This window comes from Sciurus carolinensis, chromosome 12 (genome assembly GCF_902686445.1).
Source record: "Sciurus carolinensis chromosome 12, mSciCar1.2, whole genome shotgun sequence".
In the NCBI taxonomy this organism is placed as follows: Eukaryota; Metazoa; Chordata; class Mammalia; order Rodentia; family Sciuridae; genus Sciurus; species Sciurus carolinensis.
The window spans coordinates 100,034,240-100,178,418 of NC_062224.1; the positions used below are offsets into that span (position 1 = coordinate 100,034,240).

General features: G+C 35.1%; 3 protein-coding genes and 1 non-coding gene across 7 annotated transcripts; 1 reads left to right on the forward strand and 3 right to left on the reverse strand.

Annotated features, from left to right (window-relative positions):
- Positions 1-1,784: 1,784 nt before the first annotated feature.
- Positions 1,785-33,868, reverse strand: Odr4 (odr-4 GPCR localization factor homolog). 2 transcript variants are annotated; one of them, XM_047521442.1, is made up of 14 exons: positions 33,657-33,868; positions 32,263-32,382; positions 27,917-28,051; positions 26,383-26,478; positions 23,952-24,058; positions 22,469-22,505; positions 21,371-21,511; positions 20,344-20,439; positions 19,453-19,521; positions 15,939-16,067; positions 15,170-15,260; positions 12,921-13,106; positions 5,158-5,268; positions 1,785-4,010 (listed from the first exon to the last, which is right to left on the reverse strand). In XM_047521442.1, the coding sequence occupies exons 2-14, from the start codon at positions 32,359-32,361 to the stop codon at positions 3,943-3,945; spliced, it is 1,365 nt and encodes a 454-aa protein (XP_047377398.1). In that variant the 5' UTR covers positions 32,362-32,382; positions 33,657-33,868; the 3' UTR covers positions 1,785-3,942. The 2 variants fall into 2 exon arrangements, with proteins under 2 accessions (XP_047377398.1, XP_047377399.1); XM_047521443.1 differs by lacking the exon at positions 33,657-33,868 and having other exon boundaries at positions 27,917-28,013; positions 32,263-32,384.
- Positions 33,869-34,355: 487 nt separating this feature from the next.
- Positions 34,356-101,080, forward strand: Tpr (translocated promoter region, nuclear basket protein). Of its 2 annotated transcripts, none has more exons than XM_047520123.1 (51): positions 34,356-34,741; positions 36,238-36,342; positions 38,410-38,483; positions 50,202-50,298; positions 51,412-51,515; positions 52,388-52,552; positions 52,995-53,087; positions 53,558-53,638; positions 53,716-53,803; positions 54,717-54,857; positions 55,575-55,666; positions 55,758-55,955; positions 58,016-58,123; positions 59,464-59,690; positions 60,546-60,709; positions 61,266-61,399; positions 61,485-61,633; positions 62,658-62,820; positions 64,136-64,270; positions 64,786-64,926; positions 65,862-66,027; positions 67,293-67,459; positions 68,260-68,412; positions 68,827-68,943; positions 70,406-70,609; positions 70,723-70,907; positions 71,339-71,486; positions 73,084-73,221; positions 73,325-73,456; positions 74,759-74,889; positions 76,083-76,293; positions 77,310-77,453; positions 78,085-78,283; positions 78,977-79,182; positions 79,361-79,422; positions 80,091-80,299; positions 81,784-82,056; positions 82,727-82,875; positions 83,666-83,749; positions 86,806-87,006; positions 87,818-87,949; positions 88,181-88,271; positions 89,899-90,083; positions 91,171-91,239; positions 91,353-91,447; positions 93,977-94,083; positions 95,484-95,579; positions 95,694-95,850; positions 97,462-97,580; positions 99,939-100,034; positions 100,778-101,077. In XM_047520123.1, the coding sequence occupies exons 1-51, from the start codon at positions 34,591-34,593 to the stop codon at positions 100,831-100,833; spliced, it is 7,092 nt and encodes a 2,363-aa protein (XP_047376079.1). In that variant the 5' UTR covers positions 34,356-34,590; the 3' UTR covers positions 100,834-101,077. The 2 variants fall into 2 exon arrangements, with proteins under 2 accessions (XP_047376079.1, XP_047376078.1); XM_047520122.1 differs by having other exon boundaries at positions 34,459-34,741; positions 88,181-88,268; positions 100,778-101,080.
- On the reverse strand, positions 35,106-35,179 carry Trnaa-cgc (transfer RNA alanine (anticodon CGC)). The gene has a single exon. It is a non-coding gene; the product is annotated as a tRNA-Ala (tRNA).
- On the reverse strand, positions 100,934-117,507 carry Prg4 (proteoglycan 4). Of its 2 annotated transcripts, XM_047520125.1 has the most exons (13): positions 117,487-117,507; positions 116,829-116,930; positions 113,539-113,661; positions 112,059-112,178; positions 109,478-109,624; positions 108,814-108,936; positions 105,256-107,283; positions 104,297-104,374; positions 103,371-103,507; positions 102,972-103,128; positions 102,323-102,520; positions 101,749-101,874; positions 100,934-101,129 (listed from the first exon to the last, which is right to left on the reverse strand). In XM_047520125.1, exons 2-13 carry the CDS (start codon positions 116,902-116,904, stop codon positions 101,032-101,034), a joined length of 3,411 nt encoding a protein of 1,136 aa, XP_047376081.1. In that variant the 5' UTR covers positions 116,905-116,930; positions 117,487-117,507; the 3' UTR covers positions 100,934-101,031. The 2 variants fall into 2 exon arrangements, with proteins under 2 accessions (XP_047376081.1, XP_047376080.1); XM_047520124.1 differs by lacking the exons at positions 108,814-108,936; positions 109,478-109,624; positions 117,487-117,507.
- Between the last annotated feature and the right edge of the window lie 26,672 nt (positions 117,508-144,179).

Sequence of the window (144,179 nt, forward strand, 5' to 3'; positions counted from 1 at the left end):
GTCTTACTCTCTCTTCTTGAGCCAATTTAAGTAAACTGCAGTTTTCTAGAGTGTAGCCTTTTTTGTTTTGAAATATATGAGCACTAAGAAGCTCCTAGTACTTTTTTTTTTTTCCACCCCTGCTGCATCTGTGGGGTAGGACCCTTTCAATCTTTATGTTGTTTACATATGTCCTATGTTCTTCTTGTTCCATAATGCCAGTTTTGTCATGGAAACAATGTTGATGTTGTTATTCTTTCTTTTTCTAATTCATCAATTCATTACTTTTATTTCCTTCTACATTGTTTGTTCTAGTGTTCTAAGTCACACATTTAGTCTTTTCCCCTAATTTCTCCTCCAAGTGCATTTCTGCTGTATCAGTTTTTAAAAAGAAATTACTTACAGTTAGGGGCTGGGGTTGTGGCTCAGTGGTAGCGTGTTCGCGTAGCACACGTGAGGCTCTGGGTTCAACCCTCAGTACCACATAAAAATAAAATAAAGGTATTGGGTCCACCTACAATTTATAAATATATATATTATATATATTTAAAAATTACTTATAATTAGATTCTAAGTACTTATTTTTTTTTGTTTTTTTGGTACGAAGGATTGAACCCAGGGTGCTTACCCACTTACCCACTTAGACACATCCCCATCCCTTTTCATAGTTTGAGACAGGGTCTTGTTAAGTTGCTTAGGAACTTGGTAAATGCTGAGTCTGGCTTTGAACTTGCAGTCCTCCTGCCTCAGCCTCCCCAGTTGCTAGGATTTAGATGAGCACAACCATACTCTGTAATTATGTTTTCTTCTTATATCTATGAAGGCCTTTTAAGTTTGCAAAATGTATGTCTTGTAAAAATTTAACCTTTATTACTGAGTGTTTTTTTTCCCCGCAATATTAGTGCAAATTATCTGAAACTTACTGTGATTTACTTCATGCCTAGTGGTATGTGGCCAATTTTTAGTAATATACAGCAACTAAGAAATACATTCTCTAATTGTTAAAACACATTATATCTCCACTGAATTAATATTAATTACATTATTGAAATGTTTGCACTTGTCTGCTTATAAATTGAGAGTTGAAATTTCTACTGTTCACTTTTTAAATTTTAGCCTTTATAATTCACCGAGGCCATTTCATAAGGTATATACAAATTTTAAGTTGTTATATATTCCTAGTGAATTCCTTTTACTATTTTTAGTGGCCTTCTCCATCTTTATTAACACTGTCAAAAAGTCTAATTTTGATTTAATATCACTAAACAGATTTTCTTTCCATATCTGCCTAATACCTTTTTATCTTATCTTTCTTACATTAGACCTCCTCATGTTTCATTCTAGATTTTTTTCTTTTAAAGAGCTGACTAACCTGTTATTTAACTAGGTAATTCAGTATACTTAATTACTAATACAAGACTCATTACTATTTTTTGTTTCTGTGTGGTGAGGATTGAACCCAGGGCTGGCACATGCTAAGCAAGTGTTCAAACACTAAACTACATCCCCAACCCTATTATTTTACTAGCATTGCCCCACACCCCCAATATCTTCCTTTATCTGGATTTACTGCCTTCCTATTGTACATTTTAAACTTCTTTCCCTTGGAATGAATGATCTCCTATCTATTTTTTTAGAGATCACTCTTAAAATTTGACTCTCTCTCTCTCTCTCTATATATATATATGTGTGTGTGTGTGTGTGTGTGTGTGTGTGTAAATAATCACTTTTAAACAGTTATCTGAATAAAAGCACCTGAGGACACTATAATTTTTTTTTAGGACACTATAATTTTAATCGCCCTCTTCCCATCTTAGTGCTACTATGCAGCTTTCCAATTATATTCTTATTTGAAAATTCCACGTCATTAATGTTTTATAATAATATTTATTTACAATTATATTTGTTTACAGCTTTTTATAAATGCTCCTTCCTTTATGATTGTTTTATACAAACAATGCTTCACATTTACATATATTTATTATTCTATTTGCTTACTGGTTCTTCAATTCCAGATCATCCTTTTGGAGAAATTTTCCCTGTTGAAGATCATCCTGCTGCAGTTTTAAATGAAGATCTGTTGACAGTCAATTTTGCATCATGCTAATTCTAAGCTGATAGTTTTTCTCGGATTTGGAACATTATTCTACCACCTTTTGGGTATACTGGGCATACTGTTGCTATCAGGAAGCCTACTAAATATCTGATTGTCTTGTATTCACTGAAGATCTTTATAGTGTCTCTAGCTGCTTTTGAAATCCTATATTTGATATCATGCAGTTCACTACATTAGGTCTAGCCATGGATTTGGTTTAAATATATATTTGGGATATATTGTGCTTTCTGAATTTGTGAATTCACATTTTCCAAAAAATGTGGAAAGTCTGTCAACTTTTCAAATATTGCCTCTTTTCCATTCTATTTTCTCCTCCTAGTCCTTAACAGTTCTTCCCTCTATCTCTCTTAACTAATATTTTCTAGCTCCTTTAATTTGCATTGCTGCCTCCTTGGTGACATCTTTAGATTGAGCTTTCAGCTGAGTCTACTACAATACTCAACATACCTGAGAGTTTCCTTTGTCTTTTTCTTTTTTTTTACATTTTTATAATTTGTTCTAAATTAGTTACACATGACAGTAGGATGCACCTTGACATTCTCAGTCCTCTGGCTGCACATGGTGCTGAGTCACATCAGCAGTGTGATTGTACAAGTATATAGGGTAATAATGACTGTCTCGTTCTGCCATCCTTCTCATCCCCACTGCCCCACCCTTCCCTTTACGCCCCTCTGCACAATCCAAAATCAGAGTTTCTTTTTACTTACTTCAACAAACACATTCTTACTCCTAATTTGGTTCTTTTTCAGAAGTGCCTTGTGGTTTCCTTCTCCATTTGGAGAACTCAGTTCAATGTTTACTTTTTCCATTGGTTCTTTCTCATGCTACCTGGTTTTACCTTGTGGCATAATTTCTAGTCATGAAATGATATTGCCAATCATAATCTATGGGAATCTTTGGCCTAAATTACAAGTGCTTCACCTTTGTTTCTGCCAGAAGCTACAGAGGTCTGTGAACTGGCGGCTATTTAATTTTCAACTGTTCTGGCTAGGGCAGCATCTCAGATTCACATCTAATTGTTTGATAGTGTCTAGTCTATTATACTGATGGAAGCAAAGTCCTATTTAATATATTAAGAAAGTTATGATACACTAACCTGAGAAAGCACATAATTTGTTATTCCTTATTGATTCAAACCTCTCTGGAAAGATTCCTTAGCCCTTGATCACCTGAGCTTGTATCAGAAAGGTCCTTGAAGATAAACAATTAGATCCTGAATAAAATCTGCTTTTGAATAGGCTCAAAAGAAGTAGGAAAAAAATCTTCAGGAGATCACACCTCAATCTTTCCTCTTCCACAAAAATGAACACCTTTTTACTTGGGAATTGTGAATACCAGTGAGTTTTGGTTTCCTGGATACCAGAAACCACTAGCAGTATTGTTATAAGCATTCTGCCTAAAACCAGGAGGAAGGAAAGAGATGTGAATCACATTTGAGAGAAATTTCTCCTGCTGGCCTAGTAGAAAGCTACTGGAGTCAATACTGTTTACATTTTTAATGTCCTCATCAATACATGATCTAGTTCAACAGGACTAAAATCTGTTAATATCCCACATTTTGAACCTTTTCAGAAATAGATAATGGTTTGCTTCATGCAACTCTCATCTAGATGCATAACTTTATTTTTGGAAACCTGAGCTGCCTATAATATATGCTTATATTGTTCAGATGCTGAACAAGGCAGCTGGTGAATTCACATTAGTCAGAAATGAACACATCTAATAGGCATTGTGGTAGAAAATCTGACTGCTAGTATCTGGACTATAGATGGACTGTTTGTATCTTTATTGTTCATAGTTGTTGATCAGTGTTCTCTGGATGATCAGGAAGCTCTTTGTGCCTCACCCTAATCACTGAAGTAATGAAAGGAGATACCCGCGGCAAGGACTGCAACTGCAAATGCTGCAATCACACCTAAAAGTAAAACAGACACAAAACAAATGGAAATGGAATGAGCAAAAGAAAGTCTTAACTGATCCTAGGCTCTGAAATGCAGGGAACAGATGAGCTATAACAGAGCACACACACAGAGACATACACCTACACATACAATGTATAATATGTACACACACGTGTCTGTACTAAAAGCCAGTGAGGTCTTGGAAGAAAATAAAGAAATAAACTGAAAATTAGATTACAAATGGTGGACAAAGTGTCTCTCTTACACAGATGTGTGCACTTGGACATATTTAAAGGATAAAATAAATACTTTCAAAGACTTCTATAAATACACACACACACGCACAACACACAGAGAACACACCAACCATCTCACGCTACTAAGTGTAAGCCAAAAAACAGCTCCAACTGTCAGTGGTTTTCAAACATTAAAATGCAAAAAGTCATTTGTGTAGCTATTCAAAACTGCAAAAGTCAAGGTCTATAAAATCAAAGTAACCATAAGTTGCAGTTGGCAACTTTTAGTTTTTCCTTATTATTGTAAGTTAAAAAAAGAAATTGACCGAAGTCATTCAGACAGGCCAATACACAGAGAGACAAAGAACTTAGGTAATTGAGTAAAGCTTATCTAATGAGTGACAAGAACTACAACTAAATACTGGCTTCTAACTATAAGTAACAGATAATAATGTTTAGTATTTCTCAAACAGTTTTTCCACTAAGCAATAATCTACATGTTCTTTTCTCAAAAAAATCAAAACATGTTGAAGGAACTATTGCACTTCTTGTAGCATTTTAAAATACAAAAGTGCATTTTAAATTTCCAGACATGAATTTGACTTTTTTTCATAAAACACATTAAAATCTCCTGTAGAAGTAATTCTAGTAATACTACTTTGGCCTCACTTTACTAATTGATTCCCAAAACTCTATGTGTTTTTCTTTTGAAAACACCAAAAGCTTATGGGATATGTCATCTTTGAAGGCACTTAAGTGATAACACATTATTTATAAACTTTTCTTCCTCAAGAACCCAGAACTTTCCATAATAATAAATACTGGCTTAATCTAGTACTTTTAAGAAATAAAAATAATTTTAAAGTAATAAGAAAACTCAAAACCCAAATATTATCTTTTCAATGTTATAAAAAAAGTAAAATACCTATGTTTTGCCGAATTTTCAATACTATTGTAGTTTTAATTGGTTGCTCTAGCTGTTTATCATCTTTGTTTTCCAAGGAAGCTTCATTATTCATAGAGGAACTCATATAAGCTGTAAAAGATAATAATAAATCCTATATAAAATGATAATTACCATCCCAAAGGAGTGTTAAAGAACAATCAACACCTTTTCTTCCACTCAGCTCTTTTATAACATAAGAAGTTACTCATTATCTAAAGTAGGTTAACTCCATTTCAAGGGCTATAGGTCAAATATATTCCATTCATGGCATATGTTAAGTTGACATAGCTTTAAAAATACTTAACATAGTTTTATCACTAACCCAATCAAAAAACTAGAGCCAGTACTGAATGATTCCCAGTTTTTATACAGCTCTTGAGCTAAAAATAGATTACAAAAAAATATATATATATATGTGAAAGACAGCTTATGTGGCCCACAAAACCCAAAATATTCACTATTTGGCCTGATACAGAAAAATGGTTCTGACTCTTGATCAAACCTGCAATTTCATAAATACAAGCAAAACATCAGAAATGTGACCTAATCACACTGAAAATGTTAAAAGGGGCAAGTACATTACCCCATTTTACAGATGGAAAACAAAACCTAGGAAAGTGTTTAACTGAAGGTCAAGTGAGGATTCAAACAAAAGTTCTCTTTCAAGGGCTATACAGCTCAATAGAACACTTGCCTAGCATGTGTGAGACCCCAAGTTTGAGCCTCAGCACCCGAGAGAGAGAGAGAGAGAGAGAGAGAGAGAGAGAGAGAGAGAGGGAGAAAGAAGAAGGGAGGGAGGTAAAGCATTCAACTCAAAAAAAAGTTTTCCTTCTGCTTCATTATGCTGACAGCAATTTATACAGGTTGTCCTATCGGAATTTACTGAACACTGATTAAAAGTGACCTGATAATTTAGATTACACAGGGCAGTGATTTTCAATTTTTTTCCATTGTAGTGTTGAGCAATTCTATGAAAACAAAAATCTGACAGAAAATCTCAGTATGTAAAATAGATAAAGGGTTAGAGGTTGCAGCAGGGGTGGAGGCTCCTGCAGCCTGACCAGTTCCTTTCGTCCATCTGCTCTCATCATTTCAAAAGTGGTAGCAGAGTGCTGCTCTACGGAATTCTAGGGCACTACATCTGAAAACTACAGCTTCAGATTGATTCTTTTATTTACAGAAAGAAAGAAAAAACAGCAGAGAGACATACTATCACTTAAATTTAAATAGCCTACTGTTTTAATTTAAAATGTCCTTAAAGAAATGTTAGTACCCCATTTTACTATCATATTAGCAGAAGGTTAACACATGAACTTCCTGCAATGGATACCCAGGGTACCAAAATGGATACAAGGAAAAAAATCACCTACTTCTCATTAATTTCCCATGAAGGTAAATTACTATGGTTTTCAGAAACAATCACTAGTAACCACCTCACTGGAATCAAGTGCACCACCATTCTTTGTTTCCCTCTTCAAGTACATAACTAAAGTGCTTTGAAATGGACCAAACTCCAGAGCTTCTTTTTCTGGTCATGCTAGGGGCTAGTGAATTCCAGAAAAGTGCTCTACCACTGAATTACATCCCTATCCCTTTTCTCCTTTTTTCTACTCTCACATCGAATCAATCAAAAATAATAATAAACTTGTATTATGAATTGTCTCTATACTATTTAACATTTCCAGTTTCCAGCATTCTCAAGGGCTAGTTCTACACTTTAATTAGTCCAACAGCTTCAAATATCTTCCAACTTCAATCTATAGGTTTAAAAGTTGAATGGGATGACACAATTTTAATCATGTTAAACAAACTTTGGATCTTTTGTTAGCAAATATCTTCGCTAACAAGTTTTTTTCATCTTTGGGACAATAAAATCCTTATATCAAACATACAACACTTTACTAAGATAATAGACTGAACACATCACAGGAACTCACTAAATATTTGACAAAAAAATTATTGATTTTGTTAAATCCTAGGGATTAGGATCCAAGGATCAATAAAATACTGATCCCTGTCTTTCACGAGTCAACTAGAATAAAAAAAAAAATTGTGTAGATACTAACTTGTCATTAACTTTCACGTGTGCAGACTAGGTCAGCTTCACTCAACATTTTCACAGTTCCCTGTTCCATGCTGTTCTTTTAATTCTTGTAATTATTTAAATCATCAATTGAATATTTAATGATGGTCTTCCACATTCACCTATAAGATCTTTCAACACAAATAGGTAAAATATTTATCTACCTGAGCTCCATGCCTAAAACATGGTAGGTGTTCACAACTATTATTGATTGATACAGACAAATACAGTTTATATGTCTGTTTAATTTTGGTGGGAACTTACAGGATTTAAACTCAAATCTCAAGACATTAAGTCATTTCATCAATACTTCAATATTATTTGAAAATTTAGATATAAATAACATGACTTAAGAGGAGCTATTCCTTAAAATCAAGTAATTTTAAATTCAGAAAAATCCCGAATTAATCATGAAAGAAAGTAACCATCTTGAGCAACTCTTTAACGAAAGAGAGAAAAAGGACCACGTATACGTGCAAAGTTGTAGACATGTTCATTCCAAGCCGTTAATGGGTAGAGAGGACTATTTGGAAGCTTAAAATGAAATGTTAGGACTTGAATTTCTTAGTTGGTTGTCTTCTGTATCCTTTTATTAATAAAGTATCACTATAGTTTGGAATTTAGCCATAAAATACAACATTAGTGTTAACTCATTTTTCATCAATGTTTAACTGAAAAACAAAAATGAATTTCAGCTTTGATATCCAGACACAACTGTCAAAGATGAGTTCACCAGATTTTAAAGGTGTGTCTTCAATTTTTTCAATCTGATACTATGGATAAAGTATGTCTGAATTATTAAGTTAATGTCTACTGGGGGATGACTAACACATCTAAGAAATTTTAAAGCCACAGTTATCCCTCACTGTAAGTGAGTCATTTTGACAAACAAATTGTCCTTCATCTCTTAAGTCATTTAGAATTATGTTATTTTAAAATACTTACTTGGCAAAACATGTATTTTAAACATAGCAACTACTTGGCAACTATATTATAGAACATAAATAATCAAATAATAATCAAGCAAATAATAATTTCAAATACCTTAGAAATAAAGTCAGATACTTAAAGCAAGTTGAAAGTCCCTGAAGTGTGCAATTGATTTTAATTTTTTAATCTGAACATCTGAATTACTTTTTGTGGTTTACTTTATATGGAAATCCTAATTCCAAATGTTTAGGAAAATCTATGCATATTACAAAAGAAACTTTCACGTTATAACATGAATTTTTTTTTTTTAAGGTGCTGGGGATGAACCCAGGGAAGCTTTACCACTGAGCTACAACCCCACTCCTTTTTATTTTTTATTTTGAGATAGGGTCTCACTAAGTTACAGAGGCTGGTTTCAAACTTGTGATCCTTCTTCCTCAGTCTCCCAAGTCACTGGGATTATAGGCATGGGCCACTGTGCCCAGCTTGATGTTTTTTATATATTTATATATAAAATTTAAAATCTAAGGTTTGAAAATACTTCATATTAGTAGGTTCATGCTAATATTTCATATGATACAAACAATGCTAATGATAAATAATATAAATAATGGAAAAGAAGAATGTTGTGTTGGAGCTTAAAGCTCATTTATCTGCAAAAATGAACACATGCAAAACTATGGGACTTTAAGTATAACTGGGATTAACCAGTATATTATAGAGTAATTTATAAAGTAGTTATGTGCCTTCAATAACCTTTCAGTAGAAATGAAATACAAAGGTAGTAATGATAAAGAATAAAAAAAATGGAAAGGACTTACTAAAATTTTAAAATGATAATGTCAAGACTTCGATACTGTAGATTATAGGTTATTGATGAAACTTAAAATTTAAATATCTTTTTCTGATTGAATTATTAACCAAAAAACTGGAGACCCTAAAATACTGATCATTAATTCTGATTAAGTTTTTACGTACTAGTACTCTTAGGACCTTACTACATTCTCTGAATAATAATGTATATGACATTCCATCTTCCAAATCAGATTATGGGCTTCTTTTTTTCTCTCTCTGTGCTGGGGATTGAACCCAGGGCCTTGTGCTTACGAGGCCATTACTCTACCAACTGAGCTATACCTCCAGCCCAGATTGTAGGCTTCTTCAGGAAAGGAATCCAGTTATTGATTTGCATGTGTTATAGCCTTAAATAGAGCTATGCGCAATAAATATCTGATAAAAAGACACACTAAATGCTGTAAACTAGAGTTACTATTTCTGGGGCAACAACCAGTACTATGTATTTTCATGAATTTAAAATGTTCTATTCCCCTTACAATGTTCAACTATTGAGCCATAAAGTTGTGACTATTATGTCCTTTTTAAACCCTAATCATGTTCAGTATGGTGTACTACAAAAACCTTATAAACTTCATGTCTAAGTGTGAAAAAAAAAGGTGTGCCATGGTCCTAAAAAAGAAATGTACAGAACAAGGAACTATGAGAAAGTTTAATGAAAGTGACCTAGTCTAAGAACATAAAATTTACTGGCAAGTTTAAAAAAAAAACTTCAAGTTGGCTCATTGAAGACAGGATCAGTATTTCATTGACCTTTGGATCCCAATTTCTAGAACTGACAAAACCGATAATTTTGTTCAGTCAACAAATATTTAATGAGTCCCTCTGATATGAAGAGGCTAAATGTTAGAAATGCAGCAAAGAACAACAAAGGCAAAAGTCCCTTCCCTTGTGAATCTTAGGAAATATTCATAAATGCATGCTGAATTACAAATATAATGATTTCATAAAAGTTTGAATTTACTGGATTTTAGTTTTTGGGGGGAAGTTCATGCAAGGCCATATTATAGTGATCAAAACTACTTGAATTATTTTTTTCATGTTTTAGCAGTGTTAAGAACATGAACCCCTATTATTAAATTTTTTCAAGTATAACTTAAAAAGTACTTAATAAAATAAACTTCAGACTATGCACTTTTACATTTAAAATACAACAACAAATCAAACGTGAGTCAAAAATATTTAAGATGAGAGCCAAAAAATTCTAAATGAAATCTTTGTCTTTCTATTATTTTAGATTTGATTTTTAAAGAAATTTTTAAGTGGGGCAGGTTTTGCAAACAGTGCTACTATTAGTCATTCCTTAGTTTAGACAAGCTACTTACAAAGAGTAAGACAAAGAATCTGAAAAATATGAAAACCATATATGATAACAGATTTAAGATTCCAGTCAACAAATGAGAAATTATACTGTCATGATCAAGAATAAATTAAACCAGGATAATGTATCATCATTCATTTATGTTAAACAAGTTCAAAAGGACAGAATGAAGGACAACAGGCTAAAGTAAGTATCTAGATGATGGAAAGTAATAGTCCTATAGTCTGTATTCGTCAGGCTCACAGGAAGGTCATAAATAAAACTGTCAGGAAAAAAGCACAGATGCTAAATCAAATAGTTAACGTCTAGTTCCTCCATTAATAGCAATATAAGTGAGAAATTACTAAGCCCTTCAGAGCTTAAATTCTCTTTAACGAAAAACAGGGTTAATACAATAGCATCCACATCACAGTGGCTGTTGTAAGGATTAAATAATTTAGAATTTATAAAGCTTTAAAACAGTACCTGTTCTGTACTAATAATGGCTAATATTAATATACTATAGCCATGTACTGCATAACGATATTTCAGTCAATGGCAGGCCCCATATATGACACTGCTTACATAAGATTATAATGAAGCTGAAAAGTTCCTATCACCTAGTGAGGTCACAGCTGTGGCAGCCATCATTGTGTCGCAGAGCAACGCACGACACGTTTGTGGTTATGCTGCTGTAAACAAACCTAGTGTGTTGCCAGTCATACGAAAGTAGAGCACATACAATTAAGCATTATACATATACTTGATAATACACAACTATGTCATTGTATTATTAGGCTTTTCATCAATATTTTACGGTGCACTCCTACTTATTTAAAAAAAAAAATTTACTATAGAACAGCATGCCACAACCTGAGGGTATAGCTAAGTGGCAGAATGCTTGTCCAGCATTCAGGAGGCTCTGGATTCAATCACCAGTGCCTAAAATAAATGAAAACAAAACAAAACAAAACAAAACACATTTTTTTAAAACAAAATGGTATGCCATACTCTGCCAGCAACAGTTTCATATACCTCAAGTTTACCTGTCTCTTGTGCATCAAGAGGTCATGTTGAGTGACTAACCCCCCAGCATCCAAGTTTGTGTTAAAACATATTCTATGATGTTCACACAACAATGAAATTAACCAAATATACATTTCTCAGAATGTCTTTCCATCGTTAGGCAACACTACCATGTATTAAGTTCAATTGAGTGTAGCATATTTCAAAAAAGGCAAGTCAGAGTATATTTAAGGAAGCAGTGATTTTTGGTTTTGTTTTGTTTTGTTTTGTTTTTTTGAGATGGAGATCTCACTGTTTAACCCAGGCTACCTGGCCTCAAACTCCTAGGAGCAAGAGATCAGTCCCCTTGGCAGTTCAGATTATAGGGACACCACCACCACCTGGCTCCAGTGTGCTTTCAAAAAGGAGGTACTTTCCAGCTGCTCAGGCATATACTAGAGTTCCACTTTTTAAAATATTAGTTTCTCAGGGACTAAAACAAAGCTGCTCTTTAACAAATGAGCACTAAATAATTTAGAATAGTGTTTTTTTTCCTTCAAAACATGGTTCTACATCATTATCAATATTAATCTAGCTGAAAAAAACTAAATCTGGGTGGTCTTCAACTAACCTGAAACTTTACTGACAGATTTGAAATTCCTTAAATACTTCCTTGACTCATCATAATCAACATGCACTCTACTCCTTGTGGAGGGTAAGAATTAGCTATGCTAAGAGGAATAACTAAGAAATCAGAAAAAGAACTTTGAAAAACTATTATATTCAAACATCATAAACATCCATATTCAAAACTACCCTAAAAACTTTCTATGGTATTGCAAGTTTCAAAGACAGTTGCTCTTTTACTAAATATTTATTGACATTTATACATAATTTCTTAAAATGTTTCAGGAATATTGTTAAACACTTCCGTATTTATAGACATGTTTTTGTATCTTTTCCTTACTAAAAAATGAAAAATAAAAACAAAACAAAAAAACAGGCTTCAGAACATAAGGTCAAATGTGAAAACTATAGCTAGGGGAAGCAAATTGTTCTATACAATTGGATAGTATGACAAATTTATTCTTTATAAAAATAACCTTGATCTAATTTTCGGAAATGCCCGTTTCACTTTAGTGTACTCATTATTTAAAAAAGTAAAGAAAAAGGCAAATAATATAGAGAAATATTTAATAAACATGAGTGGTTAACAAACTTTACGACATGATGTTTAATCAAATAATTAAGATTAGTTTTAAGAAAAGCTTGCTTTTACATTAAAATAGATACCTAAACGTTAAACATTTTCACTTATTTAAGGTTGACAGGTCTTATAAAGATCTACTTAGTAGGTTTGAAAAAAACTGAAATGTCTTAAATTTTGGTACAATTTCCAAGAAAAACAATCACTGTATGTTTATACATGTAGAAATTAGTCAAATATATTACTTGATTAACATTTGAAGCAGCAAATAGAGTTAACTTTAAGAAAATATAAAGACATGATATTTAAATCAGACATCACATCAGTAATCTTAGCAGTAATCTCATCAGGTTCTTAATTACCTGTGTTTATTTCCTCTGCAATTTCCAAATCTTCTATCTGAATCACATGATCTAACATCTCTATAAAATGGTCTTTGATTTCTTCAGGAGATTCATCACCAAATTTATAATCGCATAATTTTACAGTGGATCCAGGAACGGGGACAAAAACTCGGTAAGGGAGAATGTAGAACTCTTTCTCAGAATCTAGAAGAAGAAACATTATCAATATTTAGATAGATCTGTCATTGGTATTCATTAGAAGACAAACTTTAGAAGTTATGAAAATAGCTAATAGAAATAAAGTTTAAAATGACAATACTTTTTCATTTCCTAATTGATGTGGCATAAAAATGCTCTTACTGAATTCTACTGTAACTCAATAACCTTGGCCTCTGCAAGGAGCCTAAATGATAATCCTATAATACTTATAAACTTATCACTGCCTTTGGTGTAAAGATGTTGTTTATTATATATTCTTCTGTGACCGTTGCCTTATAATTGAACACAAAAGAGGGAATTTTGTCTTTAGCCTAGAAGCTATCATCCTTCTTTTTTTTTTTTTTTTAATTTAAACCACTATGAATTTTATAATAAGTTGGCTTTTCCCTTATTCATGCATGTTTGTAGTCAAACTTGAGTCTACCTACATCAAGAATACAGGACAGACAGCATACACTTTTGTATTAATGTCTCTACTGACTACATCTTACTAGATAGACTCCAATATCAAGAAGTGTTAGGACATCAAAACATATATTTTGTGTACTAAACTCACTACCAATCCCATCTTATTTTCTTTTTCTTCTTCCATTTGCCTCCTTATTTATTTCTCTGTTTCATATGTAATGCTTTTGTACACAACCTTAAATAATTTTTAGGAAAAAATATGAATCTATATAAATAATGAATAACCACTTCATTTCTTTGGATAGTCACAAACTATAACTTATTTTTTCGATTTCTAACATAAAGACATTGCCTGACATAAACACATAATTGCTGCTTAGTTCAATACTATGATTCTAATGAACTATCACAAAAATAGAGATTTTGTGTGAAGAATGACCTCTGTCAACAAGAGACATGACTAAAAAGCTACCGATGTAAAGATCAAGTAGAAAAGTGGGGTTCACATTAACAGTAACCTAGAGTTCCTCATTAAGAAACTAGTGGTACCTTTAATTACAAACAGAAGGTGAATAACGCCTTAAGTGCATGGGAAATGCCATGACCTCCTTTGTTCCCTCTAGATTCTACCTTACTTGTTTGGAGATGAGAACTGGGGAAATAACTTTACTCTTTGACCAGACTGCCTCCTAGTTGTAGAAATGTGTCACTACAATTTGTACGGCAGCACATAAACTATGCATTGAAATAAGGACATTATTTTATTTTAAGCCACTTGAAACAGATTAAGTAAACTTCAAAGATGGCTATGATGTATGTGTGTTACTGCCACACAAAAATTTTAAACCATTTCAAACTGCACTGTGTCTGGGTTTGCCTGAAAAAATAGTATAAATCAAATAAGGAAATGGTTGCAAAAATTTAAATTGCTGATTAAAAAAAGAAAAAGCACTTCTAACTTTCAAATTAAGAAGATAAATTAGCAACTTATTATCTAAGTAAGACCAAGTTTTCCATTTGGTCTGAAGTTAAAAATTGAAGGACAAATCTTTTTGAAGACACACATCTCAAGTAGTATTCCAAAGAAGAAACATTTAGGAATATTCTCCACAGTAGAGAAAAAGATAGATGCTAAATTTAACAATCCCAACAATCCAATATACTAAAAATACAAATAAGATTATCATTGATTAGTCTAGTAAACCTAATATTCTGGCTATAAGTAGTACTAAAAGAAGTTAGTTATATACAGAAATTGTGTTTTTTTCCCTATAAACATGAAAACCTTTCCTTAAAAAATTACTCTGTATGTTTCAATTATTTGTATATCCAAATGTGAATTGAAAATCCTCTCATACCAGAATAGTAGGAATGAGGACTAGGTTTAGTAGGTTTAGTTTCAAAAAACATAATTTTTGGAAGTGAAAAAAATTAAACACAAATTACTGAGCTGGTATAAATTAATTGTTTCCCCAAAGCCTAAATAGTTATTAAACCATCACAGCCTTTATTTTTTAATATAATGGAGTCTGTTAGAGTAATATTTGAGAATTTATAACCATAAGTTTATAAATAGCACCTATTTAAAAATTTATTATATGAACACATGCAAAAAAAAGGTACTTATTTTATAGTCATAACTTTTTTTTCCGGGATTTCATTCAAAAGCAGGTCCTCAAACAGTATTTCACAACGATCAGCAACTGTGTTCAATATATCTCTCTTCACTGCCTGGGTAGGTGGGGGATAGGGCAAGCAAAAACACAACAACAACAAAAAAAAAACTTTAGAGTTTCATTATTTAATTATAAAAAAACCCTAAAAATTTTGTTTCCCAGTATAATCATGTTCACTAAATAACTGATACATCCATATCATTCCATTTGCTATTTCCTTTTGTTTACCATGCTTATTAATACAATTATAGTTTAAAGACAAATTTGCCTGGATCTTATTTAAATATTAAGTTTAAAGCAAATGAATGAATGAAATTTTACATCTAAAAAAGTCTTGCTAGCATTCCAAGTTAGGACACATATAACTATGACATAAATGCCAGTCACCATTTTTTAAAATTCTGAATTATACAACGATACCTATCAATACTTTTTCTATTTAAAAAATTCAATTTCCCTCAAAAGAAATTATTTCAAATGCACTAATATTTCACAACTGTGCAGTACTTACTAAGACTGCATAATCATAACTTTAAGAGTCAAAAAAAGATATATTCTATGTGTAAAAAATCTGGAGCTAATTACATATATATTTGGACTGTACAACAGAGTGGCTCTTCATCAATTAAGATCATAATAATAATTATAAAATCTGAGGTCAAAGGAAAAAAACTTGAGGATTTTTGTAAAGTTATATGTCCATTTTCCATATACCAGTTATTCCTTTCTGTACCTGCACGGCGTCTTTAACCTTGGGCTTGTTGCTGTGAATATAAGCTCTGCATTTCACAGAACCCTTAAGGTTTACAGAACCACTGCAGATCTGAACTGTGGCTGTAGATCTGTGGTCTGAATTCAGAAGCTGAAAGACAAATGTTTAAGTCCTAAAAATTAACAATATTTAACTATACAAAGTACTCAAACATACATTAGCAATCATATGAAGAAAGAAGGAATTTTTGACTGTTTGAAAATAGTCTCTGTAAGTTATTAAAGGGTTTTAAGTTACATACTATTTTCTAAGCATTCTGAATATAGATTAAAAATTAGGGCCAAGTATATCTAAATGTATTCTCATTAACATAAACATCTAAAATACCAATATTCATTCAAAATTTCACCAAAAATATACTATTGCACATTACTTAGCTAAAAGATAAAAAGATGTTTTATAAAGACATGTTATCAGTAGAAATAAAGCATGAGATATAAGAAATGCACAAAAGAACATGAAGTAGAATCCGATAAATATTAAAAAATTACAAACAGTACACAGACTCACATTTACTTAAACTTTCAACTCATAACTTTCATATGCCAAAAGTAATGCTATGCTTTATTTAGGCAAAACCAAAACATCAACTATGACTATCAGCTGAAAATGATATCAATGGTTTCCAATGGATAAAATGGTTACCATTTTCAACTCAAAGTCCCATCTTCTTTAGTCTAAGGAGTATTATTAGTTCCCGCTTGGTTTTCAGGTGTTTCACAAACTTATTATTTTTTTTTGGTACTGGTGCTTGAATTCAGGGGCACTTTACCAGTGAGCTCATACCCAGTCCTTTTTAATTTTTACATAGGGTCTCACTAAGTTGCTGAGGGTCTTGTTAAGTTGCTGAGGCTGGCCTGGAACTTGTGATCCTCCTGCCTCAGTCTCCCAAGTGGCTGGGATTACAGGCATGTGCCACCAAGCCTGGTGCTCCACAAACATTTTTAAGTTCATCATCTTAATAAGTGTCAAAACAAAGCCCATGGAAATACTGAAAAGTACTACTAAATACGTATCTTCAAAATGGGAATAAAAAATTGTGATTAAAAACCAGGTGTGATGGTGCACGCCGGTAATCCCAGTAGTTCAGGAGGCTAAGGCAGGAGGATTGCAAGTTGGAAGTCAGCCTCAGCAATTTAGTGAGGCCCTCAGCAACTTAGCGAGACCCTGTCTCAAAATGTAAATAAAAAATGGGCTGGGGATGTGGCTCAGTGGTTGAACATTCCTGGGTTCAGTCTCTAGTACCATAAGAAAAAAAAAAATGGACATGAAAAATGTAATTGATGTTTTAAGTAATTTGGAATAAAACAGTTAATAGTAGGAGTCCATTCTGAATGAACAAAATCCAAATCATACAACTTGTGAAAAATGCTATATGCCTATAAACCTCTGTAATTAAGAAGAAATTAGGAAAAATGATGAACAAAAAGAATTTGAATATATAGCTACTGACAGAGCCTGAGTAGTCAATGTCTAATACGGTTCAAAGTCTAGTGTTTCAAAAAAATTCCAAACTTAATCATAGTCAAGGTCTTGTTAGTAAAACTCTTATCATAGACCAAACAGCTCTAAAAGTCCCAGGTCCATTCAAAAAATACTTCTCAAAGAACAAAGCAGCAAGGTGACATTGCTGATACTCTATTTAGAATAAGCTTCCTATGTAGAGTTTATCAATACATCAGTAGGATGATAGTGGAGAAGAGTAATGGGCTTACTTCATCCACTCTGAAAATCGTTATTATAGATGAAACTACTCTATTTTGAAAAATAATGCCTTATCTTACATATTTAATATATAATTTGATACATATCTCATCACATATCAAACATTTATAATACATATGTGTATTAGTTAGGGCATTGTTTTCCAAAACAGACTAGAATATAAAAGTTTACACATGCAAGCACATCAAAGAAAAGGGTTCTAAAGGATATAAGAACTGACTCATTCCTTTGGTAAAAATGTTGCTGGGTTCTACAAATATGAACTCCTCTTGGTCTCTGAACTTAGGAACAAGCTGGTTTACAAACAGCCTTTGGGAATCTATCTCATTCACATGTGAAGTGATACTGATACAGGATTTTGGAAAAAAGAACAATACTTCTAGCTACGGTCACCATATGAAACCCAATAGACGTAGAGGCATTTTAGGCTAGATCTTAAGGTATAGATAGGATTTTGACTGGGCAAATAAGAAAAAGATGGCTGCCAAGACACATGATTCAGGAAATGCAAAGAATTTTAAAGGGAGAATAAACAATAGTAAGATTTGGAAAATAAGGATGAAAGGTATGCTGAGACTATGAAGAGTCCTGAATTTGACTTTTCTTATTAGTCAATACAGAGCAATTAAGGAATCTGAGTAAAGAGAGTAGTAAAATCAGTGTCTGATTCTTCTACAAATACTTTCTGAAAAAAATTAATGTAAGTGAATGAAGGCAAAGTGTGATTCAGAAGGGATAATATGAAGTTATATACAGGGTGAAGTAGTAATATGGGAGGCATTCTGCAAATAACAACATAAAGGTTTGCAAAGAGATCACTTTGACTGTATACAAGGAAGACTGTATACATGGAAAGAGACCGGTTAAGAGTTACTTGCTCTAATCAGGTAAAGTAATACTGTTGTAAGGCTAACTACAGTGGAACTATAAGGAAACTAAGATAAGCCTCACAGTATAAGGAAAAAATGAATGAGATTTGAGTAGAATAAAAGTGATAGCAAGTACTTACTGACTATTATACATTGGTCACTTCAAAAATTCCAGTTGAGAGACCAATTGAATGACAAAAATAATATTACATTAAATAATAACATACATCATTACAACAAATTATCTTCTACGATATTATCTTCCACTATTTCCTCTGTATTCTTATACTCTATATATCTCCCAACTGCAATTTTATCACTAACACAATTTACACTTCTAGGAATGATTAGTACTTTTAACATTTTTTCTTCAAGATATCCAACTTTAAATTTCCAAATTTTAGAATTTGAAACAATCATATAAAAATATGAAACTTGCTAATTAATACTTTGTGATTTTATCACATCAGAAGAAGTAAAAAACTACTTCAATTAAGTATACAACAACTCCTGGCACATCTGTGCATACATTTTTTGCTCTGTATAAAGTTGCTAAAAGTTGAAACTTTATTTATGAAAACTAAACTCCAAATGTTTAGATATATTTGTGTACATATATGTATGTGTATATGAATGTAAATATTTTAAAAACTGTTATCTACTTGATGCTAAAATTTTAATAGCCTTGAGGCAAAAGATTCAAATAAGTTTTATTAAAATAATGTTTCCTGGGAATAACCTTCCCAACTGGATATTTTATACAGTTTCTTGCAGCTCTAAAATTATTTTATTCTCTAATTACAAAAATAAACAATTTCATTAGGGTAATCCTAAAAAATAATATATTTTAAATAAGTGGTATAAGTATTTAAAATACTTACCAACTGTGTTAGCACTTGCACATTAAAAGAATGACTAGTTGCTTGAGTATTTCCTCTCAAAGATTTTTTCTAAAACAAAAAATAAAACCCACAAAAATTAAAAAGCTATACTGTTGAGATTGTAAATAGAACATAAGATAATTAGGAACTATTCTACATGTACTAAGTAACTAAAAGAAAAAAACAACTCTTACTACTTAAACTTAGCTTTTTTATAAAGATAAGCTGCTTCATGTATTCTATATCAATTAATATGTACTCTTAAAACCATTTCCTACTTTGATTCCTCTAAAGCAAGAATTGGCAAACAATTGCCTATGGGCCAAATCCACACTGCTACCTGTCTCTATGAATAAAGTATTTCTGAAACACAACAATTATTATCCATTTACATCATCATCTGTGGCTACCTCCACACTACAACAGCAGAGGTGAATAGTTGTAACCAGACAACAGGTCTTGCAAGGTCTAAAATATTTACCATGTGGCTATTTACACAAAGTTTGCTGATTCCTGGTCTAGAGGGAGAGATCACTCATTCCTCTTCCTACAGGTCAAACCTATGTTAGGACCGTCTGCAGATCCTCCCATAAAATGGCCACACCTAGTTTTTAAACTGCTATCATTATAGAACATGAGACCTTTACTTTTAAGTAAGCAGTTTACAACTTAAGATATTAGGTGAGATTTAGATGACACTTCCTACTGTAGGGTTCAGGATCTCAATTACATCAGAAATAATCTCCTCCCATCATTTCCTAGAAAAATGTCTGCCCTCTACTTTAAAAGATCTTAGAAATGAGTAGATAAAACCTGTTTTCATGAAGGCAAGGACTAAAGATAAACCATCTTTTATTTTTTATTTCATAAATAAAAATGATTTTAACTTACTTGTCCTTCTAATAGATCACAATCTTCATCTTTAACTTGTCCATTAATCGAATAAACACCATTTTCTATTTGCTTGGCCCAGCGTATAAGTCCATTCTTAAAAGGAAAGCAACATGAACAAGGAAATCTTTCAGATATAACATCATCTCTAACTCTCTAGACTCCACTTTTTTCCACTGAACACAATAAAAAAGAAAAGCCCTAAGTATCAGTAACACAGTATTTAATTCCAGTCTCATAAAAAAAAAAAAAAAAAAATTAGAAAAAAAGACATCTTGGTTTGGGGTTGTGGCTCAGCGGTAGAGCACTTGCCTGGCATGTGTGAGGCCCTGGGTTCAATCCTCAGCACACATATAAATAAATAAGCAAAATAAAACATTCACTGACAACTAAAAAATATTTTTTAAAAAAAGACATCTTAACTTTTTGGCACTTTATCCATATTTATTTGCCTGATCTTTATCTTAAACTAACATTTACATCAAACTCTGAATTCTTTCAAACTACATGAAAACAGTACAATTAAAATCAATACTGCCCATTATCTTTTTTTAAACAGGAGAAAAAAGAACGTTAAACAAATAATCTAATGCAGTATTAAAAAGGGAAATATAAGCAAGCACCATCTGCCTTCTTAAATATGAAAAAAAAAATGGAAAAAAATGAGACAGACAAAAAAGAATGACACAGAAATACAAAAGAAGGGCTGGAAAAGTGAAGAGAAACTGACAAGAACCAAGAGAAAGGTGTAAGACCAAACAGTATAGCCACTTACATAATTATTTTTCATACATGTTAATTAATAAATATTTATTACATACCTATTACACTAAAGATACTAGTATAACTTTGATCCTTCTAAAAAAATTCTAATCTGGAATAAGTTACTCAAATAACACAATCATTATTATAAATGTTTTGACAAAATTTTAAGTGTTTTGACAATTATAAAATGAATGACACAAGCAGAATAACAGCAGATTTTCCATTCAGCAAACACTAAACGAAATTGATTTTACCCTGATACCTTTGTATTTTTTTCCAGAGTATAGTTGACAGAAGTAGAAGAAAGTGGAATGTGAATATCAATGTGAATAGTACACTCTAGAGAAAGCCATGAAGTAGACAGTCCACTTTGATACTTCCAATCGGCTGGTCTTGCTGAACTCTAGCAGGGAAGAAGGTGAAAAAATAAAGTATGATGTGGTTTAGGTAAAAAAACCATGTAAAGACCAGTAACTGCACAATCTAATAACTCAAACACACCAATACACAATATATGTGGCCAAATTCCTTGAGCAAAGGACATTAGTACAAACTAAAAAACAAAGCATGCACTAAGTTCAGTACTCTTAAATACATTCTAGGAAACCTTGGCAACCCCCGACAGCCCCTGGTAGAAAGAATATTGTAAAGTTTCATAGTTAAAATTCTGAAAAGTCCTCTGCACCTGCCTTTCACCTATAGCTTCAGTAGTGTCAGTTCTGAAGATTCTGATGTGCAACTGAGCAACTACTAAGTACCAGGCATTCTCCTTTCTGTCCCATTCTTACTAACCATACTGCTTCAGACTTTTTCTCATTTACTTTTAGACACCTTGACAAAATGCTGATCTGGAATCAGCAGAATATTGGTAGCTTGTTTGCTAGACACTATCGCTACCAACAGTCCTCATCACTTTTACTATCAGCTTCTCAAATATAAAACTAAACACATAAGCAAGGTAGAAGGAACTTAACAAAAATATTTTCACAATTATCCAGGCATACTGGCACACGCCTGTAATCCCAGTAATCCAGGAGGCTGAGGCAGGTGGGTCACAAGTTCAAGGTCAGTTTCAGCAACTTAATGGAATCCTATCTCAAATAAAATAAAAGTGGGTCTGGTGTAGCTCAATGGTGGAACACTCCTGGGTTCAATCCCCAGTACTGGAAAAAAAATTAACAATGAAAAAAAGTACGAATTTTTCTTGCCTATAATAAAATTAATCTTAGTTCAGAATAAAAACTACAGGTGGCTGTAGATAGTAATAGAAAGTAAAGCCATCAAAATTATTTAAACTAAATAAAAGGTGAATTTTAATGTAAAAATAGAGAAAAATCTATAAAGGGTAATTTTGTCTTACCTTTGGGTCGTGGACATCATAAGTTCGACAAGATATTCTTTACTAATTAAGGACAGAAATGACCAAAATAAGAAGCAATTCTTGATAATCAAGAGAATATATATCATCAAAAAATAAAAATAATCATGTATCCAAGAGTTCTTACAAATCATAACACTTTATACACTTACATATATATAAATGTATAGGTATGTACATGTATATATAAATTTATTTGTATATGCACATAAATATAAATTGCTTGGTCTATAATACTTGTGGTAATTGAAAACTATTTCCTTACAGTTATAAACACTGCTAATCACAATAAATAGAATGGAAGTACTTGTGAAATTTTCCACAAATATATCTTCCACAACAAAAAGGAGTGCTGTTTTGGATGAGATCAAGTCTGAGAATATTTGTTTGGTCAAAAGGCCTGCACAGGAAACTTTCCAGTTAAAAATCATCTTCTGCAGGAATGGTCACTTTTAAAATTTTGTTTTCTGAAGGTCTCAATATATTGGGCTCTTGGATTGTATTATTTCTTTAGTGAGGTTGCTTCTTACTTGGGGGTTGTCCCTCTGTCCTGGAAAGTCACAGTTACTATCTTTTCATCTTGGCCAAAAGCATAAGGATTTCTTGGATATCTACACTGTTCAGTTAAGGGTACCTGTGCTTTAAATTTCACATTTTATCTTTAGGAAATGAAGGTGAAAATTTTAACATAATTTTAAAAAAATTACTTTGCCTAAGCTGTCAGTTGGCATTTTCCTCTCTCTAGAATCTATTGTGCTTCATGGAATCAGCCTAGGTGTCCATCAATGAATAAATGGATAATGGAGTTTTATTCAGTCATAAAGAAGAATGAAATTATGTTATTGCAGGAAAATGGATGGAACTTGAGAACATCATATAAAGCAAAATAAGACAAATTAATAGTCAAGGGTTGTACGTTTTCTCTCATATGTGAAAGCTAGAGAGGAAAAGAAAGGTGGGTGGCAGTAGGGAAAAATGAAAAGATTTTCACATGAAAATCAAAGGGAGATGAGACAAGAAGAAGAAAGGGACCTGGGGACAGGGAGGGGAAAGGGGAAAAACCAGGAAATAATACTGGCCAAACTATAAGGTTACATTGTGTTCATATATGAACATGTAACAACAAATCCCACCATTATATACAATTGTAATGCGCCAATTAAAAAAATTATGGATTAAAAAAAAATCTATTGTGATCGGATGTACAAAGGTATACAGCCAGTAAAAAATTCAGAATCCTGAGTTCTTGCTACCTCTAACTCTTTATAACCCTGGGACACGATTAACAGTGATTATTACCATTGCTGTTATTTTTGACAACTCTAATTATGTGATATTTACCAAAAAACTTACAAACTATGTCTATTTTTTAAAATGATGAATAAACAAATGTTAAAAAAAAACTGCAAACATATTATTTTGGTACCATACACTATTTAAATATAAACACTTAAATAAAAGATACTTTTTAGTAGATGAGCAAATGTGAAGTATCACTCGTTCTGAGACTTCATCCTCTTTGAAATTCCACAGTCTTTTTCTATTCATAGATTTTTCCATAGCAAATATTAGCTGAAAGACAGAAAAATACACATTAATTGAATGAAAAATGAAAAAAAGTCAAAGTAGAAATAGATAATTACAAGTCCCTAAAGTGCCTATTTATCTTTAAAATCCCATGAGTCTATCAATTTTCTGTCCTTTAAAATATAGAACATTTACCATTTTGGATTTCATTTTTAAGGATTTACATAAAAATTGGGTAAATAGAAAGATATAATTCTGTGTCATTAATTATTAACTGGACATGAAAAATTGATTTTGGGCAAACCAGCATTTACATAAAATATAGAACAGAGATTTTATTTTAATTAGAATGAGAAATAACATGATTTTAACTACAAAAATGCAGCATGTTACCAATTGGGCATTTCTTATTTCAAAGTCACAAGATTTATAGCAATGTATAAGGACACAAAAAATAGAGCAATAACAGATTAAAAGTGAAAAAAATCAGAATAATGACATAAATCTGTATCAGAAATCATTACAAAATGCATGTGTGAAACAAGGGTAAGGCTGTCATAAATGTAGTCTAACATGCAGAGAGAAATCTGATTTGTTATCTAATTAAGATAGTCCATAAACTGAAAACAAAAAACTGATCAAAAGAGGTACAACTTTCTTGGTGATGACATCAAAGAAATTTCACGCAGAAATAAAATATTTTATAATATGATGTCCAACATTTTTAACAATAAACCCTGCAGAAGAGATTAACAAGTTTTATAAGGTTATTCCTTACAATGTCTTTCAGTATAGACCAATAGAAACAAAGTTAGATAATTGAAACTTGACAATTTCTAAGATACAGCATTTCTAAAATACATTCTTAAGAACAAGATACCAAAGCAAAAGGAAGGAGGACCTGACGGGCTTTCTAACACTGAATATATATATACATCACTCAATTCAGCACCAACCACAAAAGCACGCACAAGCAATGCTCATAACGTTAAATACATGTAATATATAAATATTTAAACTGTATCTCAAATGGCCGAAGATCATGAGCTATAGTGAAACAGGTAAATTTACTTAAAAGGGAAATGATAGTAGAAGTATGAACAATTTGCCAAAGAAGGGAAGACCTCTATTGTCTTTGCTTATTCTCAGGCATGAATACCAAAGACTGGGGAGTGGGACATGTGATAGGAGAGGCCACAAAACTGGAATGATCTGTAGCACCTTGGGTTCTAAGCTGCACATTTTTTTAAATAAAAAATTTAAAATCAGCATAATACAGTGATGTAGCCACATCGATGTTCATAGCAGCTCAATTCACAATAGCTAGATTGTGGAACCAACTGAGATGCCCTTCAATAGATAAATGAATAAAGAAACTGTGGTATATACACATAATGGAATATTACTCAGCCATAAAGAAGAATAAAATTATGGCATTTGCTAGTAAATGGATGAAGCTGGAAAATATCAAGTTAAGTGAAATAGGCCAAGCCCAAAAAACCAAAGGCCAAATGTTTTCTCTGGTTAAGTGGATGACGATATATAATGGGGGGGTGTCGGGGGGAAGAGAAGAATGAAGGAACTTTGGATGGTGTAGAGGAAAATGGGGTGGGACAGGGTGGGGGACAGAAAGATAGTCCAATGAAACAGTACTACCCTATGTAGACAAATGATTACATGAAGGTATGAATCTACATTGTGTACAACCATAGAAATGAAAAGTTATACCCATTTGTATACAATGAATCAAAATGCAGTCTGTAAAATAATAAAAAAAAATTTCTTTGGGGAATCTGTGGGATTTTATACTTCTGAAGAGTATAAGGTTCTATTTTCTCTCTTGAGGCGTGAAAGTTTACTTGGGTCTTAAGTACTAATAGAGATGAAAATTGCCTGCACCGAGTTTGATTTAAGTTTAGGTTTAAGAGAAAACAGTCTGGGACAAGGTTACCCAATTCTGATAGAAGAATAAAACAAAATACACACGGAATCTAGGATATATGCTCTGTATATTCGCTATTTACGTTTTATTCTCAGGATCTTAAGAAAACTGAACAGAATAATTTCACATTATAGCAATCCAGCAGAAACTACTATTGCACAAGAAAAATTCTTAAGTCATTATGACTTGTTTCATATCTGTAAAGTAAAAATCTTTTAGAACATGTAGCTTTGGTTGAAAATAATATTTACATTCCTTACATTCAAGATATCCAAGTAACTGGGTAGAAAAGGCTATTTCCACATAATCCTAGCATAATGAATTATGCAAAACTAATCTAAATATACCTAGGGTAACTGCATACACAAAAAATTAATTAAAAAATATATAACTGACTCATTAAGAATTTCTGATATTTCACACTTACTCTGCGCAGGGCATTCTGAAAATCATTTGCCAGTTCCAAAGTTGTAATAATAAATACTCCAAGAACTAAAAGTCCTCCTGGTAGCATTCTGGATACCTAAAAACAAAAATAGTTTATTAGTTCCCATAAGCATATTCATACTTTTCTAAGAAAACAAATATTAAATTACCAAGTATTTACCAAGTACCAACTATATACATAACATCGAAGTAGGGACAATTGAAAAATCAGTCAAAATAAGGAGAAACATGGTAACAAAGATGAATGGGATATCATTATGTTCACAGTCTTTCTAGAGTGTCCTCGGCTTTTCACATTAAGGTTACTTTATAAATAAAATCACTTCATAACAACATCCTTCAGCTACATCAATATATATACTCCTTTCTCAAAAGATTGAAAGACTAATATAACTTCTGAAATCTTTTCAATGGTTTCCCACAATCAACAAAATAAAATAAACATCTTTGTATTAGACTCGTACTTCAGTCTTTCTAGAATCTAGTCAATCTGATGTTCTGAACCTCATTTGACACCACTTTCCCAGAAATATTTAAGTATCAGTCAAAAACTGCTCACAGTTTTACTACATATCCCTAGGCTTCATAACTGTGCCCTTCCTAGGGTATTCCCTCATCCTGAATTGACTTTCTCTTATATTTGCACACGTCTGAATTCTATTCTATTTCTTCCTCTCATATTGCCAACACTGTCCTCCTAGATACCCATGCTAACATTCTCAGTCATCTTTAGCTTTTATCACCCCATATCTCTTCACTTCCAATCTACTTTATCTTGGTTCTAGCACTTTCTCTGAAATCATATGGCCAAGAAGTACAATCTACTGTGTCTATCTATTCAGGCATTCATTTATCCAGTATTTCAGAGCTCCCATTAAAAACTATGGAAACACTATGCTAGACACTCAGGATATAGCAATTAATAAACAGATGCCTCTGCTGCCCTGTTCCCCTAGTTAGGGGACATGTCACTTTTTGGACTACACTCCAACTATACATTTTCTATTATTTCCAGTCTCTCTATTCTGCACACACACTGTTCCAAGATATAAAAGTTATCTTCTAAATTACTGGCAAATCAGTCACACTATCCCTTTCTCAAAATAAGAAGCTTTGAAAGTCGACCACATCTCCCAATACGTTCCTTGGGACACCATTCAAAATTTATCAATCAACTGGCCCCTTCCAGTCTTATGTGTAATTATATTCTTCTACATTCTCCAAGTTTCAACTCTATACCTAATTGCTTGCTATTCTCCCAACATACTTTTTCCCTCTATGCCTCTGGTTCATTTATCAATATTGTTCTAGCTGTATTCAATGTGCTCTGACTTCTGTTGGCAAAGTCTTACTCAGCCTTCAAGTCCAGAGCCTTCTATAAAGCTGTTTTGAATCCCATTGGCAGTTATTTAAGAAGTATTCTGAAATCCTAGTCTAACAACGAGAACAAAGTGTTTTTTCTTGTTAGTCAAATAAATACAAACTTAACTATATAAAGAGATAAATACCATTACCTGGTTGGCATGTTCTGTGGCCCATTCTTCATCCAAATTATCCAACTTAGCTTTGGGATGTTTGAGGTTCTCATCTTGCTCTTCTTTGGGTGGTGTTCTAGTGGCAAGAATCACATAATCCTTTTGTGAAGAACACTTCAAAAACAAATTATAAAAGTGTATTAGAGCTTTACAAAGCTTTATCGGATTAAGAAATCAGAAACCTCAGCTCTTAGGACATATAAAAACTGAATATATTTGTACCAAGTTACCCTTTTTATAATGGAATATTTGTACCAAGTTAATATCCATATTATAATGAAATCTGTGCTTGTTAAAATTAATTTTCATTATCAAATGATAAACTTAGGGAACATTGATCAGCTCAGTTAAATTACAGTGAAAGTTTCCTAAAAAGACTGAAAATAAGGCTGATGATGCAAGTTAGCCTAACAGGGGTTCACTTTATGCTTTGAGTACAAACTCTGCTACTTGCCCACAAGTAGATTTAAAACTGACATGGTTTTGTTTTGTTTTCTCTATTCTTCTTCTTCTCCTTTTCCTCCTCCCGAACAGCAGGACAAAGAAGACTAACATTTTTCCTGTCCCAGGCTAAGCTATTGTGTCCTTCACTACCCAAAAAAGTAATCCTGCCCACAAGAATAAAGAAACTCCAAACCTGAGAACTGGAACAATAGCTCCCAAGGACCCCTGATGTAACTAATCAGTTTTATCTAGTGATAATGTTTGGAGCCCACTCCTTGCTGAGGACTGAACCCAGTACCCCATGTATGCCAGGCACATGCTCTACAACTGAGCCACAACCCCAGCCCCTTCTTTTAAAAGCCCTGCGTTTTCCCTGGGAGGAAGAATAATAGCTTCTGGGACAACAGTCCTCTGTGTTTCTCCTTTGCTTTTTCTCAAAACCTTGTTCCCATTATTGGATCAGCAACAGGGACAAAGACTGAGCTTTTGGTATCATTAGAATGATGTTATCTTCATATAGGACCTGAAACTCCTTAATGATAATTAGCATCATCTCAGGATAGAAAATGAAGGAAGATTAATTATTTCTAGAGAATTTACTTTCAGAAAGTTATGTTCAAATGTACACAGGAAAAAAATACAGGTACTGATTAAAAGAAGCTCCTCTTTTTTCATAAAATGTTTAATAAAGAAAAAGAAACTGGCACTAAGAGTTGGAAACAAGCAAGTTTGAGGGAAAGAAAAGCGATGAGCTCTGGAATAAAAAGAAAAAGCTGTAGAAAACTGGAAGGAATAAAAAGACAGCATGAAGACAGATTGGAAGAAAGGCCTTAAATTGTCAAGAACTTATTTGCTAAGCTCTCAAAGTAGCATGTATCCAGCAGGGTAAGTTTGGAAGACCATCTTTATTCCTGACCTTTTATCTCTATTGATCACATCTTTCTCTGACACTCTTCCCTTTTTTTAAATAAAGGGAAGGAAAAAACTTGAATAAAAAATTTCTAACAAAAAGACCCCCATATTAGATGTTAAGTTACCTGAATCAAAAAGAAGTTCACACTAAAGAAAGAAATTAAAGAAAACCTTAGAAGATGGAAAGATCTCCCATGTTCTTGAATAGGCAGAATTAATATTGTCAATATGGCCATACTACCAAAAGTGCTATACAAATTCAATGCAATTCCAATTAAAATCCCAATGATGTAACTCATAGAAATAGAGCGAGCAATCATGAAATTCATCTGGAAGAATAAGAAGCCCAGAATAGCTAAAGAAATCCTTAGCAGGAAGAGTGAAGTAGGGGGTATCGCAATACCAGAACTTCAACTATACTACAAAGCAATAGTAACAAAAACAGCATGGTATTGGTACCAAAATAGACAGGTAGATCAATGGTACAGAATAGAGGACATGGACACAAACCCAAATAAATACAATTTTCTCATACTAGACAAAAGTGCCAAAAATATGCAATGGAGAAAAGATAGCCTCTTCAACAAATGGTGCTGGGAAAGCTGGAAATCCATATGCAGCAGAATGAAACTAAACCCCTATCTCTCACCCTGCATAAAACTCAACTCACAATGGATCAAGGACCTTGGAATCAGACAAGAGACCCTACATCTTATAGAAGAAAAAGTAGGTCCTAATCTTCAACATGTCGGCTTAGAATCAGACTTCCTCAACAGGACTCCCATAGCACAAGAAATACAAGCAAGAATCAATAACTGGAATAGATTCAAACTAAAAAGCTTTCTCTCAGCAAAGGAAACTATCAGCAATGTGCAGAGAGAGCCTACAGAGTGGGAGAAAATCTTTGCCACTCATACTTCAGATAGAGCACTAATTTCCAGAATCTATAAAGAACTCAAAAAACTGTACACCAAGAATACAAATAATCTAATCAACAAATGGGCTAAGGAAATGAACAGACACTTCCCAGAAGAAGATCTACAAGCAATCAACAGATATATGAAAAAATGTTCAACATCTCTAGTAATAAGAGAAATGCAAATCAAAACTACCCTAAGATTCCATCTCACCCCAATTAGAATGGCGATTATCAAGAATACAAGCAACAATAGGTGTTGGCGAGGATGTGGGGAAAAAGGCACACACATACATTGCCGGTGGGGTTGCAAATTAGTGCAGCCACTCTGGAAAGCAGTATGGAGATTCCTCAGAAAGCTTGGAATGGAAACACCATTTGACCCAGCTATCCTACTCCTTGGCCTTTACCCAAAGACTTAAAATCAGCATACTACAGAGATACTGCCACATCAATGTTCACAGCTGCTCAATTCACAATAGCCAGATTGTGGAACCAACCTAGATGTCCTTCAATTGATGAAGGGATAAAGAAACTGTGATACATACATATATATATATATATATATATATATATATATATATATAATGGAATATTACTCAGCCATAAAGAAGAATAAAATTATGGCATTTGCAGGCAAATGGATGAAATTGGAGAATATCATGCTAAGTGAGATAAGCCAATCTCAAAAAACCAAAGGACAAATGATCTCGCTGATAAGCAAGATGATGATACATAATGGGGGGTGGGAGGGCGGGGCAAGAATGGAGGAAGGAGGGACTCAATAGAAGGAAAAGAGGGGTGGGAGGGGTGGGGGGAAGGAAAAAATAACAGAATGAATCAAACACCATTACCCTAGGTAAATGTATGATTACACAAATGGTATGCCTCTACTTCATGTACAACCAGAGAAACACATGTATCCCATTTGTTTACAATAAAAATATAAAAATATATATATATATACAAAAAAAAAAGTTCAGGTCACTGCCAAGAAGGCAGTATGGCTGGCTAAGGAGGGGTCTTCAACGGTGGCACTACCTGGTTGAACAGTGCAGATATGCCCTCTGTCTTACAAGAAATCTCATTTTTGGAAACTCTGAAAATGAACATTTCTCTGAGGGCTAAACTGACATTAACCACACTCATGAATAATGATGTAGAAAACCTGAATATCATGAAGAACTAAGTCCTCTGGGCAGTGTATTCCTTTTTCTTTTTTTTTTAATATGGGGTATTTTGGATGGGAATTAAACCTAGGGCCTTGCACATGCTGGACAAGAGCTCTGTCATGAGTTGCCCCTCCAGCCCAGCACATTCTTTAACAGTAGGTAACCTGAGCCATCAAATTTTAAGAGAAAATACCTTAGGGATGTTAACAGAATCATAACAAGGAGTTAATTATGCAATTTGAAGGTTCCAAAGCATCAGACCAAGAGAGGCAGAAAGAAAAATTGTCACATTAAGACCATTATTTAGTACTAGTCTTAAATATCAAGTGGTTGCTTATGTTTTGTAAAATAACTGTCCAAATGTCTGTTCTATTCAATGCTGATTGTTAAGGCTTAACCATAACGGAGATGGTCTAATTTCCAAATTTCCCCCAAAAGCTTTCTCTCCAAGATTTTTTTTTTAAATTCAGTAAGATGGAAATAACAGCATGTAACAAAAATATGATCACTGCTTGCTCTAAATCTGAGATAAGACGAACCAGAAGGTAAATAAAACTGTCAAAAGCATTTCTGGTAAAGACCTGGACAACCAGGAATTAATAAAGATTAGAAGCGGGTACAAAATGCTTTGGAAAGACAATCAAATGTGAATGAACTGGTCAGGAAAAATTCAAATTTTGGAGTTTCTACATTACATTACTTTCAGTATCAGCAAAAGGGAATGTGTGTGACTTGAAAAAACCTAGGCTAGATCTGTCCTACTTTGTTTCCTCAAAGAGTCACTTCAGATTTACTTCAATCCCCTAATCTTAAACTTATTATTATGTAACAGCATTAATTTATATAAACAAATTATTTATTATATCAATAAATGTACATACCTGTCCTATCAAAAGACCAGAGACAAAAGCTTTTCCTTGGAGACTGATATTTGAAAGATACTGGCCAACAGTCTCTTCTACAATGTAGGTTCTTCCCATTATTGAGAACTAATTCAACTCCTAAATTACAAGGAAAAAAATGTATATAGCATTATTAGGTAAAAATAGAACTCTTGATGTTTTAGTAGGGGGTAGTATAGTTAAGAAAAAAATGGTACTATCCAAATACTACCTCATGTCTTCCAGTGATTGCTTATTAAACAAAGTACTCTTCCTAGCAAAGTTCAAATATAGCACCACAATTCTTTTCAACATGGTGCTATAGAAAATGACTACCAATAAATAAACCAAAGTTGACATGAGAGATCACACCTATTTCTCAAACTTGGAATAAGGGAGAGGACACTAAACTATCACTTGAAACACCTGATTTCTTACTTTAGATGGATTTCTTAATAGTTTTATTTCTGATGTGACTTGAAATAATCAACCTCCTGAACTCTGGCTTCCTAATCTAAAATGTAAAGCATTCAGATCTTGGATGATCTGAAAACCTCTCTAATTTCAGGATTCTGTCAGTCTAAGTAAAGACTATCTGCATTTCTCAAATGGCAGTACTTCTTATACAGCAACCTTATTTAAAGTGTTTTACATATAAAATATTGGGAGAGGAAAATCAACGTTATTCTAGGTAAAACCTGATTTTACGTTATCACAAAATATTCATGAGATGCTTTTGTTTGTGATTCTTAAATGTCTTCACAGCGAATTCAAAAGTAAAGATAAGAGAAAAATAATACATTTCATCGGAGAACTAAATCATGTACTCACAGAAGGCCCTTGACTGCGTTACTGCAGGGCAGGTGACACTAGGCATGCCTTATTGTCAATAAAGAAATTCATAATTTTTCCGAAAGAGTAACCAAACATGAAGCAAACTACAGACTGAGCTTAGAAACTGCAGAATTATCATCTGGAAACAAGTAGCTCTGTTAATGGTGGCAGGGTGACAAATGGTTTTTAAGAATGTAACTTTTGTTACAACTGTTCCCATTAAAAAAAAAAATCAACATAACGTTTTAATGTCACCTTAAAACACAGGCTACGTTTAAACTCTTCTTGGTTTCTTTTTAATCCTCTTCCAAGGGGGGGGGGGAATGAACTGGGCTCCTTGAATTCTCGTTGAATCACTTAAGTTCCTGTGAAATCACCAAATGCACCCGGGTACGAGGGAGTCACACAAGGTCAGATCGTCAGAACTGGACTTGAGCGGACACCGGAATGACAGTCCATATGTTTCCTGCACCAAGTCCCTTCTCGCTGCCCGAGTGTGCACGCACACACACGCACACACGCACCTAGACACGCACCTATTACCAGCTCATCTGGCTCACCTGTTCTCAGGATGTGTACGCGTGGCAGATAAATCTCTCGAACCGTCGGAGCACAAGAGAAGAGGGGACAGGAGGCACGAGTACCAGGCTCTGGAGGCGAGACTGCCCTCCGGTTCCAATTCCACAGCCAGTGAATTCATCAGAAAGCGACCCGCTTATCACACCTCACTTCCCACTCCAAACCCAGGGTCTCGAGTCAGGAGACGCAGACGGATGACGCACGAGGTCCCCCCGCTCCCTTCGCCGCCGCTCTGCAGCCACTGCGGCCGCGGTCGTCACCCCGCCCCCTTCCGGGCGCCATTGAGAGCGTGGCGGTAGCCCAGAGCCTGGCGTGCGGCCCTGCCGGGACCGATGCCCTCTAGTGGCTCAGTGTCTAGAAGCCGCCAAAGAGGACGACCCATGGCATCCCGTGGCTTTGACGGTAAGGCCGCCCTGCTCTTCAGGGAGGGAAATGGGTTGACGAGTATGTCTCTGGCGCCACCGCGTGGACAGTGGCCATGCGGCCGAAGGAGGAGAGCCGGGGGGGCGGGGAGAGAGGAGGAAGCGGAACGGTGGTGCGGGGCCGGGAGCCACGGAAGGGAAGGAGAAAAGCACTACGTTTCCCAGAGGCCTGCGAGGAGTGGAGCGGTTGGGGCTGGGACCCGGAAACTGAAGTGCTTGGCGGGGTCGGAGGCCGCCTCTGAACTCGGATTCCCAGGCTGCACAGCTTCCGGCGGCGCCTGCACGGTGGGCGCGGGCGCCGTGGCCCGTCAGGCGCTGCCCTCATAACGCGGGACTCGATTTCCCAGGGTCCCGCCGCGGGAGTCTCCGGCGGGCAGGCGCGCGCGAGCCGCCGACAGAGGCTGCAGACGCTGCGTCCCCGGCTTCGGGGTCCTGTCCTTCGCCTTTCTTCTCCGGTTGTGCTCCGTCGGCCGCTGCCGCCGGCCCGATCGACATGGCGGCGGTGTTGCAGCAAGTCCTGGAGCGCACGGAGCTGAACAAGCTGCCTAAGTCCGTCCAGAACAAACTTGAAAAGTTCCTTGCTGATCAGCAGTCCGAGATCGACGGCCTGAAGGGGCGGCACGAGAAATTTAAGGTGGAGAGCGGTAAGCAAGATGCTCTTCCCGCCCTCGGCCACTCCGAGCCGTGGCCGATCTTCCGCCTTGCACCCTCGCTCTCTGTTCAGAAGCTGCGACATTTTCTGTTAACATCTCTTTCAGGGCTCGGGAGCGCCCTCGGCCTTCTGCTGCCTACTTCTCTCCTAGTTTGATGAGAAGGATCTGCTGCTGTTTTTCCAAATCGAAATCCGCTTTTCCTTGTAATTAGACTGACCTCACCTAGGGAGTCTTAGGTTTGTCCAACAAACAAAAATTGTTTCTTTACCCCAGGCTTCTGAAAGTCTGCATACTCGATCCCTTCATGTCTACAGAACCTGATCTCTTTTGATGCATTTTATTTTATTTTATTTTTTTGCGGTAGTGGGGATTGAACCCAGGGCCTTGTGCTTGCGAGGCAAACACTCTACCAACTGAGCTATATCCCCAGCCCTTGATGCATTTTAAATGGCAGTAATTTCGCTTTATATTCTTGTCACCTTCATTCCTAGGCTTTGCTTGATGACTACTACTTCGTGCACTTGTTAGTTGGTATATGTGTCGCCCCATGATCCCATATCGAATTAGTGTTCCCCAAAACAAGTTTAGGTGTAAAAGACAGCACTGGAAACACAGTGAACTTGCAGTAAAAAAATTAATATATCTTATTTCTCTCTAAAAGTTGGAGTTTCATAGAAAATAACTGTTGATCTACTTGTATTTACCGATAGTGGGCCTTCAAATAAGAAAATTATCCACAATAGTGTCTTGAACATCCTTGAAAAAACATTAAGAATATAGTGATTATAGTTAATAAAATACAAATTTCCTATCTGTGTTTTTGATTTGCTATTTGGGAAAATTAATTTTTTTTATGCTAGATTGCCGGGAAATTTCCATCTGAATAGATTTTCACTTCATAGAAGTGTAATTATCAAACAGAATTGATCTTGAAAGTAGGCAGTTCTCAGAACTCCAAAGCTAAATACAGTACACTGAATTGTGTCCAGTAATTTGCACAGTAAATATTGAGCATTAGTTGTGTGCTGGCTACTGTGCTGAAGCAGACTGATTCTTCTCTTGGGAGGTTTACACATTTATTTTTATATAAAAGCTTAGTAATTTCATGCTTGAGTATTATACAACAAACCTTTTAAAACAAGTTTTTAACCCCCCCAAATTTTCCCATTTAATAAATACTTTTTTCAATCTGCCTTATGCCAAGTAGTCTATTGATGTCTGGGGAAAATACTAACACATATGACATCTTGCCTGCCTTGAAGAAGTTCATTTACAGATACCCTTTTAGGTCTTATTTTCTTTTGTCACATATGTCAGTTGGAAATGTTAGATGAATCCTTTTGAGTGCTTAATCTTTTTGTTAGATTCTCTTATTTAGAGCGCAGTTCTATTTTGTATCTTAAATTTTAAAATCAAAGTCATTAGAAATTAGCAGCATTAATAATGTGTTTGGTTTTCTAATTTTTTTTTTAACTTGCTTTCTGTAGAACAACAGTACTTCGAGATAGAAAAGAGGTTATCCCACAGTCAGGAGAGACTTGTAAATGAAACACGTGAGTGCCAAAGCTTGCGGCTTGAGCTAGAGAAACTCAGTAAGTATTTATTTATATCTTTATAAGCATTCTTGGAGCATTGAGATCTCCAGATACTCCTTGTGTTCTTTGAAAACATTTGCTTACTGAATATGAAAACACTGGTTAAGTATTACTTAATGAAAGTAAGTTTTCATTTATGGTGACATTGATTTTTAACTCAGTAAAGACTTCAAGAACACTGGGCTTAATAATCATGAGACCTGAAGTTTTTTGATTTTGTTTTGTTTTTTTGATACTGAGTATTGAACCCAGGAACAATTAACATTGAGACACATCTGCAGCCCTTTTTATTTTTTATTTTGAGAGAGAGTCTCGCTAAGTTGCTGAGGCTGGTCTCAAACTTGGAATCCTCCTCCTACTTTAGCCTTCAGAGTTATGGTGTGACAGAATCCACCATTGCACCCAGCAATACATGGGTTCTAGTTCTGATTTTGCTATTAAAAGTGGTTTAGCCATATGTAAATCAAAGCAATGTCTGATGGTTTTTAAATTGGTAGGCCCACATGTGCTTGTACATGTACAGCTTTACATATCAAATAAGATATTTTTGAAAGTTATCAAAAATGCTAAAGCAGTACGCAACTGAACAATTGGAGTGATAGAATTATTTTATGTTGACAGATTAAAGCCTACTAATTCCAGTATTTGATTTTCTTTATTCTGTTATTTTTAAAAACATTTTTGAATCTCAGTCTTTCCTCTTTCAGCCTAGTTTTTGTGAATGACAGGTAGCCAATTCTTTTAGTTTTCTTCTATCATTAAATTCTGGATAGTATATGAGATCTTAAATATCCTGACATTCTTAGGGGAATGATGTGTACACATTTCTTACTATAAAAGAAAGCAATTGTCAGGAAACATTTAATAGAGGAAGGGCATAATTAATTTCTTTTAAATATAGCTTGATTTTAATTTTGAGAAACAAAGCTCATAATCAAGGGAATATTAAAATTTCAACTTTCTCTTAACAAGTCTATTTATTGATTCTTTGGGCTTTAACATGTATTTTAGCTACTCTTGGCACGCTGCACTCTAAAACATGATTTACATAGCTGATGGTATGGTTATATGTGCTGGATAAATAGCTAGATCTGGTTCATTATCTATACATAACTTTTCCTTGACAAAGCAAATAAAAGGATCTGTTCATCAGTGGTGCTAACAAATTTCATGAAAATGGCTGTTTTTACAGCTTTAATTAATCTGGGTGAAAGAGCATATAGGGTGCACCTACACAAAGACCAGATATCTTCCTGGGGTGTACTATTATTTTTTTTTTTTTTTTTTGTATAAAGATAATTCTAGATCTTTAAGTCTGAAAAGCATTAAGTAAAGCAAAATAGGAAATCTACATTAATTTAGTAGGGTTTTTTTCTCCTTTTATGATCTGTTGCTTAAATAGAAGTAAAGATTAGAATTAGTAATGATGTATTTGTTCATTAAATTGCTAGAATATAATATAGATATGTTTTGTGTAGGAAAGTTTCAAAAAGTATTATTTCTAAGTATCTGCATTTGTTTAGGAGAGAAACTGTAATGAAAGAGGCCATTATGAAGTAGATATTGAGAGATTAATCATTGAGTATCAAACATCACTTTTTCTTTCATGTTAAAGGAACTCTTTTAGAGGAATAAGTGTGGAGTTGGCAAATCTCTGTTATGATTCACTACATGTATTTTATTTGTTTAAATGATATTTTGTCTTTAATGCTATCATTTTTACTTGATTTTCTCATTTCTAAATCAATTATGATATAGTTTTTTATAACATGTTGGTTTCTGTAGATGATGGTGAAAAATAAGAAAATTGATAACTACGTTTTTTTGATATAGACATTGGTAGAATTATTATACATTTGATTTTGGACACTATAGCATATTCAAAATTTTGGTCAAGAGTAGAGTACCTTTGTGATATAAACATCAATCTAGAATGTGATTACAATTCAGTCTTTCTGGGTTTCAGTCTTTGTTTTAAAATAGTGTAAGCATGGCAGTTGAATAAACACACTTATTGCAAGATTCAAGCTAATGTACATATGTTTAAAATTATCTTTTATCTAGATAGTCAACTGAAAGCACTAACTGAGAAAAACAAAGAACTTGAAATTGCCCAGGATCGTAACATTTCCATTCAGGTAAAGGGTATTCCTATGTATAAAGTTAATTGTAAATATTCTCAAGGAAGGTTTCTGTTTATTAGATGTTAGTGGTAAAATGAAATATGTCCAGGCTAGGAGTGTGCTCAGTGGAAGAGCACTTGCCTAGCAGGTATGAGGCACTGGGTTCGGTCCTTAGTACCACATATAAATAAATAAAATAAGGTCCATGGACAACTAAAAAAATAAATAAATAAAAAATAAATTTTAAAAAAATGGAATATGTCCAACTAGCAAATGCTACCAACAAAATATGAGTATGCAGATTTCCTAATTGGATAGTTTTGTGTTATTTTGACAGATTGGGCATTTCTTTTACTGAGTAAAAAGTCTACAACAATGCACTATTCCAGATGTTTTGAACTAGTTTTTTAAGTGGAACCACATTGGTAATCATTTCCTTAGAGCACTGATAAGAATAACATTGAATTTGATTATAAGCATTGCTGACCTGTTTAATATAGTCATATCCAGTGATTCTTTAATCAGATCAAACTTTGAACTATTAACATTTCTTTCTGAAGATTTGCATTTGATATTGTTTTCATATCTTTGAAAGAAAGACAAAATTCTACTCCCAGAATCTGAATAGGAACACAGAAGTCCCATGACATAGCTAGAAATAATTTCTCAAGAAATACAAACTCAAATATTAAGGAAATTAAAAAACACTACTGAAAATACACCTTTATAAATGGAGATATAGCATGTTCCAAATTAATATATGTTGGTTAAAAGTATTTTGACTCAAATTCAAATGAAATAGGTTGAAATTTAATAACATCACTGTGAAGGAGATTGGAAAAAAATAGAATAATTCTGAAAAAGAAATACAGGTTTAAAAGTACTTGGTTAGGGGCTGGGGAGATAACTCAGTCGGTAGAGTGCTTGCCTGGTAAGCTCAAGGCCCTGGGTTCGATCCCCAGCACCCAAAAAAAAAAAAAAAAAAAGTACTTGGTTAGCCATATATTAAAATGTTTCACAAAGCTAAGATCATTAACATTGGTATAAGAATCAGCATAGAGAGCAAGAGAATATAGTTCTTAAGTAAAACCCAATACAAAGGATAGATGCCATGAATTCTTCATGAATCTGATAAAAAATGTGAATCTGCAGCACAGAAAAACTAGGCAAATAAATCAAACTCTGCAAATTTTTTTTAATTGAAATATAAAGCAACTAGAAAGCAATACTTTCTCACCTTTTTAACATTTGTGCATTATAGTTATACATACTAATGGGATTCGTGTTACATATTTGAACGTGCACACAATACATAATATAACAATATAATTTAGCCAATATCACTCCCCAGCACTTCTGCCCTCCCCCCCTACTTCCTACCCCTTGGTACCTTTCCTCTACTAACCTCTCTGATTTTCATGAGATCCACCCTGCCACCTTTCTTTTCCTTTTTCATCTCTAGTTTCCACATATGAGAGAAAACATAACGACCCTTAGCCTTCTGAGTTTGACTTACTCCAGTTAACATAATGGTCCCTAGTTCCATCCATTTTCCTACAAATGGCATCATTTCATTTTCTTCTCTGACTGAATATAGCTCCGTTGTGTATATGTACCACATCTTCTTTATCCATTCATCCATTGATGGATACCTAGGCCGATTCCCTAGGTTTGCTGTTGTGAATTGTGCTGCTGTAAATATGGGTATGCATGTATCATTGTTGTATGACAACTTTAATTCTTAAGGATAAATACCTCAAGTGGTATCGCTGGGTCATAGAATGGTTCCATGCCTAGCCTATCGAGGAACCTCCATACTGATTTCCATGTTGGCTGTACTAATTTGTAATTCCACAAACAGTATGAAAGTGTTTGATTTTTCTCCACATCCTCTCCAGCATGTATTATTATTTGTATTCATTTTTTTTTGAGGTGGGGGTACCAGGGATTGAACTCAGGGCACTCAACCACTGAGTCACATCCCTAGCCCCCTTTTTATTTTGTATTTTTATTCAGAGACAGGGTCTCACTGAGTTGCTTAGCACCTCGCTGTTACAGAAGTTGGCTTTGAACTCTCAAACCTCCTGCCTCAGCCTCCCGAGCTGCTGGGAGTACAGGTGTGCACCACCGCACCCAGCGTATTTGTATTCTCAACGACACTAGTATTCTGACTGGTGTGAGGGGAAATCTCAGTGTAGTTTTAGTTTGCATTTCCCCAACTGTAAATAAAGAACATTTTTCATGTTTGTTAACCATTTGTATTTCTTCTTTTGAAAAGTGTCTGTTTAATTCATTTGCTCATTTATTAATTGGGTTATTTGACTTTTTTTGGTATAAAGTTTTTACTTCTTGTATATTTTAGATATTTATCCTCAGTCAAAAAAGCAGCCAGCAAAGATTTTCTCCCATTCTGTAAGTTCTCTTCACATACATAATTGTTTCCTTTGCTGTGTGGAAACTTTAATGCTATCTCATTTATTGACTCTGGGCATTATTTCCTGAGCTTAAGGGATCCTATTGAGAAAGTCATTCCCTGGACCTAAAAGCTGAAGTGTTGACCCTTTGTTTTCTTCTAGTAGTTGCATAGTTTCTGGTTGAATTTCTAGGTCTTTGATCTACTTTGAATTCATTTTTGTCCAGGGTTAGAGATAGGGATCTAGTTTCATTCTTCTACATGTGCATAACCAGTTTGCCCAGCACCATTTTGTTAAAAAGGCTGTCCTTTCTCTAGTGTATGTTTTTGGCACCTTTGTCAAGGATTAGATGACTATATCTGTGTGGGTTTATCTCAGTGTCTTCTATTCTGTACCATTGGTCTGTGTGTCTGTTTTTATACCAGAAACCTGCAGTTTACTGTAATTATATGTGGGTTGTATAATTTGAAGTCATATATTATATTGCCTCCAACATTTCTTTTTTGGCTTAGAATTTCTTTGGCTATTCTGGGTCCCTTCCAAATAAATTTTAGGACTGTGTTTTCTAGTTCTGTGGAAGAAAGTAATTGGTATTTTAATAGGGATTGCATTGAATCACTATATTGCTTTTGGTAGTATGACCATTTTAACAATATTAATTCTGCCCATCCATGAACATGGAAGGTCTTTCTATTTATTCCTTGGTGGTTTTTGTTTTTGTTTTGTTTTATATTGTAAATGGATTTCTTTCCCTAATTTCTCTCTCAGCAGATTCATTGTTGGTACATCAGAAAACTATTGATTTTTTATATGTTGATTTTTAACCTGCTACTTTGACAAATTTATTAGCTCTCACAGTCTTTCAGTGGAGTTTTTGGATCTTCTAGGTATAGGATCATATCATCTGCAAACAGTGATAATTTGACTTCTTTCTTACCTATTTTCATCCTTTTATTTTCTTCTCTTGCCTAATTGCACTGACTAGAATTTCTTGCACTGTATTGAATAGCAGTAGTGTGAGTGAACATCCTTATCTTGTCTCAGATTTTGAAGGAAATGCTTTCAGTTTTTCCCCATTCACTATGAAATTGACTTTGGGATATTCACATATAGTATTTACAGTACTGAGGTAGGTTCCTTCTAATCCTAGTTTCTTCAGTGTTTTTATCATGAATGGGTACTGAATTTTGTGATTTTTGCCTTTAGTTCTATTAACGTGAGGACTTGTATTTATTAAGTATTTTTACATTTAAGTTCATCAGGGATATTGACCTGTTGTTTTCTTTCTTGGTGTGTATTTATCTGGTTTTGGTATGAGTGTATTCTTTAAACTGGAGTTTTCAGATGCAACATGTTTCACTTCTTCTGCTGACAGGAAAAGGTCTGCACAGCTGCAGACCTCTGCATCTGAGAAGTGTTGCATGTCTTAATAATAGTGGGCCATGCCCTCCAGTGTTGCAGCAGACCCCAGCAACTCATCTTCAATTTCTTCTTCCTGGATTCTTGTGTTGTGAATTCAAAGAAGGAAATCCACAGACAAAGATGAGTGATTTTAACAATAAGATTTATTGAGGAACAGGAACAGAACTCTTGACCTGCAAGAGTAGACCCAGTAGCAGATTTTCTCTCCCTTTGTGTGCCAGAGTAGAGGTTTGTATAGCACTTGGTTTACTGCTATTGGTCCAAAATTATGCTAATTAGGGTTTGGAAACATATTGATGCCCTTGGTCCAGATTTATACTAATTAGGGCTTTGAAATGTATTAACATTATTGATCAAGTCTTGGGTCTTAACTTTCATTTAAGTCTGCCCCACTTCTATTGTCTCACGGCAGGTCAGGAAGCAGGAGGTTGAGGTCTTCAGACGGGGCTGCAGTGCTGCAGTGGGCATCCACACTGCATGCAGTCTTGCTGCCGCAGGATGACCAGTCAGCTTACCATGGCTCAGCCCTGGCCCACCACGCCTCAGGCCTGCCACGCCTCCATGGCAAGTTCCATGTGGGCATGAGCCATGTTTGCCACCCACACTCCAACCACTGGGACTGCCACTTTACTGCTCCACTGCCACTTCTCAGCAGGGACCAGTAGGCAGGCTGTGTGGTTTGCCAGCCAGGCTTTAGAGAATGAATTTGGAAGTATTCCATCCCTTTCTATTACATGGGATAATCTGAGAGTATTGGTATTAGTTCTTATTTAATGGTTTGGTAGAATTCAGCTGAGAATCCATCTAGTCCTAGGTTCACTTTATTTGGGAGACTTTTTATTACTGCTTCTAGCTCATTGCTTGTTATTTGGTCAAACAGGTTTTCTGTGTCCTTTTGATTCAGTTTTGGCAGATTGTATTTGTCTAGAAGTATCTATTTCTTTTAGGTTTTCCAGTTTACTGAAGTATAAATTTTCAAAATACCCCTTAATGACTTGATGGATTTCTATGGTGTCTGTTGTGATTTCTCCTTTTTCATCTTTAACTTTATTAATTTGGGGATTTTTTTCTTCTTTTGGTTTGTTTGGCTAAGAGCTTATCAATCTTGTTTATTTTTTTAAAGAATATACTCTTTGTTTCATTGATCCTTTGTATTTTTTTTTAAATTCTTTATTTCATTGATTTTAGCTCTGATCTTAATTATTTCCTTCCTTGGTTTGGAATTGGTTTGTTCCTTTTCAAGGGCCTTGAGATACATCATTAGGTTGTTTATTGATCTTTCTGTTTTGTTTTGTTTTTAGTGTAGGCATGCACAATTAGAAATTTATCTTTTAGAACTGCCTTCATTGTGTCCCAGAGGATCTCATATGCTGTATCATTTCTCTCATTTGAATCTAAGAATTTTTAAATATCTCCTTTGATTTCTTCTGTCACCATTCATCATTCAGAAGTGTATTCTTCAATTTCCGTATGTTTATACAGTTTTTGAAGGGTTCTGTCATGTTGATTACTAATTTCATTCTATCATGATCTGATAAGATGTAAGAAATTACATACATATATTTTTTGTATTTGCTAAGAGTTGCTCTGTGGCATAAAATATGGTCTGTTTCGGAGAAAGTTCCATGAGCCATTGAAGAAAGTATTTTCAGCTGTTGTTGGATAAAATATTGTATAGAAGTCTGTTAAGTCCACTAGTTTAAAATATTTTTCAGGTCCACAGACTACGGAGTCTTGCCTATGTCCTGTGTGGCAAGGGAGTAAGTAACTCTTGGAGATGTGGGCTGGCTGGAAATAAAAGGCCACAAAATAAAATAAAAGTATTGAAATAAAATCAAAGGACAAGAAATATTTTGAAAGCAGGGTCTTGACAGATGGAAAAGACCTGATGGGTGTGATCCTAACAAAGGGAAAAAGCCCGTGAATGCTTTCTTTATAGTGAAACATGTCAAAGGAATTTATTGTGAGGAAGGATTCTTCAAGGTAAACAAGAGGCAGATGCTGTGGGTAACTGACCTGGTCAGGGCTTATCACTTGTGTAGTAATTATTCTTCCTTCAGGCAGCTGGTGCCTCAAGGCTGTTTAGGTGCACTGGTATCTCTTTCACCTAAGGCTAGCTAGAGGCATCTAAATTCAAAGCCATGGAACTCATAAATTCCATGCCAGGCACGGAATAGGCCCCATGAATAGCAGCTGCCTGCAAATGGGTGTGTCTTTCTACTCCTTCACATGGAAAGATTTCCAGATGCGGCAGTCAAGCATGAATTCCAAGGCTATGGAATTCAAAGTAATTTATTTGCCACTCCCAACAACTGAGTTTATGTCTGGTAACCTACCTAATGGCAAGAGAGGCATTCTGAAATCACCCAGTATTATTATAACATGGTATACCTAAGGTTTCAATTTGAGTAATGTCTCTTTTACATAATTAGTTACACCCATATTTGGGACATAAATATTATTGTTATATCTTCTTGTTCATTGTTCTTTTACCAGTATGAAGTGACCTTCCTTGTCTCTTCTGATTAATTTTGGTTTGAAGTCTGCTTTGTCAGATAAGAGGATAGCGACTCCTGTTTGTTTTCTGATCTATTCATTTGGTTTATCAATTTCTATTCTTTTACTTTGAGCCTGTGGCTGTCTTTGCCTTTGAAGTACTTCTCTTCCAAATAACATATTTGGGTCTTTTTTCCTTTCTTTTTTAAATCCCTTCTGCCATCCTATGTTTTTTAGCTGGAGTGTCAAAACTATTAACATCAATGTTATTACAGAGAGATGTTTATTAATTCCTGCCATTTCGGTTTATTTATGATATTCATTTTCATCCTGTTTCTCATTTGCTTAGCTGCTCTTCAAATGAAATTTGTTCATTTGTGAGCTCTGGGATTTGTTTTTTATTTTTTCTGTGTGGAGTATTTTGTTATGTTCTGTAGTGCTGGTTTAGTTGTCATGAATTGCTTTAGTTTCTGCTTACCATAGACTTTTTTTCTTCAATTTTGAAGGATAACTTTACTGGATATAGCAGTTATGGTTGACAGTTATTTTCTTTCAGGACTTGGAACACATCATTCTAAGTCCCTCTGGCTTTTAGAGTTTGTACTGAGAAATCCAAAGTGATTCTGATAGGTTTGCCTCTAAATGTGACCTGACATTTATCTCGAGGCTTTTAAGATTTTATTCTTGTTCTCTGTGTTAGGCATTCTAATTATAATGTGTTGTTGAGACATTTTTTTAATCTCATCTATTTGGGGTTCTGAATGTATCCTGTATCTGGATGTCCATCTCATTCTCAAGGTTTGTAAATTTTTCTGTTACTATTTCCCTGAAGATGTTATTAATTCCCTTAGCCTGCATCTCACAACCTTCCTCAATTCCAGTGATTCTTAAATTTGGTCTCTTCATGTCCCAGAGTTCTTATATATTCTCATCATGGTTACTTATTTTCTTTTCTTTAATGCTCTGATCAAGATTGGCCAGTTTGTCTTCCAGCTCTGAGATTCTGTCTTCAGCATGCTCTACTATATTAGAGAATTTTACCTGAACATTTTATTTGATTTATTGTGTCTTACATTTCCAAGATCTCTGTTTATTTCTTTTTCAGTATTTCTCTTTATTGAATTTCTCATTCATATCCTGTACTGACTTCCTTAATTCATTCACTTGTTTTTCTATGTTCTCTTGGAATTTGTTGATCGTTTTTGTAATTATTCTTTTGAATTCTTTATGTGTGATTCATCTTTTCAATATCTTTAGGTTCATTTGCTAATGAATTATGAACTTTAGGAGGTGTTGTTACCTTGTTTTTTCATATTTCTTTTATTTCCATGTTGGATTTTATACATTTGTTGGGAGTTATTTCTCTTCTGCTCTTATGTGTGGACCTTTTTTAGGGCATAGTCTTCACTTGCCAAAATGTCCTACAGTGATCTAAGTTAAGACCCCTTTGTAGTGTGTCATCCACAACCTTTGTGTTAATTCTGTTTTTGCTGTAGCAGTTGATGTTCGTAGTTGGGACCTGGGGGCCCACCCCTATCCATTTCTGTTTTGGACCTCATCATTAGTTTGGGCTTTTATCTCTTCTATTTGCATTAAAGTATAACTGAAGAATGAGTGTCATTAATTTGTGTGTGGAGCAAGATATGCTGTCTTAAGGCTGGTTTTAGTTCAACAGCAGAGTGTATCCCCTTTAATGTTGTAGTGTCCCTGTAGGTTCCCAGCACCACACAGAATAGGGCAAAACAAACAATAGTAACAACCAATGCAAACAATATGTAGCATTGAAATAAATACCCCATTCTTTCTATGACATCTACAACATTAATTACCACAAAAAAACGGTGGGGTTAACAATTGTCAACAGTTGTAAAAATATCAATGAACTACATCTGACTTTGAACTGCAGGTATCAACAATGTCATCCTCAGCAGTAGTAACAGCATTAATACAGGTGGGGGCAGTAGTTTTATAACTAGTTAGTTCTAAAACATGGTAAAAGTGTAGTTAAGAGAAAAGAAAATATGCTAGGAAAGTAGAGAAGAGTTTGTACTTTCAAAAAAACAGAATGCAGAAGAGATGTATAAGAAAGAAAGAAATAAAAAGTAGAAATAAAGTAACATGAGAAAGGAAAAGAATACAATACACTTTGGCTATTAGAAGAAGAAAATTGAGAAAGACAAAAGAGAAATAAATGAAAACAATACAACACAAAACCAAGTATACAAACCAAAATGCCCTAACCCTCAAAAGACAAGGCCAGGAAAAATAACTGCATTAAAAAATGCTACAAATGAGGGAGGGGGGACCACATATGTGTATGAATATATGTCCGTGAACAAATCAGCACAGAAAGAACTCAAGTGCTCACATACACAAAGGAAAAAAGAAGGAGGAAAAGATTCTTCATGAAAAATGATGGAATCTTCTCCACGGAGGTGGTCAGAATAGTCAAGGAGAGTGGATAGTCACTGCCTATGCCCATTCTTTTCATTTCTTCTTGAGCTATGTACTGAGAGCAAGATCAAGGACTGGGGTTGTTAAGCCCTTCCTCTTTTTGTGTTGCTCTCTGAACTACCAGATGGAGTGGCATAAGAATGAAGCTGGTTGAAATAAGCCTCTACTTCCTTTCTTTCCAGTATGAGGTAGGATGGAGTGGATAATATACTGTCAGTTGGAGTTTTGTCCTTACAGACAAGATACATGCACTCCTGGGGTGGAGCTGCTGTAGAGTTCTGGCAGGTGGGGCTTAGGTCTAATCTGGCCTTACAGGCTATTTGGGGTGATATCTGCTCTTGTTGTGGAGCAGTTCTGCTGCTTGAGTCCTAAACTATGGAGCAGCTCATGAAGACTTTCTCTATTCCGCCATATTGAATCTCTTTTTAGAAAGAAATATCTTTAACCATTGTGTTGGCTTCTTGTTGCTATAACAAAATATCTGAGAAAATAAGCTTTTAAAGAAGAAAGATGTTTTTTGGTTCAGTTTTGGATGTTTCTTTCCATAACTGATTGGTTCTGTTCTTTGGGCCTGTGGCAAACAATGAACTCATGGTGGGAAGTGCTTGCTGGAGCAAACTATTCTCCTTATGGCCAAAATGTGAAAGAGAAGAAGTAGAGAGACTGACATCCCACTATACCCCATCCAAGCAGATGCCTCCAGTGACTTATCCCACCTCTTGTTACCACCGCCTTCCGTAGTACCATGGGCTGGGGACCAAACCTTTAATACCTGGACCTTTGGAGGACTTTCCAGATTCACACTCTAGGAACTACCTCTGTCTTTAAAAAAATTTCTTAGTGTATAGCTGGAAACTTTTCTACCAGAATCAGATACAAGGCAGAGAGCCTACTCTTGCCACAACTATTTAATAGTTCTGGACATACTAGCAAGAGCATTCAGACATCAAAAAGAAACAAAAGGCATTCAAATCAGAAAAAAAAAGTAAAGTTATTTTTACTTATAGATGCCAAGGTGTTATCTATAGAAAATCTTAAAAGATTCCTCAAAAGCACCTTAGTCCTGGGTGCAGTGGCACATGTCTGTAATCCCAGCAGCTCAGGGGGCTGAGGCAGGAGGATCACAAGTTCAAAGCTATCCTCAGCAATAGCAAGGCACTAAGCAACTCAGTGAGACCCTGCTTCTAAATAAAATACAAGATAGGACTGGGGATGTGACTAAGTAGTCTAGTGCCCTGAGTTCAATCCCCAGGTAACTGCCCCCCGCAAAAAAAAAGCTACAGAATAATTGGTAGCATTTCTTTATACAAATAGTGACCTAGCTGAAAAAGAAATCAAGAAAGCAATCTCGTTTGTGACACTATTTTTTAAAAATATTTTTAGGAATAAATTTAACCCAAGAAACGAAAAGTTTATACATTGAAAACTATGAAACACTGATGGAAGAAATTAAAGAGCACCCAGATACATGGAAAGATATCCTGTGTTCATGGATTAGAAGAATAATGTCCCAAAGCAATACATAAATTTAATGTAAGAATACAATTTCATTGGCATTTTTAATAGAAATAGAAGAAATACTACTAATATTTGTATGGAGCCACAAAAAAAACCCTGAATAGCTAAAAGCAATACTGGGGAAAAAAGTTGGAAGCTTCACATTTCCTTATGTAAAACTATATTTGGTGATCAAAACTGTGGTATGGGCATAAAAACAGAGACATAGATCAGTGGAATAGTGTAGAGAACCAGAAATAAATCCAAACGTATAAAAAGATAACAAAATAAAAAGACAGCTACTAGGAATGGGGAAAAAATATGGTTAATATCCAGAATTTATAAAGAACTCTTAAAACTCAGTTGCAGAAAACAAATGGACAAAGGACTTTGAAAACAGATCTTTCTCCAAAGAAAACATAAAAATGGCCAGGTACATGAAAAGGTTCTCAACATCACTAATCATCAGGGAAGTAAAAACTAAATCCACTATATTATCTCGCACTCATTAAAGGTGGCTATTATATGAGAGATAAGTGGTAACAAATGTTAGCAAGAATGTGGAAAAAAGGAAACCAAGCATATCGTTGGCATGTATATTGGTGCAACCATTTTGGAAAACAGCATGGAGATACATAAAGAAATAAAAAATAGAACTACCATGTAATGCAGCGGTTTGTGTTTGGGGTATGTTTTCAAAGCAAATGAAATCACCCCCTTGTAAAGATATCTGCACTTCCATGTTTATTGCTGCATTATTCAAAACTAAGGAATGATTATATTATTAATACATGATTACTCTAAAATTACAAGTAAATCATTCAAGGAAGAAATAGTCAAAGGAAAAAAAAATTTTTTTAAATCAAAGAGGAAACTATGTAAGTAGTCAGTGGCAATGAGAAATGTTTCTCTACTTGTAATTTTAAAAATGCAGATTTAAACAGCAGCAAGGTTATTTTTCTTCTCACATTACTGTTGATATCTATTTCTCTGTTAAAATAATTCTGCTTGAGTACCTTGAGATTGGTACTTACCAGTTGAAAAGCTTTTTGAGTGGTCTTTGTCTCACTACAAAGTTATTCAACCAGATAGGATTTTAAGTAATTCCATTTCTAGGGATCTTTCTTCAGAAATAGTTTGAATTAATGTATGAATGCAGTAATATTTCTCAAAACGTTATGAAGTCATAAAATTGAAAAGTACATTAATTTTCCTATAAAATCTTGTTTAAGTACTTAGCTAAAAAAGTGACACCAGAAAAATGTTTCCAAAATAAAAAGCGAATCTAAACCTTGGTATCATGAGTACTTTAAACTTTTTGAAACATAAACTGTAAGAGAAAGAAAAATTTTTGAACTGTAGCTAATGTTAACTAAAATAATAATTTCATGTTCAAGTCCCTGTATTACTGCTCAACCTAGTTTTCTCAAATTTATTATTTCTTTTACAGAGCCAGTTTACACGAACAAAAGAAGAATTAGAAGCTGAGAAAAGAGACTTAGTTAGAACCAATGAGAGACTATCGCAAGAACTTGAGTATTTAACAGGTATGAAGAAATGTTTAGTCTTATCTCCATTCTTTATTTTCTCTTGTTAGATAGTGCTAGGAAGTAATCCCCAGTCTGTTTCTCTTGCTGTTTCTTTGTTACAGCTGAGTATGAGTTCAGTATAATAAATTGTGTTATTTCTTTCTTATGTATCTTTAAACCATTAGCAAGGAAGAAGTGTTAGAAAATGCCCAAATGAGAAACATCTCAAAGTAGTAGTAATTTGGATCAAGATAAAATGCTATTTATAATATCAAATTTTTTTTTTTTTTTTTTTTTTTTTTTTTAAAGCAATACTGGGCTTTGAACTCAGGGTCTCTCACATGCTAGGCAAGAACTTGAAAGCATTTTAAAGATATTTGTGAAGTCTAAATTCCCTTTTTTTATGCAGACATTCTTTCAGTTTGTAAGCATTTAATATTAGAACCTAAAAAAGAAAGCCTGTATTTGAAAATAGACTGAAGGGAATTTAAGTCACAGGTATATAAAATACATGAATGTAGAATAAGCCATGTAAGGTAAATAGCTGATGAACTTACGTGAACGTGACTTTTAAATAGTTACTGGTATTGTGTTTCCTTTTTTTAGTTTTTTAAAAATTCTTATTTCCTTATAATAAGGGAAAGATTTTCACATATTTGTATTGCTATACAGTAATATTCAACTAGAGAACTGTACTTTTTCATTCTCAGAGGAGAGTCACTTTAGAGTGTTTACTGATTATGGTGATCAGATAGTAGTAATTGGAGTTAAAGGAATTATTTTCATAAAACCCTGAATGTTAAGAAATTAAACAGATGTGTCTATTTTGACTCTTTTAAGTAGAAGGTTTATATATTTATTATTGCTTTTTAACTTAAAAAATATTTATAAAATTTTAGTAACTTTGGGTGTATCTGGAAGTAATTTATATAAATTATGTGTTTGGGTATGTATATTTTGATGCTTTATAATCTATTAATTAAAATTAAATTTGTAATTAAATATTGCAGAAACAAGTTGAAATAGGGAAGCTGAGACCTATTTGCTTTATGTTAGAGGTTTATATTCCTATAGTTTTTTTTTTGATTTTTAGTTCCTAAGCATTTTAAACTTTTCATGTGACCTTTCTAGAGGATTTTAAACGTCTAAATGAAAAGCTTAAAGAAAGCAATGCAACAAAGGGTGAACTTCAGTTAAAACTGGATGAACTTCAAGCTTCTGATGTATCTGTTAAGGCAAGTAATAAGTAAATCTTAGTGCACAAAGTAATTTTTGCACAAAACTCACCTAAATTTGAAATATAGGCAAGTTATCCATAACGTAATTTAAAGTATGTTTTGTTTTTACTTCAAGGAATTAGACATTAGGACAATTGAAATTTGAAACTTAACTTTGTTGTGGTTCTTTGTTTTCTGTTATTTAACAATCCTTGTAAATACTTGTTATGGGGTGCAACTTAAAAACAGACCAATCACCACTGAGAAGTCCAAATTTGAGTCTTTATTAGCCTGCCGGCTGACTGTCTTAACACAGTGCCCCAAAAATGGCTATTGGGAAAATAGCCCCAACCATAGAGTTGCAGGGGTTTTTTATACTGTAAGTCAGTACATCAGTCATAAGTGTTTGTTGTTATGATTCAGAACTCAAACTAACATCACGAGATCTAAAATCATTAGCAGAATGGGGGGAAGTGGGTCAAAGTGACCTTACTTAGGTACAAATTAAATAGTTACTAACATCTAGACAATCACTGTTTAGAAAAAATAGGAATCAAAAAGAGAACAGTTTTTCATCCTGTAAGAATTGTCATTTTGTGTTGCCCAATATGTCATGCTGAGCAACTGATGGTGGGTACAGAGGTGGAGTGTTCCCATGAGAGAAGTATTTCCTTCATGACATGGAGTCTCAAGACAAAATGGAGTGTGTTTACTCATTGTCCATATAGCCTGGCCTATAACATTTTCATGGAGTCAAATATGTCAACCCATTACAATACTTATTTCTGTTCTAAAATAAAATTCAGCTGTGTTCCTTAGCCACAGACAAAAATCCTTTGAATAACCATATATTATCTTTAACTATAAACATTATTTCTCAATTTCTTTAGTATCGAGAAAAACGCTTGGAGCAAGAAAAGGAATTGCTACGTAATCAGAATAGATGGCTAAATACAGAGTTGAAAACCAAAACTGATGAACTTCTGGCCCTTGGAAGAGAAAAAGGAAATGAGATTCTAGAGCTTAAGTGTAATCTGGAAAACAAGAAAGAAGAAGTAAGTAAATAAAATTGTATTTCTCCTCATGTTGGATATCACACTTGTGTGTCAGTTTATTAAATGTATATTCAATAGTGGACCTAATTAATTGTTTTGTACAACTAATGGCCAAATGTGGAGGGCATAACAATAATTTGGCCAAGGAAAACAACAAATTGCATTTAAATAATTTATGATTTTTTTTTGACTCTTGATACCATCTACTGTCTTTTAACATCTTTCTTTCTTGAGACACATGTTTAAGAAGTGGTTTTGAGTTTTTGTGAGTTAAATCCAAACATTTTATCCCATGAGCTATTATGTTTTATTTTCTTCAATACACATACATTGTACAAATTACCTTTTTGAGGGTGTGTGTAGAAGGGAGAGTTTTGCTTTTGCTTGGTGGTATAATCATCAAATTCATTTCAGTTAATGACATCCCCTCCCCCACTTGTAGGTTTCTAGACTGGAAGAACAGATGAATGGCTTAAAAACATCAAATGAGCATCTTCAAAAGCACGTAGAGGATCTCTTGACCAAATTAAAGGAGGTATAGATGACTACTTTAAAAATCTGTTTCTTTTACAGAAATACGTAATCAGCACTTAAGCTGTTATTTTACAGAATGATAACATATTTTAATCTGTCTCTGTTACCTTTAAATTACCAGAATTCTAAGTAATATAGCTAGGTAAATAGAATCAGAAATACGAGTTACGTGCTATATCCAAAATACTGCCTAAGAGATGAGTATGGGTTCATTTTAATAATCATTTAGCTGTTTTTACTTTAAGTTAAAAATATATTTTATCCTCAAATTTATTCATTGTTATCATGAAAACTGATTTTAATTTTAGTGTTTTAAGTCTTTAACTGTTAATTTACAAAGTGGGTTTTTTATTTTGGCATTTGATAAACATTTAAATTTAGTTCAAACTAGACTTAGTTTACTAGCTTACTGCCATACTAAATTTGCTAGTTTTAGTTACAGACTTGCTGTAATTGGGTTATTTTTCTCAGGCCAAAGAACAACAGGCCAGTATGGAAGAGAAATTCCACAATGAATTAAATGCTCACATAAAGCTCTCTAATCTATACAAGGTAAGTATTCCACCACACATTGGTACCCTAGTGTTGGATCATTGACTAATAGGTAACTTCTTCACCTTGGCGTTTAGAGTGCTGCTGATGACTCAGAAGCAAAGAGTAATGAACTAACCCGGGCAGTGGATGAACTACACAAACTTTTGAAAGAAGCTGGAGAAGGTAAGCACTTCCAACTATGGGAAAATTATTTTGTTTTTAGGTAGAAGGTATGTTTTTCTTTTAAGTTCATATAGGTAATTTGAATTAGAAATCAGACTTAACCTTTATTAGGAACAAAATTTAGTAGAGAAGAAAGATCCTTGGTTGAAGAAAATTGGAATTATATTTTAAAGCAAATAATGTATTTGAAAATATAGATAGCATTTTTTAAAAAATTTCTTCTAGTAACTATTTGGGTACTCTCTTACTCTGTAAGTTAAAACTTTTTAAGTTATTCATAGCATATTTTAAGGTCTTTTATTGCCTTAAATTCTTGTTTTATCTTCTTAGTAACATGTATTTGCAGGCGATTGGTTCTACAACTCTTCAAGGATTTTAGGGCGCTCAGTTGTCTTACATGAGGTAGTGTAGTGTTTGCATGTAACCTACACAAATCCTTCTGTTTATTTATGTTTGGTGGAGCTGGGCCTTTTGCATGTTTTTGTGTGGTACTAGGGATTAAACCCAGGGTGCTAGTCACCTGGTCTTAAATATTTTCAATCCTTGATTGATTGAATTCCTGATGCAGAATTCAGGAATATGGAGAGTCAACAGTGTTTAAGTTCTATTACCGTCATTTCCTGTGTTCTATACTAAAGATGGAAATTGAAACCAAATATATTTTATAGCCACTTTTCTACCATTTAAGACCTTATATTTTCCATCTGGGTAAAAGACATCAAAAGGAGAAAGAGACTCATCAGGAAAAGACATTTCAGAGATACTATGTAAAGCAAGGAGGTACAGTAGATAATTGTCAGTTGCAGCCTCTGTAGAATTTAATGTTGTGGAAAAATGACTGTTTGCTTATAGTTTATGAACTGTAAGATTTTAACTATATATTTGGGTATTCTTTCTTTAAAAATGCTTTTAGCCAACAAAGCAACACAAGATCATCTTCTAGAGGTGGAAGAATCTAAAGATCAAATGGAAAAAGAAATGCTTGAGAAAATAGGGAAATTAGAGAAGGAATTAGAGAATGCAAATGACCTGCTTTCTGCCACTAAACGTAAAGGTATGGCTAATAGTTGCTATTTATTCCTTGAAGTACTAGAGCTTGTCTACATAATAGTTTAATTACACTAATAGTATTGATCTGTGATGCTATGATATAAGAAACTGTCAAGTTATACTATTAGAATATTTTATTTTAAAATGGATTATCTATATCTTTACGGAGCCATCAGATATAAATATTATTTGATCAGTTCCCATATTGTATGTCAATTCCCAGGATAGTTAGTGTTTCTATTAATTATTGTGATTGTATTACATGACTTTGGGTTCTCATGTTTTAAATTTTTTCATAGGAGGGTTGGGATTGTAGCTCAATGGTAGAGCACTTGCCTAGCATGTGTGAGGAACTGGGTTCAGTCCTGAGCACCACATGTAATAAAATAAAGGTCCATGGACAACTACAAAAATACTTTAAAAATCTTTTTGCATAAAAATTAATGTGTAATTAGTATGTAATAGTTCCTTTCACTTATCCTTTGCTTGTTTTAAAAGAAAATTGTTAGGAAACCCAGCATGGTGCTGTGCACTTGTAATTCTAGCAGCTGAGGCAAGCTTAAGGCCAACCTGGACAACTTAGACTCCCTTAACCTGAAAAGGGCTGTGGATGTAGTTCAGTTGTAAAGCACCTCTTTACAATCACAAAAAAATATAAACAAGAAAATATCAGTGGCTTTTTGTATGAAATAGTACTAAATTTGTATGTGTGTTGGCACAGGAGCTATATTATCTGAAGAAGAGCTTGCTGCCATGTCTCCCACTGCAGCAGCCGTAGCTAAGATAGTGAAACCTGGCATGAAATTAACTGAGGTAAGAGTGCCATTAAATCTTGTTATTTTTGATAGACTATATACTTCTATTGTTAAGCTTCAATTTGAGACAACTCATCTTCTACTTTCAGCTTTATAATGCTTATGTGGAAACTCAGGATCAGTTGCTTTTGGAGAAACTAGAGAACAAAAGAATTAATAAATATCTAGATGAAATAGTGAAAGAAGTTGAAGCCAAAGCACCAATTTTGAAACGCCAGCGTGAGGAATATGAACGTGCACAGAAAGCCGTGGCAAGTTTGTCTGTTAAACTTGAACAAGCTATGAAGGTTGGTTCCATTCCTAATTTTAGTTGTCACATAAAAAAAATAAAATAAAAAATTATTATTAGGAAGTTATTTCTTGATGTTTGAGTCAGAAAAAACTAAATATACTTTTGATTGATACAGTAAATTGATATATTTTGAAGTTTCTTCCTACGTTATGAAATACCTCTAATTATAAGACGTTCTACCTTCAGCTAAAATTGCTGTAGTCTTTCACATTTTTTAAGGCATTTGATGTGTTTTCTTTAGGATTCTCTAGTGGAAGATAATAGCCAAATCTTCTTGGACCACTCTTTAAAATAACAATCTATTTGTAATAAAGCTCTTCTAAATTTCACCTTATCATTCTTTCTCAAATGGTTTTGATAGCCTATCTACAAATGCTAATACTATTTGAATATAGGTAAGAACTTTTTAATACCATTTCGTAATTTGGCATATCTTATATACATTATTTTGTTACTCTTTGCATACAAAAAATTTCAAGGAAATTCATCACTACCCTTCTGAAGATTTTTAACTTAATAATGATTTTCAAGAAGTGTTTATATTATAACGTTTTGCTTTTAGAGTGCACCTATTAATGGTACTGAGGGAAGTCTATAAGATTTACTAAAATGAGTTCGTTGAGGAAATTCAACTAAATGAATTTGTATCTGCTCTTCTAAACTGATAAATTTCTTGTTCTTTTTGGAGAAGAATACAAGTAAATTATATCCTTAATTCAAAATTAAATTATGGCTGCTGTGATAATTTAGAAGTCAGCTTAAATGTATTTATATTATGTCTAATGATCACTTTCTTCAGAATCAAAGTAAGTCCAAAAGTCTTGATCTGATGGGATATTGACTTTTTGACATCCCCACTCCCCCAGCATGTCACCCCCTCATCCCTGAAGTGTGGTTTGGAAAGAGGTCTCATGGGCCCAGTTACCTCTTAACTTCCTCTCTCTTGAGGGTGTTTGCCTGGAGCTCTTTGTATCTGAAGAGTGGGTGTCGAGATGGAGGGGCTTAAGAATTAGAACAGTAGCTGATTACTGCAGAAGAAACTATTTGTTCCTTCCTAATTAATACACAGTGTATTAATAAAAACCTTTGAATGTTTTTCACAAATGCTGTGGAATTTAAAGATAGTTTCTCTATGTTTTTTAACAACTGAATTTTCTGTCCATAACGAGTAAAGTATATCTTCCAGTCTAAATCCTATAATGCTCATTTGTGATGTTTTAATGGTTTTATGAACAAATGGTTTCTATTTTGTCAACTTGATTAATCCTCTTTTGGATTTAATAGATTTGTATCAGTGCTATCTTTTATTAACATTTATTCCATTTTGTCACATATTTGTTACTACTGAAAGTGATTAACATACACCTTCAAAGAAGCGTGCATAGAGCTGCTTGAATCCCCAGAATAAATATGAATCATGTTTAACTTGAATGGTACTTAAAACATTATTATGTGAAAAGAACATAATAAGTGAAATTTGTGTGAATTTGAGATTAAAATATAAGATCCAAAAGTGTCAGACATTTGTGCTTATAGCAGCATCCTTAAACATTTGCCCTGAACCACTGGTGATACTGTGATGTGAAACTTTTTACAAAGCACTGCCTGTATCTTTAGCCATATGTTTTATTTTGATGTTTATTTCCAGGTAACCAGTGTAATAATGTTTATCACTGTAATGTAGTACTTTGTTTTTGTCCTAGTCACAGAGCTTTTGAGGGCATTTCTATGACATCATATTGGTAATACATTATGGATTTCGTGTAGCTTATAAGATTGTAGTCGGTGAATTGGTGAGGGGGCGGGTAATTTTCCATTGGTTTCATACAATGACATATAATGATGAGTATTATCTGTAACATTAAGAAATGATGTGTTCATATCTATATAGAGTTTCTATTTTTTGATGGCTACTATATTGTACAGAATATTTATTTTACAAATTGAATAATGTAGTATTTAAGCAATGTGTATTTTAGTTATTCATGTACTTACTTTATTTGTATAAATCCTAAAAGGAAATACAGAATTTTCACTTGAGTTTATGTTTTAAAGGAAATTCAGCGATTGCAGGAGGACACTGATAAAGCCAATAAACATTCATCTGTACTTGAAAGAGACAATCAGAGAATGGAAATACAAATAAAAGATCTTTCACAGCAGGTTAGAATATTTTGTTTATTTTCTGTTTTTTTTTTAAGATCTTCTACTTATAAATTTATTATAATGCACTTAAAATTTACTTTATCTAGCATAGTCTGAATGCTTAGTATCAACTTCTACTTTTCTGTTTCTGTTCATTATGGGTATGATTAGACAGAGTTCTTACAACTGGTTTGAAAATTTCTCTGAAGCACATATTTGAATAAAGATACAGAAGACAGTTTTTGTTGTGTACCCAAGCTTCATAGCCATGGATGTTTTACACCTCATTCTGTGTCTTCTATATTTTTTCTGTTTTTTTTTTTTTTTTTTTTTTTCTTTTTTCTTTAAATACCAGCTGTCCAGTTTTAATAAAGTTTTAATTGGTTTGAAGACACCTAAGAATTACCACATAAGAAATTATAAACAACTGAGAATACTGTTCTAGCAGAGTTGTAGCCCAATCATTGTTTCTTCATAGCTTCTCCCTGGTTTTTCAGGTGTTTGATAAATTTTTAAATTTTATATACTGTCCATAACTAAGTGTACAAATAATTCAAAGGTAAATAAAAATTTTTCTCCAATTCCCACTCTCTCCCTACCCCTATCTCTCAGATTGTAAATAATATTACTATCTGGTTCTTTGTCTTTCATATCCTTGTATCTGAAAACAAATAAGTAAAAATTTATTTTTACTGAAATGAAATGCTATATGCATTACTCTGTTACTTTACTTATTAAAGAGACATAGTCTCCATATGTTGCCTACACTGACCCTGAATTCCTGGTCTTCAGTAATTCTGCCTCAACTTCCTGAGTAGTTAGGTCTACAGGTATGTAACACCAGGCCCAACTACTGGTTTTGGGTTTTTTGTGTATCTCTTTTTTTCTTAATGAACAAGTTGGTAAATGTAGGTCTACCTCACAATATTCACATAATGTACATTTATAAGAGTTTCATATGAGTATCATAAATACATTTTTGGTTTAAAAATCTGTTTTATGTGCTTTCTCTCTGCCCTATCATACAATACATACATAAGCACAAATTAGATTAGATACATTTTACTATGGGTTGTTATTGTTGTTTTTCAGAAACGGGGCCATATTTCAGAATTGTAATTCACAAATGTTTAATAACAGTTTTCATCATACTTAAAAACAATTTTATTGCATTAAAGTTTTCTGTACTTAGATTTTAATGTCTAAAATTAAGCTTCATGCTTCACATTTTAAGATAACGAACTTAGGACAAGTTAAGGGTTTTCATAAACAGTGTTTTCATGAGAAAATTTTTATATTCTAAATATTTTCAGAATCAAAATTAATACTGTTATGTAACTTTAAAATTTTGTTTTTAGATTAGAGTGCTTTTGATGGAACTTGAAGAAGCAAGGGGTAACCATGTAATTCGTGATGAGGAAGTAAGCTCTGCTGACATAAGTAGTTCGTCTGAAGTGATATCACAGCATCTAGTGTCTTACAGAAATATTGAAGAGCTTCAACAGCAAAATCAGCGTCTGCTAGTAGCTCTTAGAGATCTTGGGGAAACTAGAGAAAGAGAAGAACAAGAGACAACTTCCTCCAAGTAAGAAGTTGACTACTGTGCTCTTTTCCACAAGCATTCATTGAAACTTGTTATGTGTCCCTAATAGTGCTGGATCCTGGGGACAGTGTAAGTTAGAGGGTAAAAATTGAGCAGCAATCCCAAAAAATTAAAATTAAAAAAAAAAAAATCTACTCTTAGGAAGCTTAGCTTGTGAATGACACAGTATGGATAATAATAAAATAGATATTTCATTGTGACTAATGCTGTAATAGAAATAATAGATTCCCATCCATGGAAGCATATAGTTGGAGCACCTAAATTTCAGGGAATAGATCTGGCTTCATAGAGAAGATATGTAGGAGTTACTTCAGTAGGAAAAGGAATTTTTCAGATATGGATGGCCTGAAAGCCAGAAGATTGGAGTTAGGAATGAATAAAATTGGTATAATTTTTGCAAACAGATTTTTCAGATTGCATTAAGTACAACTATTTGAGTCCTTTATGTTGGTTTAAACAGTCCTAAATATCCTTAAAATACTTAAAGTGCTTAACATATCAACATAAGGCAGGCGTGGTTTTGTATGCCTATACTCCCAGCATCTGGGTAGGTTGAGGCAGGAGGATCTTGAGTTCAAAGCCAGCCTCAGTAACTTAGCGAGGCCCTAAGCAAGTCAGTGAGACCCTGTCTCTAAAGTAAAATACAGAAAAGGACTAGGGCTGTGGCTCCATGGTTAAGTGCCCCTGGATTCAATCCCTGGTACCCCAAAAAAAAAACCAGAAGAAAAAAGAAAGAATATGCTTAATGATATCTGAAAATTAGAATTTATGGCAGAAATTAAAATTGCCTAACTTTTAACTCATTGCTATAAAATAAACTGATGTTTTTCCCTACAGAATCACTGAACTTCAGCTCAAACTTGAAAGCTCTCTCACTGAACTGGAACAACTCCGTGAATCACGACAACATCAGATGCAGCTTGTTGATTCCATAGTTCGTCAGCGTGACATGTATCGTATTTTATTGTCACAAACTACAGGAGTTGTCATTCCACTGCAAGGTAGGGTTTTTTTTTTTGTTGTTGTTGTTTTGTTTTTTATTGTGGTGCCGGAGATTGAACCCAGTGCCTTGTGCATGCAAGGCAAACTCTCTACCAACTGAACTATATCCCCAGCCCTACAAGGTAGGTTTTTATATGTTAGTTTAAGGAAATATTTTGGAAACGTACACTAGGGAATGGATTTTGCAACATAAACAGTAGCTACTCTGATGATGTTAGCTTTAAATTTGCCACGTATGATCAATTATAACATCACCACATTATTTTATGCTTATTATAAAAGAAGAAATAGTGAATATACATTTTAGAATCAATGAATTATACTATTTTGTTATGTGTTGATGTTTTATCTGTAGTAAATTCTAATCAGAAACCAAAAACAATCTTAATACATTATTTAAGAGATTTCTTATTTCAAAACTCCTGTAATCTTAGTACTTCATTTAAATAAGCTTAGCTCATTGATTTGGCAGTGATACATTTGCAAATAAACATTAAATTAAAGCTAACTTATGGAAGACAACAAAACATTTAATGAGTTTTTACTTTTCTGAAGCTTCGAGCTTAGATGATATTTCTCTTGTGTCAACTCCAAAACGTTCAAGTACATCACAAACTGTTTCCACTCCTGCTCCAGTACCTGTTATTGAGTCAACGGAGGCTATAGAAGCTAAGGCTGCCCTTAAACAGGTAAAGATGACACCTGCTTAAGATCACATTATCTTTGGTTTGGGTTTTCAGAATGTCATCAGCATCAATGATATCTGATATTTAGTTGCAGGAAATTTTTGAGAACTACAAGAAAGAAAAAGCAGATAATGAAAAAATGCAAAATGAGCAACTTGAGAAACTTCAGGAACAAGTCACAGATTTGCGGTCACAAAATACCAAAATTTCTACCCAGCTAGATTTTGCTTCTAAACGGTAAATTTTCTTTTCTTCAAAAATTAATGTAGTCTAAATGTTATACTTCAGTATTCACATCAGTCATGTTCAGTGGTTGATTTGCAGTGATGTTGCTTTTTCATGAAACTCTGGGATTGAGAAGCCACAGTGGTTCATTTTTTAATATTGGTTAATGATTATCCTGGTCAGTGCTAAGGAGTTAACTTATTCAGTAAGTTGAAGTGCATGTGAAAACTGTTGCTAGATTACTTTCCTGAAATCATAGTACCTATTGTTTCTCTAGGTTACATCTTTTATAAATACAACAGAGGATGAGAGAAATGAGAACAAATTTTATTCAACTTTTTCTGTTCTAAGTAAAAGAAAAATGAGTACTAGGTAATTGTAGGAAATTTCACTTTCTTGGTCACTATGAAGAAGTTGTTTCATGTTCATCGTGACTAGATCCATTGAATTTTTACATTGCATGTTTGGACAAAATTTATTTTTACATATTATGGATAAAACTTTTTATAACAATAATATACAGGCAGTTACCTCTATACATCTAATAGTTCAGCACTCCAAGTCAAAGCACCTTTAGCCAGGCATTTTTTAACCTTGCAAGCACATAAAAAAAACAAGATGAAGAATTAAAGAGGAAAAAGATTTGTCAGAAATCCTGCACTAAATATGCATGACCATCCTAAATTATGTACTGCATTGTGGTGGGTGTCTGGGATGTTAATATTGTATTAGCATTATTTTTAGTGTGATTAAGTTTTTTTTTTTTTTTTCAACAGTGAATAAGATTAAAAAGTTACACACCATGAAATACTGTGCTTATTTAGAACTTGAATTTAAAAGTATTTTGTACTGAATAACTTACTGCTAACTACACTTTAAAGAAAAGAATGGAAAAAAAGAAAGTTTCACATTTTTACTCCAAGCACTTTTTCATATTATTAATTTTATAAAATTAATCTATTGTGAAATTCTTTGAGGAACTAAACTGGATATAGTATTTTAGTTGCTTATAGAATTATTTTTCTTTTTGTACTAGTTATGAAATGCTGCAAGATAATGTTGAAGGATATCGACGAGAAATAACATCCTTGCATGAGAGAAATCAGAAACTCACTGCAACTACTCAAAAGCAGGAGCAGATCATCAACACAATGACTCAGGACTTGAGAGGAGCAAATGAAAAGCTTGCAGTTTCAGAGGTGAGACAGAATCCCTCAAATCACTTTCATTATAAGTTGCATTTGATGTTTCTTAGTTATGATTTTACTGATCTAAATGACTTAGATCATTAGGAAACTGATGGTTATAAACCCTTATTGCATAGTTCTCAAATTGTATATGATGCATTAGTAGGGTGATGTTTCTATTAAGATCAAAGAAAATTCTTTCTTTGTTTTTCTGCTACAGTAAGATTTCCTTAGAAGTTTTCCACTTCATAATAAATTTATGTCTTGCTCATTTCTAGTAATATCATATTGCATTGAACTACATTTCTGAATTTTAACTTGAATATAAATATGTGTCTGTAATTAATACGTCCAACTAAATACTGAGCTCATTGACAACGATAAAAAGTTCTCTCTCCCATCTTGTTTTAATCAACACTTGTAAACTGGGTATATTTTGTCACCATTATACTGTAAGAAGTAGATTCAACAGCTAGTAATTTACCTATTTTTGTACCAACACAAGAAATAAGTTGATTAGAACTTGACCCCAATTTTCTAATTCAGTTGGCTATACTCTTGCACTTTTATTTTGGTCTCACTCTATGGCAGGAGGTAGGCAGCAACACTTTTCAAACTAATACAGTGAGTTTTATGATTGATAAGGAATGTGATTCATCATGTTTCAATATGAATTCTTTGAGAATATTAATTTTTTGAAATTAATATTCTTCTAGATCCCCCAAGACTTAGAGCATAGTCTTTGGGTAAGGGGGAGTCTAAGTAGATCATCTCTTTCAAATGGGTACTTTGAAACCAATTTGGATTATTCTAAAATTTGCATAAATAGTATGCAGATATGTATACTTAGCATACGTAACTACAGTTACGGTTTTTTAAAATTTTTTTTAGTTGTAGATGGATACAGTGTCTTTATGTATTTATTTTTTTGTGGTGCTGAGGATGGAACCCAGTGCCTCACACGTGTGAGGCAAGTACTCTACCACTGAGCTACAGCTCCAGCCCAGTTATACAGTTTTGTTTATTGACTCTGGCATTTTAGATTTTTGTTAGTGTTGTTTTAAAGTCTGGTTAGAGCAAACTAATCATTAGTATTTGTGGTAATTGAAAGATTTTTCCTCTGATCCACTAGTATTCCCAATAATTTTTGCTCCATATTTTTCAACACATGAAATTCAGTTATATTTCTATATATGATGAAGAGGTACCATCTCTAAATAGCATTAATAATCAGTAATGTAGTAATGAAAGAATTATTTAAATTTTATAATTGTATTGTTAGATTTGACATGTTTCCTATATTTTTTCTGTTGTTTTTTCCCTTAAGGTAAGAGCAGAAAATTTGAAGAAAGAAAAGGAAATGCTTAAATTGTCAGAAGTTCGTCTTTCTCAGCAAAGGGAATCTTTGTTAGCTGAACAAAGGGGACAAAACTTGCTGCTGACTAATCTACAAACAATTCAGGTAACCAAATAAAAAGCACATACAGAAAAAAAAAAATCTATGAAAGTTAAGATCATACAGTTTCATCCTTATATCCTTTCAGTTTTCCTAATTAGAAAATTTATCATTTTTGTCATCGTGTATGAAAATCATTGAATTTGGTGTGGGGTGGGGGTTATTAAGAAATATTTTAAGTAACTTTGAAAGAGAATTGGCACATTTGATCCTCATGTCTATTTATTAGGTCCTGTGCAGCTTAACTATTTACAGGATTAAATTTTTTTGGAATTTTTCTTAGTCCTAAAGAAGTTTAGGAAATCTGAATAACTATTAAATTGTTTCTTCCCCCCATCACCACCAAGTAAGTATTTTAATATTAAAAAAAAAGTCCAAATACTTTGATTCTAGATCCTGATTTTTTTGTGTGGAAATGGGTTATAATCCCTTAGTTCTCTATAACCTTTAACTTTCTTTATATTGCTACTTTTGACCTTTTTTTCCTAAACATAACCAAAATTTTTTTCTTTTTTTGGTAGGGAATACTAGAGCGATCTGAAACAGAAACCAAACAAAGACTTAGTAGCCAGATAGAAAAGTTGGAGCATGAGATCTCTCATCTAAAGAAGAAGTTGGAAAATGAGGTCGAACAAAGGCATACACTCACTAGAAATCTGGATGTGAGTTTTGCAGGGTTCTGAATTGCTATAGTTCATGTTTCATAATTAATCTAGTGTATGGACATGCTGCCATCCAAGTTGAAATGTGATTTTGAAAATCTTAGAACCTCTGAATTTTGCCGACTTATATTTGGGGACCAAATATTGTTTCCCCCTCCCCCCCATTGAGTGCTGAGTATTTTTAATTTGTCTAAAACTCTTTAACTTTGTTCTAGAATTCAGTGAAGTTAATTAAAAATAGTTTGATTATTTTGAGTCTTGTTTTTTATATTAGGTGAGTCCAGAGTTGTGCTTAGTCTGAGACTAATTATTCCCCATTACTGAAGCAGGACTTTCCTAAGTGCTAGTTCGATTGTCCATGAACTTTCTTTTTCATTCTGTCTGCTGGGAACAAGCATTATTCCTGACTTTCTGTGAGTGCTGGGCATTCTTCACTCTAAGACTTTTGGATGATTCCCTCCATTGTTAGGGTAATTTCACATGCACTCATGCACTGATCACTACTCTGCATAGTATTCAAAGGGTACCCTCTGCATATATCCAGGTTACTGTCTCTTTGCAACTGCTTTTCTCTGGTATTCTCTTATGAACTAAAGCTGTTTTATTCTCCTAGGACTCTCAGGTTAAGTTTTTAATTTAAGGAGTTCAGTGACCTCTGTTTCATTTTCTTTTCCCTGTGTCATATTCTAGAATCTTATAAGTCAATAAGCTTAGTGCAGTCATGTGATTCACCTCTTTAATTTCCTATCTCAGGGATCCGGGTTGTTCCATGTGTTTTGTCTGGGGGTTCTATGTGAGAATGTAAATCTGTTTTCTGTTATTTTATCTGGGTCAGAATACTAAGGATCTATAGAATACTAAGGATCTGTAGTTATTTAGGACTTGAACCTCTAGTTATTTAGTCTTATAAGGTTAATATATTTTTTTTCTTACAGGTACAACTTTTAGATACAAAGAGACAGCTAGATACAGAGACAAATCTACATCTTAACACAAAAGAACTCTTAAAAAATGCTCAAAAGGAAATTGCTACATTGAAACAGCACCTTGGTAATATGGAAGTTCAACTTGCTTCTCAGTCCTCACAGAGAACTGGTAAAGGTGAATAAGTACTTAAGTTTATAATGTAGCTTATAAATAAATGCCCTTGTTCTTTGTGGATATTAGTAAAGAATACAGAAACTCACTTGTATTTTCTACATGATAAAGCTCAGTTTTAGACTTAAATTAATAAATTTAGAAGTCTTGAAAGATTCAAAATAATCTGGATAATACCTGACAAAGGTATGTTCCTAGTTTTCCAGTTCTTAAAACCTCTTTTTGGTTTTTGCATTGCTAAGGATCACACCCAGAATTTCATCTATGCTAGGCTATCACTCTATATCTGAGCTATGTACCCTAGTCATGAAATCATTTATTGATGTTTGAAATTATTCATTTGAGGAAAGTTAACATTTATAACCCTTTCTCATTTGAAATGAAGTTATTTGCTAAATCTACCATAAGATTCAGTTAAAAAAAATAATGCTTTTGTTTGTGTATTGCTACTTTAAAGCACTATTCCTAATCTTTGCTTCTTAGTAGCTTCAAGTAAAATATTTATTTCATTAGATTTTTCTTCCCTATGTGAATACACCATTTCAAATTTGAAATCTCTGGATCCAGTGATTCTTTCTACATTGTTTTATTTCTTTATGGATGGGAAATAAGTATATGCATATGCATGTGTGTGTGTGTGTGTGTGTGTGTGTGTGTGTGTGTGTTGTATATGTATGCAGATAAAGAGGTATTTGATACACAATGAATATATTAACTATCCAGTAGTGCTTTCTTATTGATACCATAAGATAAACTGTAGTTTCTTCCTTTTCCATACATATTAGATCAAACAAAAATTAGGCTAACCAAAGGATTTTGGTTTTGTTTTGTATGTTGTGGGGAGTGGTGGTGTGCTGGGAGTTGAACCAAGGGCCTTCCTTGTGCTTTTTAGGCATGCATTTACCATTGAGATATACACACAGCCCCAGACTCAGTTATTTAAGATTTGTTGCTTTAGGATAAATAATGTTAAAAAATAAATTAAGAATCTGATTATTTTTTCAAATAACTACCTTGGCATAGTGGTAGTATTTAATGCTCTCTTAAATAAACTTTATTTTCATAGCAGCAATTTTTCATATATTTGAATTTTTTCAAAGAAGTAAAATGATGGCAAAATATGTTATTTTTTATTTTGGATTGAAATATATTTCATAGTTAAGTCCTATATTTTAGCCTTCAGCCTATTTCACAAACTCTTTGATAATAGTCATCTCTAATATTACTTAAAATAGTAAAGTATTGATTTTAATAGAGCCATTTTTTAGGTCAGCCTGGTGACAAAGAAGATGTGGATGATCTTTTGAGTCAGCTAAGGCAGGCAGAAGAACAGGTAAATGACTTGAAGGAGAGACTCAAAACAAGTACTAGTAATGTGGAACAGTACCGAGCAATGGTGACATCTTTAGAAGAATCTCTGAACAAGGAAAAACAGGTATGGTTCTGAAAATTCAATTATGAACTGCAATAGTGAGAATAAAATAGGTGAGAACCAAATATAAATTTGAATATCATAGTAAATTATATTCCTTAGGCTTATTAGAAGCCACTGATGTTTTTAACATGTTATAATCAAAATTTTTTTCCCCCAGAAACAATAACTTAGTAGGTAGAAGATTACAAAATTCACTTTGGAACTTTATAACAGTAGTCTAAGGCCACAGTTTTTTAAAAAAAGATCCTCTTGTGGTTGCTTCCAGTGGAAATCAATGTGTGAGAAAAATACTTTCAGTGGTAGAATAGACAAATTTGGCAGATGGATGCAAAGATCGAGGTAGAGATGAGAAATTGAATATTTCACTATAAAAGAGAAAAATGGCCAGTAGCCAAGTTGAGAGGTAAATTATGTTTATTGATTTACATGATATAAACTGGGTACAGTGGTGCACATCTGTAATCCCAGTAACTCAGGAGGCTGAGACAGGAGGATCACAAATTCAGGGCTACCTTTAACAACTTAGCAATACCCTATGCAACTTGAAGAATTCTCTGTCTCAAAGGATAAAAAGCAGTGGAGACATAGTTCAGTGGTAAAACTCGCCTGATTCAATCCCCAGTACCAAAAAACAACAGATTCTCATGGTAAAATTGCTTGTTTTAATCAATATTTCTTTGATCCATTTTAATATGAGGCAAATATTAATTTCAGTACTTCTCCAGTTAGATTTGGGAAAATAAATGTGTAATCTTAGGTACGTATCATTTTTGCATCTTACTGTTTGTAATACGCTGAAGGTGACAGAAGAAGTACATAAGAATATCGAAGTTCGTTTAAAAGAATCAGCTGAATTTCAGACACAGTTGGAAAAGAAGTTGATGGAAGTAGAGAAGGAAAAACAAGAACTTCAGGATGATAAGAGAAAAGCCATAGAGAGCATGGAACAACAGGTAAATTAGGTTATTAGCTATATTAATCCTCTTTTGTGTATATAAAGATGTGCATTAACTAGCTCCTTAGTTAACATTTATTTCATCTCAACAGAAACTGATTAAAAACATAGCCAAAGATTTTAATTTTATGTCTTACTGTGTTCTGCGTTTGCATGTATTTCCTTTTGAAAATTTTAAATCACTTTGCAAAGGTTGGTATTAGTGCTGCTTTTTAGAAGCCTCTGCCTGAAATCTGACATTTGCAAACATTAGGGAGTTGGTGTAGATTCTAAAACTTGTATAGGAGGGGGTTTATAATTATGTTAAATTTTAGCAGCAGTCCTTTATGCTAATTGGGTCATTAAAAATCTGCCTCCAGTATTTTCCATGTTTCTCATTAACTTTTATGTTAATCTTATTCTTCCTTCTTAGTTATCTGAGTTGAAGAAAACACTTTCTAGTGTGCAGAATGAAGTACAAGAAGCTCTTCAGAGAGCAAGCACAGCTTTAAGTAATGAACAGCAAGCCAGACGTGACTGTCAGGAACAAGTAAGTATCATCCTAATAGTCAGTTTTAGAAAAATGAACTTTGAGTCTCAAGAATGCATTTCAAGATTGTTGGAACTTATAAAAGTAGAAGATTATTTTCACTTTTGTGAAACTTGATTAAGAAATTGAAAGATACAGATAAAAGATGAAAGTAAATAGTTCATTTTCTATTAAGGCAATCTTGACAAATGGGAAAACATAAAAACAGGAATAGGAAACTAAATCTATACTTGCTCTCATTTGTAAACTTAATTTTACTACTCTAATCCTTCACTGTATTTGGTTCTCAAACTGTTATGGACGAAATTGTTAAGACGCTTTCCCTCCCCAAAAAATGGACTTCCAAATAACATTTTGAATGCATTGGTGATCTTGCACAAGATTTTTATAAGCCATGGCATTCTATAAAAATATAAAACAGTAATACCTCATTGTTCTGTTTTTTAGTACATATATATACATGTACACACTGTTACGAGACCATTTATAGTGTTTTATGAACAAGATATAAAACCTGATTCATCAGGATGGAAGTTATTAAAATAGTAGAATGGAAGAAGGACTAAATATAAAGATATTAGTAATATTCTCATTTTAATTTAGGTAGCATGTTGTTTTTTGGTTATTATTCTTTATTGCTTAAATACAATAAAATTTGTGTGTGTGTGTGTGTGTGTGTGTGTATGTGTGTGTGTAAATACCTATAAAAGAATAGGGAAGAAAGTCTTCAAAGGCAAATTTTATCAAAATGAATTGGCCTTGGCTTATTGCAAAACAACATAACATTGGGAATTAGTCAAATAATATATAGTTGAACATTCCTTATCTGAAATCTGAAATGCTCCAAAATATGAAAGTTTTTGAATATTTTAGATTCTTGAATTAGGCATGTTAAATTGGTAAGGAATGTCTTTGCAAATGTTTCAAAATCCAAAAATCTGAAGTTTAATACTTCTTGTCCCATGCGTTTTTGATGAAGAATACACATCATGCTGTAATTCAATATCCAAATAAGTAATTCTCATTTTCCTTTATTTTCTGTAAGTTTCTGTCTGTGTGAGTGAATTTTACATAGCTGAATTACACTTAGAATTTCACTTCTTAAAGTTTATTCCAAATTACTACATAATCTTCATCTTAATGTTTTATTCAGTAGATATGGCATAACTTTTAATTATCCCCATTTTAGTACATTTAGATTAACTTCATTTTTTTGTTATTTTACAAAGTAAACTATCTTTTTCAAAAGTACTAACTAGCTTCATGGATTAAAGTCTGTTGTTTAGGTGGGGAATTAATTTCTCAACTTTTTAGAAAAAATTTTTAGTTATAGATGGACACAATACTTTTATTTATTTATTTTTACGTGGTGCCGAGGACCAAACCCAGTGCCTCACACATGCTAGGCAAGTGCTCTCCCACTGAGCTACAACCGCAGCCCCAATTAATAATTTTCTTGCAGGCTAAAATAGCTGTGGAAGCTCAGAATAAGTATGAGAGAGAATTGATGCTCCATGCTGCTGATGTTGAAGCTCTTCAGGCTGCCAAAGAACAGGTTTCAAAAATGGCATCAATTCGTCAGCATTTGGAAGAAACAACCCAGAAAGCAGAATCACAGTTGGTGGAGTGTAAAGCATCTTGGGAAGAAATAGAGAGAATGTTAAAGGTATTTTTATTGATCACAATAGAATCTGCTGGGTCAGACCTAAAAGATAATTACATTTCCAGTATAAATATACATTGGAAAATCTGCTATTATGATAAATTCTTGGCTTACAGGATGAAGTTTCCAAAAGTGTGTCTCGCTGTGAAGATCTGGAGAAACAAAATAGACTACTTCATGATCAGATTGAAAAATTAAGTGACAAGGTAGTTGCCTCTGTGAAGGAAGGTGTACAAGGTCCATTGAATGTATCTCTCAGTGAAGAAGGGAAATCTCAAGAACAAATTTTGGAAATTCTCAGGTAAGTCAAGTATATTGTTAGTGCCTGATATCTATGATGTAAGACCTTGAAAACTACAAATGCAGAAATTAGAGAAGTGAAACAAAATTTAGGTAGAAAGCTCAACAAAATCACTGCCACCCACTTAGTAGTCATTTTTGATATTTAAACATATCAAACAAATGACTTGAAAGTTGAATGTGATAAGAACTTAAGTGGGTTCTCATGAAAAACTAAATGTCTTATAGATCATTTTAAAGATGTATTTCTAAAGTTACTATTACTAAAAAATAAAATTTTGTCTACCATTACTTACCGTTAATGAAAATGTGATGTGAAATTAGCTGTTAAGTACATGAGTTTCATTATCTCAAAAATTTCCCAAGCTTTGAAATGTTATGTTGTTGACTTTTTAAAATTCAAATAAAATCTTAACACATATATTCTTGTAGATTCATACGGCGAGAAAAAGAAATTGCTGAAACTAGGTTTGAGGTGGCTCAGGTTGAGAGTCTGCGTTATCGACAAAGAGTTGAACTTTTAGAAAGAGAACTTCAGGAACTACAGGATAGCTTAAATGCTGAAAGAGAGAAGGTCCAGGTATGTTTACTAAGCTTAAAGAGATCAGTCGTTACGTCTAAAAACTCATATTTCTGCCATTAGTGTAGCAAAAAATTAATTTGAAATAAGTATTCTTCCTAAACTTACAAATTCATTATACATTTTTAAATGCTGACTCAGAATAGTGATTAAGAGGGAAGGCTTAGTATCCAGAGTGTGTAGTGTTAAATTCTAGATGCATCCTGTTAACATGTGCCCTGTGCATTGTTTTACTTACCTGCTCTTAGTTTCCTCATCTATAATATTTGGATAATAATTGTAAGCATTAAATGAGTCTTGTGCACTTGAAGCATTTAGAACTGTGTCTGGTGTAGTGTGTGCTTAATAAATTTCATCTACCTTAATTTATTACAGTTCCCATTGTGTGCATCTGGATAGACATTCTAGGATAAAATGATAGATTGAAATTGCTAGAGAATTTTTCTTTCTCAGCAAAGGAACAAAACAATAGTCCAAACTAATAACCAGCAAAAGGAAAAGAAGGTGCTATAGTGAAATGGATGGTTTTAACATGAGCTTGACTCCTTAACTCGCACTACCATCCAAAAGCTTATTGTTGACTTACCTTGCTCTGAGTAGATGAAGTCATATTACCCCCACATCTAGACGAAGGATGTTAAGCCTTAAACACTTAACCTTCTTTTAACTGGTAAGCAGTCAAAATTAATACTAGAGAGAAACCATTGAACATTGCAAAGCAAGTAATTAAATTTGTTTCCAACAGAAGTTGTAAGTTGTAGAAGTACATCTTGTTGAGAAAACAATCCAAATTCAAATGTTCCGTCACTAGGGAAATAATAGATCCTCAAGTACATGGAGTTACCACTGAAAGGAAAGCAGAATCAGAGGTTCTAACAAAGATAACATATTGTCTCATTCTTTTCTGCTTATTTTGCTGTTCCTTTGGGCTATAGAAAGGCATATACTAGAAAATGCACAGCTAATGAATAAGTTCAGAGGGGGATACCAATTCTTAGATACAGTAGAAGAGTCAAGAAATAAATCATTATGTCAGAAGTAATGTATCTGCCCAAGCGTGAGCAGTGTAGCATGCCAACCATGAAAAATACCATAGCTTTAAAAACGGTGGGTGACAAAAGTAATATCAAGTGCAAAAGCTGGATAATTACACTTAATGAGAAGAATAACAGTTCAAAATTATTTATAACCAAACCAATGAAACAATAGTGCAAAGTGATGAGGGGTTTATGGGTGGGGGAAAACAATCAAAATGACATTATTTTGGAAACTAGCAATAAATTTAATGCAGCAAGAAAAAATACATACAGAAAGAGAAATTAGAGATCTGAATTGGTACTTTTACCTAATGTTGTTACTGTTTGTTGGTGGAATTTCTATTGTCTTTTTACTTTCATCTTTATAGTTTGATGTTTTTGAAACTTTATCAATTAGTATACATCACAGAAAAATATAAACAGGTAAGCTTTCAAAATTTCAGTTAAAATTGAAATATAAATCCTCTTTACTCTGTTATAGGGAGGATTAGAACTGGTAGGAAAAGATTGCTCCTTCGACTGCTACATATTCTATAAATATGTATGTTTGAAATCATTAGGTAACTGCAAAAACAATGGCTCAGCATGAAGAACTGATGAAAAAAACTGAAACAATGAATGTAGTTATGGAGACCAACAAGATGCTAAGGGAAGAAAAGGAGAGACTAGAACAGGATCTACAGCAGATGCAAGCGAAGGTTTGTAGCTTACTAATCAAAAGTGCAAGTGTGTTCTTATTTTTTACAACATTATAATTGAATTTTTATATTCGTTATTTTTAAAAATTGGCACTATTTGCAGGTGAGGAAACTGGAGTTAGATATTTTACCCTTGCAAGAAGCAAATGCTGAGCTGAGTGAGAAAAGTGGTATGTTGCAGGCAGAGAAAAAGTTGTTAGAAGAGGATGTTAAACGTTGGAAAGCACGTAACCAGGTAAGTGAAACTAAAGTCATTCAAAAACATGGAAACATTGGTTTTAAATAACAAGATAAAAATAAGAGTTTAAAAATATTTGGAAAGCCAGTGAAAATTATAATTTATCAATGGAAGTATAATGTGTTACATGTATATATGTGACAGTGGCACATGCCTGTAATCCCAGTGGCTTGGTAGGCTGAGGCAGGAAGATCTCGAGTTCAAAGCCAGCCTCAGCAAAAGCAAGGCACTAAGCAACTCTCTTAGCACTGTCTCTAAGTAAAATACAAAATAGGTCTGGGGATGTGGCTTAGTGGTTGAGTGCCCCTAAGTTCAAACCCCTATACCCACCAAAAAAGAAAAAAAAAAAAAAAAAAAAAAAAAAAAAAATATATATATATATATATAACTCAATTTTTAAAGAAATTTTCATTGCATTTTGTATATTATTTTAAAGTGCCTAATTTATTTCTCTTAATTCCAAAGTTTTAGGCTTTTACTTATAAAGTACATGAAAGTAGGAATTTATGTAGTTTATTGAAGCACTTGTTCACTGGAACCTCTTCAGGGAGGAGGGAGGATAGCATAGTGCAGTTAGAAACTCCAGCTCCTTACTCAAACAAGGCTAGCTTTGCACATACTAGTTATGTGATTTAAGAGTTTCTTAATCTTTCTGAGCTATGGTTTTATTCATTTGAAAAATGAGTTTATAAAAGCAGTGCTCATGTGGTTTTATAATAAGTGTAAAGCGGTTCCATCTGGCACCTAGGAAATGCTCTAGAATGGTAACAAATTATTATCTGAATTGGATTTGAGAACTCTTTTATTCTGATGTATTGCCCAAGCATACTGAAAAAAATCAAGGATGGGTGACCTCCACAAACTTAGATATATTTCTTTCATTTTGCTACCTTTCCTGGTTAATGAAATCAGTTGCATTTAGGGTTAATGTTTATTTAGACTATAATGCATTATATCTTTTTTTTCTTGTAAATGTCATTTCAATGAAATCAGGTACTTAATAAAACTTTTTTATCCTTGACTTCCTTTACTTGACCTCATTATAACAAATCTGAAATGTTCTTTCACAACTAGGAAAAAATAATGGACAGTTAATGACATTTGATTTTGTTTTTTCTTTGTCTGTTTTGGCTAGATTTAGCAAAAGTAATATCAGTAAGTAATTCAGTCCTTGATCACTTTGCATGCAGGAACACCTAAACTAAGTATAATTAGATATTCTTCCACTTTATTACAGCACATTTGTTTCATAAAATCTAAAAAAAAAAAAAATCAAAGTATGCATTTTTGCTATTCTAGCATCTATTAAGTCAACAGAAAGAACCAGACACAGAAGAATATAGGAAGCTCCTTTCTGAAAAGGAAGTTCACACCAAGCGTATTCAGCAGTTGACTGAGGAAATCGGGAGACTTAAAGCTGAAATTGCACGGTAAATCATATGTAAAATGTGAAATCTTAAAGAAATTTATTTCTGCCCTTTATGTGACTCTCCAAGTTTGGCTTTCTGATTTGAGAAAGAATAGAAAGTTGCAAATGCCCTTACATGTGGCTTCCCCTCTATTTCTCTGTGGAGTTAAGCAATTTAATATATTGGCTGTTTTTGTTTGTTTGTTTGTTTGTTTGTATTTTCTTATTTAAAAGCTATGTCATGTAAATCTAAAGCTAAATGTATTTTCTAAACAGTAACTAAAATAACTTACAGATAGGTTTTTCTTTATTGTGCTTTTAGTGAATTTTTGTGAATTTGTAAAGGAAGTTTTAAGTTATCTTTCTTGTTTTTCTTTTTTTAATGAACTTAGAGTGAAATACAGCCCTCTGAAAGAGAAGAAAATAAATATTAATGTTTCTGGTTTACTTTTGTAAATTTTAGTGTCATTTTCAGTGTCATGGCCTCTTATGTAGTGCTTTACAGCTTACAAATTTGTGTCATATTCTCTCTGTCCATAACAATAGCCTACCAGATCTTAATTCTTAAAAATTGAAAAAACTAAGCTTCAAAAAGCTTGACTACCTCAGGTTTACAGATAATTCTTAAACCTGTATTCTTCATTCAGGTCATGTGATTTGAAATTTGGTTCATGATATAGTATAGGGGTTGGCATACTGTAGCCTACAAGTCAAATCTGGCTCATGACTTTTGTTTGTATGGCCTATGGCCTATACACTAAGAATGATTTTTGCACTTCTAGAAGCTTTGTTTTAAAAAACAAGATCATGTGACAAAGACTATATCCTGCAAATCCTGACACGTTTACTCTATCTGGCCCTTTATAGAAAAACTTTGACAACATCCAGAGTAATAGCAAGATCTTAGCTCTTGCTATTAAGCAGATCTGAATTAAAATCCGGGTAACATCACTTGATTATTTTGAAAAATTGTGCATGTTACTTGACCACTTGTAGCTCAGTTTTTCTCAACTCTAAAATGGGCATGTAAACCTTTAATAAAGGACTAAATTCATAAGATAAGTAACTATCTTTTGAAATGTGTATTGAGAGGATTTTTCAATGAAAAGCTGTTATTAAAGCAACACGGTATAAACTTATAAATTGAGGTATTTTAAAATTTGAAAAAAAGTCTTATATATTTAGTCTAAGAAACTTTGACTCCATTTTTTAAAGATCAAATGCATCTTTGACTAACAACCAGAACTTAATCCAGAGTCTGAAGGAAGATTTAAATAAAATAAAAACTGAAAAGGAAACCATCCAAAAGGATTTAGATGCCAAAATAATTGATATCCAAGAAAAAGTCAAAACCATTACTCAGGTCAAGAAAATTGGACGGAGGTACAAGACTCAGTATGAAGAACTTAAAGCACAACAGGATAAGGTATTTTGAGAAATTTTATGTATGTTTATGTATGTTTATTATTAGAATGCATATTACAAAAATACTTTTTTTAGTATTATTGATTTTATATTCTAAAACCAAGTGTAAGCTTACATATCTTTATTTGGTTTAAGATTAATTTTTTAGTACAACCACAAGTACATTATAAACTCACAAAGGTATTTTAGTTCAGTTTTCACATTTTAAATACTGTTCCTTTCCCAGGTTATGTTCTTTTCATTCATTTGCCAATTAAAATTATGCATTTTAAAAAAAATGTTTAGTGTCAGTAGACTTTATTTTACTCATTTTATTTATATGTGGTACTGAGAATCGAACCCAGTGCCTCACACATGCTAGGCAAGTGCTCTACCACTGAGCCACAACCCCAGCCCCAATTATGCATATTTAAAAATAATAGTTTTTTATACCTAATCAGACTTCACATAATTTTCAATTAGTTATTTGTTAACTGCCTCTCAAGCTTAATTATGAAATCTTTTTTATAATCAGAATCTAAGTCTCCATTTTAATTTCCAAAGGCAAGGAATTTTATACTGATTTAAATATATATTTATTGCATGTTGGATTAGAAAACATACAAAGAAAAATATTTAAAAGTCTTCCTCTCAATGTTAACCTCTAGCATTTAGTACACTTTTATAATATGCCTTTTGTACATGTAATTGGTGTTAATCAAAGTGTTAATCATTTGCATGTTCTTATATAATCTGCTTTTCCACTTGATTCATTGTTATGAAAATATGTTTTTGTTTTAGAAGCTCATCTATAGTACATCATTTTTGATTTTCGGTGTAATACATACTTATATGGAAATCCATAACTAATTCCCTATTTGAGAACATTAAAGTTATTGCATAGAAAATTTACTTTTGTACATCATCAAAGAAAATTTATTTGCCTTGCCCTGATTAATTATTTTCTGAGATAAACCTACAGAAGTTGAATTACTAAATGTAAATGCATAACTGTATGATCACTATTTGTCATCTTAGGTCATGGAAACTTCAGCTCAGTCTTCTGGGGACCATCAGGAACAGCATATCTCAGTCCAGGAGATGCAGGAGCTCAAAGATACGCTCAACCAAGCTGAAACCAAGTCAAAATCACTAGAGAATCAAGTGGAGAATCTTCAGAAGGTATGAGTGAGAGCAGCAAAAGGTGTATGTACCTAATTCTTTTGTACCTAAAGAAATGTTAAACACTGACACTCCTTTATCATATAGGAAAGTCTATATTTTATCCTTCTCACTTTAAATGCATAATGTATATATAAATAATACCTAATTATCTTCAAATACCCACTTGCATGGTTTGACCTCCATTTTTATATTTTCACCTATATTTAACCTAAAAAAAGTGAATTAGTGGGGAGGAATGGGCAAAATCTGATCAGTGGGTACTTAGTTACAGTTACAAGCAAGAAGCTCTGGGGTACTATTGCATAGTATGACAACTATAAACAACAATTAGGTTATATATTGTTATTTCAAAAAGTTAAAAGGAAGGATTTTGAAAATTTTCACCACAAGGAATTGATAAATGTTTAAGGGATAATGTTTGAGGCAATAAACATACTTAATCTGATTTAAACATTATCCAGTGTATACATTTTGAACATTGCATGGTACCCCGTTAGTATGTAAAACTTTAATGTTTTTGTGTATCACTTAAAGTTTTTTAAAAAGCAAATTAATAATTTTCTTTTTAAGTCTATAGGACATATAATTTCTATTGAATTACATGGCGAATACCTTTTTCTTTTGAAAGACATTATCTGAAAAAGAGACAGAAGCAAGAAATCTCCAGGAACAGACTGTGCAGCTTCAGTCTGAACTTTCACGACTTCGACAGGATCTTCAAGATAGAACCACCCAGGAGGAGCAGCTCAGACAGCAAATAACTGAAAAGGAAGAAAAAACAAGAAAGGCTATTGTAGCCGCGAAATCAAAAATTGCACATTTAGCTGGTAAGTATCTGTATATGTTGAGGTTTGAACTTGGTGGTGAAAGTTGTTTATGTGGTGCAGGCTTTAACTAGGTTATTTAATTAGACACAAAAAATGCAATTTTGGATGTCTTTATTTATGAAATCTTTCTTAATCATTGACTTGTAATTAGTGCCGGGATACTGCCATCCTTTTGCTTTAGTATGTAACAGTTCCACCTTGTGACAGATCCTCTCAGTGCAGACTGAGCTGCCCAGGCACTTTATATAAACTAGATAGCATTGGATCTTTCCTGATCAAGCATTTTTCTGTGTCTAACTTCAGGTGGGTTTCTTCTGGTCCTTCATGTCAGATTTAAGAAGCCTAGTATTGAAAAACTCAAGTTCATATTCCACTTTGCTTGCCAATCTGCTGAGTAGTTGTATGAAATGTCGAGTCAGTTGGATTTGATTAGTGCCCCAGCAGCTATTATTTCATTAAAAAATGTTATTGTATTTGAATATATGCTATGGATTACTTAATTTTATGTTAGAGTAAGTATATTTTATATTGAAGTAATAAACACGGATGGGTATGAAACTGGTCATTGAGATGTATAGCACATCATAAATATATTCTTGTCACAGACTCAGATAAGACTTTAGGTGAAAATTAAGTCCATAAATGTTGTTTCTAATATTCAATTTTAATAGTGTAATCATATGATTACTCTAGGTGTAAAAGATCAGCTAACTAAGGAAAATGAGGAGCTTAAACAAAGGAATGGAGCCTTAGATCAGCAGAAAGATGAACTGGATGTTCGTATGACTGCTCTTAAGTCCCAATATGAAGGTCGAATTAGTCGCTTGGAAAGAGAACTCAGGGAGCATCAAGAGAGACATCTTGAGCAGAGAGATGAGCCTCAAGAACCTACCAATAAGGTGATTAGCTAATTCTGCTTAAACGATGGATCTGTTTTTCTTTGTACATTTGAAAATGCTTAACAATTTAAGAACCTTTCTCAGTGAATTTTGAAACGTTGGTAAAATGTTTCAGTGGCATTATTAGGTGGTCGCTTGTGGGGGCTAGGTGCAAAAATCAGTAATTTTCTCTTTATAGGTCCCAGAACAGCAGAGACAGATCACATTGAAAACCACTCCAACTTCTGGTGAAAGAGGAATGTAAGTTTTCCTTCTTATGAAGTCTGTTTTTAAGGTTTAGGAAAGATCTAGTGATTTTTGAGGGAAAACAAATCTGTATGCTCTATTGTAAAGTTATTACATTGAAGAACAGTTTATCTGTGCAAAACTATACCATGGATTTGCCAGCTCTTGTTTTCAGCATATTTTCAGTTCTGTCAGGTGGGAGCTGTATGACAGAGAGCACATCTCTCATCTTTTAGTTTGATTGGCTATTGAGATAGACCACTTCTGATTTCACTATACTGTTATATAATGACAAGTATAAAAGCTGAATTGAGATTTGGGTTCAGCCATTCATCATTTGGATGTAGTCTGCATTGTTAGGATACACCACTCTAAAGTATTCCCTGAAATTTTTAATGCTTAAATCAAAACATTTTCATTAAGTTTTGAAATATTTAGTGAAAATATATATAAAATTGTACTCAGTATCTTTTTATAAATATGTTTTAAATCTACCTTGTATACCCAAAGCAGTGTTAGGAAGAATACTTAAAATGGTCTGAACCATTTTAAGGTCACGCTTGCTGAACTTTTATTTGAGGAAATAAACGTGTTTTGCTTTTCATGAAATATATGTATTTTATTAAGAATATTTGTAAAAATTTTTTATGAATGCATGATTCCTGGATTTTCCCCTCTGTAAGTGCCAGCACATCAGATCCACCAACAGCCAATATCAAGCCAACTCCTGTTGTTTCTACTCCAAGTAAAGTGACAGCTGCAGCTATGGCTGGAAATAAGTCAACACCCAGGGCCAGTATCCGCCCAATGGTGACACCTGCAACTGTTACAAATCCTACTACTACCCCAACAGCTACAGTGATGCCCACTACACAGGTGGAATCACAAGAAGGTTAGTAAACTAATACAAGTCCAGTTGAACTGACTGCTTATTTCAATTTATTTTGAGAAGATGGCTGCAACTTCAGAGATAAATTGAGGCCTCTAGAGCTAAAGTCAGACATAGTAAAAGTGGGTAGTTAATATTTTGAAACAGATGTGTTCCAGAATACTTGGTTTTCTTTCTTTGGTTAGTTGGTTGGTTTTATATTTTTTTTTTTGCGCTGCTGAGGGTTGAAGACAGGACCTTGTGCATGATAGGCAAACGCTCTACCGGTGAGCTAAGCCCAGCCCCCAGGATACTTGTTAATGCAGCAAATTTTCTCCTTCCCTTTTATTATTTGCTTTGTTTTTAAGCTAAAGAAGAAGGAAAAGTCATCCCTGCAGGTATTACTTCACATTGTTTTAAAACCAAAATGTTCACTTCTAATGGCTAAGAAAGAGGGTATAAAAATCCACTCTGAAAAACCATAGTAAATAATTGGTTCAACACAACCACCACTTTTTCACTGAAATTATCTGAGCTTCTCATTGCTTTCCTTTGTTCCCATGGCTCTATGATACTTGTTTACAGCAGCCAGACATTGTATTTTGTTTGATTTTGTTATGCCTTTTTACTTTACTAGATGGAGCTCCTCAAAGGCAATTCTTGTTTCTTGTTTAATCCCTTTACCTACTACCAAAATAGATGTTCAGTAAAACTTTACTAAATGTATATTTCCTTAAATTCTTATCTGGATAAATTTAGAATTTAGTAAATTTTAAAAGTACTATATGTAAATGCTATGAGTACACAGAATATTTCAGCTACTGTCAACAAAGCAATTATTGGATAGATTACCAGTTACACTTTTGTTACTGTGGTTTGGGGCAGAGAGTTTTACAATGCTGAGGATTGAACCCAGGGCTTTATACGTGCTTGGCAAGCACTTTATAACACTAAGATGTTCTCCCAGCCCTAAAAATTAATGTTTGTGTTATGGTGTCAATTTAAAAATAATGCTTTGTCTTGGACTGTAGCTCAGTGGCAGAGTGCTTATCTAGCATGTGTGAGGTACTGGATTTGATTGTTAACACCACATAAAAATAAACAAGTAAAATAAAGGCATACTGTCCATCTATAACTACAAAAATTTTTTTAAAAATAAAATAAAAAATAAATAACAAAATTAAAATGATGCTTAATGAAAATTTACAGTTTGACTTTTGAGCTTATTTTCATTAATTTTGTTTGGTCATAATTTAAATGGAATAGTAGATGCAAGAATCATTTTGTATATTTTGTCAACAAATTATTGTATACTACCATCTCAGTCATGTAGGCAATATAAAAACACATAATACATTAGTTTTACCCATAGCATGTTTCGATAGTAAGTGGTAAGAAGTATGGACACAAGAATTACACAACATGACATATATCACAAAAGAGAAAAAAATAAGCCCAGCTTTGGTAAAAGTAGAAAACTTAAGTTAAGTACTATGATTATTTTCCAGCTATGCAATCAGAAGGTCCAGTGGAACATGTTCCAGTTTTTGGAAGCACAAGTGGATCTGTTCGTTCTACTAGTCCTAATGTCCAGCCTTCCCTTTCTCAACCCATTTTAACTGTTCAGCAACAGACACAAGCTACAGCTTTTGTGCAACCTACTCAACAAAGTCATCCACAGATTGAGCCTGCAAATCAGGAGTTATCCCCAAACTTAGTAGAGGTGGTTCAGAGTTCACCAGTTGAACGACCTTCTACTTCTACAGCAGTATTTGGCACTGGTAAGATTAATTTCAAAATGAAGTTAGAGTAGGCATTTGTGATTTCTTAGGTATAACACATATCTTGAATATTCTTTGTAAATATTTGCTTTCTACTAGGTATTAGAATGAACAGATATATTCCTAACATTTTATTTCATGTTTCCTGAGTGGTTAATAGTTTTTCATCATTAAGTAAAAACCTTTCTTCCCTTTCAGTTACTTTTTGACTCTTTTTTAGAGGGGAAACTGTGTGTAACTTAATGCAAATCCTGAGAACTGAAAGACCAGAGCCCTATTTATACACAGTGTAAATGTTTTTATTTAAAGGAGTCTTGAGTTTTATGGAAGGCCCTATGTAAATTTGTAAATAGCCGTTATTAATCAGTATCATCACAGTGAGTCAGTTACATTGTAAAATTTAGCTGACTTTATTACTCTAGGATCAGTATAAAACCATTGAATCAACGATAAGCTACCTTTTAATTTTTTCAGTGATTAACAAGGACAAATTATATTGATGGGAATTGATCTAAGACTTGACAGTATTATAATCTATACACTTTAAATGTTTGTTCTTTAAGTTCAGTGACCACATTGGCTGATTTTAAAAATGCTTTTAAAATTATCTTTTTCTAAATGGAATTATCATCACGTTCTGATTTAAGATTTAAATTATCTAATTTCAAAGTATCAGCCACCCCAAGTTCCTCTTTGCCAAAGCGTAGCCGTGAGGAGGAGGAGGATAGCACTGTGGAAGCATCAGACCCCGCCTCTGACGATGCAGTGGAAATGCCTCTTCCAAAGAAGCTGAAAAGTGTTACACCCGGAGGAGCCGAGGTGTGTAAAGTTCTTCCTGTTTATATTTACTTTACCTAGTAGGATTAATGTGGTCTATTCCGTGATAGCCAAAGGCAAATTAACCTTTTGGGGTCATACTACATTACCTGGAAAACTATTGTTGAATTCACTACAAAGCTTTCATTGACAGCCCATGTATTATTGCTGTTAACAATAGTGTTTTATAGTCTTTTCATTTTTTTTTTTATTGAATTTGTTCCCAGTTGAATAAAAATCAAAAAAGTTGAATTCCATGTCAAAGGTGTTGGGTTTTTTAATTTGAAGAACAAGGAAAGTTTATAGTCTCGTGGACATTTTAAACTCTTTATCTGCCATCTTTTTCTAAAATTAACCAGAATTATATCTCTCTTGTCAAGGCTAAACTGTAGTGAAGTGGGGTTTATAGCAAACATTAAGACTAAAATAATTTTACTTCCACGTTCATAAATCATATATTATATTATATGATTTATATTATATAAATAATATATATATATATGATATGGTTATATAAATAAAAATAGGGCTGGGTTGTGGCTCAGTGGTAGAACACTTGCCTCACATGTGTGAGGCACTGGGTTCATTTCTCAGCACCACATATAAACAAATGAATGAAATAAAGGTCCATCACCTAAAACAAATGTTTCAAAACATAAAAATAAAAACTTTTTGGAGTGTATAGCTTCATAAAATTATAGATTTGAATTTTGGTTTATTGGAAGAACCGGCAGAACAGGTACCCCTTCATCTAGTGTTCTGATGGGTTAATAAATTTTATCATATGATTTAGGAAGAAGTTATGGCAGAAGAAAGTACTGATGGAGAGGTAGAGACTCAAGTATACAACCAAGATTCTCAAGATTCCATTGGAGAAGTAAGTAAAAGCATGCATAATGTAATAAATGTTTGCTTTTAATGAATGAAATTAACTTTGATAATGTGAAACATTATTTGGACTTTTAAACTTGTTTTATATTTGTGAACTTGTTTTTATATTTTATATTACTATGCTTTGTTTTACTCCTGTGCTCTGTGTTCTCAGCTTACACTAAAGAATAGTTTTGTTCAGGTGTAGCAAAAATTTTTCCAAATGATGAGTTGTTACAAATCAAGATAATTTGCAATTGTAATTATTTGGAAGGACAAGAGTACTGGTTGAATCCTGAGTTAATCCATAATGCCCCATTGGTGATCCTCTATTGTTTTCCTTACAGGATTAACATAATCCATGAAAGGAAATGCATTTTTGCACTTCATTTTTTTTTAGACTCTTATTTAGGCTCCTCCAGAGCAGCCGTACTAGCAGAAAGAGCATAGATTCTGAAGTTACCTAGCAGTAGGTTGCATTCCTAGCTTAGAAACTGTGTGAGTAGGGGCTGGGGATATAGCTCAGTTGATAGAGTGCTTGCCTCACATGCACGAGGACCTGCACGGCAAAAAAAGAGAAACTGTGTGACTGTAAGTGTGTCACTAACTCTTGTTTCGCTTGTCAGAAAATTATAACATTTTAAGAATCGTAAAGTACCTAAAATAGTACCTGCCACACACTCAAAAATTATTTTCCTTCTGTTCCTCTGCCCTTGAAGTTAAGGTTTCTGATACAATAATATTATTAATAGTTAACTTTATATTTAGCAGTAATACTTAACTCACTACTATATTCAAATGTTTTTATAAGAAATCTATATTTATTAACTTACATTTATTACATTTTTTAACTAATTTAGTGAAGAAACTAATGCCTAGATAAGTAATGGACCCATGTTCATAAACCTTTGGAGCTGGGATTTGAACCCAGTGTACATAGTGTTCAGCTGTCCTCTTAAACTTAAAACAATATTTTGTCTCTGAATAAACTCTCGAGATCATTTTATTTAAAATTTTTCTTATCTGTATAAAAGAAAGGAACTGTCTTAAGCTAATCATAAGTAAATATAGATTGCAATGTTTTTGTTTCTAAGATATGTTGATTTTTCTAAGTTTACCAGGTTTTTTTCTTTTTTTCTTTTAAAAACATAAAACTAAACCTTTAGATGAATATGTAGTACTATAAATGATCTTTTGGTACACAGCTAAAGAATATAAAAACAAAAACAATTGGAAATAGCATATGGATTTCAATTTTGTTTTCAGATTTGGTTAAATTATGCTAAAATCATTTATATTGAAAGTTTTTTTCTTAAAATGGTCAAAGTTGTCCTGTGACTCATTAAAGTACCATTTAGCTTCCCCATTAAGTGTTGCTATTCCTAAAATAAGTTGGTCACTTGGGCATATTAATTATACCATGACTTAACTCATTTTCATTATGGTGTACGTAATTTTTAAGTCAAAAGACACTGTTACTAGTTTATATGAAAAATAAAATAGCTTTTACTGAGTACTTAAGCCAAAAAGAAGACATTGAAATTAAGTTAAAATAAGTTCATTTCAGTAGATAACAGAGTAGAATTATGAAAATAAATTGAGCAAAGAATTATTTTAATATCTAATGCAGGATGAATATCCCTTATCCTAAATACTTAGACCCAGCAGTTTTAGACTTGTGTGGGGTTTTGTTGTTTTGTTTTGTTTTTGAGTTTTGAGTTTTGGAATATTTTTTATAAAAGCTTTACCTGTTCTTTACCTGTTGAACATCCCTTTGGGTCACTTCATTATGTCACTTCTCATGACTATACTTCTTACGAAGAATTGGCAGAGCACTTTACATGCTAGGCAATATATGTATGTGTTTGCTTGCGGATACTCAGAAGAATCCCATCCAACCACTGGTACAATCACTGTCCTCCTAGTTTTCAGGTGGAAATTTGAGAAGTAGCCTGCTCTTTATAAGTTAGAGCCTTGAGTCGTGCTAGTCTTCTCTTCCTGACACTGATGGGTACGACAATCTACAGACACTGTATATAATTTTTTTTTTTCCTGTTAGTTTTTCCCCCACTTAGTATCATGACAACACTCAAAATTTTCAGATTTCAGAACATTCAGATTTTCAGATTAAGGGAAGCCCAGTCTGTCTCTTTGTTGTGATTAGAAGGTTTAGGATAATTGGACTTTTAAGGGGAAGAAAGAAGTTTCTTTGTAAAAAGACAATAAAAATATCATGCTTTATTCACTGCGTGTCTAGATTATTTTTAGTTTGAGGAAAACTTTTTTAACAGAATGTTACAGGACCATAGTAGACCTTTTTCCTAACTTTGATCAGCAAGTATACTGTCAACTAACTACACTAGTTACTGAGCACTTGAAAGAAATATGGTTAGTCCAAACTGAGATAAATTTAAGATATACATTGGATTTTGGAGACTTACTAATAATTTTTAAATGTAAAATATTTGTTAATTTGTACATTGGTTACAGTGTTGAAATGGTGTTTTGTATTTATTCACAAAGCATATTATTAAAATTGATTTTACTTTTGTTATCTTTTCAAGGGTCTAATAAAAAATCTAAAATTACATTTGTGGCTCACAAATTTCTGTTGGACAGCACTGATCAATAATATCACACATGTATGGACTGGAGTTGTAGCTCAATGGTAGAGTGCTTGCCTAGTATATGTTAGGCACTGGGTATGATTCTCAGTATCACATATAAATAAATAAATAAAATAATGGTCCATCAACAATAGCAAAAACAATTTAAAAAAATAAACTTGTCTTTAAAAAGAATAATATCACACATGTAGTTTTGAATTCGCATACATCTCTATGTATTTTTTCTCTTATTAAATTATTACTCAATAGATTTACAGTATATTCTTTTCTAGGAAGATGGTAAAGAAACTCAGATGTTTACCATATATTTCAAATTACTTCTGCTTTTAAACCATATTTTTAAAATCAAAATGTTACTAATTTAAACATTTACCTCAGCCTCTGTCTCACTGATACCGTTAGGTGTATTTGATTTTTGATTTCTTCATTTTTAAAGGGAGTCACCCAGGGAGATTATACGCCTATGGAAGACAGTGAAGAAACTTCCCAATCTCTACAAATAGATCTCGGGCCACTTCAATCAGATCAGCAAACAACAACTTCATCCCAGGATGGCCAAGGCAAAGGAGATGATGTCATTGTAATTGACAGTGATGATGAAGAAGATGATGATGATGAAAATGATGGAGAACATGAGGTGAATGTGGTTGTGAAATTATCCCGTATTTTCAAAACTTCTCGAAATTGTTCAAATCCTTGGGCCTACTGATGTTATCAGTTAGTAAGTTCTGATTGCTCAGTTTCAGTAGGTTATTATATTATTTTTCTTTTACACTAATTATTTCAGATTTTAACATTTTATAATGAAAATAAGCATAGAACCAGTGATGGAAAATCTTTAATTTTTAACATTTTGTTTGTCTTTTAATGATTGCTGAGCTATTCAGAATTTTTTTTAAGCTTAACTATAAGTGGCTGAATAAATTTAATTTTGTAAGCACTAAAGTTTCTGGAAATAAAAAGAAGAAGCACACCCCACCCCCAGCCCTGTAATTTGTTTCAGAAATAATTGAGGTATCATCATTACTGAAGTGTATTTTAAATTTAGCATTTTTTGGGGGGGATTTAATCCTATAGTGACAGCTTCTTATTTGAGATTCTTTCATTCATAAAGCAGCGATTTTTTTTTTTTTTCAAACTCTGTGTTTAAGAAATCCTGGCCCAATTTTATTTTTCTTCAACTCTGTTTAAACTTAGATAGAATTAAAGTGACACTCTTGACACTTTCTGGCCAATTCTTTGCACAGTCTCATTCAGAATTGATTGGCATTGTACTGACTCCATCCAGCATTACAGTTCTGCTGTTTGGCGCTGCTGGACTTCTCACCCAGGACGCTCCTAAATCCTGACCAATGATGAGTCATTTCAGTTTCTTAAGTGCAGAAAGATGTGCAGAGTACATGGACCAGATTCTAGATGTTATTTATGCATGGGGGTTTCTCTGTTAGGATTATGAAGAAGATGAAGAAGATGATGATGATGACGAAGATGACACAGGAATGGGAGATGAGGGTGAAGACAGTAATGAAGGAACTGGGAGTGCAGATGGTAATGACGGATACGAAGCCGATGATGCGGAGGTAATTGCTTAGAATGCTGACTGTTTTCTTCAAGAGCTTGCTTAGAAAACTTGCCTTTTTCCTATGATATAGAAAGGCTCATATTATCAGAATACTAAAACGTTTTATACTTTTCAAGTTTTGCTTCATTTGGTACATTTGTTTTTGCTGTAGTTTGCTTAATTATGTGGTATTTCTTTTAAGGTTTTTATTTTATTTCTTTTTGCTTATATTATCACATTTTGTTTTTAGGGTGGTGATGGGACTGATCCAGGTACAGAAACAGAAGAAAGTATGGGTGCAGGTGAAAGTAATCAGAGAGCTGCTGATTCCCAAAACAGTGGTGAGATTATTTGAAATCTCTAATGGATTAATGCCATTTGCTGTTGCTGCACTTATTAGCTGAAAAAATTTAATCAAGAACTTGTAACAACAGTTTACAACCAGAAGAGGTCAGTCTAATCAAGCTGCATGTGGATTATTGTGGATATTGGAGGTTTGTGATGTCTTGCAACAAAAAATAATTTCTTGCAAAAAAGAAGAATTTTAATCAGTATGGCATGGCTTTTAAATCTTTGAAAGGATAGGTCGTGGAGGTCCACTGAAAACTTGTAGACATTAAAAGACATGGAATATTTTTAGTATGATGTTTTTAAATTGTAGTTTAAAGTACTTGTGATCATCTGGTGCAATATTTCTGGTTTTACAATTAATAATACTTCATCAAAATCAGTAGTACTGATATAGTGAAACCTTGTATGTTTAGACTAATGGGAAAACATTGTATCTGGGTTTCTGTGTAGGTCTGGATATTTAAAAGGACAAAGTGTATGCTAATTTGTATTAATGTAAAACAAGGGCAATCATCTTTTCAAGTCTTAAATTTTTAAAACAAAAATAAACCAAGAAACATTAAGCTATATAACAAATTAATAGGATTCTTTTGAAATGTTTTATAGATTAAATATTTCGTCACATAGTTCGGTAGCTATCAAGGGAAATTTTTTTTGTTCTTTAGTTTTGATAACTAAGAGTTAAGTCTTTTGAGGGCCAGTGTTCATAGCCATCTCTCCCAGTAAAAAGGCACATAGTAGATGTTCACTGAATAGTTATGTGAGACTTTTTCCTTTTCTCTTTTCATTTTTGCAGTCAAGCAAAAATGGGGCTAGTAGACTGGATAAAATAAAGGAAGTAGATGGTTTTGACACACTGCCCAAAGTTAGTTAATGCTTTTCTTAGCATCTCTACTTGTCTAGAATTGTTACAGTAAGCTTGGTAGATATAGGTACTAGTGAAGAATCTGAATCAAAGAGAAGTAAAATGACTTACCTAAGGTCACATAGCTACCAAATGTTAGAACATGGATCCAATTTTAGACCTGAGACTTCTAAACTATTAAATTCTTTGATATTCTATTTTACTTTCATAGTGGCAGACAGATTCTGTTGCCTTTACAGTGTTTGTAAAAGGCCTAGACATTTGAGAGATAATTGAAATTTGAAACTTAGGAAAACCAAATTGGAAAATATTATTTATATGAGGCTTTTCTCCAATCTCTTTTACCTTATTTGGTAGGTAATGTGGAGGTCTGACCTTTAGGTAATTTGCTCACTTTGTTAAGAACAGAAGACAAAATTTATGATATGTTTACTTTATCGTGTGTTGGGCTAGATGGTTGTGTCCGTTACTTGAAGTCTTGAAAACCTTATTTATACATTAAGTTTGCTCTGTTAACCAACCAAAAAAATAGGCTCAAAAGGGTAAAAAACTTGCCCAGGGCCGGATGACTCACAAGTACAGGTGCCATTAGATTTTGGAATCATACCATATTTGTTTCCATCCCGCCTCACTTAGTACTTTGGAAACTATTAAGGTGAATATTTTTAATGATAAGGTTTATTCTTCTATGATTATACAAGTTATTTTGTGGCAAATTTAATAGTTCATAATAAGCTTCTCTTTTCTCTTAGGTGAAGGAAATACAGGTGCTGCAGAGTCATCTTTTTCCCAGGAGATTTCCAGAGAACAGCAGCCTTCCTCAGCATCTGAAAGACAGACCCCTCGAGCACCTCAGTCACCAAGACGCCCGCCACATCCACTTCCCCCACGACTGACCATTCATGCTCCACCTCAAGAGTTGGGACCTCCAGTTCAGGTATTAAAACAATAGTCATTCTGTAAAATGAACCTCAAAAAATCTTGACTTTTCTTACCTCTCTATTGGCTATTTCTTTTTTTTTAAAGAAATTAAGTATACTTTTAATGTTTTTATAAATTTTTTAAGTGAAATTAATCTCATTTCCTATCCTTGAAATATGGCAGTAGTTTACTTTCATAAATGGATTGAAACTTAGAAAGACAGGTTTATTAAACATAGTATATAAGTTAAAATGATTATATTTATAACAAAATTCTATTGCTATTTCCACTGATTAAAAAAAGATTTTCCTGAGTTTTAATTAAAGAAAATGGATTTTAGTTGCTCACTACCATCAATTTTGAAGTGCACATATTTTTTAAAAAGGAATTTCTGTTTTCCTCACATTTTTTTTTCTGTCATGTATTTGTAATCTCACATATTTCTGCTTTTTAAATTAATGAAGACATGCACGACCCCTTCATATTTAGCATTTAGTAGATTTGAATGTCTTTTAATTAGAGGCTTTTGCAGAACACAGCAAGAAATGTACAGCCTATGTTTTACCCTGTAACATAAGGTGTTGAACACTGTCAAGTATAGATTCTATTAAAATACCACGACTGAAAATAACTTCATTATGTGAAAATACATAGTCTTAAAGGCTCTTGAATGGATCCTACAAAATATATTCAGTCCATTAACTTAGAATTATCTTAACTGGGAAAGTATAAGAAGTCAGTATTGCTATATGAATTCTAAAATATAATCAAACTTTAAGATCTAAAAGCATACTTGTTAACATTTTCACTTTGGGAGATAGGAACAGAATTCATTTATATACAAATAAGATAGTATCATTAATTGGTTTTAGCTTAAGTATTGGTTAATAAATATTTTTATCCAGTAATATTTAAAATCACTGATTTCTTTAGTACAAGAGTGGAGGCATTTTTTTCCTTGAGAAAATAGCCTGATCATTACATATCTATTACTATTTCAGTTTTTTTATTGCCAGGGTAACAGTGAGCTGTATCTGTTGCTCTTCGGTATTTGTTTCATTGCTAATTTCTTAAAACAAGTTTAATTCCTTTTTAACACATAGAGAATTCAGATGACCCGAAGACAGTCTGTAGGACGTGGGCTTCAGTTGACTCCAGGAATAGGTGGAATGGTAAGTGCTCATTCATCACATTAAAGTGATTGATCTGCTCAGCAAATACATGGATGGTCCACATGCGTGCTGTCGTGCCTGTTAATTCTCCTGTTTTCTGTTTTTTGTTGCAGCAGCAGCATTTTTTTGATGATGAAGACAGAACAGTCCCAAGTACCCCAACTCTTGTGGTGCCACATCGTACTGATGGATTTGCTGAAGCTATTCAGTAAGTGAATGAAAGAGAAGTATATTTTGTGACTAATTAAATTCTTCTCTTTCCCTATTAATTTGTTTATTGTTTGATTCATTACTTGTTGAGTCCTTCTCTACTGTGTACTAATCAGCACTTAGAGTAGGGGGATAAAGGATATAGAAGTAGGGGAAATTATACAGTTGCTTCTAACAAGAATTTTAAACTTAAAGACAGCATAACAGTGGTTAAAAACATGGTCTCTAAGGTCAAAATGCCCATGTTTGAACTCTACTGCTTCCTAGAAGTAGCAAGTACTTAGGTTGTGTGCTCTGGGCATTCAAAAGGGAATTATAATAATACAGTGATTTCTCCTTTGTAAGTTGTGGGAATTAAATGAATTAATTTACACTTATGTGTTTAGACTCAACTAACATATAGTAAATTCTCTGTAAATTGTTAGAGTTGTTAGTAATTAGTGACCATAATGGGTAGCAGTATTGTGGAAACCAAGCTTATTTACAACTAATCATAACTTAAATAATCTAGAAGATTAGGCAGGCATAAACAATAGGCTTTGTTAATGCATATGAAAAAGTAATTATTCCAACAATTATGGGGGAAAACATTTGAGAAGACATAATACCGGGAACACATTAAATTGAGTCAGAATTGCTAATGTTAATTTGGCACTTCCGTGCATGAATTTATTTAATCCTCATAACTTTGAGGATAGACACTATTATTGTCATGATTTTACACATGAAGATACTGAAGCACAAAGATGTTCACTAATTTGCTGGATGTCAGACAACTGGGAATGAAAAGTTTTTGGTTTCAGACCAGGCAATCTAGCTCTAGAACTTTTGTTGTGTTATACCATTTCTCTTAAAGGACTAAAAGGCTTTCCAGGTGAAAGTACATGTTTATTGTGGCTGAAGTTATTAGTCATAGAACAGGATATACTTTTGAAGATCAGAATTTAAACATTTCTTCAAATTTGGAAAAGGTTGAGTGTTCTGTACATGTGGTAAAACATGGTAAAAATCAGAACTGGAAATTAGAATTTAAACTCACCTAATCTGCTGACCACAATATGCCCTAGCTAACACACTTTTGCAAGCCAAGCAATCATGTCTCCTCCTTTCTTCTGAAAGTCAGCATTCAAGAACAGACTCACTCTAATAAACATACTTCTGAGCACCAACCAGGGAACAGCATTCTCACACAAACATGCTTGTGTAAACGTGAAATACATAGCCTCTGAAAGTCATCAGTCCCTCTGAACTCTTTTTCCTAAAAACCATAGAAAAGAGTAGCAATCCTCTTTGAAAGAATGTGCATGGCCAGCTTGACTTTCTTTTATCATAGAAAGTTAAGACTAAAAAAGTAGAATGAGGCCTTGTGTTAATGTGTTTTCTGTTACTATAATGAAATATCTGAGACTGGGTAACTTAAAAGATATTTATTTAGCTCACACTTTTAGCTGAGCTTTTAGCTCAGCTTTGGTGAGGACCTTATGGTAGACTAACAAGAAGCAGGAGTCCTTGTTATAGGGACAGATCACACCACCAGAGAGAAAGCCAGTGGCTGGGGAATGGCCAAGCTTGATTTTATAACAACCCTCTATGGAAACACACTCTTCCTGAGGACAGCACCCCAGCAACCTCCCACTAAGCTTCCCCTTTTAAAACTCTACCACCTCCAACATCACTGCACTAAGGACAAAGCCTCCAATGCATGAACCTGAACATGTGTAAAAGTTTGGAGCTTGTTTTAAATAGCAGGGATTTTGTTCAGTTATTCAGGAAATGTGTGACACTAGCTCAGGAGAGCCCAGGGTTCTTTCATAAGAGGATAACTATGAGTTCTAAAATCCACCTGAAATAAAAGGGCTCTGACTAAAACAGTAGTGTTCAAACAGAAAAGATAATAGATTCAAGAGTTATTATAGAGGCATAATCTATAAACATTAATAATTAATATTAACATCAATAATTAGCTAGCTTTCTAACGAAAGATACGGAGAAGAGTAGGCAAAGGAAATACTGAGTTTTATATCCTAGTTTATGGTGGGGATGATAGTGTTGATAGGATAAGGGGAAAGCAGAAGCCATCTAATACTACATTTTTTCTAAACTTTGGGAACCAGCTTATGAACTCTTTATCAGGCCTGACGGGTGACTTGATGTTTCTATGACTAAATGATAAAAGCTGAGATTAAACTTTGTCTTAGGACTTCATTCTGACTTTTTATTATGTTTGTTATGAAGTGTGTGTTGCTTTCAGCATATGTATGTGGGGATATCTCACAGATTCAAACATGAGCATGATTCAAGAGAACTGAAAGTTATATAAATCACAGGTTGTTCATATTATTACTAAATTCATCAATGACTGATGTTTTAAGAGTATTTTTATGAGTAAGAAATCCTTTATCACCTTTTTAAATCTGTTTCCTTCCCATTCTGCTGATGTTCAGTCTTTTAACCAGTATTCTTTCCACCATTGTGATTTAACAGGTAAATTTTAAATTTCATCTTAAATTAGTTTTTGTCCATTTAGTTCCCCACAGGTTGCTGGTGTTCCTAGGTTCCGGTTTGGGCCACCTGAAGATATGCCACAGACAAGTTCTAGTCACTCTGATCTTGGTCAGCTTGCTTCTCAAGGAGGTAAACAGCTAAATAAACCCTTCAATTTCTTAGATCTGTCTATATTTAATACTAAGGTATTATGATGTGTTATTAAAAAAATAAAGCAAACTTAAATATTTTAAATGTTGATACCTAAATGACTCCTATGCTAATGTACAGATAAAGCTATATATTTACTGCTTATAAAATATCTCCTTACATAGAAATATTATCTTTCCAACAAAATTCCAGTTTCTTTTAGGATAAGAACTGACTTTTGGGCTGGGGTTGTGGCTCAGTGGTAATACACTTGCCTAGCACGCGTGAGGTTCAATCCTCAGCACCACATAAAAATAAAATAAAGGTATTGTGTCCACCTACAACAACAAAAATATATATACATATATATATATATATTTTTTTTTTTTTAATTAAAAAAAAAAGAACTGGCTTTTACATTCATATCTCTTCTGGTTTCTAGTGTTGTGTCATACATGTAGTAAGTATTTAGGAATTTAATTAAACCAGGTACCGCCACCCATGTTGAAGTTGTTGGAAGGAGTGCGACATATTTTCTTTTACAGTTTGGTACATGTAACATTCCTGTTAGATGCATGACTAGATTTTTTTTCAATTAATTTTTTTTTTAGTTCAAAATATGAAATAACACAACCCAAAGTAGTTATTTGAATATGAAGTACGTTGTTTTAGAATTACCTTTTAATGCAGTTAAAGGTAAATCCATACAACCCACAGTGTTTCTGGGAAGTAAACTAGCATTTTGAATGTGAATACGGGAAGCATACTGCTTTTATAATAAATCACCCAAGATAAGGGATTAATCTATAGTCCTTATAAAAATTATATAATGTAACCTGTTATCTGGTCATTAAGTATGTCATCTAACATGGCAGGCCTCTTCCAATATGAAATTGTGAATTAGCTTCATGTAACTTCAAAATTTTTATGTGGCTTTGTATGTTAGGACATCTTAGACTTTGGAAGTTAGATACAGGTTTAAATTTAATATCACTGCTTACTAGCTTTATAACTTTAGGAGCAGTTAGCTAACCTTCAGTTTCATTAGCAAAAAAGAGGATGATAGTTAATACCTTGTAGTTTGGGTGAGGAATAGATTCTAACGTAGTACGAGTTCATAGTTGGATACACATTAAAATTAGCTTTTTGAAACTATTAGGAACATTTCGGCTAATTGTTTAAGGGTACTTTAGTACTAGGGAGTTGTGTTAAAGGATGTGTTTATATAGTATTTAAAAGATTAAGAGCTCAAGTTTGGCTGGATGGAATGATTAGATTGTTCTATAAAGTTTTGCATCTCTGGTAGTTTTGGTTTTTTTTGTTTTTTTTCTTGCAGATACTAAACGTTGTATTGGCAATTTTATGTTTTTTCATTCACTAATACTTAGAATTGTCTTTAGGTTTAGGAATGTATGAAACACCCCTCTTCCTAGCTCATGAAGAAGAACCTGGTGGTCGAAGTGTTCCCACTACTCCTCTACAAGTAGCAGCCCCAGGTAGATATCAAAGAGAGATGAGTGTATTTTGTGTTTTACTGATAACATGGAAACGTTCTGACTTAAATGTAATACACAAAAAATTAAGATTTTTAATTCCTTTTCTTTTTAAAGTGACTGTATTTACTGAGAGTACCACCTCTGATGCTTCAGAGCATGCCTCTCAGTCTGTTCCAATGGTGACAACATCCACGGGCACTTTATCTACATCAAACGAAACAACAGCTGGTGATGATGGAGATGAAGTATTTGTGGAAGCAGAATCTGAAGGGTAAAAGTTTGTTTTGTTGCTTTTGCTTGCTTTAAATCCACTAGACTTTTACGTTTATTTTCTTTTAGCCAGGAAACAATCCTGTATAAAAAATAAACCAAATTGTGTTTTGAAAGGCTATTTTGCATATAAAAGTATATTTAAGACTTGGAGATTATTATGGGAGGCAATTTTTAAGACAGTTATCTCCCTGAAAATTGTGTAATATTAATAAAAACAATATTTCTTTAAGAGTACTGGTATCCTTCCATTTATATAGCTGTTCGAATTGCTCTCCAAGAAAGAAGTCTTTCTGTGAAAATTAGGAATATTAGGAAATGACTCACTTTCCATTTAGTAGTGGGCTCTCAAATGATTCTCACTCTTTATTTACGAGCTTTTAGACTCTGGTGTCTGAAATACTGGTTTCATAAAATTTAAAGATTTTCTGGTAGTTTTTAAGACATTACAACATTTTTAACACATCAGTTATAAATAAAGCTTTACAAAAGAAGTATTTGATGGCAAGTATTTTTTTAATCCAAAGGAAGTGGAGTAATTTAATGAATGGAACCATTGGACAGTGGTTTCAGAGAAGTTAACTTTCAAGCTGGAACCTACTTCTCCACAAAAGGAAAAAGTTCAACTACTTCATGGTCAGAAGCATAATAAGTAGCACCCAGATTTCCTAAGGAAAAGCAAGGACTTTGTTTTATTTAGCAACATTTCATATAAGCCAAGTCTAGTCTATTGGGTATAATAGAGATCTGTGTTAATCTCTGCTTGATTTAAGTAGGTTACTGATGAGAACACTAGTTGACTTCAATTCCATACTGAAAGTATGGAATATGCTTTACATATGTCATTTCCAACCTACATAATATTCCTGTAGAATGTTATTTTCCATTAATACAAATGTGAAAATCAGACTCAGATGTGTTAAATTATATTTGCTTAGGCTCTACTGCTGGTAACCAACTCATGCCGTGCTAAGTAGAATTGAAGCCCTGATTTCTGCCCCATGCTGTTTTCACCTCACCTGTGCTCATCATTAGCACATAGTCCTTAGAGATGTCGCTCACGTAAATCGTTACTAATAACTGTACTAATGTTTGCAGATGATGAAACTGGAGCAAATCCAAGTTATTGTACTCTCTATCCCTCATTTGTTTCTTGAATGAGAGATAGAAAGATGGAATTATAACCATTGAGCCAGGAATTTCACATCCCCCTAACCTGTCTGATCTGGACTACACCTACCAGGGTGGTTTACTGGTGTACTGACAAAAGTTGTGACTTGTGAATTATTTTAGTACTCTACTTTCCTTTAAAAAGTATTTTGGTATTTGTCAAAATCTAGATAATACATTTCCTGTGACTGTCAAGAATGTGAACCATCCTTGTCAAAAGGAAAAAAGCACCCCCCCCCCAAGAAAAGGAAAAACAAAACTAAAATTGGAACATGTCCTTGTCCTAGTGAGAAAAAGAATGAGGAAAAAACAGCTCATTAATTGGGAGCTCTGGGTTAAGTGATAAACTATATCTAGAAGAGTTTAGGAATAATTTAGGATACATTCCAGAATCCATTTTATTTGCTAATTGATTGTTATTTTTTTCCATGTTTTTTCACAGTATTAGTTCAGAAGCAGGCCTAGAAATTGATAGTCAGCAGGAAGAAGAGCCTGTGCAGGCTTCTGATGAGTCAGACCTCCCTTCCACCAGCCAGGATCCGCCTTCCAGCTCTTCTGTAGGTAAGTCACTGCTCTTGGTTACAGTACAGCTTTTTTTGTATATCAAACTTATTTTGAAGACACTTTTGTTAGTGTCAATAAAATCAATCAATAATGATTTTCTCCTGAATTTGAAAGTGCATTATTTAATGAGAAATTTTTATCGTTAAAGGGAACTTGGTTTATAATTCACATCATTATTCTAGTAGTCCAGCATTGGTAATCAGGAACATGGCTACTGTGGATCCACTCACATTTCACCTCGGCAAATGGTTGTCAGCATAAGGTTCTGTAGAACCCTTGGGTCTCTTAGAGGCACTCCAGGGTGTAGGGGATTGGTGTACTGGGGAGGGAGCTGAGGACAAGTTCTCAAGCCTCCTACCACTCTTTGAACCAGAGCTGCTTCATTTTTTTTTGTTCTATGTAGTGGGGTTCTGTGTGAGATTTGATAGGGGTAGTTAAAGGGTTGGGGCTTTGTTTCTTCAAAAAATATGTTTGAAGTTTACTGAGGTAAACAGTTGCAGAGTTTGGCTTTTTAAGTTTTACATTATGCATCTTTCTATAATCAGGTATTTCTGTAATTTTTTTTTAATAATTTAGCATTTATTGAGCAATGACTGTGTTTCAGGTAGTCTTCTAAGTCTCTTGCAAATATTTACTCTTCTTATTCTTACAGTAACCCAGTGTGGTAGGTATTCATCACTACTTTATAAATGTGGAGACAAAGACACAAGAAAATTGAATAACTCCTCAAGGTCTTATATAAGTGATGGACAAGCCAGGATGCAAATTCAAGAAGTTTGGCTACAAAGATTTCACTCTTAAATAATACATTATGCTAGCTTATCTATCTCAAAATATTTAGGGAGGGAGTCACCTGTATTATTTAAGAAATACAATACTCTGTCATCCACCCTGATTATTTTCATTTTTAATTTTTTATAGCAGGATTTCTGAAACTGCCATGGAACCATCAGATTTTATGGCAAATCTGCTTTAAATCTCTGAATATTTTAGTTTATTGTGAAATATCAATAGTCATAACCAACCTTGCCATCAGAATTAGGAATAATATATATAAATTCTACAAATCAATGTTTTATACACAGAAGACTCAAAATTTTAGCTGTCATAATTTTTTTTAATCTTTTTATTAGTTGTTGATGAACCGTTATTCATTTGTATGTGGTGCTGAGAATCTAACTCAGTGCCTCACACATGCTAGGGAAGTGCTCTACCACTAAACCACAACCCCAGCACCAAGCTGTCATAATTAATAAAATTACTGAGGTTCTGTATTCCCAAATTATATTCTGATGTTCTATGAGAATTTCTTTTCTCATGGTAGAATTGATATTAGTTATATCTAAGCTTACATTCTCTGAGAAAATGTTGTTCACTGTGAAATTAGGATGTCTTTAAATTTCTTTGATAATATGAACTGTACTTCCCCATCTGAGCAGTTATTCATTTAGTCAACAAATATTTGGGTGTCTGCTGTGTTCCAGGCAATTTTACAGAAAGTGTCATTGAGACAAATTTAAGTAAAGACCTGAAAAAGAGGAAAGGGATCAAAACTATGCAGTTTGGAGGAGTCAAAGTAAATCACAGATGCAAAATCTAAGGCACCGCATTGTGTCTGATGTGTTCAGAGTCTGCAAGGAGACCAGAAAGCACACACAATGGGGGTGAGGAAGATAGATCAAGTTGATATTTGTGATTACCTTGGGTTTCATGGGTATAGAAAACTACTAAAGGGCTTCACATAGAGTAATGGCATGATCGACTGTCGATTTGACTGTGGTATATACAAAATGAGCAGTGGACAGAAACAAGGAGAAATTTTGGAGGCTATTGCAGTAACTCAGGATAAAGATGGATGGGTTGGACAGGATTATAGATGTAAGTTTGTGAGAAGTAGTCACATTTAGGATATATTTTTAAATTTGAGCTAGCAGGATTTGCTAATAATTGGATTGAAAGTATCCAAAAAAGAGTAGAGTCAGATATGACTTGTGTTAATAATGGACTGCCTGCTACAGGACCTGACTTTCTGTTTTGCATTTACTACCATGGTCTGAAAGATGGGTATGAATTTTAAAAAGTCAAACGTTTTCTTTTTTAATATAATATTTTGGGGTTTTTTTGCTTTGTTTTGTTTTACTTAAACATTTTTTGTTTGTTAAATATCCTTTATTGTTAAAAAGTGAACTTAAATATTGAAAGCAAATGGACACATCTTTATTTTATCCATGTATTCATTTAGTAATTTTTTTTGCCATTATAACTGCTTTCTTAAACATATTACTGCTTTCTTAAAATTTTAACAAGTTAAAATTTTTTAACTTGGCTTTTCTTCTATTCTGATGTTTTTCTTAGATACAAGCAGCAGTCAACCAAAGCCTTTCAGACGAGTGAGACTTCAGACAACACTGAGACAAGGTGTCCGAGGTCGTCAGTTTAACAGACAAAGAGGTAAATTTAAACAGATTTAAATACCATAGGTATAAAATGAATATGTGCTTCTACCTTGTTGATTTCATCCTTAAATCCAAAGTCAGATTTGGAAAATCTAGTGTTATAGGGTTCATTTATAACATCACTACCTTATATTGTAAAATATTTCTTTATGCTGTACAACAGAATGACACATTTTGTCTTCATTGTGGTTAGTCAAAAATGTAGAATTTTGGGGCTAGGGAGATAGCTCAGTAGAGTGCTTGCCTTCCATGCTCAAGACCCTAGGTTTGATCCCCAGCACTGCCAAAAAAAAAAGTAAAATTTTAATATGTCCATATCTTCTGATTAACTATCAGATTGAAATCATATCATTAAAATATTAATCCAAGTGTCATGATGATTCCACTGAGCATGTGGGACTAAGAGTTTTATATACATGGTGCTTAGATACTTTATTGAAAATAAGTGTGTTAAGTGTGTCCTAGCTGGACATGGTGGTGCACGCCTATAATCTAGCAACTCAGGAGGCTGAAGCAGGAGGATCGAAGGTTCAAAGCCAGCCTCGGCAATTTAATGAGGCTCTGAGCAACTTAGTGAGACCCTATCTCAAAATAAATAATAAAAAGGGCTGGGGATGTTTCTCTGTGGTTAAGCACCCTTGGACTCAATCCCCAGTACCAAAGAAAAAATAAAATAATCGTCTTCTAAAGAATTCCTCATTTTATTCTTTTTCTTTCTTATTTTGTTTGCTTTTACAGGTGTAAGCCATGCAATGGGAGGAAGAGGAGGAATAAATAGAGGAAATATTAATTAAATGGTCCGTAAACTATAATTCCTGTGAATAAGATTGTCAAATCTGTTTTAGTGTAATGATTGTCGAGTTGAAAAACATTTTTGTATTTAAATTGGTATGCTCATCTCAATACTCTTTATTAATAAAATGTATTTCAATGTCAAAATTGATCATCCTTTTCTTCATTTTAATTAGATGGGTCTTCCTTTGCCTGTGAGTCTAAGGACATTTGTACCAGACTTTGGAGAGGGTCTGCCCAGAACGAGTAGTGACTGCTCTTGCTGTTCTACTGGGCACATCGACGTTATAGTATTGATCTAAATGAAAGAGAAATAATTTTTTAATTAAAAATAATATATAACTAAATTGTGTTGCTTATTCAAATACAGTATTAACATTTTAATATCAGAAATGTTTTTATTTATTTAGTGTTCAATGTTCCTTTTTGAAATAAGCATTTAAGAATAACAGTTATTCTGAAAAATAATGTACTTGAATTTTATCCTTTTTAAAAAATACATTCTGATGCCATTCATATTATAGAATCATAAGTAGAATAAATTAGATGTCTGGGCTTTTCAAAATAAAATTACTTTCTCAGGAATGTCCTGATTTTATAGGTCATGTAATGATACAAATAGCATCTGTTAAATGCTACAGATGATAGAAGTAAAATACTATTTTTAGCATCAGTTTTACCAAAGTATTTGGATATGTTATCATAACCTTATGAAGGGTAGAGTAGAACTGGATTGCAGTCACATCCCAGTTTTACTGAAATTAAAGTCAAAACTCCCCCTTAACAGCAGTTAGAATAAGAATTATATTTGAAGTCACCTTCAGTCACCATCGCACTAGGTGTTTTTGCTTTAATTATATTCGCATTTTCACAAGTGATATCAACTTGAGCAGCTAAGATTTTACTTAACGACTTACCCTTGGAAAAGGCATAGTAGTCATATCCGTCAGGTCGTCTTACGTTGGGCAGCGTGATAGCTGAGGTAACCACACTTGGAAATCCTCTCCACATCGAACTCACTTTAACTTCATTGTGGAGGAAACCTGCAGATAACATTTTTAATGAAAGGTGTCAGATTAAAAAGCAGTATTTTATCTTAGAAAGAGCTAGACAAACAAGAGTTTTAATCTGTTTGTTCACTGAGTAGCTCTGTTATTTCAGTGAGATATTAACTTCTATTAACTTCTGATGGGCACGTAATCTACCTTTCAAGATTGTCAGGAGGATTACAGTTTTATATAGAATGCTCTTGGTAAGAGGTACTTCATATTTCACACTTTTTATGGTTAACTTGAATAAACTGCTTTCCTTGCCCACGAAGAAAAAGAACTGATCTTTGATCATTCACTGAGGCAAACTGATATATTTTGCATCAATAAGCTTAAATTATTAGGGCTATTTGGTCAGTGTGTGTGTTTCATAGGTTTTCTTTATAAGGAACTAGTACATCTACTTCATGTTTAGGAATTTTGAACACAGTGAAAACATTACCTTTGTCTTGATAAGCAACTCTGACGGGTGTGTAATGAATTCTGAAGGTGTGTGTTTGAGAAGGTCCTATAGCCCGTTCAAAACGACGTCTCCTAACCTGTGCTGCTTCTCCATACACCGAATAATTTATAGCAGGCCTTCTTCCAGGGCACTTTCTGGCAGGTTCCTGTTTATAAACATACTGCTGAACGTTGCCACCTGTTGTGTATCAGAAAACCATATAGAATATGAAAAGTTAATGTTAATCCACCCAGAAAAATGGAAAAGAATTCTTATAGCATGAAGGACATCAACTTGTTTTTCATAAAAATATGTGTAGATACTAATAATGGTGAAACAGTTGCTAAATCATGAAACACATGTTGAATAAACATGTAGAATAAATTAAACAAATTGCATAGTTTTATATTTAACGAACCGAAAGTAAATGACATTCTTTATCTCAGTGACCTGAAAACTCAGATGAACTACACTTCGCATGTCAAGACATCTAAATACTTATTACTGTCCTTAATTTTTAGATTTCCATTGAAAATATTTTATTTCAACAATTAAAGATATCTTGACAGTAAACCCACTGATAAATAACAATACTGAATAGTAGTCAATTTAAATGTTTTGTAATTTTTGTCAGTTATGTAATACGTACCTCTCTTGAAAAAATACACGGATTCAGGCCTGTCCTGATATTTAGCTACTGAAAGAGCTGCCACTATTTTGCCAGTCAATCCTCCGAATCCTTTTACAATTTGTTTAGGGTACCCTGCATCTTTCATATCATTGGTGAAACGCCAGTACTGAGAATCCTGATAATTTAAAAGAGCAAATTATGTTTAGTGCATTCTTAGATTTAAGTTATAAGGAGAAAGTGTTAATTGAATGTTTGAATAAGCAGACCATTAATAGTATCAAGCTGTTATTTTGATGATAGAACCATTCATTAAGATAAAGGGACACTTCTGAATTGGAGTTTAAGGTGATTTAAACATTGCAATTTAAACTCCAATTACTATTTTCTGATTCTCTCATAGCAGTTTAGTTTTGTTACCTTAAAGAAGAAAGTTTTCCCTTCACAGTTGCATCTAGTAAAAACAGTATCAATGGGTGAAGGAATGCCCCATACTTCAGTAATTCTTCGAGGTGGAGATGGTGGAGTGAATGGATTTAGCATCCAGAAATAATGACCTAAAATTTAAAGAGACACGGCAACTTATGAGCTGAATACTAAACTGTCCCCAAAGAAACCAAAATTTTAAAAACTTTAGTGATAATCATAAAGAAAAACAGACTGTGTTAAGAAGGTATGACTGAAAGTATAATAAGATACAGAAGGGACTTTTTAAAATATATCCGAGTGTAAATATTCTTAAGTCTGAAATTTAACATAAGCTTTGAAATATTTCAGTTTTATAGTTTTTATAGAAAGAGCCTTTTGACTTTGCGACTTAAGAGAAAGTTACCTTTCTGGATTTCAATGTCTTTATCTTTGAGAATTAAGGAATTAACAACTTAATGACTTCTAAAATTTCCTTAACTTCTACTATGTGTGATTTGCTTCTTTTCAAATATTAATCTAAATATGTTTTAAGACGACTAGCTGGGGGTCATGTAATAATGGCTATTCTCTTGGTTCTCTTTCACAGTGAGTGCAACTCCTTTAAAAGCTTCACAAGTGAGATGCTATTTTTAAAGCAAATAGAGCAGAGGCTGCAAATCCTGATGTCATTTCATTAGATCTGAAATTTAAATATTAACAGGAAAAATCTCAATAGTATCCACATTTTTTGTGTGTCTAATTTGTTAATCTAATATTTTGGTTATTGCTCTCAGATTCTCATTGTGTGAGGTAGGCTTATCAGTCAAGTTCCCCTCCAGAAAGTTCAACCCAACTAGCATTCTCTCATGACTTTGACTGTTTTAAATGCCATAACTATTAAAATAATTGGAAGAAATAGAAGTATGTACATAACTCACCTCGAAATGCAACTAATGTCCCATTGCGCAAAGTAGTTAGTCCATCTACTGGTCTGCCATTGCATAAATTGGTCTCATCTAAAACAAATAAGCAGAAAAGTAACCTAGAATGGAATAAGAAAACTGTTCTTTTCAAATCCTCTCACAGGATTGTTTCTTACCCTCTTAAGCTCTTAAAAGACAGTTTGAGGTATTTACATTTCAAAAGGAAAATGGTGGTATATTTTATAATTCCATCTTACCTAAAGGTGATATTATTCAAAAATGTTCTATAAAAATAAATTATTATGAATTAGAATTGGCCAGGTTATCTTGTTGGGTTTTTTTGTTGTTGTTGATTTTTGTTTTTGTTTCTCTTTTATTTAGGTACTGGGGATTAAACCTGGGGTGCTCTACTATTGAACTACATCCCCAGTTCTTTTTTCATTTTATTATTTTGAACAGGGTCTTGCTAAGTTGCTGAGGGACTCAATAAACTGATAAGGCTGACCTCCAACTTGCAACCCTACTACCTTAACCTCCCTCAGCTGGTATAACAGACATGCACCACTGTGCCAGGTTGGACCAGGTTATCTTGATCTTCATGTAAGTTAGGCATTTATTGGATGTTTGAACTGATGTTTTCAGTCATTGCTCTTTGGGTTGTTTTAGAAAAGGAAGTAATACTACTGAGTTTTCACTTTGCATTGTACTTAATTTCAAGGATGGACTCAACTAAATTTTTTTGACATTCTGTACACTCTGTTCTTATAGGTGATATGCTAAATTCCTAACCCTAGGTTATCACTTGACTTTCTAAAGACTGAATAAGTTTACGCTAATTTTTCTCTGCCTACTTAAAAAGGTTGGGACTCTAGATGGTGTATCTTAAGAGTGATACTAAATCAGGGCTTTCTAGTTCAGACAGATATAAATTAACATTGCCAGTTTTAGAAATGAAAAGAAACTGATTGTGTTACCTGAAAGTAGGGAGTGGGAGCTGATGCCTTGACTGGGGCCTCTCACTAGGTGATCAAGGCCTGGGATAACTATCGGAGTTAGCACAGGGCGCCTGGGGATCATGTGTGGGTTTTCTCTTCCGAGGCCTTCTGCATCTTCATTATTTGAATTCACTTCAACTAGTTCTGAGTTTGGAGTTTGTTTAGGGCTGGTGGTGGTTTGGAGCACAGCTTCTGCTGGAGAGGTAGGGTTCAATTCAGGTGTCTTTGGGGGAGTTGGTGTAGCTTTTGGTTTTTTCACTTTAGGTGTGCTTGGCTTTTTGGTAGAAGTGGATTTTTTGGGTGCTTTGGTTGGCTTTTTGGTAGAAGTGGGCTTCTTGGGTGCTTTGATTGGCTTCTTGGGTTTTGGTGGTGTTGCTTTAGAATCAGTAGCTGAATCTTCTGGTGCAGGAGTCTCTTCAGATTCATTCATACTCTCTTCAGTTGTCTCTGTCTTTTTTGTTGTGGTTACTTTGGGTGCAAGCGTTGTTTTAAGAGTAGTAGTTTTGAATGGCGAATCTTCAGTTGTGGGTGTCACTTGCATGGTGTTACTTGGTATTTTGGATTCAGTTGTTTTTTCTTCTGTGGTTGTTGTCTGTTTTGTTGTAATCTTAGGTGCAGCAGTTGTCATTTGGGGTGTAGTCACTTCAGGAGTCTTGATTGTTGGTACAGTGGGCTCCTTGGGACTGCTGTCAGGAGCTTTTGGTGTGGGTCCTGCAGAAAACCCAGGAGTTGCTTCAGCAGGGATCTCAGGAGTAGTAGGAGGCTCCATGGTGGTAGTTGGAGCCTGTGTCTTAGGAGTAGAAGGAGCAGGTTTCTGGGGGGTGGCAGGTACTGCTTCTTTAGGAGTGGTAGGAGCTTTTTCCTTGGTGGTAGTGGGAACAGGCTCCTTAGGGGTGGTGGGTGCAGGATCCTTAGGGGTGGTGGGCTCAGGCTCCTTGGGGGTAGTGGGTGCAGGCTCCTTAGGGGTGATGGGCTCAGGCTCCTTAGGGGTGGTGGGCTCAGGCTTCTTGGGGGTAGTTGGTGCAGGCTCCTTGGGGGTGGTGGGCGCAGGCTCCTTGGGCGTGGTGGGCTCAGGGGCCTTGGGGGTGGTGGGCGCAGGCTCCTTGGGCGTGGTGGGCTCAGGCGTCTTGGGGGTGGTGGGCGCAGGCTCCTTGGGGGTGGTGGGCGCAGGCTCCTTGGGCGTGGTGGGCTCAGGCGCCTTGGGGGTGGTGGGCGCAGGCTCCTTGGGGGTGGTGGGCGCAGGCTCCTTGGGGGTGGTGGGCGCAGGCTCCTTGGGGGTGGTGGGTGCAGGCTTCTTGGGGGTGGTGGGCTCAGGCGCCTTGGGGGTGGTGGGCTCAGGCGCCTTGGGGGTGGTGGGCGCAGGCTCCTTGGGGGTGGTGGGCTCAGGCCCCTTGGGCGTGGTGGGCTCAGGCTCCTTGGGGGTGGTGGGCTCAGGCACCTTGGGGGTGGTGGGCGCAGGCTCCTTGGGGGTTGTGGGCTCAGGCGCCTTGGGGGTGGTGGGCTCAGGTGCCTTGGGGGTGGTGGGTGCAGGCTTCTTGGGGGTGGTGGGCGCAGGCTCCTTGGGGGTGGTCAGAGCAGGAGCTTTGGTTGTAGTTTCGGCTTTTGGTGTAGGTTTAGCAGGAACCTCAGGGGTAGGTGCCGAATCTTTAGCAGATGTTTTCTCTGCACTTCGAATCTCCTTAGCTGAAGTAGTCTTCTGTTTTTCACTGGTGGAAGTCTGTTTGTTTGTGACAGTGGTCTCTTTAGTTTCAACTGTTGTCTCCTTATTGGCTGTGGAAGATGCCTTTTTGGATGTATCAGCGTTAGGGGGAAGACTGGGTTTAGGACTTTCTGGCTTTATTGTTGTAGTCTTGGGAGATGTGGTGACTTTATTGCTTTGAGTGGTAGGAGTGGCCGGAGTTGGGGTGAGTTTGGGATCGCCATTGTCCAGTCCACTTCCAGCATCATCCACAACCGGTGGTTCCTTTGCAGGTTCCTTTTTAGGTGTTTTTTTCTTATCATCTTTTGCTAAAGAAAAAACATACATCTTGTTATGTTTTAAGGTTTTTTTCTTTTCCCCTTCAGTAGAGTAGTAGATCCCACCCAGCTAGTTGTGTGTTTCTGTGTTTCTGTACTTATTGCTGACTTTTTTTTTTTTTTTTTTTTTTTGGTGGTGGTTATATTGGGGATTGAGCCCAGTGATGCTTTACCACTGAGCTACATTCCCAGTCCTTTTTTAAAGTTTTCAAGACAGGGTCTTGCTAAGTTGCTGAAACTGGTCTCAAACTTGTGATCTCACTGCCTCAACACCCCCAGTTACTGAATTACAGGCTTGCGCCACTACACCCAGCTCAAAATATATTTGGGGGATACTTTAGGGAGTTAATGAGATAAGGCATGAAAAACAAAAGTAAACACCTATATAATTAATAGATGGAAGCCATTCGGATGTTACCAAAATGATCAGTAATGCCAATTCCTCTCTTTGTGTTAATGTTCTTTCTCTTCACTTTCCCCACCGCCACCCTTATGCCTCATTGCACAGTGCTGCCCCTTCCCCCGCTAGAAAACTAGATCCAATAGCTTGTGTCCTCACTGGACCCATTACCTTAGAGGTCTCTGCAGCCACCTCTGGGAATGGGCCCCATTTCTCCCATAGGTTCCTTCTGATCCCTGTTCCCATACATAGAGCTAATAGTGCTTTCTTTCCTCTGCTCAACTAAACTTGGCAGCCCCAGAGGACATAGGAGGGAGAAAGCCAGGGCAGCAAAGACTCTTCTTAACAGGAGTTCTCATAGCAGCTACCCTACAGGAGAACTACAAAGCCCCAAGGGCACTTCACTGAGGTGAATTCCATTTAACAAATACATGTTGCATTTCTATTCTGAGCACAGTTGTTGGCATGACTGAATATCTGGTTATTTGACTAGAGAGGAAGCTTCATGACCACCTAGGAAACAGTTTTTTAAAATCCAGTATTTCCTAGAGAAAGAACATATTTTAGAATTTCAGAAAATAATAAAGAGCAGAACAGATGGACTCTCTTTTCAGGAAATAATAGCCTATTCTGTAGAGAAAAATCATACAATAATTTATTAGGAAAATAGAGGATATGTAAATGTGGACAATATAGTGCTTTTCTGCAGAGGTTTATGAGAGAAGGAAGAAGACACTTGATTAATATTAAAACAATATAAGTGTTTGTAAGTAAGATAAAGCTGGGGGAGGAAACAAAAACAAAGAAGATAGAGGAAGGGGAAGAAAGCAAAATGATCAGGTAGACAGGAATCAGTACAACACATCATCCCTAGTGCCATCCTGTGGTGCCAGTCACTGCTACAGCATCTTCTTATCTTTGGTTTTCAAGCATGGCTTCTTAGCTGGTTTGCACTAATTTCCTGTAGGAAGTATTCATTTGGTACTTTCTAAAATGATTTGATAAAGTTTTGCACCCCCCCAATAGGGAAAACATCTTCATTCCACCAACACGCATTACTTTTTAAAAATTATTGTTAATATGGCATTGATATAGTCTGTGATCTTTATCAATGCTCAAACCTTTGGGTTTCTTCTGTAATTCGTTATTAGCAGCTGAATTTTTGGAAGACTTGATTTTCCGAATAGTTGAAGAGGAAGAGGAAGAGGAGGAGGAGGACTCTTGATTTTCAGAAACAGAATGTTCTATAAAATAAAAAGTTTGATCACACCAACTATGATTTAAAACAAAACAAAAAAATTGCCAGTTCAAATACAGTAAGAACTGCTAATAACTAATCTATACGTTTGTGTTCTGCTTTTAATAGTAATATGATCAATTGCTTTTTAATTCATCAGTTGAAAGCAAGGTGCCCTGGGTTTAATCCACACATTAGCAGTATGACTTTCAACTTTCTCACATATGCCAAAATTTCTCAGGAATTAATTATACTGCAAAGAAAATTGTGGGTTTCTTTCCCTCCCCCCACCCTCGTTTTTTACAGTAAGATTTGTCCCTTCTGATTACTTTAACCTAGACACATACTGGGTTTGGCAAATATAGAAAGACTATAGATAAATACCTGGTCGTTTATACTTTGGTTTAAACTGACATAAAGCATGTAAACAAAAGTGTAATGAGCCCTTGATGACTCATGGGATTAGCCTCTGAGAATGCTTTCTATGGTAAACTACAGGTTATTTCATCTAAGAAATATCCTGGAGTTACCATCTGTTATCTTCCTACCTTCGGTTATTTCCTCTGATTCTATAACTTTCTTAGTCTTCTTTTTTGGTGATTTGGGTGAACGTTTGGAGGTTGATTTGATGGTTTGAGATGCTTCTGGAGGCGGAGGTGTAGTCTTTGAAGGTGGTGTTGATTTGGGATTGTGCACTGAGGCCAAGCAAGACAGGTCAGTTAACGTCTGGTTTATGATGATCAGCAATGCTAACTGAAAAGCATGAGTGCATTTGGCCTCAAGAGTAGATGCCTGTAAAATCCAGTGCAGGAAGGCTCTAGACCAAAAAACCAACTAATTCTGGGGATCCCTTGCTGTAAAATATTGAATCTTAAGTGTAGTTGGTTACAACAGGAAGCGAAGTTTCAGGAATCAGTAGACCTAAATTCTAGTGCTAAGTGTGCAAGTCTCTACTACTAGGACCTTGGGAAAGTAGGCTAACCCCTCATGAACTTTTTTTGTCAGCAAATTGAAATGTTTATTCAAGGTTTCTAAAGGTGTTTGCCTGCCTTTAAAAAAAAAAAAAGAAAGAAAACTTGATTCTATGAGCTTTGTCCATTGTGCCATGCGTCCATGATTATAAAATCAGTACTGCATGCAGATGGCAGGGTTTTCATGCTCTTGAGGAGTATCATAATAACATTTTTCTATTTTCATATGTATTTGAATCCAATGATGCCAGTTACCCTTTAGGATTGTCAAAGTTCTACATGAATATTCTGACAACTTTGCACCTGCACATTTGCACTTTTCCTCAGTGTGTGGGTCTTCCCAAAGATAAACAAGTGTTAATGGTTCTGTATGTATCTTCTTAACCTTTTTTCTGCCCCCACAAACACACACACACACACACACACACACACACACACACACTCCTTTTCTCCTTTTCATGTCTAGAAGTGAAGACTCAGAACATTTTTGTTCACTAGGAACCAGAAGGAAAGGAAAGAGACTTCTGGAAGGTAAGGAAACAGAGCAACGGGGTCCTTCCGGTAGAGAAGAGCTGTAATCCATCCTCCTGCTCCCACCAAACGTCTCAGAACTCTACTGCTCCATGAACCAACCACTATCCCTCTCCATCTTTCTTGTCCCACCCAAAGAAGCCAAGTACCCCACGCAGAGGAGGAGCTCTGCCGTGTACCCATTAGCCATCCTGGGCAAAACACTTCTTGAGCTCAACAGCATCCAAAGCACTTAGACTGCTATGATTTCCTTCAGCTCTTGAACTGTTAGGATATCTAGATGCCCATGAGCAGCATCTGTGGCAACCCTGAAACAACTCAGTGGTGAGATTCAAGACAGTGAAATACTGAAGCTGTAGGTGGCTCCTTTTATTTTCAATGGGGCCTCTGACAGCCCCTTGAATTCTGTAAATGAAGTTGACTGGCTTTGCTGTCATCAGTGTTTGTCAGGAGTCCGGCCTAAACCTCAGGCATCTGTCCACTTTGTGGCATGAAGTACTGCCCTTATTTAAATGTGCTCTCAATGCTTGGTCACTCTCTAATCATCTTCCCTCCCACCCTCCTCCACCCAAAATCAGTTCTTAGGCATTTTTGTCTCACAGCCAAAGCAATTATCAGGATGATGAGTAAATATGTATCTCCCACCATGGAGCCTTCTGGAAGCTGCAGGAGTGCTGGGCTCTGAGTTTTTCTATTGTAAGGGTGTCATCTCCACTATTTTTGGAATGCTTTCCAATGAAAACATTGAGCAGTTAGGAAACATCCCTTAACTCTGCTGATTAACAATTTTCCACTGTTTCTCCACTGTTCTAAAGAAGCAAGAAGTACAACCGTGTTTAAATAAAATGATAAGATTATGCAAGCATGCTTATTTCCACTTTTACTTCCACAGATATCCTCATTTTAACTAAGTAGGGTTTACCAGGAAACATTCAGTAATGGAAAGTAATCTATCAGGTAATTTTTGTAAAATCTGGAGGGTTTTGTTATACTGAGTATTCCTTCAGAACTTATGACCAGAGAAGAAGATTTTTAAATGAAACTGTCTTTTTTATTGACTTTTTTATGCACAGGCAGTTGTATAGAGACTACTAAGGGGACTATAGGTCTGGATGGGAAGGAACCGATAACTGACAGTTAACAACTTCTTAGTAGATTTGCTTGTAAACTTAGTGGCTTAAGCTAGGTTATAAATTTATTTGTTGAAAAGCTGAAAGTGTCGATTGTGTCCATAAATATATACTCAAACACACTGAGGCCCAAAGCAAACACAGCTGAATTGTGGAGGCAGTACCATTGAAACCACCAAGCGAACTGATTACTATTGATTTAACCGGAAACTGAACCACATCTGAAGAAAAAAAGCATACACACTCAACCCCTGTCTTCCATTCCTCAGCCAGTGATCTCTTGTGCTCCTGGAGCAACACCTGGGCTGCTGTTGTTGGGAGATGCTTTTTTTTTTCCTTTAATTCATCTTTGTAGAGCAAAATTATTTTTAAGTAGCCTATGTATTAGTAAAATCAAGACCTCGAGGGGACTGAGCTTAGACATCATCAGTGACACTGCGGGATGCACAGGTCTGGCTGTACTACTGAGCAGCTTTGCTGGGTACCCTGATGCTTACCTTCTTCACAGAAAGTCTCGTAGTCGGAACAGCACTTGCCAAACTTCTTACACTGGGCGTCACAGTCACACTCCCTCCCACGTGCGAAGGACTCGAAGCAGCGACCTTTACAGGAGAGCTCTACCCGGAGCAAAACAAACATGTGGATTAATGATTACAAAGCCATACTTAGGCATTTGGTAGCCATTTCCCTTCTGATAACTGACTAGAGCTCCAAAGGTGCATTTCTAAGTCTTTTGTTTGGAATCTGGAGTACATCACCTAATAAAAAATGGGCGACGTCTCAAATGGAGACAGCCTACATCAAGAAGAAATATGGGTACTTGGGGAAATGTCACTTGTCCTTTAAGATGCTAAGTGACACCCCCAGTGCTGCCTGAGCCATCTACACATAGGGACTGGGAAATGTCTAAACAATAAGTGCCCTTCATATGAATTCCTTCCAACCCCCCTCACACCATTGCTTTGTAATAGGCTTAAATTAGCTGAACACCCATATTTTATGACTATTCCTAAGAGCTGACTCAATATAAATGAGTCATTGTTAAAGCTCAAAAGTAATTGATAATGCAAAGTAGGCAAGGTGTAGAGTTGGAAGATTTCAGCCTAATCCCATGGTGTGAGCTACGTTAAGAGAAACCTGCTCATTTCAAACACAACCTTGGTTGGAGGTACAGATACTTACCAAGGCCTACCCGAAATCATTTCTTTATCCAGCTCATAAAACGTACAACAATACATTCACCAGGTGCACATGCAAATTCTAAAGCAAACGACTTTTGCATAATTTTAATCATAATTTTCATAAACTGAAAATGAAATGTTTCTATAGCAAAATGGCCCAAAATATGTTCAAGTGAAATACCATCAAAATTTAGAAACTCAGACCCTTTGGGTTTTAATTGAAACTCATCATTAAACACTAGTGTTTCATATTTAAGAGCATCCTTGGGCTGGGGATATAGCTCAGTTGGTAGAGTGCTTGCCTTGCACACACAAGGCCCTGGGTTCAATCCCCAGCACTGCAGGAAAAAAAAAAAAAAGAGTGTCCTTTTCAGGTAATTTAGAAAAATATTACTATGAAAAAGTCGGGTTGTAGACAAGATTATTCTATGCCCAAGGATCATTTCGACGAAATGGAGCGGCCCCATCACCGAGCAATTACAACTCTGTCAGCAAGTAAGCATTACACATTGCTCTTTGCTTATTGACTCCCGAGTCACAGTATGAGATCTTTATTTCAAACAAAGGTGTTCTACTTGGAGCTGGTCAAATAATCTTGTGCAAGTGACACATTCCAGGCTTCCCGCTACTCTGCAGTCATCTCAAGCTGTGCTCCCATCCTTAGGTACAGTGCACTGCAACATTTACGCAAGTGAAGGGAAAGGCACTTTAGCAAAGGCAGTGAAACAGAGGGAAAGCTGCATTCGAGGGGCGCCAGGGGAGGCTCAGCGTGCGCGACAGCGGAGACGAGACTTACCTACGGTGCAGACTTTCTTGAAGTCAGGGCAGCACTCCATGTAGTGTTGACAGTTATAATCACAGTTGCAGATGGCATCTCTAGAATACCCTTCCCCACATCTCCCTGCACAGCTTGGTACATCTAAAATTATACAATACTAGGGTAAACATGGCCAAACCACTGGTAGAAGGGGAGCGATCTAGTAAGGACAAAGCCCATGGGCGAGGGAGACTCTTATCAACTGGAAAATGTTGGGAATGATGGTTAGTGATTGGCCTTGCTGATAAATGACTGATCTCATGTAACCTTGATCTTGTTCCCCTTATTTTTCACTAGACTGAAAAAGGTAAATACACCTCTGCAAATGAGGCAAAGTAATGGCTTTGCTTGAAGCACAGTATTCCCGGGGGAGGGATGGCCACTACAGCTGCTGCAGCTGGGGTACCCACTGACCACTATGTACTGAACATCTCTGGACCAGGAACTGAGTAACATGTTGTCTCTAATGCTTATGAAAATGTTTCCAGGAGAGTATTAATACCCCTTTTAGAGGTAAAATACCCAAACACAAATTTTTTAAAAACTTGCTCACAGCCAGTGAATAGTTCCAGTGTGTATCTATTATAGGCCAATTACCTATTAATAGGTCAAAGGCCAATTACTTATTTGTACTGACCTCTTGAACTCTTTGAAACATCCTGGTCTGGATAATAAATTCTATGGTCATTCTAAATAAACAGCCCATCCAGAACTTGAACAATGACATATCAGATTCTAAAGCCCAAGCTTTTCCTACCAGGTTACATGGCCTCTCATTCCCGCTGATGAGTTTAAAGCAAGCTTGTTGGGACGGCACACCCTTTGCCAGGTGTCCTTCCTTTTTAGTGGGGACAATAGAGAACCCTTGAAATAGCATCTGGGCATGAATATAAAGGTCATGAACAGAGTCTTTCTGGGCAAACAGTATTAAAAGCATAATTATCCTTAAATATTTCTAAAAGTCATTCGGTAAACAACACTTTAAAAGCCTCCCTGAGAGATAACCACAGGAATGTAACAGTGGGATCCATCTCTGCAATAGAAATTGGCAGGTGCAATGTCCTAAATCCATAGAGAGATGTTGCAACACACTGAAAAAATCTCAAAAGAAGAGAATCCAGCAATGTTAAAGTCTTAATATGCAAATAAATCAATGAAGAGTGGGATAACTCTCAGAACTTTTGCATACGTATATATGTGCACAATACATACAAAAATGCATATATAGTGTATGTATATAAATACATATATTATATATAAAGAAAAAGAATGAGAAGAGGTTGAGGAGGCAAGAAAAGCAGACAAAACAACATCAAAAGATTGGTCTTTTACATTTAGCAGATTTCTGAAATAAGAAATCAATTCTCTTTACCAAGAAAAATTAATTTTCATAGATGAGATGTCTGTTTTATTTTTCACTGCTATTAATTACAACCACTAATTCTAATTTTCTTTATCCAAAAGAAAGTGCAACTTTCTGTGAACAAGACATTGTATTAGGAAGGAAAAGGTGGTTTAGGAAATGTGAATCTTGGGACACCATTACGAGAGAGCCAAAGGGCCTAGGGGTACCACAGTGGCCATCCATCACTCCTGGTTAAATATTTTCATTCGCTTTTCTGTGGTTGTGTTTTTGCATGCTGGGGTTGCAATCTAGGGCCTTGCACTTGCTAGGCAAGCACTCTACCACTAAGCTACATCCCTAGACCTTGCTTGCTTGCATTTCTTCATCTTATCTGAGTGATTCTGCACCTCCACCTTTGCAGGGAATAATCTCTCATGTTCAGGTTTCGTGAGAATTTTAGCTATTTTACCAGAAATGTCTACTTCGGCCAGTCATGGTGGCACACACCTGTAATTCCAGCTATTTGGAACAGCTGAGGCAAGAAGACCACAAGTTTGAGGCCAGTCTCAATAATTTAAGCAAGGACCCAGGCTCAAAATAAAAATGTGTGGGGTTGTTCTCAGTGGTAGAGCACCACTGGATTAAAAAAAAGAAAGAAAGAAAAGAAAAGAAAAGAAAAAGAAAGGGGAGGGGAGGGGAGAGAAGGGAAGGGGAGGGAAAGGAAGGGAAGGGAAAAGAAGGGATGGGAAGGAAAGGGATGCCAACTTTAAAAAGGTAACTTCACGCTGTGTGTGATGATGCACTCCTGTATCCCAGCAACTCAGGAGGTTGAGACAGGACAATCCCAAGTTCGAGGCCAACCTCAGCAACTTCTCAAGGCCCTAAGCAACTTAGGAAGACCCTGACAAAAAAGAACTAAAAAGGGCTGGGGATGTGGCTTGGTGGTTAAGCATCCCTGGGGTTAATTCCCAGAACAAAAAAGGAAAGAAAAAAAGAAACACAACTTCACAATAATGATTATGAGTCTTGATTTTTCTTCTCTCATTTCACTCATGGAATGAAATGGGCCAATCTAAAGTTGGGCACTATTACCGCTAACTAATCAACCTAAAGCTTATGCTAGAGAACTTTGCTAACATGATCAGCTGAATATATCTTAACACTTTCTAAAAATGAAAAAGAAAAATTGTTCATCTAGGACCGACTCTGGTGAGGACTGTAAATGGTTCAATATTATAATGCAAAACAGCATTTGTGGTTGCTCAGTTTGTATCTGCATGAATAGTCCTGATGAAAAGAAAGAATGCTTAATACTAATAAAATGCCACGTGAAACCTTGTAACTTGTGTAGTCTAATATCTATGTCTACAAGATGCCAAAATAAGTTATTTATAATATTTTGCTTGGTGGAAAAGACTAGTTACATTTGTCAAAATACAGGCAAAAAAAAATGTGACTCAAATATTGTTCTTTGCAGTTATTTTAGAGATACTATATAGTTCCAGCCCAGTTTTATTATATAAATGTCTGACTTTTTTAAACTTTTGGGAGAACCGTAGGAATAATGACTGCCAAAATCATTTTATACAAACACTCAGAGCTGGGATGTAGCTCAGTGGTAAGGCATGTCCCTAACCTGGGCAGCAGGTGTCAGATCCTAGGCTCCAGCCCCAGCTTTGCAAAGATGCCAACAGCAACCAAAAAACTCAGAATTTCTTGAAAGACTTTATAATGTAGGAGAAGAGGATGAGAAGTCCCAAACACTTACAAATATTTTACAGGTTTTGCATCATTTTAAGTTCGTACTAAACATTAAACTCAAGCAAATATCCATTTTTGAAATCTATTTTTCCTTGTCATAAAAATCCCAACTGAACACTTATTAGTAGTTATTAAATAAAAATATTTTGGATGGTTAAGTTACCTTGAGATGAAACTTGCTGAATCAAGAAAACAGAAAGTAGCAGCAACAAGCAAATGGGTAGAATTTTCCACTCCATGGTTGTTTTCCGGTACTACACCCTCGCTGGAAATAAAATAAATGTATTAGAAAACTTCTCTTTAAACTCACCATCAAAATGTGGGTGTTATACCCAATGTTTCAGTAACTTTCAAAATGCAGTTTAATAATAAAGCCATTCCATTCTTGAACCTTTAATCAGCTAGAATTCTATAGAAAAGATTTGACCACTACCTTTCATTTTAGGCAGAACAAGTCATCAAGTCACCTCAATCATATTGTTGACCACTTTAATACATTAGAAACCTCCACAATAAAAAACAGACTTATTTTAAAACTCTCTTCTAAATATAGCAGGTACTTACAGAGGAAGCTTTAAATCCTATAATGGGAAAACAAAATAACCAGCTTCATTAAAATGTAACTTAATAGACATTGTAGAGTTACTACCCTGACTTTTCCTTAATTCTCAATATAAATTCACAGGCTTCCAACAGGTGTATTGCATAAATATTATCCTTTTCAAAACTCTCCAACTACTATCCTTATAAATCTTTCTCAAGCAAGCACCTTAAATGAAAACACATTTAATTCCACAGAGCAAGTTAACTTTGACACTTACCCGTGAGAGGACCGATGAATTTTCCAATGTCCTGGAAGTCTTATATATCAGTGCAAATACATTGGGATGAACCAATTAGTCCAAAGGTTAGACAAAATCAACAGTGACAACCTATGAAATCAAACTTTCCTCATTTATTGGAAGACAGCCCAGACGACTAGACTTAAGCAACATCTGGAAAACACTTCCATTAAGAAAAATGACTACTACAAAATAAATTTAGATTTATTGGCCAAACACATTTCTAATTTCTAAGTGAAGTGAACAAATTGTTCTGAGATGGTAAATCACTCTGGCTGGCTTTGACTAATGTATCAAAGTAGCAAGTGTAAAATAGTCAAAAGCTGGTAGCCCTCCCCTGTCCCCCAGTTAAATCTAGCAAAGGTGATTTTAAAATTTATCTGCTGTTAGTTTGTGGCATAAATTTTCTAAATTTATACCAATAAATCAAATATACATGCCTTGAGTGTTTTCCCTACCACTCTTCCACTGAGCACAGAATACATGCTCTCAATTACCTAGAGGAAATTATCCACAGGGGGAGAATGGGTTCCAGTTTCCTTTACCATGTAAAAAAATCTGCTTAAAAACTATATGGATATTTCCCTTAGTGCCTTTATTTAAGACCAGCAGTGGTTGAAAAAGTCTTTTAAATTACTAATTTAACTTCCTTGCCACAGAAAATGTGAACCATCAGTCAGAATGTAGAGCTGAATCAACCTGGTCCTAGACTTTATCCCATTTTGATATGGAATATTCCTGTTCAAATCTTACCTACCAACACAAGTTCTCACTCATGCCCCAACACCTCCCCAAAACCTTCCCAGATCAATCCAAATCACATCGAAAATTATAGGCAATACATATACCATGTTTTGTTGAAATGATCTGTTCCATTGTCTTCCACCTCCAAAAGACAGATTTTCGCAAAGACAACAATATCCATATCTTAATTCTATGGCCAACATATAGTCCAGTGCTTCACCAAAGTTATTTATTTAACACACACTCAACGTTCAAACTGTTCTAGCCTGGATTCTGCTGTGTACTCTGGTAGATGCTGCATTTAATTATCACGAAATGACTTTAAATAAAATATAATCATCTACATCTTACATATAAGAAGATGAAGACCCCCAACTGAAGAACTTGTGACCCATTCAAGGATCTATGAAGACTGGAAGCCAAGACCAAGACTCGATTCCATGGTTTTACATTGTTTCCACTATATCCAGCTCCCTTTTGACCCAAACTATTGCTTAGCACATAATCACTGTATGGAATTTTATTCCTTGATATTTATATATGTTTATGAGATTGTGATATTTTTAAGGACAGGATTATAATAAGAGCATCTCTTTTGTTCCCATGATGCTTATTTCTGGGCTAGACAGTTTGGAGTTTATCTGCCCATCTCTTCAGATTCCGTTTCTCCTGGACCTCCTCCCCATTTACAGGATTTTGTAGTTTTGGTTGCCTGTGTGATCTTGCCACATCACCACAGATGCAAGGACAAGAAGTAGGAACGTGAACTAAACTGGGCCCATATGTTTCCCTCTCCTGGAAATATGACAATTTAGAAATTAGATGTCTATCTATGTAGATCAGTAACATGTAAACTTCTACCCATGGTCGAAAGAAATGGAGATGCTAAGTCCTTCAGAATAAAAGAATGTGAATAAATGGAGCAGCCATACACAGAGATTTCTGGTAACTTTCCAGGCCCTGGTGACTCTTTATTCTTTAGACCCAATTTCTTGTTCCATGTTTTTATGATAAATTTTCCTTTGGAGCAAAGCTGGCAAAAGATGCTTTCTTGCTACTTAAAATCATAAATCAATTCATAATAAATTTATGAATTATTGGTGGGGCTTAGATGAATTCTCTTAATTCTTAGGTTTACTGGAGTCAAGAGAGGGAAGCAAGAAGCTTTGTAACTTTTTCAAGTCAGACCTTTATAATATTGCTTACTATTTGTTTGAAATGTTGGGGAAACTTGTGATTCCCCTGCCTCAGCCTCCTGAGCTGCTGGGGTTATAGCAAACAATTTTATTTATTTTTTTTACCTTTTCTTTGTGCTGAGGATTGAACCCAGGGTGCTTTACCACTGAGCCACATCCCCAGCCCTTTTTAGGTTTTATTTTGTGATAGGATCTTGCTAAGTTGTTTAGAACCTCACTAAGTTACTGAGGCTGGTTTTGAACTTGAGATCCTCCTGACTCAGCCTCCCAAGCCACTGGGATTACAGGTGTGCACCACCATGCCCAGCTCCTATTCTTAAATAATATGTAAGTTGTTCTTTGATTACTGCCTTTTGAACTATCCATACTGTCATTTTCCTCCTTTGTATGAAACTCTTTATAGTGATGGCAAATGACATTCTTAACTTGATTGACTAATATGCACTTATTCTTTTTGGGGGGTCATGCTGGGGATTCAACCCAGGGTACTTAATCACTGAGTCACATCCCCAGCCCGTTTTAGTTTTTCTTTTGAGACAGGGTCTTGCTAAGTTGCTTAGGACCTCACTAAGTTGCTAAGACTGGTCTTGAACTTGCTATCCTCCTGCCTCAGCCTCCTAAATCTCTGGGATTATAGGTGTGCGCCACCACATCCAGCTACGCACTAGTTCTGAAATCCAAGTTCCAGGCTTGGAAACCTGACAAAGAAAATAAGCACAGACACATGTGTGCACACAGAGACACATTTATAGCCAATGTAAACTACAATCTTAAACATTTCCGTGAACATATTCCATGGTGACTAAGAACATTTTCTCTGTATAATGAAGTATACAAGAGAATGAGAGCAGTGTGGTGGCCACGCCTGTAATCCCAGAGACTCAGGAGGCTCAGGCAGGAGGATGAGAAGGTCCGGGACAGCCTCAGCAACTTAGCGCAGCCCTACGCAACTTTGTGAGACCCTGTCTAAAAATACAAAGGGCTGGGGATGAGGCTCTGTGGTAAAGTGCCTCCAGCTTCTATCCCCAGTACCAAAAAAACAAAGAGAGAGAGAGAGAGAGAGAGAGAGAGAGAGAGAGAGAGAGAGAGAGGAAGTATTAAATGCCTAGTTCATTAGGTGTACCTAATTATATTTGCCTCTGATATGCCTAATTCCATTGAATAATGAGATTGTTTTAAGTTTATCCTTGCAGCGTGAGATTATTTTTACCTATTAAATGTATTTTCCTAAACTGTACTAAACACTCCTTCTGCACTGGCCCATTGAGCCTTCCTCATTGTTCACACAGCAATTGTCCCATTAGGTTCTAAGCTCTCCTGTTGCAATTTCATTTCTTATTAAAGGTATTTTCTTGATGTTCACATAAATCTCATTTAATTGGGATGAAAATTATTGCAGGATTCATTTTTGATGTGGAGGAACTGGGAAGAGGAGGGCAAAGAGGGGTGGAGAGGACATGGCCATGACCGCAACCCGGACGCTCTTCGAGGAATGATGTCCCACGCTAGCCTCCCGCACATCAGTTTCTGTGCTTGGCAGCAGACAGCCATGCCTGCAGAGAACGTTCACGGGCGTGCAAGGATGCTTCCTCTGCGTTGGATTATCCCAGACTGTTGTTCCCTTCTGCTTGGTGTGTTCTGTCTCCACCCCTGCTGTTAGCTGTCACCTTGCCCTGTAGCCGGCGTGTCTGTACCTAGTGGCTTCCCTCCGCCTTTCCACATCTTTGGTCTGTTTCATTTCCTTCCATCAGCAGCCTAGGAAAAACCAAAGCATGCCAGGGGAAAAGCACAGATGCAAGCTTGTTTTTTACTGAGCTGATTCTGTGCATAATGCTGGGTGAGCGCCCTCCAGAGGTGGGAAACCCTGCCTCTCCTGGGGAATATAGACCAGGACTCTGGGACGACTTCTGGCCATTCTGTTCAAGGCATTTTACATATTGGAAGGGATTGTGGTTTTGTTTTGTTTTGTTTTTTGCTATTATTCAAAATCTAACCATTATTGCCTAGCATGTGTGAGGTCCTGGGTTTAATTGCCTGCACCACACACACAAGAAAAGTCTAACCATAAAGATCATTTTAAGTATTATTACATTTGCTTTTGGATACTGTCATCTGATAATTGGTCCCAATCTTTTCTGTTTCTCTAGTTGCCCCTTTAGAGACTACATTTCCCGGCTTCCCTTTTCGATTATTGTGACTTATGACTGTGTTTTCTCTGATGAAATATGAGACAGTCATGGTGGCACACGCCTGTAATCCCAGCAGCTCTGGAGGCTGAGGCAGGAGGATCCAAGTTTGAGGCCAGTCTCAGCAACTCAGTGAAGCCCTAAGAAACTTAGTGAAACCATGTCTCAAAATAAAAAATAAAAAAAATCTGGGGTTGTGGCTTAGTGGTTAAGTGTCCCTGGGTTCAAACCCCAGTACCAAAAAAGAAAAGAAATATGAATAGAAGTGACCAGACTTGAGCATCCAGGCAAGGATAGTAACCTAGGGAATAGCAGTCTTTGTAGAACTCACATGCTGTCTGCACTCAGAGAGTTACAAAAAAGGAAACAAACAAACAAACAAACAAACAAAAAAACCCTTTCATTTCATTTGAACAACTTAATTTTGAGGTCTTTAAAAACTATTCTAACAGAGAAATCATAAGAAATTCCCAAATATTTAAAGGAATTATGTTCTAAAAATGAAACACTATATAACAATGTAAAAGAATGAATTGTTTGTAATGAACTACTGATGTTGAAAAGCAAGAGACAGACTATGATTATTGGCAGATGACGTGATTGTGTATACAGAAAATCCTAAAGACTCTACAAGAAGTTGTACAAAATAATGAGTGAATTTATCAAGATTACAGGATATGAGAGCAATAACAAGATCCATACTGAGATCATCATAATGCACTAACTCAGACATATATGAATAAGCAACCCTTTCTGCTGAATTTTCTAATAATAAGAGTGCATTTATTCAATTTTTATGAGCATTGTCTACTAGTGCCTCCTATATGCCAGCCTTAGTATTAATTGCTGGAAATACATGTATGTGCAAGAGAATATCTCTGATTTCTAGAATTTCTTGAACTAGTCAGGGAGCCAGATATTTAAATACACAATTCAAATAATGTGTGAAAGGAGGAGCAATGTGGTGAGCAGCTGGAGTTGAGCTTTGGCATAGGTGGACCCTTGTTCAAATCTCAGACTCAAAATTTTCTTCCCAGTTGGTTTCCACAATTCTCTTGACTCTCTAGACCTCTGTTTCTAATTTGAAAAATAGCAGCAATAATTCCTGTTATGTGTTGGCATTGGAGAAACTTGTAAAAGATCAGAGAAATGTATTGAACATTAATGGCCAGTGCTCAATCACCTACAGGTCTGTGGCTCTGGCTGCAGTTACGATTTCAGAACTGTGCACAAACTGCAGTGCAGAAGACATGGGTGAGGAAGTGCCAGCCCAGTTCACCTGCGGGAACTCTTCACAGACAAGCGACCTGTGGTCTGCTTTCCCAAGGTCCCCTTGTCTGGGAACCTTCATCGTAACTGGAAAAATGACTCCGCTCCCCTTTCTCATTCTTCTTAGCTAGTTGGTTTCTAGTTCCTGACAATCTGGCTGCTTCATGAACAGAAGAACTTTGGAAGATTTTTTAAAAAGTGACCTTATAATCATCCCCATCCAGGCTTTTTCTACTAGACCATTTTGCGAATTTAATAACAAGAAAGATACTGAGCATTTATTGTGTTATGATGAAGAAGCCAATGAACCTCCCAGTGATCTTATGACATAATAATTACTATTAATAGACACATTTTGCTTTTGAGATCAGTTGGAGCACAGAAAGGGTGAGTATCTTGCTCAAGATCATAAAGCTAGAAAGTTGGCAAGTGGTAAAGTTGATGTTTTAACCCACACCTGCCTGACTCCAAAGCACATATTTTAACCAGTTCTATAACCCACATGCCATAACACCCAGGGTTAATATCTACCTTCTTTGTGCCCCTATATTGCTGTATTTGTATGATTACAGTGACCTCTCACTTTTATAAATACCCATCTTTCCTACTATGTCAGAAACTTCTTTTTAAAAGTATTTTTATTGGTTATTGATGAACCTTTATTTAATTAATTAATTTATTAATTAATTAATTTATTTATGGTGCTGAGGATCTAACCCAGTGCCTCACACATGCTGGGCAAGTGCTCTACCACTGAACCACAACCCCAGCCCAGAAGCTTCTTCAGGTATTAGAAGGATTATGTCTTGTTCACTTTGTAGCCCTTTCACAGCTAGTATGGCTTCTCCTTCTGTATGATTGGAGCTGCAGAGTTATTGGTTGTATTAAATCTGGGTGTACTGACTTTCTTCTCATGGCCATGTTGCTGTCTGTATTACTGCAGTGCTTTGATCATTCAGTCTACATCTCTTGGATTCTAGATGTCAAGGAATCCTACTATGTGACAGTTCAGACAAAAACATGACAAACTGACTTTCCAGTAGCCAATGACATGAGTAATTCCCACAAAACCATTTAAGTGAGAGTGAATTGGGTGCTGTAATAACTCAGTGTGACAAATACTTGAGAATCGGGAAATTCAGAGAGTGTGGAGGCTAAGTCTGGGTGTGGCTGGAAGACCACAGATAGGTGGGACAGGAGGAGAACCTCTCAAGAGACAGTTCCCTGAGTCATTCCAGAGCAGGAACACCAGGCTCTTCAAAGATATTGAGGAGAATGGAGTTTTGGCTGATCATCCAGCATTGCATAATAATGGTTTTTAAATCTCTTTTCTTGTGAAGGGAGCTAATTTCTGTCCAATGGATCAAGAAAGACATTTGCAAAGAGTTGCCTCTGAAAGTTTCATTAAGCTGGATACAGGAAATTTAATCAGAAACTTAAAATAAAATCCAACCTTTCTCCCTGTTGACCCTTGTTGCAGATGCCTTATGAACTAGACAGCACAGGATCTCCACATCTCCAGGGGTTGTACAGATGTCGGTCGAAAGAATTCATGAGTCAATGTTACTGCTAATGTTAGTGCTTGCTCTGCCTGTCCCTTGGATTAGGGAGGAGGACTTTGCTATTGACAAGCCAATGGTTCCTCCTTAGGTGTCACTTAGACCCAGAGATGAAAGGAATAGACAGAAGAAATGGGACCAATGGTAACGTATCCATCCTTTTATCTGGACTCTGCTCTTTCTGCAGAAAAACCTTTTATGTAGCAGAGACACGGATGGAAGCCAGATGCTCTGTTTCCCCAAGTCCTCCTCGAAGAGCAAGTGAAGAGCTGTGTTCTCTAGGAGGCAAGCTCAAGGTCACAGTCAGGCCTGCAAGAATCCTATTGCAGATTTTGGACAACACTCCCACCAACATTTATTAAGTCTCAGTTACTTACCAGGTATTTATTTTGATTAAGGCAAAAATAAATAAATAAATAAAAACAAAATAACATGAAACATTGAGTTAGGTTTTATTATTCACATATGACAAATAAGGAAGTAAGCATCAAAATTTCAATACCTTTTCCTGTGACAGTGGCAAGAGCAAGATTCCAGACTATATTTGTCTGAAAAATTACAGAAGCAGATTTTTGTTAATATGATCTTTCAAGTTTCTTTCTATTTTTTTTTTTTTTTTTTTTTTTTTTTTTTTTGGGTGCTGGGGATTGAACCCAGGGCCTTGTGCTTGCAAGGCATCTTTCAAGTTTCTAACAATGAATTACTATAAGGTCCCAATAAAGCTTTGGAAAAAAATAACTAATTTTTTTTTTTTCAGCTTAAAGATGAATGTGCCAGGCTTGGTGGCACATGCCTGTAATCCCAGAGGCTTGGGAGGCTGAGGCAGGAGGATCGCAAGTTCAAAGCCAGCATCAGCAAAAGTGAGGTGCTAAACAACTCAATGAGACCCTGTCTCTAAATAAAATACAAAATAGGACTGGGAAAGTGGCTTAGTGGTTGAGTACCCTGAGTTCAATCTCCTGTACCAAAAAAAAAAAGGGTGTATCTTCCTTCTTCATAGATGGGATGCCTTGATAAATTAAAGAGTCTGATCCTCTAATCTGATTTTTAATTTAATTATAAAAATACCTTTACTATTTAAATTAATGTATGAGCATGCCTTCATATTTTGAATTGAATTTATCAAATATCAGTGGTATAGTCTAAAGGATTAATCTCCCTATTTCATTTTTACTTTTTTTTTTTCAATTCTGGGTATTGAATCCAGGGCCCTGCACTTGCTAGGCAAGTGTTCTACTACTGCTGGTCATTTATTATTTTAAATGTTGGCATGGTATTTCAATCCTCACCGAACTATCACTCTATTATTGATCACTATACATGCTGTTTCATTTTTTTCCTAATGATTAATGCTGTAATAAGCTTTTTTTCCATGTAGTAGGTATTGGATTTTACCTTTAAAATAAATTATTGGAGTGAATCTTGATGGTTCTTTTTTCCTCTCTCCACATTTTTATTGGTGCATTCAGTTATACACAATGATACATAACATTCATCGTTATGTATCTCAAGAATCATTATGATTCTTGATAAGCATTATCAAATTATCTTGCTGTCTAGAATGTAAATTCATCAAAGACAAAGGGATTGTCTCACATAGGTTCGCTTCCCCAGCACCTAGTGGAAAATTTGGCAGATAGGTGGTGTTTAATAAAATATCAGGCTGCATTTAATGAAACTGTAGGATTGTCATCAGAATGACAGGCATTTTAATTTTTTTTTTTCCTTTCCAAAACTGGAAGTGAGTTGGTGCATCCACGCACACCTCACAGTTATTCTTCCCTCTGACAGCTTGCATTTGTAGGCAGGAGACTGAAATGATGGACGGAACTCCATAAGTTATAAACGCAGTAGGTTTGGCACAGTCCTGGGAAACTAGAAACTCTTCTTTTTTTTTGAGACAAGTTCTCACTGTGTCGTCCAGGCTGGCTTCATATTCACAATCCTTCTTCGGTCTCCTGAGTAGCTGGAATTACAGGTGCCCCATTGAAACAAGTGACTTCTGAAGGAACCTTCCACTGAATGATCCCAGAACTCAGAAAAGCCAGGCTCAACCCTCTGCAGCATTGCACACAGGATCTGCTGTCTGCTGTGGTTCTTATTTTATTTTTACCTTTAAGCACAATTGCTACAAATAATTAATGTTAACATGTTACCAGAGGCCCGAGTCTGGGGATTCAACTTCAAGTTGGGCCACTTGCCCCCAAAACAAAAAAGGAAAGGTAATGGTGAAAAGCAGTGTAGCTACACCTGAAAGACAAGGCGACCCATGACCTCAGCCCTGTTTTCCAGGGGCTGACAATGATTTTGAGGTTGTGTAGAAAATGGAATGAGATCAAGGGTTGGGGGTTTGCATATCTGGAGGCTTTTCAGAGCTGCCAAAGCAGGTGTGGTCTGATCTGTCATCATCTCAGAGTTGGTCAGGCAGGGCCTTGTCAGTGATAAGAAAGTCGCTGTTGATAAGAAAGTTGCTGTTGAGGTTGCCTGAGGGGTAGCTTCAACTCATCCCAAGATGTTTATCCATCAAATCTGTTGTTCCTGGAATGTAGGTGGTGCAAAATGGAGGCAGAGATGCCAAGTCTTTAACCCTGTCATCCATTGGACATTGGCTGGTAAAAATGAAGATTAGTCCTTGTTATATGGCTAAATAGAACAAATTAATTAAAAAAAAAAAAGTACAAGGTCAGAGTTGAGGCAAGTAGCCAAATACCATTTCTTTCCTGCTACCCTGTATCTCTTTCATGGTTCTTGCAGAAGAGGAATGTGAGGGATTTAAGGAGAAAATAAATGAAAGGTCAAAAAGATAAGTCCTGATATAAATAGATGACTTGGTCTTGCAGAAAACCATCTATCATCTCTGGTAGAAGCCAGGTAGTAACACCAGGGCGGGGGCGGGGGAAAGGTAAAATAATTTATATGGAAGCCAGTAAGACTAAAATTGGGATCGTCTAAGACTTTTGGGAAACCAGTTGCACTATTTTGTAACTGTTTTTGGATCTAGAAATTTTGGTTACCAAGAGAAAGTAAAGAAAATATGTATTAAATCATGTAATGATCTGGAAAAATTATTTTTTAAGCTGTAGCTCACTTTGTACCCCCATCTTGTCTTTCAGAGAAAGACCAATCTTATTGAAGTAAGATTTAAGTAAGCCCACAGAAAAGTTGAAGGAGGCTAATGCCCAGAGACTCTGCATAATAAAGAAAGGCAGGAGGAAACAGAAGGAATCGAGGATGGGTTGGAGAGACAGAGAGGAAGGGAGCTCAGATGAAATATTAGTAAAGCTAAAGAGGGAATTTAGACGGACAGCAACTGACCAATGGAGGTTCATGAAGTCATGAAACTCCTCTGCTCCCACTTCTTACCAAGTCTTTAATGAATCCCACAGTGTTCGCAGAAGCTTTTAATCAATGGATTTATTGTGGTAATGAGGAAAATTAAAAAGTGGATATTCTTTGACATATACATGTCGTGTCATGACTGGCACTTGGCGAAATGGGAAGCTTTTCATGGGGGTCTCTCCTACTTCACCTCTAGCAATGCTGAATAATGAGATTACATCTGATATGTAAAATATTAGAGAAAGACACTTCCTCATCAGATTCGTTTTCAGACGCTTATACTCACAAGGAAGGATATGGGCTGAAAGCAGAAAGAACTCTAATAAATTAAGGAATAATTAAAGGTAACCTATGTGTTCAGTGAACATCTCTGACTGGGGAGGCTGACACGGAGGACCAGGGGGCAGACCCCTGCCATCTGCCTCAGGGCCTCTACCTGGATGTGGAGTCCTGGCTGGGCAGCTTGTAGGTCTGTCCCATGATGCGGTTGTAGAGTCCTGGGTTGAGGTATCTAAGGATGGGAGGAAGAGCAGTTCAGATTTTGTTTATATTGTATTTTTATCTTTGAACAAAATGATACTTAATCCTGAAATGAAGAGACGATTCTAAGAGCAAGTGAAAGTGTCGAGATACCGGAAACTGTTTCAAATGGGAAAAAGGTGAGGGAGGCTGTTTGTTGTTAATGGATTGTGGCCAGTGCCTTCTTTTTTGTTGGTGATTCTTATAAGTGATGCGCTGTTATAAACTGGAATAATGTCTACTGGGCAGGGTGACTCATTGAAAGGATGATGGGAAATTGGTCAACAAACTACAACAAACTTTTGGATAATAGGTCACTTTATATCTTCTGGCATAAGCTACTCTTCTTCTCCCATTGCCCCTAGAATTTCACCTGGACATCCCTCTTCGGCTTTATTGCATCAAGGAAAGTTGGGCTCCGTTCTGATTTTTTAAAGTCTCTTACAGGAAGCAAGCCTATGAATCAAAGGCTCAGCGCAGTGACCTAATTGCTAGTCTAGGCTTCCTGCCACTGGCACCCCACCAAACCATTCACTCCTTCAGAAGGTTTCTTTGCAGAAATTGAGAGCACTAATTATTTGCAGCTGTTTCTGCGATTGCCGTGACACCTGATGGGCCCTCCCGAGCAGCCTGGCAGATCCACCAGCGATCCTGTGAAAGTCAAAGATGGGACATAGGAAGACTCCTAAGAGAAATCAGAAAAATCTCAGTAGGAATGTACGTTTTGCTTAAAAGCAGTAAACTCTGGATCTGTTTGCTTTAGAGAGAAAGAACCAGCAGGGAATTATAGAACATAATAAAAAGTAATGATCAGTGAGCGGATGAAGGGAGAGAAGGATGAATCACCACTCTGAGACATGCATCTAGGAAAGTAGTGGCTCCCAGGTTGCAGGTGGGAGGTGGAGAATAACCCAGCCCCTTGGACAGTCCAGGAACATGGTGGTGAGTGGAAATGATACACCTGGTAGCCACCACAGGATGGGAATGGAGCAGGACTAACCAGGAAGGAAGTGAGATCCTCCTGAGGCCTGACCAGGCGGAGCATCACCTGCAGGACATTCAACCAGACACCCAGGAACAGGCACCCTTCAATCTAGAAAGATCTGGAAATACTATTACTGCAACCCTTTCTAAACAGAGACTGAAGAGTTACGTTGAAAAGTTAGGAAGTCGGGAGAGGTGTCTTTTTTCTTTTACTTTTTTTTTTTGAGTCAAAACTATTCCCTTAGTGCCTCAAAGAGTCATAGTTAATCATTTTAAAGACATCAATGAGTTTTCTTGTATTTAAAAAAAATCTATGCATATTGAAAAGTATAAGTTTTGTAGTTCAGGTCAAGATACATTTCTAGCCACTCAGAGAATAGCTAGAGTTATATCATTCTAGGTTCTTGAATGGCAAAGAATATCCTTAAATAATGATGCATAGGGAAATTTGCTATTATGGTTTGGATCTAAGAATGTTCCCCAATGTTCATGTGTTAGACAGTGCAGCAATGTTCAGAGGTGGAAAGACAGAAATATCAGAGCTGTAGTGGATTGATCCATTTGACGGATTAATAATTCTAGTGGATTACTGGGTGGTTCTGTAGGCAGGTGGGGTGTGGCTAGAGGAAGTAGACCACTACAGGTGTGGTCTTGGACTATATCTGTCCCTGGTCCCTTCCTCTCTCTTTCTGTTTGCTTCTGACTGCCATAAGCTGGGCTGTTTTCTTCCACTAAACCTTCTGCTGTCACCTTCTGCCTCACCTCAGACCCAGAGCAACGGAGCCTGCCATCTATGGATGAAGACCTCCGAAACTCTGAGCCCAAAATAAACTGTTCCTCCTCTGAGTTGTTCTTGTCATGTCTTTTGGTTACAATGACACAACGCTGACTAACACATGGACACCATGTTTTTCACAAGTTGCATTAAATAAGCCATCTTTCATAAAATAGAAGACAGCGTGACAGCTCACCTTGCCTCTCTGGGTTAACAGTTGCAGAACTGGGATGGGACTGTTCTCTCTCACATACCAAACTGTGTCCTGGGTTTACTAACTGTGCTGACTGTTGAATCTACTGCCATCTTCCCTTAAGAGGCCCTACTCTCTCTTCCCATCAGGCACAGACCTTCTGAGCTCCTTGCCCCCTAATAGAGCTGCCCGAGCTCCCTATCATTCCTGTCAAAAGGAAGGAATAAATTCAACAATGTGACTGACAAAGAATTAAGTGTTAGCTCCCTCTGTCCAATTGGAGTGGTAATAAAAATCATTAAGGGGCTGGGACTGTAGCTCAGTGACAGAGCGTGTGCCTAGCATGTGTGAGGCACTGGGTTCCATTCTTAGCACCACATAAAAATAAACATATAAAATAAAGGCATGCTGTACAACTACAAAAATTTTTTAAAATAATCACTAAGTCCCATTAAAAATAATCTCTAAAGCAATTTCTCAGACAAAATCATTATAAGGTATCAAGATTTCATTTCAAGTCCACTTTAAGGGGAAGTTTTTCTGGAAAGCCATCTGAATGCTTTATCTGTTGGTAGAAAGACTTAAAGTAAAAAAAGAGAGGATAAACACTTGAGTTTTGCCCATGTCTCACATGGGTGAGGGAAAGGGTTTCTGTTGGAGGGATGGGCTGGTTGTAAATTAATCACTAAGAAATTTAGTTAATAGAGAAAAACCACAGGAGACAATTATCTCTTTTGAATCAGGGGCATGACCAATTGAGCCAAGCTAATCTGGTTCTAATCAGATGGAGAAACCCACCTGTCCTTTATTTACAGTCATACAGGTAAAAGGGGACCAGGAGGAGCTGATTCTGTGAGAAACAGGATACGGTGGAGTTAATGAAGTCATTTGCTCTAGCGGGTCATCCCAACAGGACCTGCAAATTCCAGCGGTGAGTCACTGCACAGAAACCACATACTCCAGGTAATCTGGAACAATCTCTTAATGATTGTCAGTTTCTCTGAGCCAGATTTCTGTGTCTGATGGTTCAAGGAAGCCTGATTTTGCTAGTCATAGCTCCCCCACAAAACTCTGATTTGTAGATTGGGTAAGGAAATCATCAGACTCAGAGCTGAGGATGTAGATCAGTATGTGCTTAGCATGTTCAAGGCCCTATTAGTAAATAAGTAAATAAATAGTTAATCAAACTCTTCAAGGGATCAAAGATTACAGTTTATTAGGTTGCTCCCAGGGCCAATAGATAGACATGGGGTTCACAAAAGGGTTACTTAAACTCATTAGAATCTATCTAGTGAAATTCTATATCTGCTCAGAAGCAGCAGCTAATCACATTAGATCATTAACTTTTGCTTCAGCTTAGAACTGGAACTAATTATTTTCTTCTGTGTAACCTGAATATTATTTTGTACCTTTCCTTGATTCGCATTTTAAATACTAAAACAAATGTTCAATTAACATTAATTAAAGAGAGGATTATATTTTCAAAAAAGCAAAGAACTCAATAATTGTAATTTTTTATTTATTTATTTATTTTTTTTATTGTAAACAAATGGGATACATGTTGTTTCTCTGTCTGTACATGGCGTAAAGGCATACCATTTGTGAATAATTGTAATTATAATATCAATCTTTAGCATGACCCCTTAAATGAAATTGATAAGTGAGATGTCATATCTTGATTTTAAACTTTGGGAAAAAGAGTTTCTGACCAATTCAGTAGTAGGTAGAAAGTTAGAAGCAGACTAAAGTAGGCTCTTGACTACCAGACTATTAATTTATATAATCATAAGTATATGATTATACACAGATACATAAAGTTTGGAGACAAATCCAAAAAAAGTGACACTTTAAAAATATAAATATACTATGTGGTACCTAATATTTAGCATATTTAGTAAAAATAAACAAAATAACCAGATGAGGTTATATAGATGAATGGTATTTTTTGTTCCACATAATCTTTGAAAAGACATTCTTCTGCTAGATATGTACTATGAACTAGCAGGGAACTGTGAATTCCTAATCTTGGTGGTCTAGTGTAAGCTTTTGTAAAGCTATTGAAAGCTGCCTTTGTAGATAAGTGAGAATACTGTATGAAAACCCTTATAATAAAGTAATTTAGAAGAAGCCTCTACCAATCACCAGTTGTGTGAACTTATGTGAACAATTTAATCACTTGGTACCAGCCAAACCTATTATAAAGGTAGAAAGATATAATGATCCATATGGGTTAATGCAAATAAAACACTTAGAACAATGGACTAACTCGCTAATGAACACTAATGAAAGTTAACTTTCACTATCATTGTTTTTTGTTTTTGTTTTTGTTTTTGGTGCCAGGGATTGAATCCAGGCGTGCTCAACCATTGAGCCATATCCCTAGCCCTTTTAAAAAATATTTTATTTGGAGACAGGGTCTCACCGAGTTAGTTACTCAGTACTTCACTGAGTTGCTGAGGCTGGCTTTGAACTCAAGATCCGCCTGCCTCAGCCTCTCGAGCCACTGGAATTACAGACAAGTGCCATGGCACCTAGTTCATGGTTGTTTTTATTATATCAATTTATCTGAGTGACACGGATCCACAGTAAAAAAAAAAAAAAAGCTGTCTTCAGAGAAAACAAATTATGATATGGAACATTAAGGCATTTTCTGATAGAAAAGCAGTTTTAATTCGAGAAAGAAACATCCAGGTTGGCACCGTAGGAGTTTACCAGTACATTGTGCAATTGTTTCAAAGAATCTCATCTGGATTCTCCACGTTCCTCCAACCCTAACGAACCACTGGGTCATACTTAGATGTGACACTCACCTCCTTCAGAGGTTTTTCACAAAAATGTAATAATCTGCACATACAGCATTTTTGTATTTGTTAGCTTTTGTGACAATTTCACAGGAAGTAGAAGGGAGATCCTTTTTTGTTTCTTTTTTCTTCCTTCTGTCAACTCATTGGTTCTTTCCTCCATTCTTCATAGCCTCCCCAGATACATTATGACAGTGATTATGGTGATAAATAATTGTGATCCATATATGTTTAAATAGTAATTATTCATATTGGCAGCTATAAATTTTACAAATGGACTTATGGCTTAACTATATAACAAGTATCTCTTGAGTCACATAATTGTTCTGTTAAGTGGAGTACAAGTCAAATGCTGCAATGAAATAAATTCTTCTAAGAAATAAAAATGACATAGGAGATATGTTCACATTGGTTTTATAGATGCCAATCCTTTTCCTGTCTGACATATTAAATGAGTATGAACATAATTTTTGAGAATGCTGATGTTATAGACTAAATGTTTGGATCCTTCTCGAAGTCATATGTCGAAATCCTACCTCCAATGTGATGGTATTAGATGTGGGCTTTGGTAGATAATTTAGGTCGCCAGAGTAGAGTTCTCATGAATGAGACCCTGCCTCCACTAATGGGAAAGAAACCTCAGAAAGCTCTAGTCTTTCTGCCAAGGATACCCTGAGAAGATACCAGCCTGCAATTTGGAAGAGGTCCCTCACCAGAACCCAACTATGGTAGCATCCCGATCTCAGACTTCAGCTTCCAGACAGTGAAAAATACTTATCTGTTGTTTACAAGTCCCACGGGCTGTGGCACTTTGTTACGGCAGTCTGAAATGACTAAGACAGCAAGCTTATTAAATGTTTGTGGCCTGAATGTAAAAGTCATGAAAACATCCAACCAGTATCCAAATGATAGCCTACCCACCAAATCTGAGAAGAAAAGTGTGTTGCAATAACTGTCACAAAGTTGTTACTGTAATAGGGCTGGGCGTGTAGCTCAGTGGAGAGCAGCTGCCTAGGAGGTGTCCTCCTGGGTTGGATCTCTTGCCCCACAGGGAGACAGAAAAGGAACCTGAAATAAATCAGAAATGTGAAATCAGTTAGTTCAAGTCTTCACATGGGAATTGAGGAACAGAATTTGTTTTCTCTTTTTCTAGGCACAAACTGGAATTGCATTTACCAGCATGTTTTATAATAGGCAGTCATGTGACCATGTAATGGGTTATGGGAAGAAGTGACATATACACCTTTCTTTTTTTTTAAATAATACTTTTTTAGTTGTAGATGGACACGATGCCCTTATTTTATTCATTTATTTTTATGTGGTGCTGAGGATCGAACCCAGTGCCTCTCACATGCTAGACAAGCGCTCTACCACGGAGCTGCAACCCCAGCCCACACACCTTTAGTTTTGCACAAAGCAGAGGACACCAAAGCCCTGGATGATGGCAGAGCAACCCCCCAAAAAGAAGCCTGGATCTCTGAATGACTGAATCAACCCTCTCTACCTCCCTGCACTGGACTGTGCCACGAGCCATAGACAAACTTTCAATGTGTGACAGAAATGTGGAAGGATTTTTTTTTTTTTTAAACAGCAGTTAGCATAGCCTGACAAAGGCAGAATCTTATGAAACTGGTAAAATGTAAATTGATTTTTCTTCTGGTGAAGTAGAGTTGCACCCTGGAGATAAAATTGAAAAGCATTCCCATCTCTGGTGAGTAATTTTATGAAGTGCCTGTGGCAACTGTTGAAAAGAGGCTGAATGGAAAAATCTTGCATCAATCTCTGAGTAGTGTTATGTCTTTTCAGCTTAGCCAGCCAAAATTGATCCTGAGCTTCCACAATGTGGAAATCTCAAAACATTATAGTGAGCAATTGCAATTATACCATCCCACAAGGCATGACATTTTCTAAAGTATTAATTTCGCCATTATTTTTTTGATGATATGGAGGATATTTCCTTGCCACAAATCCCTGCGGCAGGACCAGTCTCTTAACACAACAGAAGGGAGACAGTCTTTGAGTGCTAATGTTCTAAGAGAACAGTCTTCCCCATGACAATCCCTTTGATCTTTCTCTCGGAATATAACTAATCATGCAGTTTCATAGGGTTCAGAAGTTGGGAAGATCTCTGATCCTTGGAAAGGTGTGGAAAGGAAGTTGCTTAACCACAACTTCACACTGCAAAATATTTATACACTGAAACAAACAAACAAAATTCTCTATCGTCATGCCCCTTTGTCCTCTGAATCATGTCCAGATACCTCAGGATAGAATACGAGGCCCTTCCTGTTCTGGTGGTCCTACGCCCTATGACCTCCTCTCTTCGCTCTGCCCTGGCAACGTACCTAGCCTCTGAGCCCTCTCTGATCTTCAATCCCGGTGCTCTTTCTTGGTGGCACTTTTCTTAATATTGTTTGTTTCCCTTCTTAGAGCTGGATCTTTCCTTCTTATTCTATAACTTGTTAGTTGAACAGAGAGATTCAGAGAGGAAGCTGATTGGGGTGAAGGAAGAGGATTTGAAGGATTTAGTCATCTGGACCTTTCCAGTCTCTGCTTAGATGTCCTCTCCATTGGGAGCCATCTGGTTAGTTGCTTCATGTGTTTGCTGTGACAGCCGTGTGTAAGCCAACATCTTCCTGTTATTGTCCTTTATTGTAAACTTCAAACACACACACACACACACACACACACACACACACACACACACACGATGGAGGGCCTGTTATCTCCCAAGCCTGGGCACTTAGGAATCTGTTGAAAGGTTGAATGGATACACTTAGACCATCACCAAAGTAATTAGCCAAAACCTCACCACCCTTCTACTTTTCTGCCATCTCAGGTTACACGTTAGTCTTTTTGTGACGTTGTCTCTTTGATGTTGCCGTTAATATTCACTCAAATTTATATCTCAGTATTAAAATGCATGACAGCATGGAATATGTGCTACATTTTGCCTACAGAATTCTACATTTTTCTTCCTTCTCTTTATTTTCTTTTGATGTGAGAAAAAAATGAAATGATTATGATTTGCATGAATTAAAAATAAGAAACTCTGTTGAGGAAGTTATACTCATATAACTTAAAAGCATTAGCAGGAGTTTATTAATAAAAGGGCACTATTTTTTAAATATCATTTATGACTTTTCTTTTGAAATGATTTCAGACTCATAAATATAAGTTGCAAACTGACACAAAGATTTCCCACCTATCTTTCATCCAGATTTCCTACAAGCTAATCTCTTAACCCACCACCTACATTTTTATTCTGTTTTAATTTGGAAAAGTTCCTCAAACTTTATTTAAATGAATGACATTGACAGTTTTGATGCATATGGGCCAGTTATCTTGTAGAGTGTCCCTAAGATTGGATTTGTCTGACTTTTCCTCCTGGTTTAATTTAGGTGATGCAGTTTTGTTAAGAATACCACAGAAAGAGTATTGAATTCTTCTCAATATATCAGTGTGATCACTTGGTTAAGGTGGTATTTGCCAGGTCTCTCCATTGTAAAATTATTATACATTTTTTTTCTTTTGCAGTTAACAAGTATCTTGTATGGAGATAACACATGTTCTGTTTCTCATTACATATATATCAGGGATTGAATGCAGAGGCACTGTACACTAAACTACACTCTCTGTCTTTTTTATTTTTTATTTTGACACCGGGTCTTGCTAAGTTATTGAGTCTGGCCTCAAAACTGTGATCCTCCTGCCCTCCCAAGTCCCTGGGATTACAGGTTTTGTGCCACTGTGCCTGGCTGTCCTTGTACTTTTATTCTGTAGTGTCCTGTACTTTTATTCTATTGGTGACCTCTACCTAAAACAATTATTACTATGGTGCTCAAGAATAGGAATTTCTTACTTACTTCATTCTCTCTACATTTATTAGTTGGAATTTTACTGAAAGGAAGAGTTTTCCTATTATTTATCTATTGACTTCTTGTGAGCAAGCTATTTTGTTAGCATAGATAGACATTTTTGTGTCCTTCCACAATATCAGAACTTACTGAATATCAACAGATTAACAAGCTACATCATTTTCTTCACTTCACTGAGTACTCTGATTTCACTTGGGATCGTGACAGTGGTAATCACAAGTTATTTGTTCCATTTCCATTTTAATTACCAACACTAACACTTAACTATCTTAACATTCAAAACCCACATCACACAGCAAACGATAATATTAGGTTCTAGAAAGTTGGAAGGAGTAAAGAAGCAGTAGAATTTGAAGAGGCAATGCAAGGAACCAATGGGAAGGGCCAATTCAAATGCAAAGTCACTGTAGGTGGTCAGGTTAATGGAACTGAGTGCCAGATGTCCAAGGGAAAGGTGATTACACAGGGGGAATGTTGCTGACCTGACTCCAAGGACCATGGATGGTTTGTCACCTGGCAATCTCCTGGGCAGAGACCAGGATATGTACACCAGAATGGTCTGTGGCAAGGTGGCCGGCTGGTGTGCCTCCTTTTAAGGGTCTTGGATAAAGTGGTTGCATCATCCATTGGTCTGGTGTATTTGACAAACTCAGGTACCTGATGTTTCCAACCTGGTCCCACAAGTCCTTGGGACTATCCCTGATTTAATTTGATAAGTTCATAGATGGTAACTTTCTATTAGCTTGAATAAGTCATTTCTCAATCTATGGCTTATGGTTGTCCTGGGGAGATGGTGGTTGTTTACTTGCACAAAAAATATGCCCAGTCATTCTACCTTAGCACTTGTACTCAAAATGGAGTGGCCCAGGGTGAACAGAGTAACGCAGGACAAGCTGTAGCTGGAAAACTGCTATTCTATACATATTTATTCATTCAGAATGAACCTGTTCTATTTAAATGGGCTAAAATTCATTACTATCGTTATTTATTTATTGTTCAAATTGTCCCTGGCTCAAAGTGAAAAGCAGTATCATACTTACATATATATCCAAAGCACCTACCACTTGTGGCAGATGAAGTAGATGCTCAAAAATATTTGTGAAGTTGTGAAAGATGCCAAAGGAAAAAAAACCAGCACTTGGTTATTAAGAATGAAGGATATAATCTTAAATAAGTTATCTTTATAAATTGTTCTAGAAAATTTAAAGCAACATAAAAGCATAATGTAAATCAAAAGATGTAAGTTTGGTGTAAGGAAAAAAAGGAAGGTAGGAATATATATGATGGAAATAATAATAAGGCCAGTGGTCAAATATAACTTGATGATCTAGACATTTGCTGAAAATAGAAAAGTAAAATTGTTTGCTTCATAGAGCAAAGTTATGGTGATAATAATGGAAACAGTTTCCAGTCTGGGGTTGGAGGAGTAAATTAGTTTATTTGTTTAAAAAAGACAGTATAATTATCAGAATCTTCAATCCTAAATTACTTTCTTAATTTTAAACAGATGTTTAAAAGGCAAGGCTGAATTTGATGTACAACAAAAAGAATATCATACAAAAAATGATGGAGAACAAGAGAGAGAATGTTCCACTCTGGACTTTCTTTGGCCTTTTAGACTATTGCTAATGAACCCCATCTGTGCCAACATCTGAGTCTTTGCAACTTGTTTCTGGTTGGACTCACATCCCTACTTTTCTTTTATGGAAAACAGCAGTCGAAAATCAAGCCCTCCCATAGGGAAAGATTGCCAAGCAATCTGGGGTCCTCTGGGGACCAGAGCAGTTTGCCATACCCCATTAGAGACAGGCAGATGTGCCCTACATAAGACCAATGGCTGCCTAGCAGGGCAAAAGGAACACAGATGATCGCTGAAAGAATTTTAAATGCTCTGCTTCAAGGAAAAATAGATTTGGTCTCTGCATACTGAAGTTATAACTCCTGGAAGGCGAAAACTGCCTTGGGAGAGATTGTAATGCCCTGCATAAGTCCCAAATTCCTTAGCTGTCATCAGTTTCTTTTACTGCAGGTCTATGCTGAGCCTTTGATGTGCACTTAATATGTAGCATGGTTTTCTATAAGGAGAATGCTAGAAAAAGCATTTTCCAAATCTGTGTTGGAATATGTTGGAACATTTGCATAAGGCAGTAGTTTTTAAACATTAGCGTGCATCAGAGTCATATGGAAAGCTTGTGAAAACGTGAATTGCTGTCCCATATCCCGTCAGCAGGACTATAGGACCCAAGAATTTCCATCTTTAACAAGTTACTCTGATGCTACTGGTCCAGGAACCACTGGCCTGGGTATTTTGTACCCAAACCATTTGGGTTTAAATATATTTTCAGGGATCTTTTATATCTTTCAGCTTCCGACAAGAGGCAAATTAAATATAGATATCCTCTCATTGGAATTTGTTGTTTTTGTTGAAAATCTACTGTTTTAAAAAACATAGACCAAGAATTACTAATGATTCATGGCAATTCTCCAAGGACGCCACAGTTGTTTTTATTTTTAAAAATAGATAAAAGTAGATGGACACAATACCTTTATTTATTTATATGTGGTGCCTCACACATGCTAGGCAAGCGCTATACCACTGAGCTACAACCCCAGCCCATCCACAGGTTTTTCAAATTTTAGTGCTGACAGTAGACTATGACTATGTCTACATTTCCAATGGTAATGGAACATCAACTTAAGGTATTCTGTTGTTTCACATTTTATGCCTTTGATGATTCAGAAGAGAAACATTAGTCTTACAGATCACAGTGAGGATTTTTGTATTACAGTGTACATATGTGTTTGGGTTTGTTCTTGTTTTGCTTTTAAATGTTTGATCCCAATGACAAACATTTTAGTGCTCGCCTGGTGTGCTTAAAGCCTGGGGTTCAATTCACAGCACTGCTAAAAACAAAAACAAAACAAACAAGCAAACAAAAAACAGATTTTGTGAGTTTGGAGGTATAGCTCCATGGCAGAGCACTTGTTTACCATGAGTGAGGCCTTGGGTTCAATCCCTAGCACAAATGTTTGTGTGTGTGTGTGTGTGTGTGTGTGTGTGTGTGTATTTCTTATTTTTTTTAGGGAAAAAGAAAGTCCTAAACCATTCTTTGAGGTGCTAAAATTTCTTTGTGGCCATATATTTTTTTTTATTGTAAACAAATGGGATACATGTTGTTTCTCTGTTTGTACATGGCGTAAAGGCATACCATTTGTGTAATCATAAATTTACATAGGGTAATGTTGTTTGATTCATTCTGTTATTTTTTCCCTTCCCCCCCACCCCTCCCACCCCTCTTTTCCCTCTATACAGTCCTTCCTTCCTCCATTCTTGCCCCCCTCCCTAACCCTAACTCTAACCCTAACACTAACCCCTCCCACCCCCCATTATGTGTCATCATCCACTTATTAGCGATATCATTCGTCCTTTGGTTTTTTGAGATTGGCTTATCTCACTTAGCATGATATTCTCCAGTTTCATCCATTTGCCTGCAAATGTCTTTGTGGCCATATTTAAAGATAGGAGATGGTGCAAATATCAATAAAAAACTCCAAGAGCTGTGAATCAAGTCCCAAACCTAGTTTATAACTAACTTGTGCAGCTAGGCGAGTGCCATATCACTGAGCTCCAGCTCTGGCTCTATAAACCCACTGGAAATCAAGTCTGCATAGATATTTGCTATCTGCTATAAGTGGCTAGAGAGCTGTCAGGTCAACGAATCCTATGCCCACCCTTACATTACACATGCTTGTGTTTTCCCTGGCTTTGGGGTGTAAAAGGGAAACGAAAATTGAAGTTGAGTACTTATTATTATGCCAGTGATTATCAATAGCAATTTAGGTTCCTACTATTTAAAAATCCCTGGAACCAGATGTTTCAAAATGAAGAACTCAGAACTTGGGCTGGGGTTGCGGCTTAGTGGTGGAGCTCTTGCCTAGCATGTGTGAGGCACTGGGTTTGATTCTCAGCACCACGTATAAATGAATGAATAAAGTAAAGGTTCATCAACAACTTAAAAAAAATTTTTAAAAAAGAACTCAGAACTTGGAGAACTTTAGAATGCTAAAGAATGAACACATTTTATAATATATAATACTTCTAAGTCAGGACAAAGAAATGAATTGATATTTACTCAGGAAAATATATGAGTAGTCATACTTAGTGACATAAAGTTAAATATAATGGATGTTTCACTACCAAATGAATCAAGTTGGTTCATAGGTTTTTCTTTTTCTTTTTCCACAGTTTGAGAAAAACTATTTAATTATGCATACCTCTCACCACCTGCCTCAATTCTACCTATATTTATATATTTTTTGCATAGGTCTTCCTTTTAATTTTTAAAGTAGCTTTATTGAGATATAATTCATATACCATGAAATATATCATTTTAAATTGTGCCATTGAAAGGCCTTTAGTATATTCAGAGTTATGTAACCATCACTGCTATGGTTTGAATGTGGTGTCCCCCAATAGCACACATGTGAGGTGATGCAAGAAGGTCCGACAGAGAAATGATTGGGTTGTGAGAGTCTTAACTTAATCAATAAATTAATCCCTGATAGGACTGACTGAGTGGTAACAGGAGGCAGGTGGGGTGTGGCTGGTGGAAGTGGTTCATTGGGGATGGAGCTATAGGGTACATATTTTGTATCTGGAGAGTGGAGTCTCTCTCTCTCTGCTTCGTGATCATCATGTGAGCTGCTTCCCTCTGCCACACTCTTCCGCCATTATGTTCAGCCTCACTTGGAGCCCCAAGGAATGGAGCCCCCCTTCTGTGGACTAAGACCTCTAAAACCATGAGCCTCCAAATAAACTTTTCTTCCTCCACCCTTGTGCTGGTCAGGTCTTTGAGTCACAGCGGCAAAAAAGTTGACTAAAACAATTACCTTGTCTAATTTTAGAATATATTCATCCATTGCTATTTCTTCACCTCTTGACCTTTGGAAGCCACTGATCAAATTTCTGTCCTTATGAATTTGCCTATTTTGGACACTTCATAGAAACAGAATCATGCAATCTGTGTCCTTTCATGTCTGCATTCTTGTGCTTAGCAGGTCCGTCCACGTTGTAGCATGTACCTGTACTTCATTTCTTTTCGTTGAGCAGTAGAGTACTTTAGGGCTATGCCACGCTGCATCTGCTCCTCACTGAAGGAACATCTGGGCTCTCCACTTTTTGATTAGAAGCAATAATGTTTCTCTGCACAACCAGGGACATATTTTTATGTGAACATGTAGACTTGAACCCAGGCTCAGTCTTACTCATGCTAGGCTCCCCCAGCCCTGGTTAATTTTTTTTTTTTTTTTTTTTTTTTGAGGGAAAACATTTTTTTTTTCTTCTAAAATGACTGTCCCAAGGCACCAACAATAAATGATGGTTCCAATTTCTCCTCATTTTTCAATACTTGTCATGCATTTTATAAAATATTTTTTATTACAGTCATTCTAGTGTTTTCTTTTTAAAAAATTTTTAAGATGTTGATAGGCCTTTATTTTATACCTTTATTTATATGTGGTACTGAGAATCAAACCCAGTGCCTCACGCATGCTAGACAAGTGCTCTATCACTGAGCTACAACCCCAGTCCTATTCTAGTGATTTCAATGTCACATGTCATTTGGTCTTGATTTTTTATTTTCCTGATGGCTAAGGATGTTGATTTTTTTTTTCCATATACTTATCAGTCATTTCTATGTATTCTTTGGAGAAATAATTTTGCAAATTCTTTTTTCTTTCTTTTCATCTTCTTTTCTTCCACCGTGCTGGGGATTGAACTCAGGGCCTTGTGCTTGTGAAAAAAGCACTCTACCACCTGAGCTATATCCCCAGCCCCTCAAATCCTTTGTTTTTAAATTGAGTTGTCTCTTTATTGTTGAGTTTGTCATATTTCTTCATAAATACTCCTTGTGTTGTTATAAGCCTTTGGTTTAATTTACAGAGTTCTGGAAAAGTTGGTTTATACTTTTTGCCAGTATTCTCAGAACTTTTATGGAGTATCTGATTTTTCCCAGGTCAAATTTTATAGATTATAGAAACACTTTCAATTCTCAAAACATTTCTGAGAATTGTGATTTTGATCTGAATGTAATCATGTTCTCAGTTGTTGTTAACTAATTCACTTTTTCAGTGGCAATATTATTTGAATAAAGGAGATTATAAAATCTTTTACTAAAAATAAACTTTTTCAACATAAAGTAGAGCTATTGATGTGGAAGAGGTAGTTAAATACAAACCCCAATTTCTTATGTTGATATTATAGAGCCATTTTTTAGAATTCTACCTACATGAAAAGAAAAAATAATATTAACCCAGATTTGTACTTATTTTATATTAAGAAACATTTGTTAGTTTTGTAAGAAACCAAAACCCAAGTATATTTTGTTTTTACTGGCAGAAAGTAACGACTATATAAAAACTTAAAGTTGTAATTCTTCTATAAATTTGCACATATCTCTGACAACTATATTACTTTGTATTTTAGTATTTTCTTCCCTTTAAAAATATGTTTTTTTCTAATTTAATTATAAAGTTCATTAAAAAGTCATCAGATTTTACATGTGAAGTTGTTAGCTTGAAGCAGTCATGTTTTTCATATGGATTTTTAGACTCCAGGAAATGATACCCGAAACAGTCTTGCTAATATAGGGAAGGGAAAAATGACTTCCCTCTACCTTTACAGGTTCTTTGGGCTACGAATTAATAGAATACAAGACAGATTAATAAGAGAAAAATGTTCAGTTATTGAGACTCCATAATTAAATTATAAATTAGGGTTTTTTTGGAGCAGGTTATCAAACACAGGGCCTTACTCATGCCAGGCAAATTCTGTGCCAATGAGCTACATCTCCAGTTCGATGGTTTTCTCTTGTAAGAGAGTGAGTCATTCTTTTTTCTTAAAGTTTAAAAACCAAAGAGGATTTTCTTTCTTTTGAAACAGAGAAAATCTGAACAAACCTAGCTTCACTTGATCATCTGTTTCTGCTTTCATCACTGGTTTTAGAAGTTGTTCAACTAAATAAAATAATAGACCCCTGCTAGCTTTACTATAAATATCTCTGATGCATAGTCACCCCTGTAATGACTGGATTGTTTGCTTAGTGATTTGGAGATAGCCTTTTATAGCTCAAACTGGTCGAAGCCACCAACTCCTTTACTTGGACCTGAACGAGTGTCTGATGCATGACCTTTCTAAATCAGAGAGCTAAAAACTCCACCCTCGAGTTACT

Bases quoted from the DNA above. Each gene is read 5' to 3' on its own strand.
- Odr4 (XM_047521442.1), bottom strand. From the start codon at position 32,361: ATGGGAAGAACCTACATTGTAGAAGAGACTGTTGGCCAGTATCTTTCA. The intron at 16,068-19,452 runs GTAAGTATTTTA...TTTGTCTTTCAG, and splicing joins TGCAAGTGCTAACACAGTTG to CTTCTGAATTCAGACCACAG. The intron at 4,011-5,157 runs GTATTTTACTTT...TTTTACTTTTAG, and splicing joins GAAAATTCGGCAAAACATAG to GTGTGATTGCAGCATTTGCA.
- Tpr (XM_047520123.1), top strand. From the start codon at position 34,591: ATGGCGGCGGTGTTGCAGCAAGTCCTGGAGCGCACGGAGCTGAACAAG. The intron at 53,639-53,715 runs GTAAGTATTCCA...CTTGGCGTTTAG, and splicing joins AGCTCTCTAATCTATACAAG to AGTGCTGCTGATGACTCAGA. The intron at 88,272-89,898 runs GTGAGATTATTT...CTTTTCTCTTAG, and splicing joins TGCTGATTCCCAAAACAGTG to GTGAAGGAAATACAGGTGCT.
- Prg4 (XM_047520125.1), bottom strand. From the start codon at position 116,904: ATGGAGTGGAAAATTCTACCCATTTGCTTGTTGCTGCTACTTTCTGTT. The intron at 113,662-116,828 runs GTAACTTAACCA...GTATAATTTTAG, and splicing joins TCAGCAAGTTTCATCTCAAG to ATGTACCAAGCTGTGCAGGG. The intron at 101,875-102,322 runs GTAATGTTTTCA...TGTTATCTGCAG, and splicing joins AGTTGCTTATCAAGACAAAG to GTTTCCTCCACAATGAAGTT.